Source organism: Paramormyrops kingsleyae, chromosome 15 (assembly GCF_048594095.1).
Source record: "Paramormyrops kingsleyae isolate MSU_618 chromosome 15, PKINGS_0.4, whole genome shotgun sequence".
NCBI lineage: Eukaryota > Metazoa > Chordata > Actinopteri > Osteoglossiformes > Mormyridae > Paramormyrops > Paramormyrops kingsleyae.
In genome coordinates this window covers 5,370,664-5,507,789 of record NC_132811.1, presented here as the reverse complement: position 1 = coordinate 5,507,789, position 137,126 = coordinate 5,370,664, and the positions used below count along the sequence as shown (strand labels likewise).

The 137,126-nt window shown below is 45.8% G+C and overlaps 4 protein-coding genes across 6 annotated transcripts; all 4 read right to left on the bottom strand.

Annotated features, from left to right (window-relative positions):
* Positions 1-4,451: 4,451 nt before the first annotated feature.
* Positions 4,452-11,585, bottom strand: LOC111860219 (inositol-3-phosphate synthase 1-B). Its single transcript, XM_023843677.2, has 11 exons — positions 11,203-11,585; positions 10,229-10,359; positions 9,834-9,995; positions 9,424-9,553; positions 9,134-9,327; positions 8,761-8,910; positions 8,010-8,225; positions 6,503-6,667; positions 6,175-6,288; positions 5,591-5,808; positions 4,452-5,239 (listed from the first exon to the last, which is right to left on the bottom strand). Exons 2-11 carry the CDS (start codon positions 10,340-10,342, stop codon positions 5,059-5,061), a joined length of 1,644 nt encoding a protein of 547 aa, XP_023699445.1. The 5' UTR covers positions 10,343-10,359; positions 11,203-11,585; the 3' UTR covers positions 4,452-5,058.
* Positions 11,586-16,377: 4,792 nt separating this feature from the next.
* On the bottom strand, positions 16,378-52,744 carry ell (elongation factor RNA polymerase II). Its single transcript, XM_023843676.2, has 12 exons — positions 52,431-52,744; positions 35,475-35,519; positions 29,984-30,105; positions 28,438-28,601; positions 25,716-25,963; positions 25,410-25,534; positions 21,530-21,620; positions 20,325-20,877; positions 19,943-20,006; positions 19,459-19,630; positions 19,316-19,360; positions 16,378-19,222 (listed from the first exon to the last, which is right to left on the bottom strand). The coding sequence occupies exons 1-12, from the start codon at positions 52,563-52,565 to the stop codon at positions 19,106-19,108; spliced, it is 1,881 nt and encodes a 626-aa protein (XP_023699444.1). The 5' UTR covers positions 52,566-52,744; the 3' UTR covers positions 16,378-19,105.
* Positions 52,745-54,086: 1,342 nt separating this feature from the next.
* Positions 54,087-62,922, bottom strand: fkbp8 (FKBP prolyl isomerase 8). Of its 2 annotated transcripts, none has more exons than XM_023844044.2 (10): positions 62,777-62,922; positions 62,069-62,392; positions 59,742-59,911; positions 59,475-59,563; positions 58,672-58,892; positions 57,451-57,623; positions 57,281-57,358; positions 55,716-55,850; positions 55,455-55,558; positions 54,087-54,449 (listed from the first exon to the last, which is right to left on the bottom strand). In XM_023844044.2, the coding sequence occupies exons 2-9, from the start codon at positions 62,370-62,372 to the stop codon at positions 55,472-55,474; spliced, it is 1,257 nt and encodes a 418-aa protein (XP_023699812.1). In that variant the 5' UTR covers positions 62,373-62,392; positions 62,777-62,922; the 3' UTR covers positions 54,087-54,449; positions 55,455-55,471. The 2 variants fall into 2 exon arrangements, with proteins under 2 accessions (XP_023699812.1, XP_023699813.1); XM_023844045.2 differs by having other exon boundaries at positions 62,069-62,343.
* Positions 62,923-68,086: 5,164 nt separating this feature from the next.
* ssbp4 (single stranded DNA binding protein 4) lies at positions 68,087-135,681 on the bottom strand. 2 transcript variants are annotated; one of them, XM_072699437.1, is made up of 18 exons: positions 135,461-135,681; positions 121,442-121,514; positions 119,270-119,331; positions 115,150-115,234; positions 86,157-86,246; positions 79,823-79,906; positions 78,178-78,237; positions 77,894-77,960; positions 77,736-77,803; positions 77,033-77,100; positions 76,618-76,663; positions 76,435-76,470; positions 76,239-76,293; positions 73,482-73,552; positions 73,171-73,249; positions 72,694-72,722; positions 72,365-72,466; positions 68,087-71,783 (listed from the first exon to the last, which is right to left on the bottom strand). In XM_072699437.1, the coding sequence occupies exons 1-18, from the start codon at positions 135,514-135,516 to the stop codon at positions 71,559-71,561; spliced, it is 1,356 nt and encodes a 451-aa protein (XP_072555538.1). In that variant the 5' UTR covers positions 135,517-135,681; the 3' UTR covers positions 68,087-71,558. The 2 variants fall into 2 exon arrangements, with proteins under 2 accessions (XP_072555538.1, XP_023699471.1); XM_023843703.2 differs by having other exon boundaries at positions 71,771-71,983; positions 135,461-135,673.
* Positions 135,682-137,126: the final 1,445 nt, after the last annotated feature.

Here is a 137,126-nt window from a genome sequence, read left to right as displayed (position 1 = left end):
CCATAACCGCGCGTCCAGTAGCCGGACACGATGAGCCGGTCTGTCTGAGGAAGTTCGGGGCACGAAGCAGGGGAACACCACGGCTGGGTGCCAGACCGTCGTATGACACACATACGCGCGTACAGACACGTACACACACGTACACAGACACATCCACTATGGGCATTTTGCACACAGTACTTCGGGACCATGGGAGAAGATCCACGTGAACCTGCAGAGAACATGCAGCTTCCATAAGCAAAGCGGGCCAGGAGTCCAACCTGGAGGTGTGACGCTACAATGCTGTTCTACTATGCCAGCATTTAAAAATATTGTTAGTGATTAAAATTATGAACCATTTATAATAATATTGGAAGCTATGTTTGAAACTAATCAGAAAACACGGTAATAGCATTATTACAATGATGCATTGCGGTCCTATGACACGCTTCTGACATGCATATGATTAATGACTAGTCCCAGCCCAAAATAATTCAGATTACTATCTGCTTATAGACAAGTTTATGGGACCAAAGCCATCGAATGGCTACCTTTGCCTATTAGCAAGATAATAGTTTGGAATTGTCTTGTGCATTATCTATCCATTTTCTATACCTGCTTGTCCTTTTCAGGATTAGTTTAATTAAAGCTAGTTAGGATTAGTACTGATTAGAACCTATACATGGCGTTACACTAATTGCATATTTAATTCACATCAACTAAACTTCTTTTGTATAATTAAGTAATCTGATGTTTTATATTGAAGCTGGTATTATAGACAAACCATTATTTGTTCTACTAATGGCATATTACATGTTATATACCATTTTACATTGCCTACTGTGAATTGGGCAGCCCAAGTCCATGCTGTATTAACGGAGGAAAAATAGACAGTTGACAACTCCTGTAATGTTTAGCTGGACCCTCCAAGGAGCACAAAAAAATGGATAAACGCCCTCTAAAATATCTTAAGTTCAACTTAGAGCTTTAAGCTGTCAAAAGCATGAAGTGCATTGCAAGAAGTCACCGAAAACCAAAAAGAATAAGAAAATCAGCTGTGTAAGGTTGCATAAGGGTTTGCTTCTGTTTCAGCAAAACATGACCGTGTTCAGAAACATCACTACAGTTTTGTATGGGAGATGAGTGTGTTGTCATAAATTACATGTACGGTTTCTGAACCAAAGACCTATCTAGCACATATTCGTCCATCAGAACAAAATGAATAGTATACACCGATCAGCCGTGACATTAAAACCAGCTGCCTAATATTGTGTAGGTCGCCCTTATGCTGCCAAAACAGCTCTGATCCATCAAGGCAGGAACTCCACAAGACCTCTGAAAGCACCAAGATGTTAGCCTCAGATCCTGTAAGTTGTGAGGTCGAGCCTCCATGGATCAGATTTGTTTGTTCAGCACATCCCACAGATACTTGATCAGATTGAGATCTGGGAAAATTGGAGGCCAAGTCAACTCTTTGAACTCTTTTTCATGTTCCTCAGACCATTCCTGAACCATTTTTGCAGTGTGGCAGGGAACATTATCCTGCCGAAAGAGGCCACTACCATTAGGGAGACACTGTAGCCATGAAGGGGTGTACTTGGTCTGCAACAACATTTAGGTAGGTGGTATTGTGGAAATACCATCCACATGGATGCCAGCACCCAGAGTTTCCCAGCAGAACATTGCCCAGAGCATCACACTGCCTTTGCTGGCTTGTCTTCTCATAGTGCATTCTGGTGCCATCTCTTCCCCAGGTAAATGACACACACACACCCAGTCGTCCACATGATGTAACAGAACATGTGACTCATCAGGCCAGGACACCTTCAGCCATTGCTCCATGGTGCAGTTCTGCTGCTCACGTGTCCATCGTAGGTGCTGTTGGCCGTGGACAGGGGTCAGCATGCACTCTGTGCATGTGCTGCGATGCACTGTGTTCTGATATCATTCCATTATAGCCAGCATTAACTTTTTCAGCAGTTTGTGCTGCAGTAGCTCTACTGTGGGATCAGATCAGAGAGACTGGTGTCTGTAGTTTTAATGTTATAGCTGATCGGTATAAGTATATTAAGAATAATGATACTGAACAGAATAACTGTATGGAATGTAAGATGATGGGTCTGCAACTTTTGAATACTGAAAGTGCCACCAGAAATATGCCGTGCCACATTCAATAGTCCATCGATAGGATTTTTGACATTGAAATAAGGGGAGTGAGTTTTATTTGTTCACTACAAACATGACTATGCAGTGTTACAATGTAGCATAACCCTATAATGTACTTTCAGTATTTACATTATTTTAGCATCCATTTGAAGAGTAAGACACCACACTGCACCAAGTTTATTATGGATAATGCCCAGAACTCCAGAGCTGAAATGCATATCTATCGCATGAGTTGGAGCTCCTCTCCTTGCACTTAGTGTCTTCGTGAGATGATGCAGCGTAAGTGTATGCAGATTTAAGAGGTAGAACCGCTGGCTGATTTATTGTGCAGTAGTGCCATTTCTGTCATTGCAGTGCTGCCTGCTGAGTCACGTAGCTTGTTAATGAAGCATAGATTAGGTCGCTACTCAAAACGAAACCATCTAGCGAAGAGTAAACCCGTTAGCTGAATAGATCACGTTAAAGCATTATGATCGTCTGCATGTTTAAAAAGAGCATATGACTGTTTATGAAACAGTCAAAACCAATTTTTGAATTAATTAGGCTAGATCTTCAAATTGATAACAATGACAAATGAATAGGATTGCAAGTTATTTAAATAACAGGAATCATAAGACACTGTGGGATATCCATAAAACACAACATTGTTTAAGGAGCTGATTACGTTTCATCTTGAGCTTGTTACCTCCCTGGATATTTTGGGCTTTTTTTCCTGACAGAATGATGCAAATGAAAGTGAGAGAGCCTCCCGCCTCAGTACCCCTTCACTGTCAGAGCGCTAGGGGCTTGCCACCCTGACTGTGGGCGGGCATAGAGTAGGAGTGCATCTCAAGGAGAAATCAAAAGATGCTGCGTTTGACGTCACGGCAGAATCCAACCATCAAAATGACCTCAAGATCCCCAGAGATGACGCAGGGAAGAATGTCCCAGAAGGAAATGGTGAAGAGCTGTACTTTAGTTATTAAAAAGTCACCAAATACCAGAACAATATAGAAATTGAGAATGACCTAGAACAGTGTTTCCCAATCCAGTTGTTGGGGACCTGCAGACAGTCCACCTTTTTACTCCCTCGCAGCTCCCTGCCCATGTGGACTGGCAGGAACCTGGGACGGAGCAAAAACATGGACCATCTGCTGGTTCCTAAAGAACCGATTCATCGCAGTAAAACAACCCAAAAAACAGCATGAGTTTAAACAGATTTATTTTATTTTTTTTTAATTCTTTTTTTGTAATCTTGAATCAAACTTGGGGGTCTCACAGTGGCACAGTGGTTAGTACTGTTGCCTCACACTCCTAGGACCAGGGTTCGAGTCTCCACTGTGGCTCCGTTTGTGTGTTCTCCCCTGTGTCGTCATGGGGTTTCCTCTGGGTACTCTGGTTTCCCCCCCACAGACCAAAAACATGCTGAGGCTAATTGGAGTTGCTAGGTTGCTTGTAGGTGTGCATGTGTGAGTGAATGGTGTGTGACTGTGCCCTGCAGTGGGTTGGTGGCCCATTCCCAACCTTGTGCACATTAGCCCCCCAGGCAGGAGTGCTGTAAGGGGGGAGGGAGTTAGGGCAATTCCAAGGGCCCCTGAGTGACAATTACTACAAACAGCTAATCTGGACTGGGGGGCCCAAAGTCTCTAGCAACACCCCTATCCCCAGGATAGACTGTGCCCCCCCCGATTAGGATAAGCAGTTACAGAAAATGGATGGATAAATCAAACCTCTTATTGCAACTATAGTGTTAAGATAGGTGTGAGGAATACACCAGAAATTATAATTATTAATGCCCAACATCATCTGTGTTCATATGTCCCAAGAATGCAACTATAATGTCCACACCATAGAAGTGTCATTCATTTTATCATGCTGATCTTGTGAAGCAGCGTTCGGTTTATCGCGTGCAGCAGCCATACGCCTGCGCTGCTCGCGGCAGCGTTCGGTTTATCGCGCGCAGCAGCTATATGTCTGCACTGCTTGCGGCAGATGCCCTGGGCTGCAGGGCAGGTCATCCGTGTGCACTGTGGCTTCTGCAGATGGGGCTTCAGGCACCTTGTCGAAACATAACGTCCATTCCACAGAGAGCCTCTACTGCTGCCCCACCTGCAGGCACGGCTTAAAATGGAACACACCCCCCCCCCCCGAATGGAGTACCAACAGATACATGGGGGGGGGGGGGAGGAGAACTATGGAAGAGAGAGCACAGGCCACCGCTTCATCCTCCTGCCTCGCACCCTAGCCAGCAGCTCACTGATCAAACAGTCTGAGATCATCAAATCGCCGCTGCGATTCTGCCAAAGTCATGACTGCGGACACAGTGGTTCAGATAAGGTTTATTTTTTTTCCCTCCCTCAGCCAACAGTGGAGTTAACACAGCTAAGTCAAAGTTCATTCCCAAGAAAAGAAAGTTGTCTCCAAAGCATAACAAAGCACTTTCAATTCTGAAACTACAAGAAAAGCATGTAGTAAAATAGCACAAGTCCGGCCCAAGGAACAAGAAGACCATTCACCTCTGGAGAGAACTCACAACACTCTGATGTAAGAAAGATCATTGATTAATTCCACTGTTGTGCTAACACTGCTAATTGAGTACAAAAAGGATTTAATAACTAAGCTTATTAAGTTTCCCCATTCCTACTTCATGCCATAGGATGATATTTACAGTAATGGAAAGAATTACCCAGCACTTGGGTGAGTGTTTTCACCAAAACCCCAACACTGTACTGAAATGCATTTTTTATTACGAGATCTGTGAAAGCGCCTTCTAAAAGGGACAATATTTTTATCTTGTGCTACTTAATACCTGAACAGAACCATGGTTAATTATCTAATGAGTATTAAAAACATCTTAAAAAAATGGTAGTTAAAAAAAGAGCACACTGGTGTTTCCATGCAGTTTTTCAGAGATGTTATTGAAGTTTCAGAGCTCTAACAGTGATCTCCATTAGTGTATTGTTCCCCATTGATGACTGTAGGGTGGTACCCATTGCTGATGCCAGCTGAATGCTTGGGCGTTGCTGCAGCGATGCGTTTAGTGCAGGGGAAAAGGCTCCTTTGCATCTTGTGCTCCAGCTGCATGTGGTTCTGAGGGGCAAGACCGAGGCAGGCCCTGGAAGAAATGCAGTGAATTATCTGCACAGTTCCCTCTGAGAGGCTGGTCACAACTTCGCTTTGTTTAACCGAACTTAACAGTACTTGGAAGACGAACGACCGACAGAAACACTCAGGTCAAACAATGGATTTTTGTTGCAAGTTCTGCAAGTTGGAATATATCTGTGAGATGTACAGGGCACTTTAAAACGTCTCCCAGAGGTTTCTTCCTAGTTTTTCTGCAGCTTGTGCTGGGAGGTGCACATACCTCATGTAATATAGCTGTTAAGTCTGGACATTTGGCGTAAACAAGTTAGTAATGCAGCTCAGTACTGATAAGTTCTGGAAACAGGGAGCAAGTGTGTCTGACCTCATGATGTTTTCGATGCAAGCCCTCTGGCGGAACAGGGCGTTGACGATGGGGGCGCCCGCAGGAACAAGCGGAGCCTTGCAAAGGTAGCTCAGCAGCGAGAGGACACTGTGGAAGGTCTGGAACTCGGAGTCTCCTTCTGGGCGGAATGTGATCCTCTGGCACAATTCTGTCAGGATGACCAGGTCCAGGATAATGGGGCTGGCCAGCAGAGAGTCCTGAACGCAAAAAGACTGGCTGTCAAGGAATAAACCCCACACTCCCGTCACACAGATAACAGCAAGCGTGTGTTTCTGCTTTGCCATGAGGCTCTTTGTGTCGAATTCTCCTTTAAGGATTCCGCAGCACGGCTGCCCCGAGGTCCTTTGAAGAGGGTGACTATGTCTGCTACCCTATGCACTAAACACTAAAATCGCACAAATTCAGGTCACTGCAGTGCTTACAGTAAAAACCAGGGACATTCTAAAATACATTGCACCAATTTAAGCAAGAAGCAGACCACCCGGTGTTAGAGTCTGATTAGTCTGTAACCCTGCACCTCACTGTGCAGGATCCCATGGAAAAATCAAGTATCACAGCGTTACCTCGCAGGTGTTGTGTATGGCGATGGTGTTGGTGCCTCCCATCATGATCTCGGAGGTGTACTCATCCATGGCTCGCTTGCTGTCGCCCACATACGGCACGTACTTGATGACCACCTAAGACACAGACGGTCGTCTTTGCTCAGAAACACAAAGGCGCACAGGCGCAGAGAAAGGCCGAGCGGGGACCATCGCATGCGTGCACAGAGGAGCGTGAAAAGCAGGTCAGGTTATATATATATATATATATAATACACGTGCAATAACTATGGTATCTATGGAGCAGGGAGGAGCATGCAGGTCTGGCTCAGGCAGGCCCCTGGATACTCACGCAGTGATCTGGCTTCTCCCCAGGGGCATAGAGGAGGGGGTTAGCCTGAACCATATCGTCCACCACGTTGCTCTTGGAGATCTCTTTGGAGCGGAACTGCTGCGGCGCGGACAGGTTCATGCCGTCGTTGTTTCCCAGGTGGTTGTAGCTGACGATGGCGGTCGGCTGTACTCAGAGAAGACAGCCGGAAGAACAGTGCGTGTCCTTTTCTGTTAGTAGCAGCTGACCAAGCCACCGTGCATCTTTCCCACACATCCACATTTTATCTGGATGTCAGATTTTACCCCCAGTCTGCAGCTAATGAACGGAGAAGCAGCGGATGAAACACGTTCCTTCCCAAATTAGGTCAATATCTGTGCCAGTCTAAAATATCTCCCTTTAGTCCGATACGGCAGCGTGAGAGATGTAATTGGACACCACCTCCTCCTGGCAAACTCGACAACACACATAGAGAAAGGCCTTAAATCAGACTTGTTGTAAACATGTCAGGGTCTCAGTCAGTCTGCGGCGATGCTATGTGATGAGAGGGTGGGAGTAAGAGGGGGGGGGGCAGGGATGGCTGGAAGCTGAGGGCTGGCAGACAGCCAGAGTGAACTCGCTGACACCCAGCGAGCTCCGCTGACGGGGGCCAGAGTCAGCGCAGCAGAGCCAAAAGGAACGTGCACATATTTCTGAGGCCTTCTGCACAGCATGTCAGCCTCTGCTCTCCCTTGCTACAGACGGGCCCCTCTGCCTCTCCCTGCCCCTGTCACTACCCTAACATTTACAAGCGCTGCTCGGCCTGTGTAATTACTGGCATTTTAATCATTAGCATGTGCCTCTCGGGTTAAACTGCGTAAATGCCTACACGCAGGGCCCGCCGGGTTTCAGCCGTGCGCCTGTGAGCGGAAGAGGCGCAGCCTTCTCAGCATGGGAGACGGTGGCCGCGCGGAGCGCGAGACGACAGTAACTCCATAACAGCCCTAACAGCTGAGAACTGGGAACCTATCATGCTTGACCAATGAGAAAAGGTGCATTCCAATAGGTGGTATCCAAGTTTTCATCGAGTCATACCATCTAAACATGATACCAGGGCATGCAATATTTTATGGCATTTTCCAAAGCAAAGCTACTGCGGTATTTTGAAATCCCCCACTTGGCAGATTTTCTCAAAGACTTTAATATACCGCAGAATACCCAAAATACTGTATGTACTGTAACACAGCCCAATTCCACATTCCATTTTTTTCCAGTGACTCAGACTTAATAGACAGCTTAGCTGAGCTAGTGGGCCAATGGGCTAAGCCTCTGTGCCCGTGACTGGAAGGCTGTCGACTGGAAGCCAGACCTCAGCAGAATAGTCTCCGCCGGGCAGCGCCATGGGTGTCCCTGCAGGTGGCTGCCCTTCGCTGCTAAACGCACTCTCATCTACATACGTATGTGTATCATGGAGAGCAAGATGGGGTAGGTGGAAAGAAAATTTCCGTATGCAGATTAATAAGATACTATTAATACTGTTCCTACTTACCTTTAAACCAGCGCTAACAAGGAAGTCCACCAGCACCGACTTGATCTTGGTCTGCCCAGACTTAAAGTCATCTCCTCCGATGAAGACCCCGTGCCGGATCGCCAGCTCCACAGCCCCGGGTACGAGGGTGTTCTGAGGGGAGCCATTGATGTAGGCACAGCCTTCCAGGATGCTGGCAACAGCGAAGAGGGTGGAGGGGGAGATCTCTCCTCCTCTCTGTGGGAGGGCACACGGCAAACAGGCTCATAAGGCAATAAACCGAAAGAGGTTTTCTAACTGATGTTAGTTTTATAGTTTAAAAAAGGAAGTAGCCAGTTATGCAAAAAAAAAACCCGCTCCAGCACCCGATATACAAGTTACCATTCAGCTAAGTTTAAAGCTATATTCACTAGAAATTAAACTTGAAAAATGGATGGGGAGGGGGGCTTTTGGGACGATGATGAAACGGTGATCTAACTTCTGTAATGATGTGAGATATTAAGTCTTTGCACGACAGATCAGTTCTGCATGGGGTTTCAGGTCAGGGCAAAAACAAAAAGTCCTGTCTAATTCCAAATCGTGTAACGGAATTTGCTTACAAGTCCTGTAACGGTTGCTGCCCTCTGGAGGATTTTAAAGAACAAAACAAATTGTTAATCCGGCTTAGGCAGAAAAACGGGCCAGATGCCCTGCCTGCCTGCCTGCCCTTATTTGTCTGTGTGATATGGGGCACTGTGACTGCTTATAGCAAGTGCGGCGACGGCTCATGCACCTGGATAGTAGCCAGCAGGTTGTCAGCAGTGTCATTTTCCCCAGGAACGAGGTCACAGAAACGCTCGGTGTTGGCAGTCCACAGCACAATGACTTTGTCCGCGCCGCTCTTCTCCCGGAAGTCCCGGATATCCCTGCGGATCTGCTCCACCTGCGTCAAAGCCACGTTTACGGGGTTGATGGACTCTGAAGACGCTGAAGTGGGGCTTTTACGACGCGGCACATTGTCGGGCTCAGAGCATTAAGAAATTATTAACACTGGGATAAAACAACACCTGCACAGACTACAGATTCTTTCTCATGAATTCTTTGCCTTTAATGTGCATCCTTCTCTCTTTTGCAAACAGAGCAGGACCCCGTGCAGTGAATCTAACCTGCTCACTCATCGTTCCTTCGATGACGTTGTCAGCTCTCTGTTTCTGGTTGGCAGCAATGAACTCTGGTATATAAATGGAGCGACGAGGCCTCATTTTTGACATGTATGGACGGAGTTTCTCCTGGAGGGCCCAGTCCAGCACCTGAGCCCTATCCATTGCCTGGCCTAAGTCCATGGACGATATGTCCCAACCTGCACAAGAAACATGATGCAATCACGACGACTCTAGTTAAAAAGCCAGTAACCAATGCATTCTTGGCATTTTAACAGTGAGCGTCTTTTCCTCACCGTCAAAAACAATGTCATTAGGGTGCACCATGGGAAGCAGGTCATGGAAAGGGATGTAAACATCTCCCTCAGGTCCTGATCCCAGGCAGACTGTGGATGCTTGGAACAAGGAGCCAAAATAATTGGCTTTCTGGGGGTGGATGGGGGGGTTGAGAGAAGATAAAAATTAAAACCAGAAACAGGTGAATAAACTGTCACACTTCCAAAAAGACAATGAGTCTTTTTGCAATGAGTGGTATATTGCTGAAATTTGTATCACTTCTCTGATTCATAGGTATAAAAATACATCCAGCCTAAAATATCATGAAAGAGCAACATAACCGTAAGGCAAGAAAGTCCTTGGAAGAAAATAAGAGTTACGTCTTCCCTATTGCAGAACATATGTTCACATTGGAATGCTTCCAGTTTACCTTGGTGCCGGTTTTTGTTTTCCACGTCAGGCCCAGTTTGTTGGCAATGACCGCAGCTGTGACAGTGGTGCCGTTGTTGCCCCCCCAGCCCACAAGCATGACCCCAAGGCGGGGAACAGCACGTGCAGTGCGGAATGTAAAACTAGTTGTACAAGGAGTCACCTAGAGGAGCAGAGGGGAAGGGCGAATTCAAAAAGCCAGAGGGCAACTACAGCAACAGGACGAACATGGGCAACCAGGTAAAAGTGAAAAATTCTCTATTCAGCGAAGACAATCAGTCAGAAATGCCACCAATTCAGCTGTACGGCAATATCTCTAATACTACTATGTACATAGTACATATACATATGTAGTGTATGCATACATAATAAGGCATCAGTGACAGAGTTAGTTACCGTATAAGTTCCATTGTCGCCAGACACCACTGAGGTATGATAGTCGTATTGGGACTCGATGTAATTTTCCATGTATTTCACATTGGGACTGATTACTTTGATAAGCTCAGCCATGGTGGAAATCTACAGTGCTTTTTAAACAAAAAAAAAGGAAACAAATGACCAGCTAATATTTGAAATATTTCTAAACATTTTATTAGTGTAATTTAGATTTGGCGAACTGAGCATACTTCATAGAAATTAAACTAGCAAATCAACAGTCAACAGTTTTCATTTTTTACCAAAACTTTCTTGGAAGAGCAGGACGCACTGCGCATGCACGCCGCGCTCGAGGAAGAACAACCACCCAATCAGAGCAGCTGCTAATTAAAGAGCGCAGCAGTCGACTGTACCCCGTTTGTTCTGCAAGATGTTTCTAGATTTGGCATTTTATCAACCCATTCCGCCGCAGCTTTTATTGCATGATTTGCCGGAAAGTGCATTGGGTTTCTATAAATACTTTTTTTATTACCATATTAATTACCTTATTAATTAAAATGCATATTGAAGGTATCCATGTTAGCGCTCACTACAGAAGATAAAGTTGACAAGCATCACTTTCGAAAGTTTAAATTTTAATACGACATCACGATTGTGCAGTCTTGACTGAAATACTTTATTTGAATATGATTTACAAGGTGACCCAGCCCACTTGCAGAACGGCACTTTCTCACTTTTTCAACTAAGTCCCGAAGATGCCAAATTTATCCAAAAGCACACATAAATTGGCAGTTTTCGTTGTCTTTTATGCTTCTTTCCTGCTAACACAACACTGATTGCTGTCTTTTAAAGTAAAAAACACAATGTGTACCTGCGAGACGGAGGGAAAAAATGCACTAAAAATTTATTTGCCGTGTTGCTGAGACAACGCTGCATTAAACTACTAAACTCTAATTACTACGCATGTTAATATATTTCGATTACATTTTGCTTACCTTTTACCAACCGATACTGCGAGTCGCTCCTTCGTGAAATGAATGAGCTGTGGAGTGGATTCGCTGCAAGAAATAATCGCAACGGAAGGGGAGTGTCTATGGACTCGGCAAATGGGAGAAAAATCGAGAAGCTGCAAGCCCGACAAACTGAATCGGACTCTGGATTGCGGAATAACCTGTACGTCTGTGCGTGGAAGAATAAACTGTACAATGTATAAAAACTGTCCACCACTCCCTTGGCTAAACTAATGTTCCTTTGAAAAATAAAGTCGATTCTCAACGTGCAGTGAAAGAAGGATGAGGGAGAGGGACAAAAATTAAGTGCAAGTACAAATTAAAATCTTTTATGAACAACCAAAAGATCCTTCCCATTACCTCCTTTCTCATTCGTTGGATGATTCTTATGAATTTGAAACACCAAAGGATGCCACAATACAATAGAGATACTCCCCCACCACCTCCCTAGAGCATAACTTTGGGCTGAGGTCTCCACCCATTTTAGGGGGTCCTGGGGGTTGTATTGGCTGGTTTTGATTATTGGGGGGGTTACAAGCCCCCCATAATTTACACTCATGCCACCTCCTTTGCTCCATTCACCACACCTGCTCAACATGGAATATAACCTCTCTCAAGTTAAACAGTCTCCTCTGACCACACCCATGGGGATTTGCAGGTAGCAAAGCCCAGGCCGTAAGCTCTCCACTTTCTGGCCTCCAGGCCATTCCACCCCCCTGAAAATGCCCGTCACAGTCCAGTACTCCGCCTAGCAAGAGAAGAGTTGCTGGCTTTATTCTTGGTCAATCACTACGACTCCGTTTTAACACCAGAATATGCAGACATATTTCCCGGTCCTCACAGATGACAACGCACTCATTCAACAATTTGCTAAGCACAAACACCAGTTTCTGCTACAAATAAACGGCTCAGAAATTAAACTAAAAGCGCTATGGAGATCATGGGATCATTTAAAAACTGCAACAGAGAGCCACACACTTGCCAAAAGTACTTGCCATTCTAGGCTACCAAAATGAATAATAAAATAATTTTTAATAATAAATGAATAACGAAAATGCAATTGTACAGCTATTTAAAAATGCACCTAAATAATTTAATGGCATGGTCTTTTATATATGAAATCATATTAAAATTAAAACTGAACTCTATGTTCATTAAGTTCTTTTGTGAGATATTGGATTAATCATTATATATGACCATTATTATATAACATACAATATTTCCTACCCCTGCAAAGCAAAATAATTGGCTATGTAACTTCTTAGCTATGCAAGTCATCTTAAACTAGAATTTCAGAGAATATCTTTCACACAGAGTTTCTGAGGGATTGTGAAGTTTTTCACAAAGTGAGACGACATTACTGAGATAACTACATTAAACATTCTTTTAAATCCCATTTTTTTTCCCCTCCTCAATAAGTATCATTAGGATTGCAGAACCCTGATTTTGGTCATTCATGTTTTCATTTAAGGTTATTTCTCAGCAACTAAAGAATCCAGCCCTTTAAAAGCTCCTTTTACACACGCATGCCATTGAGGTCATAAGTTTTAATGTATTCACTTTCTCCAGACCCCTGTGTAAGAAAGTTACCTATTTACAAAAACTAGTAGTCAGCCCTGGCAATGATAATGCTGTGCACATTTCTCATTTCTAGAGCAAACAAAAAGTTCACAAGCCTTTTTAAGAAGGGTTGCATTCTGTGTGGTAAAGAATGAAGATCGTCGCCCTGCTCAAGGAACCATAAGGACCATCGTCAACTGGTGCTTCAACATTACACTCTGACGAATGCAGAATCTTCACTTGCATGTGTCAAATAGTATACGCTAGAATGTTTTGCACAACGCTGCTTATAAAATGTTCTGTTAAGAACATCTGTTTTCAGTGAATGTTGTAGAAGCAAAACAAGGGTATTAAATAAAGAACTATAATAATATGTTAGGCAGATGTCTCTCCAGTGAGACCAAGTCATCATTTAGAAATGAAGTGTTTTGCTTGCAGTCGACAGATCCTAATATTTAGCTGCACTATACTATTTGCAAATTAATAACAGAAGGAAGAAAAAAAATAATGAGGGTAACAGGCTAGCAAGACTATTTTTCATTCAGGCAGTATTCATAAATGTAGCTGGTGTTTGTGCTTAAGCTTATTTATTGCCGTTATCAGAAAACACTGGCATACTATGCTGTGAAGATTGCAGTAAACTATACCTAGATTGGCACTGTGGTTGTGGCATTTTTAAAACTGTGATCATAGTAGTGAAAACCTAGTCTGGATTCCTACTTGTTCCTTGTCCTTTGCCCTAATTTGCTTGGCACAATAACAATAAACTGCATGTCACTGCTGCTAAAAGTCAGTGGCAGCCAAAAAAAACATCTGACTGAAACTGAACTACAATAAAAAAAATATACACGACTGAACCTGAACTACAATAAAAATTAGACACGACAAGACAAAAGACTAAACTGGATGAGAAACACTGCCAACTTGTGCATTACCTTATGCATGAGTGGAACACCAGAGTGGAGCAAAGGTCACATGTGATATTAATGAAGTTAAACACATCAGTACTCTATGATGCATCTTATAAATGACACCCAAGTAACTGGTATCATAAAGACTGAACATAATTTTAGTCTCTATGCTTCTTCAACTACAGAAACCCTTGAGGATCCCAACATGACCGCCATACTAGTTCTATATGCTTGCAGGACATTTCACCATCTAAGACGTTTTCTTTCCCATTCTTTGACATGAGGGGTGGACTGTAGTGAAAGTGACTGCAGCTCAGTGCTTTATATTTACGCAAATCCCATTTTTCAGCCTAATTTCTCATTGATTATAAGCATGTCAGGGGTATATAACCTTCGCAACACATGTTTGGAAATCAAAGTATAGGCCAAAGAAATTAGCACCACCAGGGATCTCATGTCAGCAGACACGACAGGCGCCCCAAAGAAAGGCTTTTTCAAACACAAATTATGTTCGAAGTAAGTAGAATACCCAACAGAATAGGCATCTTCAGGAAAATGACCCAAAAGAACACCAAGATTAATCTAAAAGTTCCTCAAAATAATGACTGTCAAAACTAAACCTTGTTTCACAGGAATTTAAATACAGTGATTCACCATAATTTAAAACATTTAGCATACATATATGTTGTATGCAATTATGTGAAATGAATTTAAAATGTTTTAGCAGTGTATGTTATGCTCAAACTTCAATACGTTACTTAAGAAATGGACAAATAAGAGAAACTCTCATAATTAAAATGAATAATTAGGAAAATACAGGCTACATTACTGTCAACACAAATGGACCAAATATAGCCTTATTGGTTAGTGATGACTGCCAGATTTGACTTAATAATCTGTAACCTGGAGAAAGTTCTACTGTTGTCAGGAAATAGTCTGCCCACTTTGACTGCCTATGTCTTACGGGCTTTAATATCCATCGCAGTCTGATGTAATGGCAATACATATATCCACTGTGTTCTTCTGTTTGGAATCAGTCATATTAAGGAGGTGGGGAAGATATCAATAAAATCCAATAAAAACCCATTTTACATTCATGTAACAAAGGGTTAGCTTGTCTCACATTGGTGAGTCAAAAGTACTTTTGAAAATTGGGATAGAACAACAGAACTGGAGACATTCAGAAGAAGCAGTCGTGCTGCCTAGAAATAAGTCTAAAAGGAAACCCAATGATTTCAAATTGTTTATTACAGTGAACTAATGTGGAAGGTGGTCTATACACTGGACAGTACCTACAAAAGTGTTTCAGGGTTAAATAACTAATTAGGGAGAGTCACAGATGTGCACATTTGAAACCTTTAGACTGGAAATAAATATCTACATGGCTATTAAAAGCTGCCTGTGAAGTACCAGTGTTTCTAATTTTAGTCCCATGAATTAGTATGAATAGTTTGAGGTCAGTCACCAGTCCTTTAGAACGTGCCTTTCAATGGCATAAAAATTACCGAGCACCATTAAATATTGATTTGGAATAAGAAACTGTCAGACGCTAAATAAATCAGTGGTTTATTAATAAATTAAGGTCAAATTCAGACTCAACCTGATTTACCCATGACAACTGGAATAGAGGGACAATAAAACTGCTACTATTAAAGATTACTACTAAAAATCCTTTATCACTTTTTTACAGTACTAACAGATTTTGTGGATTTGAATGTACGAAATATGACTCAGTATTGAACTGGAAATGAAGAGAACAGCATTATTTGGTTTAATTTACCACTAAAAGGACAAAATGCTTGCCTGGTTTACAGCAAAGCTCTCCCTTTCAGTGCTGAGGTTAACTTATTTCCTACCCATTAAACCAGATTGTTTCCCTACAATAAAGGGAGCGGCTCACAGATGAGGTCTTCTGTTGTAACTATCTCAAAAATCAGCTGTACCTTCAGTCACATACAGCTGCAACCCTCCTTCTGACAAAAGCCAAAACAGAGGGTCCAAATATTTCTCACAGCTAATCTGGAGGAAAAAAAAACAACAGAATCAGATTAAACCTACCAGAATTTGCCAGCAGATCACAAATCAGCAAATTCCATTCTGCACTTCATTTGTAGTGGTCTTACTGAGTACCAAGTACCACTGAACACAAATCACTATTGGACTTGAAAACCTGAAAACTTGGCTTAGGCAAGCGACCGTGCTGCCCGCTGTTCCCAGATCAGCTAAGCACCCTGCCACGTATTCTGCAGTCTTGGCCATGGAGGAGGAGTCCATTACAGGTTTTTAAGACAGCCTTACCAACTAGATGGGCCGAAGCCAGGACAGCAGCTGTATACCATGTGACCAGCCTTCCCACCAATGAATAATCACCCTGGATACGCTCTCAAGGGAACCCGCAGCCGACCCCAGGCAGCATAGGGCACAAAGCAGGGGTACACCCTGGATGGCACGCCAGTCCATTAGAGCACATAAAGCATGAGCAATTTAGAAACACCAATTAGCCTAACTGCATGTCTTTGAGCTTGAGGTGGGTGGGGTGTGATGTGACCCCTCCCAAACCTGGGGCTGTACTGTAACGGTGCTATCCACTGAGCCGGCACGCTGCTCGGATTCCAGATCGTCTAGAAACAATGGCTTATCTATACGTCAAGACATAACCACCATAAAAACGTAGCAACAACACAGACTATTGAAGGTGATGTTTTGATATACATATAATTTTATTTAAATATCAAGATCATTGTAATTCCCAGTCCCTTCTTGTTTCAAATCCCATTTTAGGTTTTAGCATTAAAAATACGACGATTTTCAAGCCCCCCCCCAGAAGCATTGGCACACAACCTATACAACAGGTCATCTGGCACATTCAGCTCATTCAGTGTTGTGTGTGTCACCATTGTTGTGTTGTGTGTGTGACCATTTGTGAAGGAAAAGCCACAGAAGAGGCTCATCCACACGGGCTACTTCCTGGATGCCTTACCCAGCATCCTTTCATGGGTCCTAGACAATCGAGATCGAGACGAGCGATCTCACGAAATGACAGTCGGGAGCTCGCCAGAGGCCATTGGTTAATCGAATATTCACCATCGTGATAGAAGCCGCAGGGCAGGATCAATAAGAAGATGCAGCCATAAATTTAGAAAGATGTGGGTCTAGCATTAGTCAGTCAGTGACGACATCAAGCCTTACGTCACTGGGGTTTGAAGAAAAAGCTGTGATAGGCCATCATTTTAAGCCCTGTAACTTAAGGGCAGAGTGACTGGCAGAGATGCCAAGCTAATGTCTATAGAACTTCCTCACAATAGAGGCAACTGGAGTACATTTTCCTCAATAAAAGTAGAAGATGGAGTCAAAGATCCTTTGCTGTGACACTTTAGTTACTTTGATCAAATTCAAACGTATTACCAAAACGACGTCGGTCAGAGAGATTTAAAAGAATAACCTTGCAAAAGCAATCACATGTATGATCAACTGGCCGCTTCAATTTATGCCATTAAGGTAAGAAGTAAACACTGGCGGCTATGAACAAACACATGTGATGTATAAGAACACTGTGGAGATGAATAGGACGGCGCCTTATACCAGAAGAATGCAACTACAAAGAAGACTGAGCAAAGTGCTACATTTTTCAAATGCACATTTTGACAATATAACAAAATGATACTGAACTGTCGAGCAGGACCATCGGTCTAATCCTGTGCAAAGATACTGCAAGTGAGCGCAGACACTGGCCCTTTCACAATGATTGATACCGGTCAAGAACATAATGAACTTGGTGCACATATTCAGCTAAGGCCATTGAGAGTCTACTGATGTGTCAAGGTCTTTTCTTAGCTTAAATAGGGCGAACGCCAGGGGGCAGGGAGACCCTACTCTGGTATACATGCCATCAGAGGGCCTCACTTTAGCTAAGTATATTGTTCCCAATCAATAGAATATAAATGGACACAAACCTACATGCATTTTAAAATGGAGGATGAGCTGCACATTATTCAGCAAAAATTCTGAGATCAGCACGTGAAGAATTAAGCTCAACCTTGCACATGGGGCACCGTGGTACAAATTAAGTGGGAACAATGAATGAAGACGAATACCATCTAAAGCTAAAGTCTTGGTCCGAAGCATTAACAGATGAAATCGCACTTCAGTGTATGGAGTCTGAGGCAGCATGGGGGTGGGGGGGTGGTCATTCACATGTTGATGTTATAGTGCAATACAGAGATTGTCAGAGCTGGCCAGAGCAATACAGAGACAATGTCCATGCTTTGCAGGATCACTGAACAGTTTTACCGTATCACGCATTACCTTTGCATATTCATACAATCTTAAGAATGTATCACAGTATAAAGCCATTAAATGACAATTATTTCGCTGAACAGTCAAACAGTGATATGTACCTGTGACCTGTGACCCCCCTCCGCCACCGACCAAAGGGTCGCATCTGCTTGTAGAACCCTGAACGGTGGTGCACACGTCTCTCAGGGATGCTATGTGCTTTATGGATGTACATATTAAATGGACCTTGAGAGAATTCACACCTTCTATGGACCACATAGAGAAAGGTGACTTCAGAGAGCTATTCAGAGAATCTTCTGTAAAGCGAAAGGATTGAGCAGGACAGAATGACTGCCAAAGAAGCTGGGCGTCTGCCTGCGAGTGACTTTACAGTGCTGTCTTTATTTAAGGATGGGGGGAAATTATATCTCTTTTTAAAAAAAAAAAAATGAATGCAACAGTTGGGCAACTCTGATGGCCAAGGCAGCTTTTGCACAAAAGACTGGCTCACATTCCAAGAAAAGAAAAAAAAAAAAAAAAACACTTTGTAGTACTGATATTGAGGAGCGTAAATTTACAACACAACTTATCCCTATGTATGTCCAAAATAGAATAAATAAGGAAAAAAATCTAAAATACATATTCACAAGTGTTCAGCAAGAAACCCTTTCATTTTAATAAATGAGGAAAAATAAATTTCATCATTTCATATTTAGCCCATTACATTTTTCCTGTTCTTAAACTATTAGCATTTTGGCATACATTCCGTCACATCCTTTTCAGTGGTATCGTCTCCCCTGGTTCCTGGTATGGAAAGGCAGTAGGAGATCTTCAAAGGATGTGGATTATCCTTTCATACGATTGGAGACCTTCTGTGCACAACAGGGGGCCAGGAAACAAGACACACTGCACAAGGTTTATCCAGCGGCAGAGGCTGATACCCAGACGGTCTAGGGCCTGAACTGCCAAGTCACATCTTCAAAATAAAGTCTGCTTTTGTTCTCAATAGTGCTTTTGGCCCCAATGGGGGGGGGGGGGAATGAATTCTCCCTTCGTGGCATCTTTGATAAGAACTTTCGGAGCAAGTGGAATCCAGACAATGTTTCACCGTCTGGTTTCCATAGAAAGAAAGAGACCCCACACTAATGGCAGTTCTGGAGCTGCTGTTGATCATACTCTGCTATAAGTTTCTTTATATGCGCCAGTTTGTTGTGTAGGTATTCACAGCGGTTCTTCTCTTGACCATAGTTTGGATTAGTCTGAAACAGGAGAGAAACCGTGAGCACTGGCCACAAACCTGCCTAAGCACACACTGCCGCGGTTACGGGAACGTCGCCCGTTTCACTGCTCACCTTTTTAATCTTGTGATACTCCTGAAGTATTTGATTGCGGATTGTCTGGGGAAAGGAAGGAACACATGATGACGTGATTAATTCCCATAACAACCCCCCCCACAGAAATCCAGGAGGGGCCAGGGCTGACCGCGTAGGGCTACCTTGTACTTGTCTGTCCCTTGCTGCAGCTGCTTCAGCTCTGAGTCCAGCACAGTGAACTGCCGTGTGATGCTCTCTATTCTAGCGTGGAGATCCCGGTACTCGTGGTACTCAGCATTGAAATCGTTCTTGTAGCTCTGCCGCTGCTCCTGAGAGGCGATCGCCGTGTACTTCCTGCAGGGACACGGGACAGCAGGGCATGCGGCACACAAAGCCTGTTTAAATCACAGCTGGAGGGCAGGAGTCCATCAGCGCATGCGTCTGGACACCTTGAGGGCTACACAAAATATCCTCATTTTAAACTTTTAAAATCATACCACGTTAAATTACAGAACTCCATCTAGCCTTTGAATTTGGATGAAGACATTAGGGAAAACATACCACAAACATGCATACATACATAGAGTCTTGAGTAAACAGTGACTTTAGAAGAACCTACTATAAAACAGAATAAAATATATATGCATGAAGAAAAAAAAATCTTACGATAAGTAGTCTGCTGTGTCTGTTGACGATGCAGAAATACTACTGTTGCACATCCCATTCACATCTACAAGGAAACCCAAAGTGACTCGTGAGAATTAAATTCAGTATTTACTTTTTAGTGACATTTCAATAAAGCTGATATAAAATACATCAATGGGGTCAAACGAAAGTCATTCTTTAACCAGGCAAACATTGTGGGTTTGTGTACAGAAAATAGTCTGGCACTGGGTATTTTAACAGGCTTCACCACTAGAGGTCACTGTACAACTTACAGAATGACAAACCATTCAACAGCTTGAAATTTCTGATTGTTACTGCCCAGGGAATCCAGGGAATGACGTTATGGGGAATTTGGTTGGTCTTTTTTTATGAGTTTAGCTACCTGCAGACGTCCCGTGTGGAGCACAGTCCTGCGGGCTGCAGGTGCTGCCTGTCATCTCCACCCCACGCTCATCAGCGGCCTTCTCTCTCTCCCTAGACTTCTCCTTGTCCTTGTGCTTTTTGGACTTTTTCTTGGATTTGCCGTGGTGCGAGGCGGCGGCTGCCTCTTCCGGGGGCCCGCCGAGGCCGAGTGGGCTGGGCCGGAATGGGGAGGATCCATGTGCCGGCAGGGGGGCGGCGGCGGAGGCTGTGGGGGCCGGAGGCTGGCCTAGACGTTCCGCCACGGCCACCTCCTGGCCCTCACAGTCCCTCCCGTTGTGGCTGGAGTCGTTGCTGACATCAGACAGCGGGTCGAACGGACGCGGGATTTCTAGGAGCGGCAGCTGGGAGCTGGTGGTCACGCTTTCGCCGCCTATCAAAGAGATCCCGCCCACCTCCTTCCCATTGGAGGAGCTCAGCTTGCCGTTGACGGGTCCTGCCGCCTTACTGGCCAGGTGCGATATCCTGGGCTTCTTATTTGCCAGGGGATCGATGAACTCCGCAGCAGGTCGCTTCTGAGGACGCAAAGCACAACGCAGGAATGCATCACCAGGTTTTACCAGCAATGAACAAATTAAAAAGAAATTAATACATCACACACATGCTACAAAAAATGTGACTGTTCTTAATATCAAGCTAATATCTTTACAAAACAGGCTTCGGTGACTAAAAAAAAGGGCGTTCAGCAATGTGGAACTACCATACCATTCAGAGTTCCTCAAAATGAGAAAAGGCCACTTAGATATTTGGACTTAATCTGTAACCCTACAGTGCCCGACAAAGCAGTGAAGCTTTGTAGTTTATACGTTTATACATAAAAACTCCACAATGACTTTGTACTCCTGAGCTGCCTGCTGTCTGACACTGTGTGTGTGTGTGTGTGTGTGTGTGTGTGTGTGTGTGCGCGTATGTGGAAAACACCCTGAAAACTGTCATCACCCCTTCCCCCCCCCTCCCCATTTATAGCCTCTTAAAAGGGCATCTGAATGAGACCCACGCAAACAGCAGGGGCTCAAGGGGCAGATGGGAAAGGAAGCTGACTAATGCTATCACAGTCGTGACCCTTTCAGCACACTGGCTCTCATCTCCAGCACGAATATCTGGCACAAACATCAGGACATGCTTGACGACGGCGGCGGATCGGAGCGGAGGGGCGCAGAAGCTCACCTGCGACGGCGAGCAGTGAGCAAGCTCTTTTCCAGGACTCACTGGACTTTCCCCAGGAACACTTGGGTTTGTTTGTGACTGACACAATTTCCTGCAGGAAAAACAGCAGCAAGAGCTGTGGGAAAATGCGCTGCTTGAAACAAAATTGCCCCCCTCTCCAAACAAATAATTTAGAAAATACAGTTTTGACGTTCAAAATACCAAAAACACGGTAAAAAAAAAAAAAAAGGTCACAGTTGTTAAAATTGTACATTTCACCAGTTTTTATTGCCTGATGTTGATGTAATTCACGTTAAGCACCATGCTTGAGAGAAAAAAAAACAGCCGCTTGTGGGACTCAGACTGGACACCATGTAGAGGACTTTAAGTGCTCCATTTTCCTGCTGTTTTTAACAACATAAGCAAGCCGGCTTTCTAAGGCCAGAGGAGACCGGTGTGTAACAGGACAAACTGGCCTGCAGATTTTCTTTTGCACATAGGAGAGAGGAAAAGGCCATCGGGAACCGGCCTGTGAAGAGAAGTTTTATGATCATGACCTGGATTTTAGCCAAATGGCACTGAAGGGCCCAAACAACCTCAGGTTCTGCAGTTGTCAGTATTTACACAACATTAAGCAAAGCAGACAGTACGAAATGTTCCAAAGGCCTGAAGCCCCAAAACAAAAGCCCACAGGGGAGACCTGGCTGTACCAGTGACCCTGTACCAGTGGAAAAACGGGACCAGCACCACTACCTATCCAACAGCACATCAGCTTAATTTATTAAGGTATATGATGAATTGTGACGTTTACCAATCTGAGGGACTCCGCTCTCCTCGATGTACTTTCATTGCGAAAGGTCTTACGCAGTTCATTATATGGAAGAGATGGGCCCAGCAGACAGGGCTTTGAAATTACCTTCAGACCTATGAAAAGCATAATTTCTGTGGGTGAATTTCTTGAAACGAAGACTGCAGAAGAGGAAGGAGGCAACAACACTTCACACTGGAAGGCAAATGACTTGGACTTACAGCTAAAATACACTTGGGGGGGGGGGGGGGGGGGTGTTTAAGAAGACACTGGGTAAACCCCTGGGGAAACAGCAGGGGGTGCTGTGGCCCAGGACTAACCAGCCATGTCACACTGGGGGTCCGCAGTAATGGATAGCTGAAGCTTAGCCTTCTTGGTCCTCTAGCGGATTCTGCCGGGACACATGGCCTGCACACACACGGTTACATCACGGCCGCTCCACCGGATCAGTTTCTGCGTGTCAACTGGCCCAAGTGCAACTAAGCAATGTGTGCTGATAAATCTGTCACAATGCTCAAAGTACAACGAGGCCTGCGGGGGGCGCCGGCATGCAGGGACCTGGGAACATCACTATTACTGCCCAAACAAATGCGTTTAACCGGCTGAGCTTATTTCCATGCTGTCCTAATAATAGCTGCCTCTCCGCCATTCCGGTGCATGAGAAAACAGATTTTTCCGCAGGTCCACGTGGAATGACGCCAGAGCGAGCGGGCGGCACGGGTCAGAGAGGAATGCCAGAGGAACCGCACAAGATGGAGAAGCCGGGAGGGGCGGCACAAAGCTGCCCAACAGGGAGCTCCTCGGACGGGATGATCAGGCACCGGAATGGGGGCCAGATAATAATGCAAATCGAAAGGACAAAAAAAAATCTGTTTGCATGCCACACCATTGTGGAGAACACAGAAAGTGACAACTGACTTTCTCATGTTCCATTGGTCACGTGTGCTGCGTTGTCATTGTCATACAGTACTCTGTGGCACTGGGCGCGCTCAGTGAGACACTAGCATGCATTTGTGCTACTGACTCAGTTATGAAGCATTTACATACTACCACCTGACACGTTAAAAACAGCTCAATGCGATGCACTATTACATAATGTTTAAATGGACCCAATTCAGCTGGCGCAGCAAACTGTGAAGTTCCACAGACAAAACAGTGTGATGGGCTTTGGGTTGTTCCGGGGTGACGGATGAGACAGACATGCTAACTAAATACGGAAGAATGTCATCAGCATTAGAATAGATACATTTAATATTACACACAGGCAACCCCCGCACGTCCATAATGTATTTCGAAAGCTGCAATCAAAAACGCTTTCACTTCAAGCTCACATTGTCGCCATTTTTACCATGAACGTTTCGCCAGTTTACTTGCAGAAGGCCGTCCGCTCCCCACGAACACGAAGCCTGCATAAACAGTGTGTGACAGACTGACGGAATTGCACGATACGCGTTTCGTTCACGTCTCCTTCACATGCTGACATTCTGCTTGCTAATGATTCACGCTGCCTCTTGGAAGCACATGGCTTCGCTTCCCCTCCCTCGCTCACCTCAACCCACCCACCCACCCACCCGGATGGCAAGCACCCCCCATACCGACGTCACCTTCGATGACATCAGACTGGCTCTGACCAGCACGGCAATCAGCACCCACATCGCCACTGTACCGATGCTGCAAGACCAGTCACAAGCAGGAGTGGCACAGGACACCGTGGTTAAGATGTCAGAGATAGAAATCTTCCACATTAATGTTCATTTCCTGCCAAAATGTTCCGGGCAGGAGATGCCACTGAACGGGGGTTCCTGGCTGAACACAGCGTTAGCACCGAGGTTCAGTCATTCCCAGTGTATGAGCTGTAGATGAACCCTGCTAGACGGCCTGGTCGTGCATACAGAGTAGATGTGCTACAGCCGTTTAAACACGCAGGGCACAGCGCACCTCGGATTGCATGCCGGCCAGGTGCTGCATTTCACGCCCTTATTGCAAGGCTTCTCAAAAGACAACTATTACTGTTACTTAGCCGGAACCAACAGGGTAATTGATGGAGTCAAGATCCCTAAATTCCTTTTAAAATAAATAAATAATAAAGAGTTACAAGAGAGATCGATACTCATATCTTTGTGGGGACCGTCCATTTATCTCCATGAGAAAGTCCAAAAATAACAACCTTAACCCTTACCCAGCTCTAACCATAAGTAGCCAAACAAACAAAATAGCCTCTTGGCATGTTTATAGTTTTTTTGATTGCAGTCACCAGTTTTTATAAAATGGTCCCTAAAAGGTAAAAATAAGAGGTTATCACATTGTGGGGACCAAATGTCCCCAAAACATAAGGTATACCTGGACCCCCCCCCCCCCCCTCGCCACACACACACACACACACGCGTACATACAGACATATTTGCATATAAAAAAACAAAAATCCCATCAATGCAAACTGAGTGTAGCTCTCCTATCATTCCAATACAAATTGGACAGACACACACACACACACACACACACACACACACACACACACACACACACACACACACAGTTTAATAGGTTCACCTACTTGCTAATGCAAGCAGCCTGCTTCCACAAAAAGCAAACGTGGCTGCAACTGAATACATACAGCACACAGAAAGGGTCACGGGGTTCAGTTCCTGTGCGGTTAAGAAGCCTGATCCAAGCATTTTTGAACGTGCCGGTTCCAGCATCTCAGAAACAGCCAATTTACAGGGATTTCCATGCACTACAGTGTCTAGAGTTTACAGAAAATGGTGGGTCGAACAACACACCCAGTCTGTGGCATTTCTGTGGCCAAAAACACTTAAGAAAGAGGTCAGAGGGGAACAGCCGCAAGGGCAAAACTGACAGCTCAGTGTCATGCAGAAAGGCATTTCAGAAGGTATGGCTTGTCTGTCCTTGAAGCTGTTCTAGAGGCAGAAGTGGGTTGTACCAGGTAGCAGCTGCATCTATCGGTTAATCACCACCAAGAGTAAATATGTTATATTAAAAGCCCCCAAAAGTTATGAGGAATACTTAAAAAAGCAAGGAAAGCCTTCCGGGCTGCAGTGATGGCCGACGGCACAGCACTCGTCAGCAATTTACCGCACAAGGATCCTCTTGAGAAGCTGGTGATCTCCCTCTGTGTAGCCGGCCCAGTCCTTCTGCACCTCCTTAAACAGGCTGTCTTTGAGAGTAAACGTGTTGTCTTTCCCATTCAAATTCGCCACCTTGGGACAGGAGAAAGACAAAATAAATACCTCACAAGCACCAAAGCTAAGCCTGTAGCTTCACTGATCATCTGTGAGGCAGCCTTGAGGAGGGCACCGAGGTTAGGCTGCACATCTGTTTACATGTGCCAGCGACTCGTCTGGTTTTGTGCCCTCTTATCTTACGGGGAGAGGAGCAGACCTGTTGCAGGAAGCCGTCCAGGGTGTCCTTCTCCTGCGGGGACACGCCATCTTTCTGCAGCCGCAGGATCAGTTCCGGCTTCCTGTAGGGCTTGAGCGCCAGCAGGTGAATCAGACGTTCCCGCAGGGGCCTCTGTTGGGCGCTCGTCTTCTTCATGGTGCTGGAGATGATGACGGGCCGTGAGGAGCGGCGCGAGGGCGCGATGTCAGACAGGCCTGGGGCCGGCTTCCGGATCTGGACCTTCTTACCTGCAAGCAGACGGGCGCACAGGTAAGCACTGACACTCATCTACCTACATACACACACACACAAGGTGAACAGGACACATAGCAAGCGGTGCCAAAGGCAACACCATCGAACCATGGATCCGGAAAATACTCTTTACAAAACCCAGTCGCCTACCTGAAGGAGACCAGACCTTTAATCTTTTTCTTTATTTTTATTATTTTAACATAAGCATTAACTTGTCGTTTTTAATTGAAAGCCTGAAATCAATTCTCACAACAAACAAAAAGGAAACCCTAAACCAGAGCTTTGGTTCTTTGTGGGCTTGTCTGCATTTTCTTGGCATGTCTGGTTTAGTGGATTTCAGGTTCTCTGAAAAGCAGACTCCAACAGTTCACCTTAGCATGTGTCAAGCCACCCCCATACTATGCACAACAGTGCTTCCCAAACCAGTCCCCAGATGGACCACATCTTTGCTCTCTCCCAACTCCCAGGGAAATGGAAGAGAGCAAAAACAGGGACAGTCTGGGGGTGACTGAGGACCGGTTTGGGAAGCGCGAATGTGGCAGACACTACCTGTAGAAGCTGATTTTATGGCAGGCCTGTTATAACCTTTGTATTCGGAGAGTTCAGCCTGGGTTTTCAGGTCCCGTAAACTCCATGGGAGAGTCTGCGCAGTGTGTTTGCGATGTCAATCCGGGAAAAGACGTCCCAGACAGCTCCTCTGGGTAGGAGCCCCCAAGAACTGCAGTGCAAAGAGGGCACTCACTGGGCCTTCACTAACTTCACAACCAAACATTTAACTGGGTTAAGAATGTCCGACTTACGGACAACTCGTACTTTTGAACGGACTGCCATAAAGCCCATTATATTAACGATATCAGTCAAATAGCTGGTGCGTAATAATGAATGCACACGTTGCGACATTCGTATTGTATGTGATCGTCCTGTATTATAAATTAAAGTGCTGTGCCTCATTTTCAAGGGAATGATCAATGCCCCACTTTGGAAAATGTCTTCGATGTGGACCCGGGGGAGGGGGGACTTGTCCCTTATTTCTCCAAAGTGAAAGTGGTCCTACTTCTCAGTGGCGAATGAGCCAACATCATCAGGAATTGGCTGACCAGCCCATGTAATCACCTTTATTATTTTGGTAGTTATGTCTTTAGCTCTGGTGCTGCTAACATTTAATAACAATGGTTAGATACCGGCTGACAGCATTGGCCAGGATTGAAATCAAAACCTACGTCTTGATTTTTAAGAAATATTGCTGACACCGATATGTTAAACGATGTCATGCACCTCTAGAAAAAAAGTGTTTACTTTTTGGTATTTGTTAAATGATTACTGCAGTAAGAGTATCAGGAATCAACAGTTTAGTTATTAGATTACAAAATTTTTTTTTTTTAAATCAAATCTATAGAAGAATAAATAGCTGTGCAGCCCTAATGATGAGTTGCTGTAATTTCGAAGGCAACTGTACCAGCACATTTTAATATAAAGTTATCAGTTAGGGGAATATTAATCATGTTTCTCACTGGGGGGAGGGGAGGGTTGAACATCTGTTGGGACAATTTTACCAAGTTCTTCAACAGGGACAGTAATTCGCCACGTGGTAACAGAAGTACAAAAACAAGCAGCTAGGCAGTGACATTTCTTGCATTACATGTAAGAAACTCTGTGGGAAGGCAAAGGAAGGTCCCCGGTGCAACAAGACAGCGAGGAAGCTTTTCCAGACATTTCCGTGACCTTTGCTTCTCTCCGGCCAACAAGAGATGCTGCTAAATCAGCCTTCAACAGCACAATGACACAACCCCAAACCTCCCCCATTCTACCAGTCACATGACTCCACATGGGGAGCCACAAGACTGCAATTAGCCCCGTCTGTCGATTGAGCAAATTACAGCAACACAAGGGTCACAGAGAGAGACCAGCGGGAGAAAATCAGCCAAGACACCATTAGAGCATTACAATACTCATTTCACCATTCCCAATTGGCCCTTTAAACAAGGCAGATGATATTAGCCTACAAATAATGTTAAAATTGAACAATGAAAGGTTTCAAAGCAAGACATCCTTCCCTCCTATAGCAAGAATAAGCCCAGATTGAGTGTCAGCTTCTCCTGACAGTTAGTTTTCCCCACATCCGGCTGAGCCTGATACAGGCTGGACATTCTCCCTGAAGGGCGGCGTTGCCCCTTGGGGAGCTCTGAGCAGAGGGCTGAACAAGGTGGTGTCCAGCACTGTGGCGGACGGGGCACAGACACACGCACATGCCACCACGCTGGCAGGAGTCCTCAGCCGCTGGGGCGCAGGTGAGCTCACGTCGGTGGGTAAGAGAAACTGCGACCAGAAACGGCTGAGAAGCTGAGAAGCTCACCTGCGTTAGACTTATACAATGTTACAAGCGGACATGGAGTGTAAGATGCGACGAAGGTCAGTATGTTTGGGGCACTTTAGGTTGGACTGCAGCGGGGGGTGGGGAGGCTACACTTACCCACATATCTCCCGCCTGGCTTGATGACGATGGCTCCGCGGCTCCGGGTCTCCTCCTCCACCTGAGCCATGCTCTGCCGCGCCTTTTGGTACGAGTCATCGGTGGCACACACAGTGATCTTGTCCTGGATGCAGCCTAAGCAGTCCAGCTGGATCCTGCCATCGCTGGGAGCACAGGGGGACAGGGAGGGGGGGGGGGGGCGTCGATAATTAGAGACGCCCGGAGGGGGTCATAGGTACTGCAGGGGAAAACACCCGAAGCCGTAGGTGCTATACAAGCCAAATTCTTCAAAATAATCTGTACGAAGTGCTGCCTAAAGTTATAACTTTGAATAGTGTAGAGAAATAGACACGGGATTCAGTTACTTCCAAGTCAACACATGGACGTTTGACCGGATTCAGTTAACTAGATTGGGCCTGCCTTGCATTTGATGGCTGGGGAGGGAAGGTCCCCTCACAGAGTTCACAGAAAGACTCGTTGTCAGACAGCGTTGAAAATTTTCTCCGCTCCTGAGAGAAAGACTCGTGGTAGTGTGGATGGGAGGCTACATCGGAAGAACATTTTTGTGCAATGTATTAGTGCGGACTTAGGCTAAGGCTGTGAAAATTAGTTTTATTTTTTTTCACGCCTGCATCAGTGAGCTCCAATTGTCCTTAGCCAGTGACCCTTTCCTGATTAGTTCTCTTCAATGTCTCTTTTCTCGATTGGTTAAAGAATGTTTTCCCCTTTGTTTTCGCGGAAGCAAGCGTGTGAACATGGAATACAACACAGGACTTTCACTACCGGGCAAATGTCCTTTTGCTTATTTGTATGCAGCTAAATCACATTTTGTGTACATTGTACGCTGATTACAAGCAAAGAAAAGAAAGAAAATACCGATCACTGCTTACTGCGGATAAATTAGAGTAAGACAAGAGTACTGATACTGAGGGGAGAGACGTGTAGTAACTAAGTTTCTGGATTCATGTTGTGTTTTACTGATAACTGTTGTTGCTGTGATTTTGATAACCTACATGGTTCCTTTTCATGTACAACTTTGTGTTTGTGCCACTTCTTGAATTATAAAGAGATTTTGGGGGGAAAAAAACATGCAGAAGACACATTGTGCTTGAGCTGCAACAAATAAAATATAAAGCTGAAGACTGCATCCCCAGTGTAGCCTAATAGGGTTATAAGCTACATCACATTCATCTGCCACACGCCGCAGCGTGGACGCAAAAGTTTTTCAAGGGTAGTGATAACGGTGGTGTGGATGCAGATCTTTTCCTTCGGAAACCCCTGTACACAATTTTTAAACGCATTAGTGTGGATGTGGCCTAAATGTAAGCTTTCTTGGGTAGGGATTAAGGTCGTCACAGTTGGGACTTGGGTTATGCCCATAGAAATGATGCATCCCCACAAAGATACCTTGTGTGTGTGTGTGTGTGTGTGTGTGTGTGTGTGTGTGTGTGTGTGTGTGTGTGTGTGTGTGTGTGTGTGTGTGTGTGTGTGTGTGTGTGTGTGTGTGTGTGTGTGTGTGTGTGTGTGTGTGTGTGTGTCCACTCACCTGGTGATGTACTGCTGGATGCAGTCAAAGCTACCCTGTGGGTTGTCCCTGCCCACATGGGACAGGTAGAAGGTAAACGTCTGCAGCTCATCGAGGCTCTCTGGTCGCGGTATAGAGATTTTCTGTTGTGGTACAGGATGGAGGGGGAGGTGATATTCGCCACATGAAAGGGGAACATTCCTCAAAAGTTCAGTGCTATTGATCACTTGAAAATTGTCCTATGCTGATCCTTAAAGCTTCAAATCAGACCCCCTTTTAGGGGATCCTACCACTCAAGTAAGCAAAACCTATAGATCAAAATGTAATGCAATATTTGGTGCAGAATGGCATAGCTATCGTGTCCTTAGGAAAATGTCCCATCTCATAAGTCCGCAGTACGGTCTGTTATATCCGACCACAAAGTGGTGCCACGTGCAGAACAGAGGCCTGAGCATCAGAAAGCCCCACTGGTATTCCAATAAAGGGATGACCTTCAGTTCCAATTATACAGTAAAGCCTTACAGAGGACTTTAACGTGTTAGGGACAGGTGACATACCAGGCTGTACCGTCAAGCTGCAGCTCAGACACCTGCCCACCTCCCAATGCCAGTCAAAGCCAATGTGGCACCCTAGGCTAGCTTTTCCCCACCGATCCCCCCCCCCCCCCCGCCAGCTCATTTCAGTTTTATCTGGATGCTGCTCTACGTTCTCTATCAGTGTTCCCCACTACAGTCCTCGGGGACCCACAGTTCATGTTTTTGCTCCCTCCCAGCTCCCGGCAGCAAAAATGTGGACTGTCAGGCAGGGTGATCGGAGAGAGTTAAAACATGGACTGACTGTAGGTCCCCAAGAACCGGATTGGAAAGTATTGTTCTATGTGATCCTTGTACTCAGGGAGGGGGGTCAGAGTTGGCAGAAAATAGGCCACCTATGTTGTATAATGGGTTGGCCGGCAGTCACCCCCATTGCCTTCTTACATAATAAACTAAGTCAATGCATAGTTGTCCATTGGCTGATTTATTAACTAGAGAACTTAATCATGTGGTACTTTGATTACGGCAGCGGCATTACTAGTTTTATACCCATCCTCTTAGCGGGAAGAAATCAGTGACCTTCTTTGAAATTGCAGGTTGGTTGCTTAGAAACTGATGTAAGAGGTGAGTCTGATTCATGAATTATTCATGAGCTGCCCATGGCCATCTTACGCAAGGGAGAATATACACCGTCTACAGCACACAGACAGCGTGTCAACTATTAAAACTCGTGGCCTTCAAGCATGTTAGCGGCCCAAATGGCCAACGCACAATCATTTGTAGTGAGGCGAATTTGATTTAAGATTTGACAGCACATGCATCTGAAAATTTTCCGGTAGCCATGTCAGCTAAGAACCCGACCACTCGTTCATGCTTCATCCCAGCGGCAGCCCTAGGAAGCTGTCGCTTTACTTCCTGAGTGTTTCATATTTCACGTCAGCACAAACACGTGCACACCAGGCAAACTCAAAATGGATACAGGACGCAGCTCGACGCTGATGCATAAAAATGTTTGAGGGGGGATGGGGATGGTTTGAAACAGCAGGACGAGATGCCGATTTCTCCTCTAGTTTGATTCCCTTTCAAGATCAGTTCACATTCAGAAGATAGTGACAGCCCTAGTTTGTCTATCATTTATATCAATAATTGAGTAATCTATAGATAACTGGACAATTCATAAAGTAATCATTTATACACACACACACACACACACACACAATATCCACATACATACACATAAAATATTATAAATTATATTATATACAAGTGATTTGTCGGCACTGCTTTGTGTCAGTCGGCACGACTCGCATCAACACCACCAGCTTATTTGGCTCTGACGCTAACTGCAATGTGAGCTTATTTCCTTAAATTGACCAGCCCCACTCAAAAACATAATATGCTCACAAAAAATAATTCATGTTATATGGTTATTTTGTAACATATTATGCAAGGTGATGCAGCTAAGCGATGGTGCTAACCTTTGTTTTAGCAGAGATTATTTTGACATACAGGAAATAAAATTAAGCAAAATTTACGTGATGAGAAATATAGACGAGGATATTCAGAGTCTAAATGGCACATATCTGTGGCTAACCATTGCTGGGTGAGTCAGCCAAAACTTGAATGACTTCTTTTAAGGTGTATTTGCATTGCAGAAATCGTATAGCAGTCATGCTGTGCTGATATTTAAGTTCTGCTTTGCAATGCTGACAGACGACTGCATTTTCATCCACTTTTAATGAGAAGTGTTTCCGCACAATTGAGGCTTTTGCTCTTTATTCCGCAACGCAGTCTTCCTTCCGCCTTTGTTCCGACTAATCGAGATTTTTCTTTTCTTCTTTTTTTTTTTTTTTTAATGAGAAATAAAGTTTAAAATTGAGTATTCGTGACAGCTCTAACACAAATTAATCCACACTCGTTGACAGTTAATGCAACTCCTGGCCCGAGCATAATTTTACTGCTACGAATCATCATTAAGTAACCAATTCAAAAATGTAGAAGCTGAAGTCTTGTCTAATACAAAGTGAGTGTGACAAAGGCAGGCGTGAGCACCAACAGAGAGCAGAGGAGAGGGTGCTGCACGTTTCATACCTAAAGGCAGAGCCCGGACAGAAGCCCCTTGGTCTTCAGCTGCTATCCCCACATCTCCCCTAGCCCCTTGGACCCTAGCCCCTTCTGTGCAGCTAGTGGAAGACAAAGCCCCTTTTCACAGCAGGCACTTGCCATCCCCCCCCCCCCCATCCCCAAGGCTGTCTCCTCTGGCCTTTTCCACGGTAATTAATTTAACTGCCGACAAAAGCGGGGCTGGGCTCTCCCAGCCTGGCCTGTCGGGGCACCAGTCCCAGCAGGGTGGCAAGATCCCCCCCCCCCCCTCTCCCCAAAGAGCGGCTCGTAGGGGGCGTGGTAAATGACTCATTGCCACTGCTCACCCGTACACCTGTGGGATGGGAACCAGGTTGGGTGGGGGGGGGGGGGGGGGGGGGAGGGTGACCTACTCCTCTCACACAACTTAGAGAAATTCTGTTCTACCATACAGGTTGACACTTCCATGGCTGGAGACTCAGCATGAAAAACATTCTCCAGTGAGGCCACCGTGGTTACAGCAGTTAAATCCTGCATCCCAGCATGAACACAATCTGCATAAATTTATGGTTTTGGAACGTGGCAACTTCTGTGGTCAAAAGTTTGATTTTTTTTTTTTGGTTTCAATTCATTGACACAGCTGCTACAAAAAAAAAGGCTTGCCAGTGACCATGCACTGGAGCAGGGAGTAATTAAACTGCAAAATCCTTTGCTGGTGGACACCAGAGAGGTGACGTGGCGCTTTGAAAATGTGGAGGAATGCCTGTCGTGCTTCACTCCAAGCCGCTGTGGGAGCGAGGTCACCGACTGCAGGAAACACATGACTTGAATAAATCGGCCATAACGACTGACAGCAGTTTCAACACGTGGACACATATGAAAGCCAATAACAGCTTTTAAAATTGTGCACCATAAACATATCCCACATAGAAATTCTGGGACAAGACAGCACTATGGGAAACTAAACCCTTCACTTAAAACTAGCTGGTCTACACAGACTAATGGTAACTACAAAAATATACTACACAAATGTATCATGTTAGGTTTATACAGCCTTTCCTTCCACGATGCACGTGTGGGATGTTCAACCACTAATTTAACAGGAATGCTGGCAGCATCCACTTTACATTTAACCCACTTTAACCCCACTACATTGTTTATGGGTCAATCTGCATGCAGGAAATGACATGCTCCCTGAATGAGCAGTTTGCGCTGCTCCCTTGCCGCTCATGCATCTGCAGTAAGCCGTCGCATTTCACCAGATCACAAGCCGGCACTCCGACTGCTCACGATAGCAGCGATGCAAACGAGGGGAGGGTACACAGACCCATTTTGACCAGCAGATATACGGTAACTAGGTCCTGGCAGAAACCGGGTGCAGTTTCAGATTCATAAAGGTTACGCTACTTTCACAATACTATCAAGGCTTTTTAAAGCCCCTGCCAGCTTATTGAAAATTCTCTCTGCTTCCATTTATAGCCGTGTGCTCCTGTATCAGAACTGACATTGAAATAGCCTCATAGGGTTATGTGCACTTGGGTCACCTCATCCCACCCCCACGGCCAAATTTACTTGGGACTAAAATATAAGAGCACCCTGCCCTCTGCTGAACTGAGGGTGTGGTGACCATTGCCACACACACACACACACACACACACACACACACACGAAATTCCATGGAAAAAGGGAGGGGGAAAAAAACTTAGCATTGTGTCAATTACAGTAGCAACCAACAATCACCATAGGATTTCCAGATGTTAAGTCATCCAGTAACACCTATTATTCTGTCATTATTCTGGCATTTGGGTCACGCATTTCCTGCCTTTCGGAATTCTATGCAGCTTTGTTTGTGTTCAGCATCGGCAGTACAACTTATGCCAGTTGAAAAAATAAACTTTGAAGGTTGCAACATACATTCAGCAATGGATTTTATGAATAGTTTTCACTAAGCAGTAAATCACACGCTACACAGTTTCCTTACTGCCTGGAATAGAAGCATCTACTGCATCAAACTGCAACAGATAAAGGAAATACCTCAAAAATATCAATTGTCCAGCATTAATCTGTAAGCTAGCAATCTAAAAAAAAAGTCATTATCAATATAACAATATAATATTTAATATAGTTTAGTTCAAATTCTTGAACTTGCATTTGTGTCAATTTATGCACATTTTCCCCACAAAAAGGCATACAACTAAGGGTATTTCTATTTTTGACCACAACAATCTCAAAAAAACTCCAAAGAATCTCATTGGGACTGATTTAGAGAGTTGGCGAATTTAGGAATTCATTAATTTCAAGTAAATTCCAAAGAAATGTATTCAGTTCAGTTTTACTAAGGTGTTTTAAATTGGGGTAACTCCATTTTACACAGATGACAGATACTGTGGTTGAGATATGGATAAAAAAAAATCTTTCTTGTAGAGCATTAAATATGATGCTTTACATTTAAATGATACATAGCTTCCACTGTTCAAAGGAAATTGCCCACTAAAGAAAAAGCAAACAGCAATTCAAAGAACTTCTATCAACAAAGTACACATCAAATTGTTTACATGTCCAGTTATAAGGGTTTCTGTATTTCACAACCACAATAAGCAGCCATCTGTATACTACATTCAAATAGTTGTATCTGTCCTAAAAATGAGTCACCTGAAGTCAACCGCTGCAGAACCAAGAAAGTAAATGTGGTGGATTATTCGTTCAATATATTCCATTTTAACCCATTTCCAGGCTAGATTTTACCAGTATATATTCTTATAGCCCATTTATACAAATACATCAATAAAAACTACATTGAAAGCTAAAATAAAGATAATGCTAAGATATCTTTAAGATCTTTGTAGGAACAGATTAATCTTAGTGCAGGACAACAAGCATCCAGCAAAAGTTCTTACCCCTTGGTTTCCAGAAAATCTGATTGAGGGATGGGCAGACAGGCTCTGGAAATAGAAGAGACAGTAGAATTAAATGAATGAGAAAAACTCAATATCAAATGCAACACAAGTACACAGAAATCTGGGAAGCAGGAGTCGCAGGAAAGCTGCAGGCTGAGCTGCTAGGGCTACCGGAAGGACCAGGCTAGACAGAGATAGCGCCACCTACAGGGCTCTGACACGTGCTACACCCATAAAATGCAATGACAGTTGTAACACAGCAAGCACTTAAAACCGTAACTAGCTAAGCTCAATTCTGATAGCAGGTTGGACTGCAAGTTAGCCAGAGGGGAAAGCCTGTGCAGATCATGTGGAGTCCAGCTTGTGCCACGACACCAGGCACTTCACAAAATTCTATACTGGCAAGTATAATGGTAACTGAGCTCTTTGAATTTCATATCGGGAAGGTCTCCGCTCCGCTAAGGTTTTCGCTGCACTGATAGCTTCTTGCCAACCAGACTGAGGCGGTGGGTGGGAAGGAAAGGGGTAAACAGGATCTGGTCTTCAGGAGTGGTCTAGAGTGGTTACATGCAATGGTCCATAGCGGAGGAAGTAGAGCGGGACCCATGGCAGAAAAGCCCACAGAGCATACGGGACTTGCCCGAGACAGATGATTTACAGCAACCAAGAACAACAAAAGCCTTTGATGCAGCCTCTCTTAAGAGCCGTTCTTACTGTGCAGTTCCAGCAAAGGGAGAAACATTTCACTGACGTTACTATTGATTCTGATAAAACAATATTATTTTTTTTAAGCCACTGACCAGCTTCTCTACAATTTCCAAGTGTCACTCTAGCTCACTGTCTGAAGCTGTACCATATTAACAATACACTGGATGCATCTATTTCAGGAGCCTGCTTAACTGCTTCATTTCTCCATTCGGTCTATTGTCGGTGGCCAAGTGTGTGGCTGTCACTCCATGATTAATTTTGAACATGTCATGTCACTATTTATACTACACATAAGAGGAACAGCAATCGTGTGGCAGTAACCAGCAAGGAGGTCTGCCATCATCTAGTCCACACAAGCAAACACGAAAAGGGTTACCAGAAAGGAGATGAGTTTTCATAAACGGTCATCCACAGGGGACCTGGCGTAACTGCTGGCTGTTCTCATACATACTCATACCGTATTTGTCATCAAGCATGGAGTTTATATTGGCCCTGCTGAACCGCTAACGCAACGGCCTAGCTATGCTGCCACAGCTGCTTTTGTAATATATGACAGAGACCCTTAGATGCCAAACAAAATACGTAATCTTTTCAGAAAGTGAGATGATTGGAACTCAGAGCAGAGATCGGTGGCCTGTATGGCTGCACAAAGTATGCAATATTTTGGAAAAACTGAATATTGGGGGGGGTGAGGGCGGCATGCCCTCAAATTATCTACAATGGCCCATCAGACACTTCCTCAAATGCAGGAACTGCAGAACTTTTCATTTTCAGTTTGTATTCTTAACTTAGAGGCAATAGTAATACTCAGAGGCCAGTCAATCAACCCCCCCCCCCCCAATAAGAAGAGAGTTACATACAGTGCACAACATGCAAAAATAAAGCTGGTATGCTACAGCAGCTCAACAAGCATGAAAGAGCATCTGGAATGGAAACAATTTTGCTCTTAAGTTACGGTCACACTCACGCAAAGAAATATTCGCCTCCCATTCAGTTCTATTATATCTGTTTGACCCGATGCCAGCGAAGCGGATATGCAAGGCATTTTCGCTATGACTTCATTTAAATAAACTTTGATCCGTGAATTTGCGTTGCTGAACCAATGCAGTGTGGCATGGGCGAGGTGGAAACCGCAGTGTCACAGCACTACAAAATGGAGGACACTTGTTTTATGTGCATTTACACTGATATGACAAAGCTTTTCAATAATAAACTGTCGTAGGGGAATGCTTCGTTACGACAAGAAAAAATACCGGCACACCGGTTATGCCTACCAGTTACGTCAGTGCATGTATATAACCACTCGCTAGCTATCATACTTCTTCAGAAATCCTACCATACACTATTAACAAAATCAACACTATGCATTAGCTGAACAAAAATACCTCGGTATAGTTAAACTAAAGCGGAATACTACATTATCTGGCCAAGATCATTCTTGCACTAATTGAATTAAATTAGCATTGGAAAGGAGAGCTTTTTAATATCTTTTGTCCTTGTAGCTGCTTAATACACACATGATTAAAGCCACAAAGTTGTCTGCCTGCTACATTAGAATCTTCACTGAATAAGTGTTTGCGTTTAGGCTAAAATCTGGGCTTATTCTATGTTGATTGATGGTGACTTGTTGGGGCCAATGTCATTATCGTACACTGAAACTGAAATGAAAACGAACACTAAAGAAAATACGTAAAAAAAAAAAAAAATAATAAAATAAAAATCCTGTCAGACTTTAAATCTGCAAAAAGTATCGCCACACAGGCAACATCTTTACCTTGTTTAAACATAGTATCTCTTTTAAAAGATGTTGCGGCTGCTGATCTGTCCCTTCCTTCATCATGACTTCCATTCTTATCGCTTTGTGTCGCATATGGCGTGATCTGCTAACCAAATTTATTAAGCATGAGGATACACCCAATTTACACAGAGTACCCTCCATCTTCCTTTCTACAACATGCATCTCATTACCTTTTTTAGGCATACTACTAATCTGCATACTGAATTGACGTAAATGTGTGTATAGTGCCAAAAGGCCGGCGTACATTATCTAAAGCCCTACAATGGCATATAATTTATTGTTGTCAAAATAAAATTAAATGGTCACGTTGATTTTCTGAAGGAAAATTTCATTTAGATTAATTGACCAATTCATAAAATAGGCAATAGATTAATCTATAAAAACAGTCATTAGTGGCAGCCCTAGAATATTCTCACCGAGACTTCATAATACAGAAAAGATACCGTGTACTATCCAAGCCTAGAGAGATTAGTGAAGCACCCAGAGCAGATTTGAATAACGACTTTACAGACGCAGTACGTGATAGCACTAAAACGGAATCGATGGGGAATAAAGTTGGCAACAAGGACTTACTCAGTTCAGAAAACAGTTCCAACCGTTCAGGTTCTGGGTAAATGAGCAGACAACCTCCTAAACATGATTACAATATGGGACCGGGGTGGGAGACGCAGCTTAAAAATTACATCGCATTCTCAGCGTGAATAAGATCTTCAGAGGCAGCACTAGGATACAGACTTTTGTAGCCTCAAAGATGCATATTATACAAAAATCATACAGGACTGCAACATCGACATGGCACCGTGCAGGAGAGAAATGCTGGCTTTTAAAAAGGTCACAAGTGGGCTTTCTTGGAGCACAGCAGGGAAGTCCGACATCAAGACTGAGCTAAAAGCAGCCGCAAGAACAGCATTGTCAGAATAATGTACCCTTCCCCCAGCCCAGGACCTCCAAAACTACCATTCAGCACATACATCCTAATGTGTAGATTTTTCAGCAGCAGAGATACGTAAAATAATCTGATAATCTGCTGCATTCTTGACTCACAGAAAAGCAACATTGCCCCAAGGAACCTTACAAGTCCCGAGTGTCCATTTCAGACAGCACAGGGTTCTGGTTGTTCCAGAAGTGACAGTGACATATTTATCCCTGACAGGGTGTCCTTTGGAAGGCAGAGCTAGCACAGTGCACCAAGAATGGCCAGATGCCCCCGCTTGCATCTAATGGCTGAAGTGTCAGGACAACAATGCTTCTAGCAATAGGGTACACCCCATCACAGAGGGTTCAAACAAAGTGAATCAGTGGGCTTCCCAATCACCAGACTTCCATGTCATGTGACTGCTACACGTGGGTAACAGAGTGCTGGGGTTTTTGTTACATTAATAACAATAAATCACTGATAATGCTACTGCTGTGGCTGTCCCAGTGCACAGCACATGTTGGTCACGCTTAGAGAAATAACGTACAATGGTCTGTACTTGCATAACGGACCATCTGCATTGTTTTTGCTAAACAAGCCACATGCTCCACCATTGCAGTGCAGTACGAGAATCCAATCCAACATTTATCATGTTTAAAAGGAAACATTTCTGCGCATTAAAAATGCAGAAAAGGCCACCAAAACGTTAAGCATCACAGCTGGACCCAAAAGGAAAATCCATGGCTCTTCATTCACACGGAAAACGCAAGCCGCAGTAACAAGCCTGTTCACCATGTGCTGACCAACTGAGATGTTCCCAGGGAGATTCGTTTTGGTCTGGGGCTGTACGGCATATAAATAGCAGCTCTTAGCAGACATCAGGAAGCTGGGCATCTTCTTCTCCATGCAACAGGTTGCGCAGGTATATGAACGAAAACCGAAAGTGTCTGCGGGCCAGATGGCCAGTCCTTTGCCAGTAAAATAAAATTTAAAAAAAAAAGAAAAGAAAAACTGACTTTCCTTATAATTGCTGCTGAGGCAATATTATTGGAAACCATCACAGGCATGCAGTCAGTGCGCATGGTTGTCATACCTGGTTGACTTCGGGCCAAAGGAATCACATAGCAGCAAAGCTCATAAGCTACGGCACTTGAGAGGTCAAGCTTCATAGGGTAGCACAGTTGTGCTGGATGTGATCCCACAACAAAAGCAGTTTATGCACATTAAATTGGCCATACAAAAAGCATGAATGCCTGCACAAACATGCACTCTGACAAGACGCGTTAAGTTCCTGCATGCTGTACTACACTTCTAAAACATCACACACTCTCCAAACCTGTCTGGAGGTTCTTGGGATTTGGCCTTCAGGCTACTTTTGAGGCTCCCAAAAAATTAATTTCACAGCAATTTCATGAAGAGGTTTTGACTTAAAATTCTCCAGAAACTCTCCACATTAGTCCCCTATAGACCAGATGAGACTGCACAGCTCATAGATAACTGGCTACATGAGAATTCTATGCATTGTTCACCCCAGGGCTAACTCAGGGGGGCCCAACTCCAGTCCTGGGGGGCCACAGCCCTGTGTAGCTTAGTTCTTTCCCAGCTCCACCATAAATGATTCAGCTCAAGAGCTGTGTGGTCATTAGCACAAGGAATTGAATCAATTGTGTTAAATGAGGGGAAACCCAAAAATGTGCAGGGCTCTGGCCCCCCAGGACTGGAGTTGGGCACCCCTGCCATAACAGGATATGAAAGACAACATTTTTCTCCCAACACAGTAGCTTCAGTAAGCACCGAAGGAATTCTAAAAAGACATTACATTTTAGGGCAATTTTGATGTCCCTCTGTTTCGATGTTTCTAGTTAACAGGAATTTTTAAGAATAAATTTAAAAAAAAAAAAGAAGACTACAAAAAATGTGGCACACATTACAAAGCATATGTACGCTAATTTTTATTTAAAAAAGCTTAAGTAGTAAATAAAACTACACATGATCCTTTCTTGAATGCAATTCTAAGGTCAGAAGGAACCAGTGCACACCGATTTCAGGAGTAGATAATGACACAGCGAAACAGAGAATAGCTCTGGCCACATTGACTGGAGCCTGACCAGTGAAAACAGGCTGCAGACTGAGCCATCAGTGCTCATGGGGCCAGAGAGTTCATCTTCCACTCTCACTCAACCCCCCACTCACAGAGCACGACCCTAAGCCCTATCATTCGAATAGGCTGCTGACATGAGAAAACCTGAGGGAGTCAACCCATAGCTCCCTGACAGAGGACAGCACACTGAACGCCCTCGTTTGCCAGGGGATCTCACGTTGTCGACAACTGCATATGTACTACGTCCAAGCAAACAATCAGACGGAAACCATTACCAGCTCAAAGATAACTGGCTACATGAGAATTCTATGCATTATCTATGAGCTGTGCACCACAACTCACCAAGAAACAATTAATACTAATATACTGCACTACGTGTGCAGCATCAACTCTAGAAGTGAAACTAAAACAGAAGCTGAGTAGCATAATACCTCCCTATCAGTGTGATTAGTTCTAACTCACACTTCTCCCAGAATTAATTCTTCTGGGTCCCTCAATTACCACATACAAATCAAATGTCACCAGAGTTCAGAGGCTCAAAGTTGAATCCCTCAAACAGCAGCAACTCCAAAACAAAAACTCCCTCCAACTCAAATGTTTTTCCTTGTGCTCCTGGGTAAGGCCATTACATTCCGCCTGGATTAAAGTCCTGCAATAGAATAGACAGGAATAGCCAGGCTTAATATTCAATCCTCACTCCCATGAACAAGTCTATACACCAGTTGTGCGCCTCCATCAAAGAGCAGCAGAGATGTTTATGACCAAGCAAGGGGTTTCAGGAATCCTATTCAGCAAATGGCTGAGATCAAAGCTGATTATTTTATTCATATAGGTGTAAGGAATAAACAAATATGTTTATTAATAACAATATTCTTATTACCACCACCGCATTAGGGTGGTAATAAGCCTCCTTTATAATCAGCTACACACAAACACATGGTTCTCCTGTAAAAAGACTAACTTAAAGTAACTGCTTTAATGTACAATCAAGATAAATAAGTCTCTCTCTCAAACACACACACACACACACACACACAATAATGACTCATTTGTGAATGACAATACCACACCCAGGCCATTCCAGTCTGATGCGTTTTAAAAATCACAATGAAAATCAACTAGCTTGCCTGAAACTGGAACAGTTTTAGCATTTAGTTACAATACTTTCTTCAAAAAGCACAAAACACTGTTCCGAGTCAGCTGGGGCAACACCTGTATTTTCAGCAGGTATGACAGACACATGATTGGCTAATTGCACCTTTTTGGGAGATACAAATAAAGGTCAAAATGTTCTACTTTAAATATGAACACTTTGTACAGATTTATGTGTTGACACATTCAGCAATATTTTCAATTAAGTTACTTTTTTATCTAAGGAGTCACAAGGAACAGATTATACAAGTGTAAGGAAGTTAAAAACAAACTGCTTCATGAAGTGATGGGAAAGCCGTCAGTGGTAACTTACACCACTGAATGGTAACCAGCACATGTAATACTCAATGGAAAAAGGACTGATGACTGTTTTTAGTGTGGGGGGGGGTGGGGGGGGGGGGGGGGTGGAAGAGATGCTGTAGCTCAAGTCACCAATTAAAAATTGAACAATTTCCACAGCAGGTCTCAAAGTCAGCGGTTACAAGTTTTCCTAGTAATTTTCTGCCAAGTGATGTTGTCAACTTGTCTTACACTGTTTAATATGTTGATAAATGCAGTTTCATCTGAGGTTTTAAAAAGGGAATTTGTATTAAACTCACCTGGACAGCAGTGAAACATAGAACTAGAAAAGTTCATATAAAAGTTTTGTTTGAGAATTGGTAGAGAATCTGGACCAAAACACACACCAGAAACTAAATGCGCTCTGGTCTCAGGTCAAATCATAGCAACTTTAATGTATGGCTCTATAATAGATGTCCAGGTCCAGGCAATAGTTTTTTATTTGAGCTTGAGTGCTACAGTTACCCCTGGAACAGGCAAAGATGTTCTAAACACACCGAAAGGGTCACAATATAGTGAACGACAGAGAAAGTCCCATTTCCCTGACTGTACCATTTCCAGAAAAACACCAAAATTACCCTGCACATGCAATATGGCTTTTATCAAGTTCAGAACATCAGGTTCGGCAAGATTGGTAAGCATTAAATATGACCCACAAGAATCTAATTTTTTTCCCGAAGATTCAGAAACCGCAATGAATAACAGGATATAATGAGGACGGAGCAGCTGTTGCCTGTAGCGCTCCGGAATCATCACAAAGAATCATTTGAGTTGAGGTCAGAGGTTATAAGAACAGACAGGCTCTTTTCAGCCATGCTGAAAACATTCATTTCACTGCACCCTTTTCAGGGGCAACGTAGTGGTGTACAGGGCCTGGAGCTATCTCTGGAAGAGGTTGAGTGTGTCAGCAGCACACGTGCACACAAGGGGGGGGTGGGGGTTGTATTACGTTGTAATATGTTTCACCTTGTGGCAACTGGGCATAGATGGACATTGAAGAAGTCCCTTGGACAGAATAGGTTTGTTCGTAGGCTTCACCTGGTGTGACAGCGCAATCTTTGACAGCATCTCAGAACGTAAGGGCACCCGGGCATGTTCCATGTGAGATTAAGATTGGAAGTTGGAAGAGTTGTCTAAACCAGAGAGATTCTGGGGCCCATTGCCAATTGAACGCACTTTAATTACAGCTATTCAAAAGCAGACACAAGCAAAGGCAAATGTGCCGACTCAGTGGAAGACGCCATAGTGTGAAATCACAAAATAAGACCCAAGTGAAATGCCAAGAGGAGCTTAAACAAACCTCTCAAGTTCTGTCTCAAAACTAATACTCAAGAATATGGAGAGATTTGCATATTTGAACATTTACTACTTGTCTGTAAAGGAGATGTTTTGTGGGCATGAGCATATCTATCTTTTGGTGGGGTGAAAAGACTTTTCAAACTTTTTTACATTATGTTTCGTCAAATTTACACCAAACCTACTCCCCCCAAAACCTTAAGAATGGTTTTGTATAAAGAACAAAATGCAACACATCCCATACACTGTCAAATAAAGTATGATTTACTGGTTAAAATGTAATAAAAACCTGATGTCTTGCACGGAAGCCAAGAATAACTAGGGCATCGCTTTACTTACTGATAGTGGAAGACTCCGTTCCAAAACATACTTGTCAATCAACACTAAGGAACAGTCCTCCTCTCTGCCAAATTTGGTTTTGAGTTCTCAAAATTACAGCATCCCAGATAACTGACACAAAAATTCTTAACTGGCCCCATCTAAAATATTTCTTAAACCGAGTCCTGAACTTTGCTTGACTGTTTCGGTACAGGTGTGCCATTAAATTTTTGATTATGCAATTCTTTGACCTAACTAGACAATGTCTGCTAATGAATAACTATGTGACAGAATGCCTAGGCGCTAGATGCAGAACCTCCATTTTTATTTAGAAAAAGAAAATGCATTAGGAAAAGCAAAATACCCCAGGTATATTTTTTTATTATTTAACAAACGTTATTAATGCTTATAAAGGGACAAAACAGTGACAAACCTATTTTTTTTTTACCAATATTAGTATAATGTCGGCCAAAGCATGAAATATAAAACAAACCATCAATACGGGCTTTACATTTTCGTAGTAAATTGACAATGAAATGACCATTTATAAAACAGAAGAACTGTAACAGAGGCTATCAAGGTAAACAAGCACAATGGTTTATTTTTTATTTATACATTGATTACTAAATAGGAAAAAGGAAAGGGGCCATACACAAGAGGCAGTGAATGCGCCAGGGGCTTCCTAAAGCACTTTACAAGCACAGCTCACTGCCAAGCCTATGATTAGCACGGTCATGCAAAGCTTTTCAGTTACAAAGCAAGGCTCATTTTACAATTAACCCTTTAAACCTCTGGATTTCTCTTGTACAGTTTCCACTGGTTTTATAAAGCACTTTAATGTACAAGACCACAAAGGATGCACATACAAAAGTCAATAGGAAAGGATTCCTTCTGGTCAAATCAACTGTGCTATAACACACACACACATACACACACACACACACACAAAAGAAGATGTCAGAATGTGTCATGCAACATCTGAAATTCAGTGATCTTGGTCTCCCTTGTAACAAAGCACATTATGAGAGGAATATTTTCAAGATTTAAAGTTGCTTTTTAGTACAGTTCAATTATGAAGTGCATTGTTAAAGTAAACTTGTACCATAATCTGACACACACGCCAAATCATATAGACAGAAAAGCAGAGGAGTATATGAAAGTAGCTGGATATGAATTTCACAAAAATGTAGCATGAAGAGCTTTTACCTGGGCTCTCTCTGGTCAATCCATTTCTATTTAAAAGCAAGAAACCAGTAGGACGGTTTCATGTATAATTAAAAAAAATGGCTGCTAGTTACCTATGAAACTCTTGGATATCAATGGTGATACCAGATGTTAAACCTCAATTACTGAGGGGAAGACAAATGCATTCCATAATTGTTAAAGAACCTAAGTCTCGGGGTCATAGCATCCTAGAAAAATGAAGTGCAAGTGAGCATTTACACAAAACAGACATTTCAGCTGGAACTGAGAATTTGTATGAAATAATGCTGAAAAAATTGTTTTAAATTCACAAATGTTAAAAAAACAAACAAACTACCAAATACATAATTTTGCCACAGTTTAGCAGTTAAAACTAGATTACACCATGGGGAATCATCCTTTTTTGTGTGACCACAGGAGGTGGAACAGGATTGAAAGCCACACACAGATCAATTCCAGATTCAAAGATCACTGAAGAGGCAGTTTGCAGGGTTCACAGGGTCCAAAAGAATGGCTGCAGGAGCCAGAATAAGGTGACATCGCAAACTGAGAAGGACTAGCTAAATGATGCATTTGAAAAAGGCTGACAGGACAAGACAGTTTTTGCCATGTTACACTTTTGAGCAGCCACCGGGACAGAAGTGAAGTTTTTGCCGAAAACGCCCATGGCGATTGACATTCATGGCACAAACAACGTGCAATACAATCAATGACATTGTAAATGGTAATGGCGTGATGTGAGCATTTCTGAGATAGAAGGGTACAATGATAATGGGCTGCTAACAAATGCTGAACAGTGATTTGAGCCACACTCATCAAGCAGAACTGTTGGCACCCAATAAAAAATGGCATTGCAGAAAAATAAAAGAAAGAAGCCCTGAACCAGCATCGTGATAGCGGATTAAAGAAGCCCCACTGAGGTTTTAAAACTTACGCGTCATGTTTTAGAAATTCACGCAACATTGTCAGAATACAAGGGCAGCTACATTATTAAATACATCCGCAGAACACTTGAATAAGATAACAAGGAACCTTAAAGAACAAAAAAAAAGGTTCATTCTAAAGAGGGATATGATAATTCAACATAAACTGAAACAGTGGTTTAATTCTGTAATAAGGGATACACTGATCCAATATGGAAGGTCATATTCTGACTCAAATCATGTATCGGGGATAATGGGGCTGATCTATGGGACCAATTTGTTAAATTAAGTTCTACGTTATTCTATGTTTACGTACACATGCATGCAACACCTTGTGTCAGTAGTGCACTGGTAGGCCTGTACATTTTGCAAGAAGGAGTGTCAACATATCAAAGTGGGAGCTAAAAAAAATAAAAAACATTTGTAATTTTGAGGTACTTCACGCTTGAAGTTACTACGCTAACAAGTTCTATGGCTACTTCAAATGTCTGCAAAGCCAGTGTTTCTAGGGGCGGCAGAACCACTCCAAATTAGTACACAACTAACTTAACTCAAGCACCCCTACAAGGACCAAGGAAAATGATTAATTCAACCTAAGAAGCAGTTAACTTGATGAACTGCAAAGACGCGAGAAACTTCCCAGTAATAGTGTGAAAGCAACAAAAATAACAGAAAAGGTTCTCAAATCCATTATTCTGGAAGAGCCACTCCTGACAGTTGTTGAAAACAATAGCTTCCACCACCTGATAGGAACACTTGGAACCAAGGTTTAGCTATAATTCTCAGTTTCAGCTGCTATATTATTTTAGATTGAAATTTAAATTCTTATTTGCACTAAATGTTTACAAAGAATGTTTGATTCCTAAACGGCGCCATGTTTGTAGTCCCCAAGCGGCTTCACTGAGGGATCAGCACGAGCCAGTCGCTGAATAGGACTCCTCTGACAAAAAAACTTCTCTCTCGCAAACGGAATATCATTTAAAGAGGATTCATTCCGGAGACTCTACAAAATTCATGAATCCCCAGTTAGGCAAGTCCTAAATATTTCTAGGTAATCACTCCAGCCCTGTGGAACTAAATTACCAAAAAAAGTTAGAATTTTAGCTCTCTAGGTAAGTTTAAGGATTTCAGAGCCCAAAACCAAACTGAAGCTAAATTCATATTTTTAAAAAAAAGGTAGCAGTTAGCAGTTGTTAGCTTCTGCTAAATTCTTTAGAGGTTTATTGGATCAGCGTTATAAAATTAAACTTTGGAGTTAGCGAATTAGTGGTTATGAAGTTAGGAAAACAAATGTTTAAATCAAGCCTGATGTTGCCTTAAACATAAAAGAATCATCCCATCTTTTTCAAACTGTGAGGCATACAGTATCTTTATTGGAACTACAAAAGAGGGATTGGTGCATCCCTAACTGTACTACATTTGCATCAACTTAAGTACAACAAAATCGTTACCAATTGTTAGTACATAACTTCTGAATACACTGCCAATAATAAAGCAATCTGAACAGTTAACTGGAAGGCCTTGCACAGCAAGGTGCTGGCAACAGTTAGCAGCTAGCCAACATACATGCCAGTTGGAGGCAATTTCACTTGTGTCATGCAAATGTCACTTGAACATCTTTGTCGGCCTCACTACCAAATAGGCAAAGAATCACATACTTTGTCCCTGCTACATGGTGCTACTCCCTGTCGCACAGTAAATACCAGACAGATAAAACAAATTGTCAAACCTCAACTGAGGAACTGTACCATTCACAAAATCTATTTCTCATAATCTAAGCAGAAAAATGAGTACAAAAGGTAGGAGACAGGGTAGAATTTGCTTAAAATTACGCAGCATCAAGTGTGTGCACTGTAAAGGACTGCATCCAATTCAGGATCTTCCCCTGCCTTGAGCCCTGCACTACCCTGATGAGGCTCCCTGCAACACTCTATTAGATAGGTAGTTGAAAAATAGATGACTAAAAACATGCCACCACATTACATTACTGACAGCACTATACCACCTAGCAATCACGTCAGCCATAAAATTCTTTGCCTGTGGCAAAGAAAGTGATTATTTTTTTTATATCGTGATGTTACGATATCAATACAACGGAGTGCATCAGATTGAATCAACCTCGTCGTATTCTGTAGGATCCAAAGTTCTTGTTCGGTTCTGGTCAAACAAGACAACGCTGCATCAATAATGAGACGCTGCCGACAACCACAACCATGAAATGCAACAGTACAAATTTAATAGTGCATCAGACAATCACGGAGGCTGCATGAAAGGAAGCTATCATTCAGGCTGTAAGAACCCACTTGTTAATTTATCCACCTGCCGCCACAGGTCCACCCAGAGCACAAACATTTCAAAATTCATTACAGCTCTATAAATAAAAGCACATGGAGTGGTGCAAAGTTGTGACATATTTCTCTCAACTTTGAGCAAGGGGGGGTGGAACAAGTATACAAGAGCAGCACAGTGTGCTAAATTTTTAAATACCTCAAATGCATTACACAATATTCCCCGCCTCTCTCTCCTTCCATGTGTGGAGCACAGCACAGGACCAAGACAGCATTAAATGAGCTATATTTAGGAGGGTGCATGCTTGTACATTCAACATAGGGACCCTTTCATTCTGTATGCATGGTCCTTAGAGTAATCCTGCAACTTGTTCTCTTGGAGAAGTTTGATCACACAAAAGCCAAACCACCAGCATGTTGCTCTCTGTGATCAAATTCAACGGTACTGAAAGACTTAAGTTATGGATGAGCAGGAAAAATTAACCTGTACGCCCGAAATACTGTGAGGGTTCAGCAGGAAAGAATGCAGCCTTCGTTTTGAGAAGACAAAGGCAGATTGCCGTAACACATCACATTCAGCATTTATGAATATCATTTATTCCCATTTCCTTTCACTAACATTTTAAATTAATACTGGGTGACTACTGGTGATCACATTGCCAATTATGCACCCCCAGAAGTACAACTACAGGCAAACTTTCACGTGCAACAAACCTAGAACAGAGGTGAGTGAAGACTTCTTGAGTAGTTTAGCCAAGGTACATAGACCGCCCCCCCACCCCACCCCCACTCAGCCAGCACCAGCAGGCTGGAACACAACCCTCATCCTTAGCCTGGCTTTTAATCGTCTCAGCAGCTCACATTACTGCTTGGCAGAGGACAGCTAGTATCAGACAAGTCATTTTAAAATTGTCTTCTTATCTACTTTGCAGCATCAGAACATTGAACTTGAATCTGCGGCGTGTCCAGTGTCTAACATTACATTCCGCAATATGGCAGCTCAATGCACAATTCACCTGTCACTTCAATACACTACACATGCTCTACATTGACTTTCTACTGCAGGCTGCCCAATGTGCATGACTGGCTTGTGATTCTGGGCTGCCAGAAAGACGACCAAAATACTGTAATTAGGGATACACTGATCCAATATGGAAGGTCATATTCTGACAAATCATTTATCGGGGATAATGGGGCTGATCTATGGGACCAATTTATTCAATTAAGTTCTACGTTATTCTATGTTTACGTACACATGCATGCAACACCTTGTGTCAGTAGTGCACTGGTAGGCCTGTACATTTTGCTAGAAGGAGCGTCAATATATCATAGTGGGAGCTTAAAAAAAAAAAATTGTAATTTTGAGGTACTTCACGCTTGAAGTTACTTACGCTAACAAGTTCTACGGCCAATTGACTTCCTCAATACCATGTTATCTTCTAAACGATTACACCAGGCAATCAGTTATTATTGCCGTGTGTATATAGACACAATGTTGTGAAAGCTAGAAGAATACACCCTGGGTTTGTAGCCTTGCATACATAAGCTGGGATAAATCAGTTACATTTAAAAACCACAAGTGTCTGAATCCTCTCAGAACATGCTAACTGGTGGGGCAGACCTTCGCTGCAAAATTCATATATGGTGCAAGTCACTTTTCCGGACTGGTAGCAAATTCCTTGCTCATGAGCCTTTAAGCAGTATGTAGCTCTTATTACATTTTAAGCAAAGTAAGCAGAGTGAAGCACTGTGGGCTGGAGCCAGCGGTCTGCTAAAGCTTGACATAACTTAAAAAACATCAAAACTAATTATTCCTAAACACAACGATGGGTTCTTAATGTATGGAATATAATCCATTAAAAATGCCAACAACAAGATCATTTCATATGTATTGTCTTTAATGTACATCTCCAGGAGACAAGCAAGACAATGTAACAAGCACAAAAAATGAGAAATAATGTGTTCCATGTGTTTGAATCAAAGGCTGCAAAAATGTGTTGATGTGTTTCAAAAACATCCAGCAAAATTTGAAATACGTTTCTGGCTCAAGACTTCAATAGACTAACCAATTTTCTACTGCTTTGTGCTTCCCATTGGGGACTTTTTAAGAACAGGCAATGCATGCAAAACCCTTTTACCAAGTCAGCACTCAAAAAATATTCCACACTCCTAAAAAATCTGCTGTAAGACAGCTACTGTAACATAATACCAAAGTTAGTTTTATGATTAAACCTTAAAATCTGACATGGATTGGCATTGATGTATGCGGTCATACAAGATAAAAAATACAAATCACCAAAGTACACGTATTCAGTGAACTACGTATATCTAGATAAAAAATAGGCCGGCTGAAAATGATGACATAATACCATTTCATAAAAAGTCGTGTTGTACGACCGGTGTTCTGACAAAACATCCTACCTATCGAGACGTGCTATCGAGCCTTTCTGCGCATGTACAATTCCAACGTCTTGGGATTATGGTTAAGTTTTAGGGGTTAAGGTTAAGGAAAGGGTTTCAGGAGTTTTTGAGGGGTTAGGGTAAGAGTTAGGGTTAGGGCTATCGATTAGCACTACGGTAGGATGTTTTGATAATGTAGGACGTTTTGTCAGAACACCGGCAAATGTAGAATACAGTTTCAGAGACCAAACATACAAAAACGAATCATCTTCAAAGAGAAGAGGACTTTACCCACTGAAAAGAAATCTATATGTGGGATTAGCCAGGCGTAATAATTTAAACCGTAACTTTTCGCACAAAGAATTAAAGTGCTACAGAAAGCCTTCATACAGGTCAACTAGAAATCACAATCGGTCCAGCTCAGTAAAAGTGACTCATAATAGCTGGCGACTCATGCCATGCGCGCATTACGACACGACCGACGCAATCGCTGGGATAAGAAGGGAGGGGGAGGGAAAAAAAAGATTAAATATCTTGGTTGCCAACTTGTTGCTTTTTTCTGTCAACCGCATTGACGCCGAATTATTCGACTACTCCTGCCTGTAATAAGCGATAGAAAGTACACGGGAAGCGTTACGCGCTTTATAAATGTGCTCCAGTAAAGAAGCGTTTCTCGGTATCTTTTCGGGACTTGAATGGGGCAAAAAAAAAAAAAAAAAAAACAGGCTCGCGGCCGAAGTAGCGCGTGCGCTCGCCAGACGGCCACGAGCAGGCAGCTCGCTAACGTTTCTGGTCTGAATGGGAAGAGTTAACGAAAAGTACGTCTGCTTCTGCTACAACCACACACACTGTTCGACTGCCAATGTAAACGTGAAAAAACCACACAGGGAACCAGCGGAAAGGCATATTATATTCTTAAACTTACTTAGAAGTATTTAACTATCCTATATGGCCAGGAAGCTAAGCAACTAAGTAAAACTAGTTAGTCGCTGTTTGGGGAAATGAAGGTAGCTGTTCATTGCTAGCAACATATTAACACGAAAGAATTCTTGCAATATTACATTTTTACACTGGGATAACAGGGGGTGGGGGAGAGAAATGCGCTTGGAAATGTTATCTATACAAACAGCTGACAACCCGTTTCATTTTGTTTGAGTCATCCCCCCCCCCCCCCCTCTCTAAAGATTTGTCTAGCTAAACAGTTAGCCAGCTAGCTAGCCCTCATCCTGGAGCTCACATTATAGCGATTTAACAAGCAATAACAGACTAGATAAGGATTAACAACAAGGAAATTCCTGGAGGTTTTAAAACCCACGGTGATCACGTAATGTACCGCAACGTGCCACTGAACGCACAGTCATATAAAGCGAGACAGCTGGCGCGCTACCAAAGTGCAAACAGTGTGCCATGACAAGCCAGCCTTGGCAGAACAGCATCCACTGATAACCTGCCGTAGTCAGCTACAAGTGTAACGGCAAAGTTTAGGACGGCGACACCCCTGAATCCCCCCTTACCTTACTGCTCTGATAGCCTTCGAACGCTTTTAAAGCGCTGTCAGTAAGCTTAACGTGAAAGACAGATACGTTGCTGCCATTGCTCACTCTTCCACAGGACAGTCCGTAACACTGCTCCTCCTTCAGGGCCGCCATCTTGCTACCATTTCCACATCGCTCGCGCGTCCCCGCAGCAAACGCGAAACCCCCCTTTAGAATTCAGTGAATATTCATAAGTCTCGAGCTGGACACATGACGAGGTGGGTGTGGCTTAGCGGCATGAAATTGGCCAGAAATTCTATTAATCAGCAGAGGCATTACATCCCCGCGCCCCTTTAATGAATATGCATGATTGCGTGATGCGCGCGCAGGTTGCCGTGGGTCGGATGTCAGTAACTGCATTCCTCGCGATTGCTAGGAAGAGCGTCATTTATCCTTTCTTTCGCAGTCGCTTTCGGCCGGGATGGTGATGGTGTCACTAATTATTAATAACCTAGGGTGAAATATGAGAAGGCTCCTCCTGAGTTGTTTCACCTCCGGTCTCTGGGAAAATGCGGAGGATGAGAGGGAAAACATGAGGCCAGTGACTTGCGTCAGAAAAGCGTCAATGTATGACAGCTCCATACGGCTGTCCGGTTAAGAAGCATATCGCGACGATCTTTTCAGAAGCCATCCGTTTTGTCATTTTGATTAAAGAATAGAAAAGTCATGTACATTGCTTTATATTAATCCACATAATACTGCACCGATTTAATATAATGCTAACTGACAAAAATAAAACAAGGTATTTGTAATAAAAAAAAAAAACTTAAGATATTCTATCGTTCCATAATTCAAAAATATTGGTCAGGAAAGCATATACAGAAAATATATATTTTTTTAATTGTCCTCTTTAAGTATACTGTCAAACAGATCCTAGATTCCTTAGAAGGAACATTGCTGTCATGTGAAAAACATTCAAGAATCCTGTCACTGTGCCACCCACGATAGCAAGCCTACATTATGCTCACTTATTCTCTGCCTTTGCATTTCTATCTAATTGCTCTCTTTCTATATTCATGTCATCTTTGAAGGCTTAAAACATCCATTGTTATAACACAACTTTAAATATTACCAATTATCAAAAGTAAAAATTGCTTGCAGGAATTGACTAGAAACGTTGTCCCTGACCCAAGACTTGCCATTTGTGCATGTGAACTACTAGAATTCATACTCTAACAGTTCTGACCATTCAAACAGACAAAAATTCAATAGAAAGAAATGTACATGTATACATACCATATTGTCTGATAAGGGATAGAGTTAGTAAGGATGATTTAAGTATATTGTGCCTGCTAATATTTCACATTTGCTGTGTTCAGCCCCATGAATGACACACCTGTACATCTCATTCTCCACGAACCACAGAGGTGTGAAAATTGCATAGTTGAGCAAAGGACAGTAGCAACTCATATTTCATCATGTCTGGGAAACATATGAAATGTTTTAAGGAATACTAGAGAATGTACAGCCTTATGCGTCATTCGGCAAGAAGGGGATTAATCGAGAAAATGTATATTAAACTGAAAGACTAAAATTAATTACAACAAAGTGTTAATATGGAATTCCAAGGCTCCACTTGATCACTGCTGAGAGAAAACATACTAAAATAATAATAAAAAAAAAAAGACCAAAATGTTGAACAAACAATATATTTATTTATAGTGGTCATATACATTAAAAACAAGACAAGATGCAAAGGAAGGAACATGGCTTTAACAAACATGGCTGACTCAGTCAATTCATGTCATGTAAAAGAAGAAAGTGTCATGAATAGTGTCTCTCTCAATAGACAATAGGTCAAAATCAGTGTATTTTTTAAAATCACTCCATCTCACGTTTGTCATTGATAGCATAACAGTGTTTTCCCAAGCATGGCTGGTGAGAGAAAAGAATGCATTTTACCTCCAACTGTATCAATTTAATTCAGAAGATGCCTGAAAATAACATGCCGGTATTCCATCTTCTGCTCTGTGCAGCAGTAGGTGTTAAGCATGTTCACTGAAAGAGAAACCCACTGGTTACTCGAACGTCTAATGGCGCCATAGAAGTTTTAGGAATATCCCCTCTTTGCTGATTGACACAATGACTAATAAGTTTTTCCCCCCCTCACAGATGATTCAATTTCTATGGAAGTTCACTTGCCGAGGGCTAAAAATCAGAATAAATGGACCGTTTGCATTCCAAGGTGTGTCCATCTACCACCATTTGAGAGTAGAGAAACATGCTCTTATGAGTTTCATCCTGCCTGCAACTTACAAGGGTCGCCAGTCGTTTTTGCCTCAAAGCTTACAGAGTGTAATTCAGGTAACAAAATGAACATCTTTTAAGAACTTTAAATAACCAAGGACATGCACCTTCCAGAAAGACAGTGGTCCAATGTACTCCAGTAACAGCACTAGACCGATATTTTCAAATGCTGTACAAGACTGGATGTCTTTAAATTGATCAGAGGTAATTTTCTAGTGAGATAATATTAAATAATGTTTGGCCTAATATCGGTGGAATTCATGTAATATTACTAGGCAGCAACAGCAAGACAAAATGTTTGTACGCTCAGAATGTCATTAACAATCACACCTTGACTCTAGCAAGGTCTTGAAGAACAAAATAAAATAAAACAATCATACAAAATAATCAATTACATTTTAGATTAACAATACAGAACTGGTCCTTTCCTTAAAATAAAAATGTCTTGGGAAAACAATTATAAAAATCTTAGAACATCCGGAATGCTCTCTCTAATATCGCTATAATACAAAAAAAAAAAAAAAAAACAAAAACCCACACACACAACATTTTTTTCCACAATGTAAAATGAGGAGTTTTGAAAATTGAAGAATAATGTCAGAACTTCCAAGTGTGGCATCTTTAGGATACAGATAGAGTACGTGAGTACCATCAGAGACCGTTTTCTGTCTAACTGGGTACTGAAAGCTGAGCCACTGGTGAAACTACTGCGCACCATGGCATCGGGGGGGGGGGGGGGGGGGGTGCAAAACCCACCGTGACATTGGTCCCACTTAGTTTCTAGCAGCAATAACTACTGACAAAGCCACGCCTCCGATGGCAACAGCGGTGGCACCAAACAGCCACTTCCAGCTGAAACTCTGCAGCAAGAGAGAGAAGATTATGCAGTGGATACTACACCATCACACACTACTCTAAACAGCCTTATTAAAGACACACACTGTACAAAATGCTGACTTAGCTTGTTAATGCTTTTAAGTTGACTATAAAACCGATATCAGCGTGCGGCCTTCTCACCCATGAAGACTTGGCCTTGTGTTTCTGCAGGGTACTTGAAGAGGGGTTGCCAAGCATTTTCTTGTACATGGCCTGTTCCATGTCCCTCTGCTCCGAGTGCTTCTTCACCAGCTTGGAGAGCTCTGCGTGTATGGTCTGCGTGCAAGACGGCCACGTGTGAGAACTTCCCAGTCCATCTAACAGGCCCGTGCACTTATTTTATGACGCAAATCCAGCAACTTCTCCATTTCAAATACGCAGGATCAGTCGACAGGCTCCACCATGATGGTCTCGGCAGTCAACGCAGAAACAGATTCTCAGTTCTAAAAAAGAACATGGACCGGTCGTTCCGAAACGACGTACTAGGTGCCGTCGGGTACAAAATTGTGTTCTGTGCATCACATACTGAGGTCATGCCATCTCATCTTGCATAGCAGAATGTTTGCGGTGGGAATAATGCCAATGTGGGTGTAAACTGGGAGTTGACTTTATGAAATAACAGCAATTATATAACTGCCACCTGCTATTTTAGAGTGAGGCGTTCACTCCCGTGCGTGGCCAGCCCAGGACGCGACTGCACGGCAGCAGAGCACACGGCTAGTAATAGTGCACTGAGAAATAAAAAGCAATGCTCCAATTACGTAACCAACTCCAGTCACACATGGGCCCTGGAGCTCTCGTCCCTAAATTGGATTTTGCTATTATTGTGCACAAGGACGACGCAGACACACCGGTAACACAAGCAGATTCATTCTCTGCACTGAAAGCTATGAAGTGCTGCACTCCGCATCCACAGACATGAAAAGGATTATCTGCTTCCCCTATACCATTCTGGATGAAAGCAACCACTGCAGACCAGCCAGATGTAATGTTACAGTTTGCTGAGAAATTCACGAGGTGGTCCGGACTGGGAACCTCATCCCATTGCTTGCATAAGCAATACGGTTTTCAGGGTTTCAGATATGGTCAGTGTGCTGAGGGAACGTCCTATTTTCAGTAACAACAAGAAATTAGATCTACCGAAATGATGAGTGTGCGCTTCACGTGGCCTCTCGAAGCTTTCCAAATGAAGCACCCGACACCACCTGGTGGACATCATGCAAAACTGCAAGCCACCACGCACCTATCCACTTTACATAGCCGTTTCATATTGCTACTACAACTGCAAGCAAGACATAAAAAGTTGAGTCTGCCAAATCGATGGGCAATATTCAGGCACTGGGTAATAAAGCGGGTCCAATGTCCACCCCACCCTGACACTGCCAATGTCATTCCCACAGCTTCTGATCATGCACTAAGGCAGGGGTGGCCAATCTTATCCGCAAAGGGCCGGTGTGTATGCAGGTTTTTGGGATAACCTGTAGGTCAGCTGTTCAAACCCAGGTGTGAGGACTATTCAGCCAATCAGTTCTCTAATTAGTAATCTAATTAGGGAGTTGCAGCGAAAACCCGCATACACACCGGCCCTTTGTGGCTAAGATTGGCCACCCCTGCCTTAGTGCATGATCAGAAGCTGTGGGAATGAACGTCTAAGGCATTGAGAACATGCTCTCCTTACCCCCATAAGATCAGGTGCTGAATCTTACCTTATTGCTCGGTTCCAATTTCAGAGCCCTCTTCAGTATTTTGATAGCTTCAGCATACTCACCTTGCAGAGCCAAAACCTAAAACCCAAAGTTTATTCAGTCAAAAGAAGAAGCTCTTTCTATGCGATCACAAAGACCAGCTGTCCCGGCCAGGGATACGGCACGCCTACCTTTCCCTTACGGAAGAGGGCTTTGATGTTGTCTGGTTGGTGGACTAGGACAGAGACACAGGAGCGCAGGGCTGCGTCATAGTGGTCTAGCTTCAGCTGAGCAGCAGCTATGTTGTTCAGACACTTCACCTTCATGTCGAGAAGCTCCTCCTCTTCTTGTGGACTGACATCAACTGATCACAGAGACCAGACACACATAGATAGCACAGTCATACACATGGCACACTGATACACTCTAAGCCGGCCACCACAAAGAATTTACACAGCAGTTACGCTTCACGGATTAGACCACCCACAGAACGACCTCCATACATTTAACCCGGAACAAACCAGCTACAATTCTTACAATGCAGAGTTACTACATACTGCCAGCACCAAACACAGAGGCTATACTGAATTAAAAAGGTGTAGTCATGTCAGTGTGTATATCACAATGTACACGGGGGGCCATGTTTAAGCAGATGTAGATGAATGTGCACTGCTTATCTAGTGTTTCTCCATTTTTTTTACCGTTATCGAGGCAGGGACAAAAAGCTCAGCATCATTTTTTTTTTAAATCCTAGATCCCTTTGTTGATAGATGATGTGGTACTCGAAACACTTAATTTCCACCAGGATGCTACGTGAATAATGCGTTTTAAAAGACTACTATATTTAAATTCTAAGAACACTTTCACAGATGCATTTTGCCAAAACAAACAGAAAGACTGGTATATAGTTTTTCTCCATCTTCATATGAGATTCAAGGACAGGTTTTAAGCAAATGTCATATGACTATTAATAAGCACTAATTTAAACTGCAATAACCCTAATACTGCTAATCCGCAAATACTACATAACCCATCACTGCTGCAGTCATATTGCAATGTTGCACATACAGTAAAATTGTACTTAGGGCCTACTGTGTCCTAACTGATGTATTTTTTTGTTATTTATTGTTATCTAATGTTCTTCATGCATCTATTTTGGACCTGTGTGTCAACATGCAACTAACAATTTTGTTGTACTTTGTACAACTTGACAATAACACTCTGAATCCATTGAATCTTTGAATACACTCTCTAATTGAGAGAGGATCCAAAAACAGTTAAGGGAGTCATTGTTTGAATCAGCTGCTTAGAAGCATTGGGGTACAATTAAAAGCTCCACAAAAACTGGCCCGTCATTGCGAAGACTGAGAGTTCCTGCCCCAGGCAATTTGCCCCCTCCCATGTCCCCTTACCTTTGGAGCTGGACTCCGTGATCTGTAGTGCAATTCCATAAGAGTTCACAGCAAAGGTATAGTCTCCGCGCTGGTAGTACGTGTTCCCGCGTTCGCGTTTCTGCCCAGCCAAGCGTATCTTGTCCTGCGGGGATAAGAGTTCGAGGTCGGGGGCATCGGTGGCCTCGAGGAGCTGCAACTCCAGGATCAGTGGAGATGTGGGAGGAACAGCTGGAGCAGTGCTGGTGAAGATAAATGCACACGACGCAAGAAATGTTCAAATTATTAGCGCCTCCATTTATTCATCTGGTTGGTACCGGCATACAAACTTCCACAGACAGCAGTAGAGTTAAACAAGAATAACACCCTGACTGATTATGGTTTGCAAATCCTAGTCTAACAAAAAGGTCATGCTTCTCTTTACTTAGAGAATGCAACAGCACAGAGAAACAAAACAAGCTTTCCTTGATGCTTCCTCCTTGACGAGAAATGTTTGACATGTGTGCGAATTGCTAGTTTCAAAAAGAATAGTCTAGATCATCTTAACCAAAGGCAGACTGTTGTGAAAGATGAACTGATTCAGCAGATTGAGGATACAATTTACAGATTCACAAAATCAAACATGCTGAACGCAACAAGAATATTATTAGTTATTGTATTATATATTAATTCTGTGCACCTGTAAACAAATATTGATATATATCTCAATATCCTGCAGTGAAAAGTTTCCACTATACAGTTCTGAATCCAGCACACTGCCTGTGCCAGTTACGCAAAATCAACTGCAAAAACTTCTCATAAAAACTGGTGAAGCTGTTCCCTACCTCCCCAGACCTCCATAAGCATACTTGGCATCAGTATGGACTATGGCTTTTTCGTTCATCTCCATCAGCAGTACTGTGAGATCCAGGGCCTGAGAAAGTATAGAACATGCATCCACTGGGTTTTTATTTGTATGCTACATAATTCAGCATTTGCATAATTGTCAGCACTGAAACTCATACAGAACATCAATTTACAAGCATAATATGCAAATACCACAACGTTCCAGATTCAATAATTCCATCGACATTAGAGGAAATAGAACGTACCTGGATGACATCACCATCTCCAAGAGTGAAAGACAAGCAAGGTTCTTCCTCCACAACGGTACCATCACTTAACGACATTTTTAAGAAAATTTTGACATTTTGTCCTTTCTGTGGCTTGCTATCTGGTCCATTGCCTGCTTCCAGAACTTTTTTCTTCAAGTGTCCATTTCCTATACAGAGGTGGTACACAGGTAGGAGACAAAATAGAGTACATTTTTCAGACATTGATTAAGTAAATAACATCTCAAACGTCATGAATAAGATTTCTAGACCATGCTAGTTGTCTATAAATATGGCTACAACAGAAGACCTCATCAGCTTGTAGGCAACTGTTGAGACATTTTTTGGTACCTTAAGTGGTCAAAAATCATCAACATATCAAAATGTGGTCAAAGGTAATATGGTCAAACAACTGAATTCTGTGGCATCAACCTAAGGAACCATACAGTTCAGTGTACCTGAATAAAAGGCAGAAGTTTTCACCATTAACCATTTGCTGCATTTCTTTATGTTGTGACAAGTTCAGGATGAGAGTATTGTCATCCACAGCACAACAGATGACAATGACATATATATATTTTTTTAAACTAGGTTATGTTAACTGAATTCCCTGCTAAAAAAAAATGATGCTGACAGACTAGGCCACACAGTATAAAAACCAGCCCAATGTGGTGCCTCAGACCACTGCTTCCATTTCTTTGTTCAAACACCCAAGTATGACCATCATGAGACTGCGATGATCCGGTCACCCTCTGTGTTTTATGTGCAGTAAAACATTTGCCAGAGACTACACTGAAATTTAGGCTATACTTTGTATCCCGGCACAATTAAATAAATTCAAGTTACCTGTCCATATGTACACAGCATTTTAATGAGTTAACAGGCTTAATTAGAGATAAATAAAATTATAAAACAACATTCATCAAATGTAGTAAACATAACTCAACACCAAAGGACTACCACTAAAAAGTGAGCGTTTTTACTTTAAGATTTGAGCATCGTTCATATCACTCAGAACACATACCTCCCTCAGTACCGTTTAGTGCAGCCTGAGAGGTAGGAATGGGAGTCGATTCCAAGAAGAATCGACTCCTCAATTCCAGGCGGCTAAGAATCAAGAGCTGACTCTACAGATTTGGAGCCAACTCCAGTTCACAGAAATTTTCAGTTTTGAGTTTTCTGTGCACCTGTCAAAAAATGAAACGCTGTGGACTCGAACGGAGCCTGCTGTGAATGCTGTATGTCGAGGCCCGCTTTGATTGGTCGCTATGGTGTTGTCACATTGATAGTTGAGACCCTTATCGGATTAGATTATTACTATACATATAAGTTGTAATATGTGTCAACATAATATTTTTTTTAGTTATGTCCCTCAAATTTATCAGTAGTACTGGCATTTTGGTAGACTACTATGTTATAATAAAATGCACTGTTTTGGGGTCCTCTTGGAATTGGGAGATAGAATATCATTAAGAAAATATCGCTATTGATAAAACAGCCGTCCTATAATTGTTGTACGAAGTGTGGAAACTAGACATAAATGATGGAATACTGTTACATATATATCATTTTAAAAGGTATACTTGCCAGCAAAAGATTAAGTTAATAAAATTAATTGGAAAGTATCAACATGCCTCGTCATTCATACTACGGTCTTGTTCTTTTCACAAGAGCTTTTTCCTGTCATAGTTTTAAATCTTTGGAATCAAGAATCGGGAAAACTGCTGCCTGGAATCGACTCTACCGATTCCCAAGTCTTGGACTCAAAATCGACTCCAAAATTTTTGCAATCGAACAGCCGTACAGAGAGGTCCCGATAAAACGGCCAATTCCAAGTAGCAGAAAAAGAAAGAAAAAAGAAAAACTGACGCATGCGCAAAAGAATAGATAAGGGATTTCTTGTGAAAAAGATGCATAGATACATTTGTGACCTACAAAATAATACGTTTATACTCTGTTACACAAGGACACCTCGCTCACCAAACCTGTGATTATGTGGTATCGATACCATGTTTTAAAAAGAAAATACTTCCAAAGACTGCAAAGGCAATATCAACGTTTCCTGTCACATGCGAATCTTATAAAAATTCTGCTTGAAAAAAATAGCCCTAACAAGACGAACATTAAAGCGTGAATTCTAACTTATGCACATGTAAAAAATACAGTTCGGAGACCTTTTGAAAATCTAAATGAGATTGGAACATATTTGTAGAAGGCTAGAGCCCATAATCTCAAAGCAATTCAAACTTTCTTTAACTGGGATTAAAGAGATCCCTGCATTATTAAACTAAACAGGGAATTTCTTCGTAACGTGTTTTATTTATTACCTAGCACATCCAGCCACTCCTCAGCCCGAGCAGGTGAATCGTCGGTCACATCACTCGACTTCCCGTCTGCTTCCCTCGCCCCTTCCTCTCGTTTCATCTCCTTCTCCCCACCGCCAGCGTCCTCCAGGGGTGGAGGGTCTTCGTCTTCATCGTCCACGCTGTCCAGCATATCGAAATCCTCGCCGCTGTCCATGGGCGAGCCCTTCATCTCCGACTTCAAGGCGACAGCGCCGTCGGCCGTACTGTCACTCGTACTCTGGCCGTCAGCTTCACCTCTGACAAGCACATTGCCTTTGTCAGCCATCGCGGTTACAGCAACACAACCTGAGGATTGAAGTCCCAGTTAAACCACAGGGCCGAGGTACCTTCTGCAGCCTGTTACACCGCGCCTGGCTGTCAGCTACCTGATGGCACATACGCAGAGACATGTCCTACTCGGCTGTTCATCTCACTGGGCATCATCATAGCCGGCTATAAATCTAGACCGGCCTGCATTCACGCATGCACTGCAGTAATACAGTGCAGGGATTACATTGCACAAGAGCTCGCCGATCTCCAGAGTCTTCCAGCTGTCATTAAGGGAAAGCGTTTCGAGAACTTTCCGGGAAGTTTAATCGCTCCCGGTGACACGATGTTAGCGGGAGAACCTGCTGGGGTTAAATGTGAGTAATTATGACAAGTCATAGACTGCATCGTGTTTTTTCTTACCTTGAAATGTGAACCGATAACGATGAGTCGGCTGCCCGGTTTAGAGGGGGGGGAGAAAAAAAAACACTGCGACCTCTTAACCAGCAGCCGACGACAACCAGTTAGCAACCGACAGCTACTGCTTCCTGGTCACCTTGGGACCTCTATGACAGATATTGAGCCGGTCTCTTCCCACACAGCTCGTGATTTTATTGGCTAACAGTCACCTGATTGACAAGCAGCTAGCCAATCGCTGCTTGGCTATGTGAGTGCAGTTCAATGAACTGCCTCAAAGCGCGCTCTGGTAGACGTAGGGGGTCCATTGGATGGCGAAATCCAGTATGACCTCACACTGATTGAGAAGGATAACTTGCCGGCTGGTTGCAGTAGACGTTACGCTTTCTGCTGTCTCACATAAAGTCGTAAAAACAGAATTGCACAATACTGTCCCCATGTCACGCAGCGAAACTGGGAAAACGATTAGTGGTTTGGCATTTAGGGTGATGGCAATATACACGCATCCAGCAGTTTTGTAAATATATTATTTTTTGTACATAAGATGTGGGGGAAACTACGTGTGTTATATATTTTTTTCCAGCAACCAGCTAAGTGTGACCTTCGATCTAATCACTGCTGGGTTTATGGTCTCTTAACAATACTTGGAAACGTTTGATGAAATATATATATACATTGGTGTGTTGAAAAAGAGCCAGTATGTTTTTTTTCCCTCTTGGTTCATCAAGAAGCAAAAAAGAGTGAATGTCTATAATCAGGCCATATTTATTACTATGTAGTTTTTCCATACAGTTCAATTGCATTTATACATTTTTTATTTAGCAAACATTTAATTTGTTGAAAACAATGTACAGTGAGACAAGCATACAGTTGTTAAGGAGCCAACTTAGGTATAAGTTCAAATATGCTGAGCTTTCAATGAGAGACTAGTACTGAGTGCAAGTTAGCACCGAAGCAAAATATATTTAATACATTGCAATACTAAGAAGCTAACAAAAAAACTATTCAAAGCAAAACATCATGGCTACTAGGTTCCTACTACAAGGGAATCCAATGTTGCCTAGATACCATCACCAAGGGATGGCCAATGAGAATGAGTCAGTGGTTGGAAGAGGTAGCTGAGGGTTGCTTATTCTACAACCGTGGAATAAGATGAGAAAACATGAAATGAATCTGTAAGCATTACACAAAATAATGTAAATGCCACGTGAAAATGATTTTAACTTTGAAGTAATCAAATCACAATTATAGATGCAGCTGCAACGGTGCAGCATATGATAAAGAATGCCAATTATCAGCATGCGTCTGGTATAAAAGAGGTCTGACAGTCATTTTGATATTACAGGTTCACCAATCACAGAAACTGCATGATTATTTAATACATCAAGAAGAACATTTAAAAATAATGACAGGCCTTTATTTATCTAGAGAGGTTTAAATTGAGAAATCACCCCATAATATTTGTTGATATGGCTTACCATCTTGTCGGAATAATCACATCCAGTGGTTCTTCTGCATGGGCATATAATGCATGGTCATTTTACAGGGCATGCTTATTCCTGTGATGCAAACACTGTTTTCCAACAATGCTCTCATCTGCAAAGATTATGCCTCCATACACAGTGCTAAACAAAGTTTCACAAACACCAGGATGAAGTCTAGTGGCTTCCATTAACTCCACAATCGCTGTATCTAAACATAATTGAACGTTTTTGGGGAAGTTTGGAGTGAAGAATGAGAGGCAGGTTCCTCGGAGTGGAACCTTAGTCTTCATGAATAATGATCCAATATCCCACAACACACAGTTCCGAGTACTTTTATGACACAAAGGATTGAAGCCTCCTATAGGGCGCCACTCTTAATTGGTTCTTTAATATAATGTATTTGCTCCATTTACCAACTGGCTTTTGCACTATATTTACCGTAGTGATACACTGTTTTGGGCAATTTGTTTTATTTATTCTTTAAATTAACATCTTTATGCTTATTGTCCTTATTTATGTTCATGTCTGATCCTCCGTTTACGTATTTAATGATCTTTTAGTTATATCATCCTTTGATGTATTTGTTGCTGTGTTGCTGGATGATGAACTTTTCATCTTATCCTGTATTTTTGGGTGTTTCTCTTTTCATCCATAGCTGTAGGCTTTGTTTTTGCCCTTTCTGTGTGACATAAAAAGAAAACCCGACTGACTGTATAAGTCCATGTGAAACCATACAGAGGCAGTTGATATATACTATTCAGTTTTGGAATACATTAAACCAGCAAAAAACACAAGGGGTTCACATACTTTTGATCAAAAAAGAAATGCAATAATTTATTTAATCATTTACCCTTAATAAGTGCATGTAGCTCAGCTAACACCACGGACATCAGCAATTTAAATACATGAAAAAATGAAGATATTTATGCTGTTTGCTGCATTACCACTCTGTAACAACCTGCCTGAGGCCTGTAGATTATGTCTTTAACTGGCAGCAATAAAAGATTCAATGGTCCTTCAGTCAACATGTCATTTCCTTCTAGACGATCTGTAATTTCTATAGAAACCAATAGAATTTAGTGATCAGTGTTGACACACCACAGCACAGTGCACAACAAAGAAATGTGTCTTCTGCATTTAACCCATATGTGACAATGTGACATAGCAGGGAGCAGCTAATTCAGCGCCCAGGGAGCAGGACCTTGCTCAGGGTACCTCAGGGGTGCCTTGCTGGTTGGGGATCCGAAACAGCAACCTTTCAATTACAAGTGCGCTTCCCTAAACATCAAGCCACCACCACCCACATAATAACCTTGGCAGGAAGCGCACTCAGGAGTCCATGCCCTGTTTTTGGGCCTTCAGTTGGGCACAGAACATTATTCTCTGGTACTATGCGCTGGGAGCCAATACTAGGCTGCAGCATCCCCACTTTAGATGCAGATCAACAGTTTGGTTTCCACAAGCACGTTCTATCTTCTCACATCCATGCGTGCTTGGTGGCGTGCCAGGTCCCTCTTCCGGAACACTGCTTCCATCTCAGCTCCTCAAGAACTTAGAAAGGAAAAAAAAAGTGCATTTCTTTCAGTTCCACTTAAGGTGCTCTGCATCTCACCATCTGACATACGCACTGTGTCATAAACACTCACCGAACCTATTTTTAAGGCTCATTATCCATATTACAAGGATGAGGATACTTAGGGACTTGTTAAATGTGTTAATGACTTCTCCACGCATAGCTTTCATACAGATATAGCTTTTCATCACAGATAGTAATCTTTCCCAGATATAAACCAGTAATTTCACAGCTCCTTTTCATCTTGTGTAGAGAGGGAGATGAGTCTAGTTTTCTATCCGCTACTCGTTTTAAAAATATTCACAACTTGCACCAACACGGCTGCCATCGATAAGTGATCGCCTTTAAAAGCTGGAGAGAATCTTGTTTAATAAGGAATCCTGAGAAAATGGCATCGTGCATTGGTTTGTTGCAACTGGCAAACTGCTGATCCCATAACAAAACAGTCTTCGTGTAAATATTTAATAAGTCAATCCTAAAAGACTGCAATATTTCACCAGGCCCAAGTTGCTGAGCTTCCAGAACATTCTCTAGGACCAGTTGATTTGCAGGCTCTGAATAGCATATCGCCTGGTATCATCCTTGACAAGCAGCTGCTCCTCCCTCTCACCACCATCCCTTGCCAGCATGTGGCCTTGAAGATCAGATCCAAGCGACAAAACAGCCATCACTCCTGTCCTGTAAGTATCATTAAACCTTGCCCAACATCCTCCAACATGCCTCCACAACAAGGTAGCAGAGACAGTCCTATTATCAGGGTGAAAAGTTAGAAAAATGTTTAGTTCTTAGTCTCTTATAACATAGTTTGATAACTTTACTATTGCACTACTAAGCATTTACTAAAAATACTGAAGTAGTGTAATTGTCAGAAGCAGTGTCACCAACTTTGGTCAGCTGGCTGGTGTGAGATTTTCAATTCGAGACAAGTCTGCATACTCATTTACATGTATGTAAGTTTCATTACCTTGTCAATAGTCTGCAAACCACTCCGATGCTTTTGCTGTAGCTAATTTTTGGTTAATAATGGAATCATATTGATTTGCCGTAAGATTTCTTGCATGAGCGTGAGAATCATAAAGTGAGTGTCACGCCAGATGCGTGAGAGTTGGCAACCCTGCAGAATTGGCAGCTTATAAAGGGTGCAAATGGAACCTTTTTGAAATGCCTTTTATGCAGAGGCACAGCTAAGCTATAACCACTTACTCCTTAAGGGGTGCTGCCTCACACCAAACAAAGGGACGCATCTATTCTCCTTGGTCACTCGGCTTGTCTGCAGTGACACAGGGTCATGTGACCGCAGCATCTCTCAGGCAGGCAGAAGGCACCTTCACCAGCTTGATTAATGCTTCTGCTATGTAGAGAGAGGAGAAACCTCCAGAGGAGAAACTTCACAAATGCTTTTTAAGGCAGTACATGTGAACAGGGCCATATCAGAAGAGGTTATTCACAGGCAAAAAATGACCTGCTGAGTTTAACCAGCAAAGTAACACGCCACAAATAAAACCACCTAAAAAGACATGCCACATTCCTTACAGGTCTGGATGCTGTTCAACTAAATAGTTACTTCAATATTAGTTCAAATGCAGGAACTCGTGGCCATAGGTGGAAATTACCAGGACGACATTTTAAACTGAATTTGAGAAAGCACTACTTTACACAGTGTATAGTTAGTGTATGTATAGCTAGAGAAGATTTTAACAGCTCTGAGCTGGGAGCTGAATTCTCCCCAAACGAGCCTGACAGGGCTAAACGGCCTCCTGTCGTTTGTAAATTTCTGTCTTTCTTAGATGTTTTAACTCATTGTTTTATGGAATACGAAACTATAATGGATCTACAGGCCATATAGAGAAAGCTTTGGGGTGGTAATCAAGCTAATAAACAGAACTTATATCCACTAACGAAACTTTAGAGGTGTGTGGGCATGTGCCTTAAGCAAATAAATCGAGGCTAACAGGAAACCGCCCTGTAAACAGACAGTAACAGATTTTTGGCAAAGGTGTATAGTCTGTGTTGAGCGGAGGACCAAGGTGTGTAGTCTGTGTTGAGCGGAGGACCAAGGTGTGTAGTCTGTGTTGAGCGGAGGACCAAGATGTGTAGTCTGTGTTGAGCGGAGGACCAAGGTGTGTAGTCAGTGTTGAGCGGAGGACCAAGGTGTGTAGTCAGTGTTGAGCGGAGGACCAAGGTGTGTAGTCTGTGTTGAGCGGAGGACCTTGCTTCCTGCTGACTGACAGGAAAAAGAAAAAAGCACTGACTCAAGGGAAAAATCAAGGTACATTTATTATTGATGCAGATTTTTCATCTTTCTCGATAAGCAACTTTTTTTTCAGTCTAAAGAAACTTTACAATATAAAGAAACATACAAGGAACAACTTTATTAACTACACAAGACACCTAATTCCCTAAGACAAAGATCTCAACTAACCTACCATGAAATACAAAGCAAACCCAAGAGACAGACTGCTTCATATCGAATACTGCCGTGTCATCTGAAAGGACAATGAACAGTACAGGACGATCCGTTAAACCCCCTCCCTTTGACCCCTTCCCCCACGCCTCAAAAATTCTTGCTAATGTTACAGTATTATACATCACAATAGAAATACAGAAATGGCCAACATTGTATCGTTATACATAAGGGGCTGGAGAGGTGGGTGAGCATCATTCTGTACAGCACTATTTCAGGGGTGAGTGAGCTTCCTCCACGTTTAGACCTTTTTTTTTTTTAATTTTATTTTTATTTAAATGAGGTCCTTTTCTTGCTTTTTAAAGTTTCACTTTAAATAGATAAAAATCCTTCATATTAAAGACAGCAATATGTGGTCCCTTGCGATTTTAAAGAGACGATGTCCTTTATTCATTTGATTTCATTTCCTGATGCTTCATTCTTCAAATGCCATGATCGCCATTCAGGGTCATAAAAGTGCATTAAGAAGATGCAGATAGAAGCCACGGTCAGGCAGCGGCCATATTCTCTATTTCTCCACTCTACAGCTCATTAGGATTACAAAGCACATTATAAGAAGCCTTCCTCACTGCCCTAAACGCATCAACCACTCACACACCAGCTCTTCTGTCGCAACCCTGACCCGATACGCGAACCCAGTGCAGAAATCCAAGTTTTAATTCCAGATTACACCACAGTTACTTAAGTTCTCCACTGAGTCGTTTACAATCAAGATCACTGCGCAGTTCAATTAAAGCACATCGCCTCTTTAAATGAAAACACGGTGTATTTTTTTTTTTAATACTCATTTAGGTTTTCTAAATTGTCATTGGTAGTGACTGACATATCAAAACATGTCAATGATATCAAAATGCATTATACAGTATTTACACAAAAAAAAAAAGGAACAAGAGAAAAGATTTTTAAAAAGGATGGGGTGGGGGGTGGGGCTGAGGGGGTTTGAGAGGCCTTGCAGAGGGACGCTGCAGTGAGCTGGGCGTGCACAGCACATCGTCCAGATGACGGCCCACTTAACTGCCGATTCGAAGCCGTTCTTCGCCTCTTAGTATCACGACACAGAGGCTGCCGAAACGACAACAGGCTCATTCATTTTCATATCACAGTACCCTGTGTCTGCGGGTACCATACATCCGAAACTAAACAGGATGACTGCGGAAGAAGTGAGGTCATGATGGCACAAGACATAACACATGGGCGACGACGATAATGCAGACTTTGCATCAGTTTGGAATCTAAAAATTACAGACTGGTTATGAACACTTGAGTATGGGAACAAAGCACTTGACTTGTAGTGTGTATTACCAACTGGGAGCTGAAAGACCAATGTCTGTATGCCGCCATGTCTCAGAATGGGAGGGAACGACCAAGGAAGCTTTTGAGGGACAGTCGCAAGTCACCGCATTAATGTGAGGACACTCCATTTGACATCAATAAAGCAAAATAACAATAAATAAATAAATAGAAAAGAACCTAAGATGAACATTAACTCCAGATTTCTAGAACTGAATGGCGGGGACCTTGATACAGAAAAGCACACTTTCACGGCTGTGATTTCGTGGGCTTGTGATGTCGTGTGATGGAGGACTGCGAGCAGAAGTGCGTCGGGCCTGTTGGCGATGGCTGCTGCCACGATAACGGAACATGGAGGCTGTTTTCTCACACGATTGCCCGCGTCACGGAGCACTGACCCTTAAAGAGCGGCGTGCGTGCATGCCGTCCTAATCTCCAACGAGAATGCAGACGGCACAAACCACACATTTGCAGAGAGTGAATATACAATATTTAAAGGACAAAGATGAAAATTACAGATAGAGAATCAGACCTGTAAGAACATAAGATTTTTGCAGACAGTATTTCCTGGAGCAGGAAAAGCAAATGAGAAATAATAATCCACCTCAGACCAAATATTCTCACCAGCTAAAACAATCCAGACTGGAGCTGTAAGCGCTAAAGCAGCATTTCACAACCAAGTCCTTGGGGATCCCCAGCCGGTCCACATTTTTGCTCCCTCCCAGCTCCTGGTAGGAGCAAATATGTGGGCTGTCCAGGGCTCCCCGGGGACCGGGTTAGGAGACACTGCACTACAGAGTCCAGTGAAGCAAAGACAGTGATACTTGATGGAGCTGCTCCTTCCCTTCCATGCAACAGGCACTGGGTTCAAACGGACTGTTCTGCATCTCACTGGTGAGCGGCAGACTGCTTTGAGGAACCAGCCAATTCCCAGACTCCAGGATGTGGGGGCATCAGTCCTATCTAACGGGCAGTCTGACGAAAGAACACATACAGCAGAGAGGAAACACGGACCTCTGAACAGAAAAGACACAGCGCCCCCTAGAACACACTGTGGCTGAAGACGGAGCTCTTTGTGTGTCTGGGTGTACGTGCATACAGCAGGAGTTACAGGCCAAACTCGCCTTCCTCTGCAATCATATGGGTGCAGACCAGCAGCTACTCAATGCCAATCAGCTTGGCAGTGGTCAACTGAACACAAAAGACATTTATACACACAAACGCAGGCGGGTGGAGAGGAAGCTGAACTTCTACGCAAATAATTGGCATATAATTATTACTATAAAAAATAAAAAAGCTTGGTTTTCAGTGCTTTTTGGTGAATCGTACAGGTTTGTTTGGTTTTCTTCTGGTCTTTAATGAGCATTGGACAGTTTCTGATCAGTGTCTTGCAGGATGAAAGTGAAGTTCTCAGACATGGGGGTGGCCCTGCATCAAAAGGGGCCAATTCTACTTGATTTAACTAGAGAAATCAACACTCTTGGTGGGATGGAGTATGGACACTAGGTATATGATGTTGCAATAATTTCGCCTGTAACTATTCTCTGATGTTCACTGCAGTGTTTTCCAGATGGGAGGGGGTACACAAAGTACGAAATGGAGACGTTTAACAGAGCGGACGACACAGGACATATATCATACTCATGTAAACAGAAGTGTCGTTGTGCATACTGAATGTGCTTATTGTGTTGCCGATGATGCCGAAAAATGTGCCCTTGACAGAAAGATCCAAGAGATTGAACTAAACCATTGTAACACCATTAATGATAAACATTATAACAATAACAATAATAATATTAGCAATAAAATACACACATTGAATATTGACAGCCGGTCTTGTCTAAAGTAACACAAGTTCTATTTTCATTTTAAATGTACATAGTAGCTGGATGGCAAAGCATAACTTAGCCACTCAGCTACTGTGCAAAACCATTTAAAAAGTATAATAAAACGAAAATAAAGAGAGACACACCAGCTTCATGCTGATCTGTGTCTCACTGCAAGAACTCCCTCCGCCCCCCCCCTGTCCTGGACCAGTGCGGAAACCAGGCAAGCAAAGGAGGGGGGCAAAAGGAGACTCTTCCTGTGGCTCTGTGACGGCGTCCTGTCGCCATGGCGTCCTGTCGCCATGGCGCCAGCCACTTCGCACATGCTGGGATGGGCAGCCTTGACAGTCCTGCATTCCAGAGGCATCCCAGGGGGCTGTGTGGCACAGCATGGCGTCCAAGGTCAGGGAAAGGGGTGTGACGGATAACGAGAGGTGGAGCAATACTGGGGGAGGTGGGTGTCGTGAGGTTGGGGGGGGGGTGGTAAATAAAATAATAAACAGGAAAAAAGAAAGAAAATAAAAGATAAAATAGAAAAAAAAAAAATCACACACTCATCGTCATGTTGGGTGAATACTGCAAAGAAACGGGGGGGGGGGGGGGGGGTGGGGGAGAGATGAGTGGATATTGGTTATTAAACTGCAAACATACCGGCCGGCTCCAGACACCAGACACCAGACACTGCTACCTCAGACATGCATGGGGCTGCCATGGCGATTTCGGGCAGCTGCTCAGTACGATCCTCTATGATCAGGACGTCACCGTGAATAATACACAGATAAACAGACGCCGGCCGCCGATGGGGGCGCGTATCGGGGTGTAAGAGATGCACACGCTGGTGGGAGGGAAGTGTCCCTCAGCTGCAGGCTCTGGGGGGGGCAGAGGGGGTCCGCACTGTCCCCAGTGCCTGGGCTATGCGGCCACAGGGTGCAGGCGTGGATCCAGTGGGACACTCACACTTTCACTTTGGAATGGGTTTAAGAAGTTGCCTGCCATCTCTCCGTCGTCTCTCGGGGTCCCGGGGGGGTTATTCATGCCTGCCATGTTGTTAGGAGAGTTCTGCAAATTGAGGGGGATCCGAATTACACTCCAGAAACCGTGTGACATCACCGCTTGTTTCCCATCTTAGACAGATTGTGTAGATAAATAAAAACGTCACCGAACGTCTCAGTCACAAAACGAGCGGCATTTCAATAAAGACCTGCAGTAACAAGATGTTATTCTCAATTATCAGGCGCTTTAATCAATGACTGAACAGCAGATGGGGAAGGAATGATCCTCCTTACCTTTGGCAACCCATCCATGTCACCAGAACCTAAGAGATAAGAGATTATTACAGGGAAATGAATTATAGAAATTACAATCTGAAATTAATTATAGAAACTACAAATGACTTGTATGAATAAGTCATTTAATAATTTAATCAAGGCGTTCCGCACCAATGAAGCTAAAAAAAAAGCCAATGCTAATTAATTGAATTGAGTAACCAGCTTAAGAAATTGACTAATTAGCTGATTAAGTAATTGAAAACACTGTCAGTGCGTAGGAAAATTTCCTGGAAGACGCACAACAATCTGACCAATCAGCACAAAAAAACCATGACTGCAGAATTCTCATCGGCTGGCAGAGGGCGATATTATACCAGCTGATCCATGGTGAAATACCAGTTAAGCACAGCTTAGTGCAGTGAAGGCAGGCAAGGTGTCGGGGCGGGGGGGGCGGGGGATGGTGGATGATGGTTTGATATTAATGCCATAGCTCACCTAGTGATCCATTCATGTGATGAGGCTCCATGGCTCCCATACCTCCCATCGGACCATCAGGACCGGGACCCATGGGGAACTGCAACACAGACACAGCAGCTGCACATTAGCATGACCAATGTTATTGCCCAGGTCCCTAGAGGGAACAATCCCGGCCCGTCAATCTGATTATATATCCGAGTATCATCCTAGTACGACAAAACAAAGTAAGCCCATAATTAAGCAGAGGGCCTGTCAATCTTTAAGGGGTTTAATGCATTTGAACGAGCAACAAAACTGTCATACTGACACATAGATGAGCAGGAACTTACACTGGGCCTGTTGCCCCCGGGTCCAATGGGGTTCATCATTGTGTAGATATTTTCACTGGAATTCGTCGAGTCTGTAGGGAAAGAAAAAATGAAATTGGGTCACATGTGAGCCATTAATGCCAAAATACTTTACAGACTCGCCAACCTGACATCTGCAGCCAGCATTACCCACTGCGTTACCTTAGGGTAAATGGTTACCCTCCGCCAGCAGTTTTTATGACAAAATTCCAAATGATGCAGATATAAAACCATTATGCCTGTGCTTTGTGGATGTAGATTGTCATATGGAAATCATAACTAAGTATACTAAGTGGTACACTGACTGATGTCGGGGCCGAGTCAGAGGGGTACACCGACTTACGTCGAGGCCGAGTCGGGAAGGGGGGGTAGGGGGGTACACCGACGGACATCGGGGCCGAGGTTGGGGGGTTACAAGTCGGGATGTATATGGATGCGCAAAAGGCTGCCTTCTGTTTCCACCTCCTGCGGGTACAGCTGACCTCACACTGACATTGCGGTGCAGGGGGGGGAGGGAGGGAGGGAGGAATAGGAGAACAGCTTCTGTATGTCACGGCTTCTGTATGTCACAGTGCCTGGCATCAAGTGCTGAGTGGCTGCAGTGGGAGAAATGCCCATTTTATATGGATACAGTACCGTGTACCGATTACCATAGCAACACAACAGCAGGTGAACTAGTGGGGAAACAATGTACACATATGTAAAAATAACTGGGATTTATGCTCTGCACTGGCATGGAGCCAATGAGCCCTGTTACCATCATTCTTCTTTAGTGCGTGGCTAATTACCGGCATTTCCTGGTGCAGTGAAATGTGTAGCAGCGAGCTGCTCTTTTTGGCAGTTCGTTTCCTCGCTTAAAGGTTAGAGATCAGAAAACACTGTGCTTGCGACGATTCTGCCATTAAGCCGACAGGCGATAACAAAGAGGCAGGCGTTCGGGGACGAGGACTCGCCGTGATGACAATGAGTGGGCAAAAGCAGACATAGAAATAGAAGCAGAAATAGCATCCACTTCAGCGTACTTCACAGAGGTGCATAAATGCTATAGCTAAAAATTCTGGTTGCACACAGACCAAAGGATCGCCAATAACCATGAAAAGCGTTTTTACAGAATACTATCTATAAAATCTCTAGCCAAAGCATGAATGTTTATCTAAATGCATCATATTTGGTGTTGATTACATTAACAGCACCACATACAGGCTATTACAGCTCAAATAATCACCACGGTTTTCAAGCTCATTTGTTTTTGTTTATTGACTATTCTAATGCTTCTAATGTAAGCAGATATTAGAATGAAATCCACTGTTTAAATGGAGGTGACAGTCGATATAAAAGGAAGCCTCAGAGGGGAGAGAAGATTACAGAAACAATTACAAAGAAACATTTAGCATTTTCTGATTTTACGCTCTTAATTACCCTGGGTTGAAGAGAGAGATCAATTTTGCCTTTATTATAAACCAACTAATGCAATTATTGTAGAGACTGATACTGGAGGGTGTTTTTGTTTTGAGTTTGTAAGGTCTGGTGGTTAAATTCACATATGTAATCAATCATGGGTTTGCCGACATTAGCAGCTAAACCAGCCAGTTAAGGGAGTTTGAGCCAGCAAACACTGCTGATAAACCTCGTCACTGTCCACCAGCATTCACAGTCCTTAGGGCACCGTAGCACAGACACAGCAGACATCTACATCGACAGTTTACTACTGCTGTTCACTTTTACCACCAAAGACTGCCTCTGTGTTTCAGCACCGAGACTGAGCACCTCAGCACTGACTGCCTCTGTGTTTCAGCACCGAGACTGAGCACATCAACACTGATTGACTTTGTACTTCAGAACCGAGACTGAGCACATCAGCACTGACTGCCTCTGTGTTTCAGCACCGAGACTGAGCACCTCAGCACTGATTGACTTTGTACTTCAGAACCGAGACTGAGCACATCAGCACTGACTGCCTCTGTGTTTCAGCACAGAGACTGAGCACATCAGCACTGACTGCCTCTGTGTTTCAGCACCGAGACTGAGCACCTCAGCACTGACTGCCTGTGTGTTTCAGCACCGAGACTGAGCACCTCAGCACTGACTGCCTGTGTGTTTCAGCACCGAGACTGAGAACCTCAGCACTGACTGCCTCTGTGTTTCAGCACCGAGACTGAGAACCTCAGCACTGACTGCCTCTGTGTTTCAGCACCGAGACTGAGCACATCAGCACTGATTGACTTTGTACTTCAGAACCGAGACTGAGCACATCAGCACTGACTGCCTGTGTGTTTCAGCACCGAGACTGAGCACCTCAGCACTGACTGCCTCTGTGTTTCAGCACCGAGACTGAGCACATCAGCACTGACTGCCTGTGTGTTTCAGCACAGAGACTGAGCACATCAGCACTGACTGCCTCTGTGTTTCAGCACCGAGACTGAGCACATCAGCACTGACTGCCTCTGTGTTTCAGCACCGAGACTGAGCACCTCAGCACTGACTGCCTTTGTGTTTCAGCACCGAGACTGAGCACCTCAGCACTGACTGCCTCTGTGTTTCAGCACCGAGACTGAGCACATCAGCACTGACTGCCTCTGTGTTTCAGCACCGAGACTGAGCACATCAGCACTGACTGCCTCTGTGTTTCAGCACCGAGACTGAGCACATCAGCACTGATTGCCTTTGTACTTCCCTCATGTTGAACATCTAGGTCAAGGACCCTGAAAAACAAGTAGGGAGTAGGGAGCGGTAACTTACCTCCTGGGCTGGGCATGATGGGAGTTCCTGGAGGGCCGCCGCCACCAGGAGGACCCTGCAGGACAGACAGCTCATGTTCAGACAGTCTGTGACACTGAGAAGAAGCACAGTGCCACACATGGTGGCCCCCACAACACAGGGGTCCAATACAAAACATGACAGTATGTGAGTGACTTTACTGAGGCCTGATACTCACCACGTAGTTGCCCGGAGATGAAGAGGAGTACGCTATCTGGGAGGGGGGGGCACAAGGTCAGGGTCTTCATGAAAAAGGCCATAGCATCGACACCATGACAATCAGCTCATATCAAACTCATATGTCATCGCCCCTTTTGCTAACATACAGCACAGAGCGGAGATAACGGAGGCCGGAACGTACCGAATTAGCATTGGGATTAGGCCAGGGACCGCGCCCTCCTGGACCCCTGTCAGAGAGAAGGAAACGGAGACTGGAAACGCGAGACACACACAGACAAGGGTGATGCACGGGCCTCAAGAGAAAGGCTAAAGCAAAGGCTTTGAAAGGCTGCTTTGGGGGAGGGACATGCGGGGACAGACACCTACAGCCCCCTTTCCATGCCGTCAGGACACCTTGTCCTTTTCTCCAAGTCTTCCTATTATTATTTCATTAATGAAGTTATTTCATCTTATTAGCAATCATATACTCCATGAACATAACTGATTGATATTTTCTACAGATGTCTGATCTTATTTATTAAAGACAAACACACAACAGGAACATCTAACTAGTGACACGAGAGTCATAAGTCAGTCGGAGGAGAGCCGAGACTCACATGTTCATCCCGGGCATGCCGGGCCCCCCGAGAGAGTTAGGTGGGGGCCTCATCCCACCTCCATAGTTCTAGGGGGGAGAGAGACACACAGGGAGCTGCGGTCAGTGCCGTGGCCCCATCGCTGCCGGCCTACAGCCCAGATTCACACGCAGGGCACGGCGACAGCCGCGACAGGCAGCTGGGTCCGCGCCGCCGGGGCCCTCAGCGGGACGCGCGAGCAGGCTGCCCGGTGGCACGGTGGCACAGGCGGAGGGGGGGCCGGCCGCGGAGCAGCTCCGCCACACAGGAAGAGTTTTGTTCAGCAGATGATTACACTTGTCGAGCAGATGCTGCACCAGCTGCCGGCTTGTTAGCTGCCAAATAGAGAGGGGAGGGCAGCGGGAGGCTGGGGAGGCGCAGGGCTGACGGCGCCGTGTCAGGGAGGCTCGGCGCATGGACTCATTTAGTAGCTACTGCGCTCTTGCTGGGGGGGGAGGCTCTTAATTGACAAAAAGCATCACGGAGAACGCAGAGCCTGATGAAAAAGGACTGGGGAGCCTTATCATAATAATCCATAAATTAAACATGGCAGGCAAAACGAGGAAGTTTGTTAATACTGAAGCTGGCTGTCGGGCCGTCTGGGAGTGCAGCGATTGGGTTAAGGTGCTTGACTGGGGGTGGGCATGCGGCAGGGGGTGCGGGGGCGAGGCAGAGGCTTGCCTACCTGTGGGCCCATGCTGCCCATGCCTCTGGGGGGGTTCATTCGCATCGGGCCGCCCATGTTCGGATGTCCTGGGGTGGGGGGGGATGAAGACAGTATAGTCAGAACACAAGCGAGTCACACACACAACTGGTCTGAGAAAAGGGGAGGCAGGTGCTTACCCTGTGGTCTGGTGGGGTCCAGGCTGTTCGGGAGGAGCGGCTGAGAGCCGGGAACTCCTACTGGGGGCTGAAGGAGGAGGGCGTGTGATACAGAGCGACGGGCTTTTAGGCAAGTGATGACATCGGCAGCATCAACCTTCATGCTAAAAACACGCTTAGAGACTCAGGTAGCAGCAGCTAAGCTAGCAGGTAGGAATCGTACCACACAGTGAGCATGCACCGCAACGACACGCATTACGCATCCCATAATACGGTGGAAGCTGTACTCGGCGTGGCGGCACTACCTGATTCGGCATGCGGAGCGAGGGGCGGGGTCCTCCTGGGTACCGGGGGGACATGAAAGGCTGCGGGAAACAAAAGGAAGACGTGAGGCGACGGCCGAAAGGCCACTACAGCGAGAGTCAGGAACGGACAAGCCGAAGAGGATTAATGCAACCGACTCATACGGCCACCAAGGGAGTCTGACCACGTGTTGCCTTTGTTGCTGGGGAGATGAAGATATGCTTTTATCCCAAATATCCAGCAGAGGGAGACAAAGTTCCAAGAAAATGTGTTTCAGTCACAAAACTCATTCTTTAAATTTGACAGGAGACCTGTAGAGAAGGGTAATCTTTACAGGCCATCTTCAAGGTCCCTGTACTTATAGCAAATACGCTGAAAATTAGCCGAGACTGCTGCATTACTATAAGGCTTTAAGCTGCATACTATGACAATGTACTCTGTGTGCGTGTGTGTGTGTGTGTGTGTGCGTGTGCGAGACGTGCACAGAGGCGAGCGAGTGGTTGCATCTGGGCTGCCAGTTTGCATGCAGCTCATTCTCTGCCCCTTCAAGATGCACACGCTCAGGGATCTTCACTGATTATCTGACGCTCAGAGAGGCTATGATGGATCATCTGAGGGGCCTTCAGAAGCGTGGAGGACTCTCTGCATCTCAGCGGCGAACGACAGCCTTGCCCGCAATCCACAGGCACCAGCAGGCTACACCCGCCCCTCCGGCGAAATACCAGGGCAAGCAGTCGATTAACCCAAATCGCGCACCGCATAAAGACTGCTCCTTAATACACTCTACGCCTTGGTTTGCTCACACATCGCCGGCAGGACGCTGCAGTACACTGGGGTTTAAAATGCTTCCGCCACAACTACGCAAGAACGACAAGTGCGTGTCTGCATGTAAGGAAGCCAGGCGGCAAACAGACAGAGGCTGACATGACGGCGGAGGCACGGGGGGGGGGAAACGTTAAACTGCAGGGACGGGGTCCCGGCCTCTCAGCACTAATTAGAGAGGTGCAGTTACCAGGACCAGCCATGAGGGGCAGTGTGGAGGGGGAAAGCGTTGAGTAATAACAGTGCTCTCTCCAAGGCAGATGGCTGCTCCCCCTGTCACGGGTCTCATATAAGCTGGGCTGAGGTCTTTTTCTTGGGTGGGCGTATGGGAATCATGAGCGTTTCTGTGCAAATATTAGTGAGACGCCGAGATCCGTCTTTAGTGCTGCATCCTGCGTCGGTCACACCCAGTGTTTATGCGAGTGCGGATTCGGATATTTCACGCAACAGAGTTGGGAAGGTTGGACCCAACTCAGGCGGGGCCCCCGCTGGTCTCACTTTGGGGCCCCATGTTCCGCACTAGTGAGCTGGAGGGGAGTCTCAGTGGGGTGGGGGTTTCCGAATGCCTCGTGCCGGGGTCCTCATCTGAGGACGCAGCTTCGAGAAGGGATTTGGGCAAATGAGACTGGGGGGAGGGCAGAGCATTAACGCCTGTTCCTATTAGGCAACAAAGTCTTGGTCAGAAGGGTGGGGGGGCGGGGCAGGGGGGCAACAACTTTTTAACTGCACTGTCTGCCTGCCTGCACCTCTCATATGTAGATGGGCCGGCTTCGCTTTACACGTGACAGATGCGTCCGATGCTCCGCGCAGGCGGGGGGGTCTTACCTGGCCGTGGGGCCCCATCATTGGGTTACTGGGGTTGTGCGGTGGGGGCTGCGAGTGAGGTGATGGCTGGGAGCCGGGAGGGCCCTAGGAGAGAGGAGAGGGGGGGTGAGCGGGAGACAGAGAGGAGCAGAGAGGAGAGTGAGCCGTGGGGCACGTCCCCCCCCGGCGCGTGTGTACGGACCACCGCCATCGGTCCTAACATCACCGCGTCTCACAGCCCGCCCCCCCCCCTCGGTGACTTTCCGTCCCACATAGCTGCTCCTGGATCCATCAGCGGCACGGTGCTTAACGCCAGTGCACCGGCAAGCATATGGCGTTCGGGGGCCGGGCCGCTTCACCGCAGCGTCCCCACGGAGACGGAGAACGGGCCGGCCAATCCCTGACGAGAGGAGACGCGGCTGGGCGGAGGGTGTTCGTAAATGAAGCAATTAATAAAATCATTTTCTACCTAGCTAAGGAGATAACGGCCTGGCACAGCGGCACAGACACAACAAGCACGAGCTGAGCACTCGCTGCTCCTCATTTCCCGTTTCCAATGGGGCAGCGAGAACGCATGCCGAGTGACAGGCACGGTGCAGCACGGAGGCTCAACCACTAGAGGGCAGTGTGTCACTACTGGTTTACTGCCCAGGCACAACAAAATTACTATTACACACATAGTCAGTCCTAAACACAAACTGCAGCATTTAGAACACTTGTATGAGCAGTGTGAGACAGGAAAGGCGTGTTAAAAATGTCCAGATGCAGACTGTCCCTGTAAAGAAATAATGTCTGACTGGCAGGATCTTTGAGGACATGTAACAGCAAGTATGTATAACAGAGGCCATTGTTTTATGAAGCACAGTGAACATGTGGCATGGAGTCCAAACTCCACTTCAATGCTAAAAAACTCAGATGGCAGCCCAGCAGAGCAGAACGAGGGAGCGACCGTGACGGATGGATCGGGCCGGATACAGACCAGACGCCTTCTCTCCTTCACCCCCTTATCTACTTTTCCGGCAGCTACGGGCCCGTCTCTGTAAACTCTTGACTTTGAACTCTGACCCCCACAACAGGGCGGCCCCCCCGACCCCCCCAGTCGTGGCGACCTGCTGACAGCCCTGTTGGCTGGGTTGAGAGCAGACGGAGGCCCTGAACTGAACCGCCTGGGTCCGACAGTGACGTGCGTCTGTCTGAGGGGCCACTGGATTGTTCCAGCATGTTCTGGCGTTTGGGGCTCTTTTGAAACGTGTTTGAAAGCAGGGACTGACTCCCCAACAAGCACACATTTGGAGTTCTGTAAAAGTATGAACTGAAAACATACGTTAAAAAAACCGCATGCCAGACGAACGGGCCGGGTGACGGAAGCAGCGGCCGCTCACAAACTCATGTTACATGCTTCCCGTGTGCCGATGCCGCCTGTCCCCTCCCCTCCCCTCCCCCACAGATCCAGCGGGGCCCGGGCTCAGGGAGCAGGCCGGGAAAGCAGCCAGTGCTGAGGGTCCACAGCTCCTCGTCCTCCGGCATGCGCTCCCCCCCACACTGCGGGAGGCATCGCAGGGAGGTGCTCATGCATAAGGACTGGAGTCATGGCTGTGAATTACAGCTGCGTTGGTGCTTACAGAGCATCGCTGCTTTGGGACGAGACAAGGAGGCATCAGTGCATCCTATGCAGACATTCCGGGCACATCGAGTACATGGAGCTCACACATCCGACCTCCCAGATGAGCCCCACGTTCAGAACGACCTCCCAGACCAGCCCCACGTTCAGAGCGACCTCCCAGACCAGCCCCACGTTCAGAGCGACCTCCCAGACCAGCCCCACGTTCAGAGCGACCTCCCAGACCAGCCCCACGTTCAGAGCGACCTCCCAGACCAGCCCCACGTTCAGAGCGACCTCCCAGACCAGCCCCACGTTCAAAGTGACCCCCCAGACCAGCCCCACGTTCAGAGCGACCTCCCAGACCAGCCCCACGTTCAGAGCGACCTCCCAGACCAGCCCGACGTTCAGAGCGACCTCCCAGACGAGCCCCACGTTCAGAGCGACCTCCCAGACCAGCCCCACGTTCAGCGTGAGCTTCCAGACGACCACCAGAGGCTGATCTACACTCCACGCTCCTCGCTGGAGCACCTGCGCGTGGCAGAGAGGATGGCGGCGGGGGAGGCAGACACAAGCATACTGATTGTGGGACGTGAACATGCGTGTTCGCGTGTGGGGAGTGGAGGGGGGGAATTCCCGAGACATGTAAAAGGACACGGCCACGGGAGGATAAGTTGCCGTAGATACACAGGGTATACGCTTTCGGCAAATGGATCATAAAAATAAATATAGCTGCAAGCAGAACTTACGGGATCAGCAAGACGCCGTAAAGCCGACGGCTGAATTTAAATGAGGAAGCAAACTCTGAAGCTGAAGCAGCCGTGCAGTGCTGTGTGGGGAGAGCCGGTCTCCCCGTAAGCCAGCCTCACAGCAACCATCAGATATAAACACACAGGTACACGCGCACACACACGTGAAATCTCCCACTAATTATTCACAATCCTTCAGAGAAGCTCAGTTACAACTTATAGTACAAAGCAAAATGAAACATTAAATGATACAGTAGAGCAACTGAATCAGGTGAGAAACATTTATGAATTTTAATAAGTAATGCATCTTTTAACCAATAAGCCATTCTGGCAAAATTAATTCATTTTTATATAAAATTCCTAAATCCAAACTCGGTCAACAAAGCTGTTTATGACAGACAAAGAAAGGTAAAGGTCTGATGCACTTCACTGCTAGTTGTTAGTTTAACTGCATTTCAACTGTATTGGGGCAAAAAGATCACGACAGTTAACCTGAGCTGGAGAAAACATTGCCTTTGTTCCACCCGGGAGATAAGCTCACATCCTTCAATCACACTCTGGGCCTTGCACATGCTTACAAATGAGACAGAGTCTTGGAATCGGGTACAAAAATACTGTAATTGTAAATTTCCTTGGTTCTAATATGCAGTTAAATGACCCAACGAGCCAAGTAGCACTGCACAGTTTCACTCCACAGCGAGGTGTCTTGCTTATTAACACATTAGCGGCCCTGCAACCAGGGAACAAAGACCTAAACTACAAAAAAATAACTAAGCACTCTCAGCTCCTGTACGTGAGATAGACAGGATCTGCAGCTGAGCGCCTAACATGGGAGTGAGGGAACAGTCACATGCTGGTGTGTTCAGGCGGACGAGAGCGTCGCAGGGAGGAACTGTGGATGACCAAGAAGGGGGGAGGGTAAACACAGGGGAGAAAGTACCAGGGCAGGTGGTAGAGAGAAGGAGTAGGACTAGTCACAAAGCAGGATGGGGGTGGTCACTGACAGAGGCTGTCCATGCCGTTGCCGCGGTGATAGCGTTTCTGGGAATGACCTGATCAGGGGCTGCAGCTCTTGTTAAGGCTGGTGAGGAGCTGAATTGCTGGTAGGAGCCACTCCAGCAGTGTGGCTGAGGGCTCCAGAACATCCGGAAACCTTGGGGAGCACTGAGCAAGGAAGAGGAGGAGGAACAGGAGGAGGAGGGAGGGGCAGGCAGCTGACGGAGACCTTTCTGATTTCATATCGGCTGTGTGAAGGCACCTCGGGGCTGTGGGCATACAGGCGTTCCTGCACACGTATCCTGCACATGACCCCGAAATCAACAGCTCCACACCTAACCAGGCTGCTGAAGATCTCAGACCTACGTGCAAACCGCGTTTATTCTACACCGCCGGAGAAAATAACAGAACACGTTACAAAACACTTGACAAATATTTAGTTACAGCCGATTAGCTTGCCCAGGCGTGGGAAACGTGGTTTGTAGAGGTGTGAACACAGAGCTTTAAAATACCGAACGCCTGCACACACCCCTCCGGATGGAGGCAGCTACAGACACTATGTACTATACGCTTAGCTAGCGGTGTACGGGCGCAGCGGTTACCTGAGGCTGTGGCCATAATTCTAAGCCCCATTATTTTCGGTGAAGTAACATGGCGGGCAGGGAAACAGCCTCCGCAGCCAAGGAGCCAAGCTGCACGCTGAAGACACACCAGCAGCAATGAGGCGCCCGGCTACGGGAGGGAGCCGAACGATCCCGCTTTCCGCAAAATCGGTCCTCCTTCCCATCCCAGCACTGCGAGCCACGCTGCCGGGTTACAGTCAGGAACATGAAGGGAGTCGGCGAGGGCTGTGCTTAAGAGCATCAGAGAAAATAAACAGAAATTAATTCTGTAAATAGGAAGCCAACTGACTGGTTACAGGACAGCTGATCAAAATAAGGGTGTGACTGAGATCACAGGAGGGCGATGTGGGGTTCAGATGCACCCGTTCGTGACCGGACTCACCTCGCCTGAATGGAAATACCACATGCGACAGTCCAGGGCCGCCCGTGACCTGTTTGTTTGCTGATATCACACGGCATCAGAAAAGGCTCCATCTGAAACTCTGGTCCTGACTAGATCTTTCCCGGAATTACATCCACAGCAGCGGCAGGAGGCATCGGGCACCAAAAGCAGGCGAGACACCATCCCCAGGAGGGGGCATACGGGGTCGCCCACCCTGCTTCCCCCTCCTCCCCCCCGGATCTCTCAGAGGCGCTATTTATGGGACGCTCGCACGCTCGCTTGCAAGTCGCCATCAGAGTTCACAGCAATGTACACAGCACTGTACATTCCCCGGGACGATGGTACCCTGCCACCCGTCCACAGCACGCTGTACATTCCCCGGGACGATAGTACCCTGATCCCGTCCACAGCACGCTGTACAGTCCCCGGGACGATGGTACCCTGCCACCCGTCCACAGCACGCTGTACGTTCCCCGGGACGATGGTACCCTGATCCCGTCCACAGCACGCTGTACATTCCCCGGGACGATGGTACCCTGCCACCCGTCCACAGCACGCTGTACATTCCCCGGGACGATGGTACCCTGATCCCGTCCACAGCACGCTGTACATTCCCCGGGACGATGGTACCCTGCCACCCGTCCACAGCACGCTGTACATTCCCCGGGACGATGGTACCCTGCCACCCGTCCACAGCACGCTGTACATTCCCCGGGACAATGGTGCCCTGCCACCCGTCCACAGCACGCTGTACATTCCCCGGGACGATGGTACCCTGCCACCCGTCCACAGCACGCTGTACATTCCCCGGGACGCTGGTACCCTGATCCCGTCCACAGCACGCTGTACATTCCCCGGGACGCTGGTACCCTGATCCCGTCCACAGCACGCTGTACATTCCCCGGGACGATGGTACCCTGATCCCGTCCACAGCACGCTGTACATTCCCCGGGGCGATGGTACCCTGCCCCCCGTCCACAGCACGCTGTACATTCCCCGGGACGATGGTACCCTGATCCCGTCCACAGCACGCTGTACATTCCCCGGGACGATGGTACCCTGATCCCGTCCACAGCACGCTGTACATTTCCCGGGGCGATGGTACCCTGCCACCCGTCCACAGCAAGCTGTACATTCCCCGGGACGATGGTACCCTGCCACCCGTCCACAGCACGCTGTACATTCCCCGGGACGATGGTACCCTGCCACCCGTCCACAGCAAGCTGTACATTCCCCGGGACGATGGTACCCTGCCACCCGTCCACAGCAAGCTGTACATTCCCCGGGACGATGGTACCCTGCCACCCGTCCACAGCACGCTGTACATTCCCCGGGACGATGGTACCCTGCCACCCGTCCATAGCACGCTGTACATTCCCCGGGACGATGGTACCCTGCCACCCGTCCACAGCACGTTGTACATTCCCTGGGACGATGGTACCCTGCCATCCGTCCATAACACTGACGCATCTCTATACGCCATACAGTCCGGCGTTTCTCAGCCCAGTCCTCAGGGACCCCCAGTCTGTCCACTTTCTTGCTCCCAACACACCTGTACCAGGTAATTCAATGTGCTTGATTGCTTGCTTGCTTGGTTCAGGTGTGCTGTGAGCCAGGAGGGAGCAAAAATGTGGACTGTTTTTGGAGTCTCTGAGGACCGGATTGAGAAACACCGCAATAGTCCACAATCATTAGCACCATTAGAGCACAGCAGTCCCAGGCACAGGGCATTAGCTAATTTAGCACTGAACAACAAAATAAAACACAAAGCTCTCGTGAACCCTATGGTGACACCACCACACGGGAATACCAGGCTGAGTCAGCCCCAAAATAGGGGGGCGGGGCACGTAGTGACCATGTGACTCGGACTTTGTTGGAGATCCCAGGGGATGGTGATGGCAATGCAGACAGAAGGAAAGGAGATCTTTCAGGATTATATAACAACCCAAGTGGCGCTAAAGACAGAGGAAAGGACGGGTGGAGATGGAGAAGCAGGCAGGCTTACCTGGAAGAAGCCAGGGGGCATGGGTCCGCCGGGCATGCCGTCGTTAGGGGGCATGTTGCCCATCACCGGACTGGGGGCGGCGGCGGCACTCTGAAACATAGGAAGATACAGGTGAGTATGGTGCTCGAGGGCGACGGGACGACGGGCGCCCGCGAGAGTCCCCTGAGGGTGACGAGAAGCCGCTCGGTGTTCTCAGCTGGCCTGCAATCCGCTGCTCGGTCACACAACCGAGAGGCCGCGAAGTTCACAAAAAGTTACATCATATTCGGCGTTCTGTGAGGGGCACTAAAAGTAGGTCAGAAACAGAAGGAATTAATCTGTGTATTTATGGCCGTTTGTGTAACGGGGGAACGAAGGCGGGAGGGCGTCAGAAATCTTCCGAGCGGAGAGACGGACACGTTCGCGGCTACTGCTTGCATCCCTGGTCCGTTTCTGCGCCGGGCGCCGAACGATCAGCTCCTCTGCTACCACAGACCTAAAGAGGGCCCGAGCCCTGACAGCGCGGGGCCCAGACGCTCGGCCCCAAGCGGGCAGATCACGGTAACACCCAGGGTCTGCTCCGAGGGACCAGTGAAGGACTGAGCGCCAGGGCTCAGCTGCTCCCAGGAGATCAGCACGCTTAGCGGTAAAGCCCCAGGGGCAGAAGACACAGGACTATAACCCTCTGTATCACTCGACTGGACACAGCAGCTAGCGACTCTAAAATTAACACCAGCAATTAACACTCGGGTGTACCCTACAACTGACGCGCTTCCGATTTACATACTCGGCATCTTCAGCCAGACAGAGCCACGCTTGAGTCATTTCTCAATATCTACTCCCTGACCTCAAACCCACACAGCTACTGCACAAATACCACCGCCCATCCACACGGATATTTTCAGCTCTGGGCTGATGGAGCGGATCCTTGTCGCGGATATGAGATGTCTCGGGAGCGTATTAAAGGCGAGTCCGGAGTGTTTGTTTGGCGTTCCCTGTGCCGGTGATGCAGGGCAGGACTCGGCCGCGTCTGACCTTCTTGGTCTGCGCATTAACGAGCCGCGACACTCAGGGAAACCCAAGCCGTGACCGATGACATCATGCCATGACAAAATTTCCACAAGTTATACCCATATAATTTCAATTTTAATCAAAAGGTACTGTGGCATCCCAGAAGTTCGAAGAGAGATTTTAATTAACGTGACACTTCTAGGGGACTATTGATATATAATTAGTAGCCCACTAATAAGAAATAACATCTTAAATCTCACACAATCTGCAAACCATCTCCCGCACATGAATCTTTCTCGGCCTATTTCCCGAAACAAAGACGGGGAATGTGCTGCGAATATAACTTCTCCACGATTCCGGTGCATGTTTGGCTCTTTATTTTGGATCCACAGAGGCACAGCTGCACACCGTCTTCCTGGAAGCCTCCCGGAGCTGTGGGAGGAGCCGCGAGCGCGGTATGCTTGTTTGGTCGGGGGAGAGGGCTGCTAAATGAGGTTTGTCAGCACTTATTTACTCAACGGCTGCTGTTAGCTCAGTCCAACGGGGTGCCTGTCATCTTCCTGCAGTGTTATTTAGGTTACCAGGCATTAGGAAAGTGCTGGGCCTGGGTGGGGGAGGGCCGTAGGGTGGGTGGGGGAGAGGCCGTAGGGTGGGTGGGGGGGAGCAGTCACAATAGGGTCAGAGACTTGGGGGTGCCGGTGAGGTGGTCTAGCCCATCCGAGCAGTAACCGTGTCCACGTGCTTAACAGATAGACTTCAAGTGTACCGACTAGGAAGTCCATCAGAAAGGCATCGCCAACCAGCAATTGAGGCGACACGAGCAGACAGACAGACAAATATTTGGGCCTGTGGGCTTTTAATCTAGGGCAGTTCATTAGAAGGCTGATCTTTATACCCATAGCGGGCGATCGGCACCCCCAGCAGGAAGGACGGCAGAGCGACTGAGCTGGGGAGCCCCTCGCCAAGCACACGGCTGGCCGAGCAGCCAGCCAGCGAGACTCCGCTCGACTCAGGTAAAGCAGTGCGGGGCCCTTTTCTTCTTGTTGCCATGACAACCCCGACCTGAGTTCTCCCTCTCCAGTGCCCGTTAAAACCCTCAGGCCGTCAATCATCTGCCGGCCACAGAGAGAGGGAGGAAAAAAAAGAGGGAAAGAAGGAGGGAGTTTAAAGGAGCCCGTGGATTTTAGTTGCTTCCCCCCCTTACAGCTTGCTCTCCTTCCGCCGATGCATGGGTGCGCTCCACGTCCCTGGGGGGGTTAACCGCTTAAACTTCCTCAGAATAATGGCAATCACTCCAAAGAAATGTCTCTTTTTTTCATAATCTCCAGTTAGATGGACAGGTGTCTTCCCATTAAGTATTCACTGTTTATCCATCCAACTGTGATATGAGCAGATCACAATCGATAAAACAATGCTGGGATTGGGGAGGGATTCCCAGTGCGCGCTTCTCAGCCTTCCTGACCACACCGCTCAAGACGCAGTGGAAATGGTGCTCCGGTCCAAGGGGCTGTCAAACTGTTTCCTGTGTGCTTGTTTCAGCCCAAAGCAGCCATCCAAACTAATCTGGTAAGAAGATCTGCAGACATTAATAATCATCCATTATGCAAAAGACGATGCAGCAGGAAACGTGTCGAGTACAGGCCCAGAGCAGCCCTGAGATATCCATTTGGGAACGTGAACTCATACTGCCATTTAGGAGACGGTCAATCACACAGAGAACAACCAAGCAATGTTCAATCAACCCCCAGGAAACTGTTTAAAAACACTTGGGGGGGGGGGTTAATTCCCCTATTACCAAAGCTTCCAAATAGAAGCCAAGAAACCTCTTTATGGTCAGGACATTTTTCCTAGACCCTAAAGACACAACCCAAGAAGTGAGTGTAAGTGACTCACCTTCCCCCAGAGCCTGTGTCAGAGTCACGATGGCAGGGTCGATGAAGGAGGACCGTGTGGGCCCGTTCTGCCACGGCACGCATAGGTCCCCGGTTAAATTAAGCTCATTTCTCCGATCTCTGTACCCGGCAGCCGCATTCCACGCCACGCGACCGCTGTGCCCCCCGGTGCCCCCTCAGCCCCCGGAGGGGCCCCCGCTCCAACTGAGGCAATAATTCTGTCACTGCGGTCCACTCCGCGAAGATTATCTGGGGAGGCTGGAATGCGTAATCGGGCTGCTGCCTGACAGATGTGCCTTTTGATCAATGGGAGAGCAGCCCGGCATGAAACCCAACTCCGAGCGGCACGGCACGGGGAATCCCTCCGTGACAGCATGGGGGGGCACGGGGGGGACTTTTCATTCCCATTCCCCACTCGGCTCTGTCTTTCCGAGCAGCTGTCGTATCAATCAGGTGAATTAATTACCAGTAAACAAACTGGCCCTCAATTCCCACTCCCTCGGGGTCCCAGGAATGTAGACCCCGCACCCGTGCTGTCTTCTGGGGCCATTCGCCTCCTCAGGGGCGAGACTCCAAATGCACATGGAATCCACCTTGGTGGGGGGGGAGGGGGGGTTAAAGCTGTCCGTTGTTAACACTGCGTCCTCGTTATGTGCCCGCTGTAGTGGCCTGTGTTGTTTACTAAGGACACAAAACATTCTGAAATGAGCAGACTTCAAATAGTAAAGTACATCAACAGACCTAGAACTCCATAACATTGCGCAATCTAATGGTGCTTTTCTACTGCCGCCAGGAACCGACCCGTATCGCGAATTGGCGGTTTTCCATCGCAATGTAGGCAAGCCGTACTCGAGCTGCCCTGGCACTGCTTACCAAAAAGAAGGGCATATGTTATTCATTGTTAGTAGTATCGTACATCTCGATGTACTAGTGCATTCCTGATAACTTGGAACCTGAAAATTTCCAACTTCCTAGAATCGACAGGAGTCGTCCACATTCGCCGAAAACTGCTGTTGACCAAGGAAATTTCATAAACAGCACTGTGCAAAACATGGCTCTATACACCTCTAACATGAACCCTGCTCCATGGAATACGATGTTACAAGGTGCGCTACGTCTGGAAGATTTCCGGTATCTAGAGGCACTAAAATGTTTACGTGTTTTTATGCTTTATCATGCAAAATATACTCAGTGGAGGCAGACATTTGAGGTATATCTCAATAAGGACACTAGGGGACTCTCTTACGGAGTGGGTCGGGCTTCCAGGACGCCGGGCACTACGTGAGGAATTATGCCAGTGACACTGCTGGCCCATCGACTTGACGCCAAATCTCTGTGGCAGGTTATCACTCCGAAACACACAGACGCAGCGGGCATCTGCGCCCATCAAACACCGTTTGAGGCGGCTGCCTCCCCGGGGCTCCTCGGGTACGGAGTCTCCGGTCAGCGCGGCACGTGGGAGCTGCCTCACAAAATCCGAGTCTTATCTTAGGGCCGGAGATAATCCCTTCCTAAACCCGGGGCTGCCACCGATTAGGCTTCTGAGAGGACGACACAAACAAGCCCGAGCAAGGTGTTTTGAACATCTGGAAGGGGACTAAGCCGTGGCGCTCCACACACGTACTCAGCAGCTCCCCCTGGCTGCGGCGAAGGACACTACACCAGGGTCAGGGTGCCCGGTGTGTGACAGGTGTGTGCACATGCACAAGCGGCCCGGGTGAACTCTGCTCTCCGGGCCTGCGTTGGCTAATTAGGACAGTGAAAGGAACCTAGGAGAAGATGGGAGCCTGAGCCTCCCACCCCCGCAGTACACAGGTAGGAAGGGGACAGGATCTACTGCCAACTAACGGAGGATCTCATTAATCATGCTAAGCAGGAACACGAGCTGGGCAAAGCTGCCAGAGGTGCCGCATGAGGGAGCAGAGACCTAGAGCGGCCAGCCGGCATGCCAGCGCAACGAGACACTCGTGTCAGGAAAAACCCGAAGAGCGCAGCGTGCCTAGATGGACGGCATTCTGCGGTCACGGGGGCAGCGGTCCCCTCAAGACCCACCCACTCCCCCCAGTCTCCTGTCCCCAGTGACAGGCCCATCACGGTCTCCATGCCCACAGAGACGTCATGCCGCTCCCAGCTTCGTCACGTCACAACACCGCGAGCCGCTACGGCCCGGCCTGTCTCCACGGCAGCGAGGATGGGGGTGGGGGTGGGGGGGGGGGTTAGCGCTACGTTCAGGTGACAAGAAAGGCATGCAAATGTGTCACGAGCTGGAAGACGCGGCCACGTTCCCCTCGCTTTCGAGGACAGGAGAACGGACAACATTCCGAAGCCGGCGTGTGTTTGGCTGAGGGGAAACGCCAAACGGCAGCCGCAGACGAGACAGCCTGACAGGTGCTCCACACACATTCTTCCACAGCTGCCTAATTTACGGAACCGCTTTTAAGGCAAATAATAAAAGTCCAATGGAACACTCCAAGAAATAAGTTAAGGTTATTTTCCTATCTTTAAATTCAAGAGAGAAACAGATGGGTGGTCTGAGTAGAAAATGATACTTCATTTCTATTTGATGCTAAGAGCCTTGTACTGTACTTAGGAACAAAACAGCCATCAAAATAGCTTTAGTGGATAATTAAATCTCAAATCCAACAGAAGACACGCAGGTAGCCAGGACGGATGAGCAGGCCGAACACTCCAGTAAGTGTAACAGCAGCAATTCTGCCGTCTCTTATTTACCTACAAACCTAGAGGCTAAACGATTAAATGTTGTTTGAAGGTTCTCCTAACTTTGCCCACAATACAAACAGGGGTCTGCCTATCCCCAGCATGGCTGGGAGGTTTATATAATATAATGCACTTTATGGATTGGGCCTCCAGTGGGACTTATTAAAAATGAAGAGACTCTGGCAGGATTGTTACCAATATCCTTTTCCTCTCCATCGCTAGCTCTCTCCCTCTCTTCCTCCCATCCCCCTCCTTTCTCTACATTTTCTACAACTGCATTTTGGTTTCATGGACTGGGTGGGGGTGGTTGGGCAGATTCCATCAGGCGCAAAAAGGAAGATTCCTGCACGAGCAGCAAAGGTTACCCGACGACATGGACGTCAGTGATGCCGGCCGCTCTCGAGTGCCCCCTCCTGAGATCGCAGTCTTCCCCCTGTCCTATTCCCTTTCCTACGTGGTTTCCGAGCAGTTGGGCAGGAAGTCGTTTTCAGGACACGGACGGGCTCGGAGACCGGGAGGAGAGAGGTGTACCACGTCATGATTAAATCGCTCCGGGTGCTCCGCGGATGCCTGGGGCTGGGGGGAGGGGAGAGGCAGGGAGCCCAGCGGCGGAGCTCCAGGCCTCAGCACACTGCATCTGAGAGCACCGCCTCCAGGGAAGGCAGCCGCCCCGTCGGCACCCCCGAGAGGCACTTCGCAGACGAACGCGGCTACAGTCCCCGTTCGAAGCCCCCGACCCGACTTGCTAAGCCATCCGGAGGACGACGACACAGCGGAATGAGGCGTGAGAAGCCACTGGCAGGCTAAGCACCGCACCTGGAAGCCAAAATGACGCTTAATGGCGCTTTTACAGCCTTTGACGCCTCAGCGGCGCGGACAATGCCCACGGGCACAGGGGGCAATGGGAAGAGGGTTCTGTGGCTGCACAGCCCGTCTGCCCTCCTGCACAATTAACGGAGAGGGGGGGCTGTGACATGGTGGGGGGGGGCAAACTGCTAGCCCCAGAGTCCGGCCCCCTCCCGCCAGCCCTAATCTAGCAGGGGGGGCCGCAGTAGCAGGGTTCTCCCTGGCCAGTTTAGGCATGTGACCGACGCAGCTCGCCGTCGCCTCCTCCCCCCCCCAGACAAAGCGCGGGGCACCGCACTGAAAACAGGGGGGAATCAGGATGCTAATCTGACAGGTCCCGCTTAAGGAAAAGCATCATTATTTAGCGCAGCGGCTAACGCGCTGGCTGAGACACCTGGTCTGTCATCAAACGAGCTGAAGCTCAAGGATTCTGCGGGCGAAGAGAAACATTCCTGGCCGCTTTAGTACGAAATCCAGCTACATCAAAACGTCAGGACCTGGCATTAACCTGGAGAGCCCCTCCGCTTCTGCCAAATTACAGCTTCCACTCCCTTTCTCTCAGCGGGACGGAGGCCCAGAACCAGGTGGGCCAGCAGGACCCTGCGGCGGGGGGGGGGGGGGGGGGGGGGCATGAAGCAGAGGCCGCATTCCTCACACAATAGAGGGTTTGTGCCCCGCCAGCACCGCGAGGGCCTGGGGCAAGGCGAGCAGGCGGGGGAGGGCGCTGGGTATTTCAGATAAATCAACGCATTTCCCGACCTTTGACCCTCACCATCTCAGCACACAAGGGTCGGGATGAGCACTCCGGGTCTGATGCACCTCCGAGCGGAGAGCCAGCTGTCAATCACCGCCTGGGACGGCCTGTGCCGAGGCTCCCCTTGGAAGGCGTGCCAAGGTGGGAGCAAAAAGACGCAGAGTTACGCCGGAGTCCTAAAAAGCCGGCAAATTAATTACAAGCTTGTTAGTTAATTACGGGTTTTCCTTGCGCCAAGAGGCGCCGCTGGCAGCCAGTCCTGACAAAGCATTAAGTCTGAATCTCGGCATCTGCATACAGGAAGCAGCGGCCCCGTGCACTGGGTTTGAGCCTCGGCTCCTGGGTCCGCCTACAAACCAAACTGCAGCACACACAAGTGCCAAACTCCCACTGGACTCGCCAAACGCCGGTCACGACGGACGGCAGACCTGAAATATTTTAACAACGATCAAGAACGAGCTCCTGTTTCACCAAGAATTTGCCCCTTTAGCACTTAATGAGGAAGGGGGTGAAAATCATTGTAACAAGTACCTTATCCTGTTACCACTAACTAGCAAGAGCAGCGACCATTTTTTAATCAAATACTAGCTAGCTGGTAAGTGGTAGCAATTAAATATCCATTGAATTAGGAAAGGTGTTTTCATAGATTAGATATCAAGTAAATAATAAACCCCAGTCCAATGTATTTTATAGTGTTTTAGGAAAAAGTCAAAGGAAATACTAAGTCTGCAGGCCCTCCAACTTTATTGGTCAAATGCTATGACAATACAGGTTGACCAATGAACCACTGTGGCGTTTTCAAGGCATGGACCATCGCGAGAGGTGACTACAGCAAGGCAACAAATAAGCAGACCAAAGACGACTGCTCACTGGGGACCAGGGGTGCTTTCGGCCTTGACAGGTATCGGTTCAGTCACAACAGATCTAAGGGGCTCCCAAAAGAACACGGATGCAGCAATTTAACACACATAAGGCAACAAGAAACTTGCAAATTCCTCAGTGAAATAAAAAATCAGATCGAGGCGACTGACCAGCTAAAATGGTTCTGTGACGTCACCAGCTGAGCTGAGGCCTTGGGTCCCAGCCAGCCTGTCCTGCAGTGGATGCTCCCAGTCGTTCCAGTCTGAATGGGGTGCTGCCAGCATTCCGCCCATCGCCCTCGCAGGCCGGCACGACCCTGCCACGGAGATCAGACCCCCGGCGTTGCTTCACTCCCTCACGCGGGCGGAAGGTGAACGGAGAGGCAAGCGTTCACGCCTTCCAGGTTTGCATGCGGGCATCTTAGGAGCCGACCAGAAACACGAAAGCCTCACGCAGAACACTGCTACTGTACCCAGCTAGCGTTCCCACATTGGCCCTGGATGTGCCCCCCCCCCCTGTACGTTTCCCTATTTATTTAGATGAGCCCCTCGGCATTCAACAAGCCCCCACCGTCACGCTGCGTTCCGGACCCCCAGCGGCGCCTCCTCCCTCAGCACTGTGCCTTGCTTCTATCTTCAGGTTCTGTTTTGGCTTCAGCATGGGTCTCTCTGCACCTCCTCCCCCCCCCCCCCATCTCTCTCCTTCCTGCGCGACTCCTCACACATAGGCAACAACATTAATACAACCTTGCAGGAGCCATCAAAGTAAGGCACGCGCAGATTGCTAAAATCCCCCTTGAACCACCAACCATTACATCTAGAACCCGACTGTCTCAACAAAGAAAAATCCTTCTCCCTCACAGGGAAAAAGAGAATCTCCAGCCTCTTTCTACACCAGTGGCGGAATATTCCGGGCAGACACAACGTGACCCATCAATTCCTTGGACCAACAATTCCACCAGCCCAGCAAGTTGCCGCAAAAACGAAATTGCCAGCCGGGAGGTGCTGTGTTCAGACCCTAACTGTAAACACACACAGACAGGAGTGGTGGTGTTCAGAGCCCTAAATATATGATGGTGCCTGGTGAGAAATCCCATCCTGCCCCCCCCCGCACCAAGCATCCAAAAACGCAGGGAGATCTGATCCCTGATGCCTCCCCACCCCAAATAAGTGGCAGCAAAGGGACCTGACTAGCATAGAAGGGCGTCTCCTTGCGAACACACGACAGTCTGAGAAACCCCACGCAGCCGCCGCGGTCGCCCAGCCCCCAGGCGGAGGAGGTGCGGCCTGGGCTCCAGAGGCCCTAACAAAGGAATTCAGAGCGTTGCCGGGATCTGCGGGGCCCGACCGGAGGGGACGATAAAAACTAATCACAATTAAAAATGAGAAAATATTAGACACCAGACAATAATGACAGTGCAGACCTGCAGGCTGTGGGCTGACCTAGAAGAGGGTAGAGATAGCGGGGGCCCAGGGGAGCCACTCACTCGTACGTACACACACACACACACACACACACACACCATCTTTATGCTAATTCCGAATGCGAGCAGGCCGCGGAGTCCCTAGAGGAGAAATGGGGTCGTCTGCTTCTACTCCTGTCCCCCCCCCACCAACCTCCAACACCCTTCAGCCAATGGAGGCTGGGCGGCAGGCAGCTTGCTGAAGCCGTTGTCATGGTGACAGGTCCTGTCTGCACTCGGTCCCTCAGGCATCCCGGATCGAGAAGACATCATGTTTACAAAAGAGAGAGAGCAGGCGCATGCGAGAGAGAGAGAGAGAGAGAGAGAGAGAGAGAGAGAGAGAGAGAGAGCTGCCCTACTTCGGCCAGCCATTGTTCAAAGGGGAGTGAGGCTGGGTGGAACTTGGCCTCTCACACACCCCAGACACACCGGCATCTCACACTCCTATTTCTGGCTCCTCCGCCTCGTCTCTGACCTTTTCAGCCAGTCGCAGACACGCGAGACCCGGTGGAGGACATTACCCGCCTTGCAGAACCCCAGTACCGCCCACAGATGCGTGTGTCCAGGATCGAGTAACAGGCCTGGAAACATTGGGTACTGATTGCTGGCTAAAAGAAGAGGGTCCCAACATGGGACAGTGGAGGGGGCCGACACACACACACACACCAAAAAACCAGGCTGACGCGACCAAGGTCTGTCACCATTGCCCGACTCTCACCACTCCTTCCGTACATCCCCTGAGTTCTCACGGCCACCGGCTCGCTTCGGTAACCCAAACCATGTATGCCGGTATTGTCACCAATTACCAGGATGAAACACTTTGCTGATGGGACATTCACCAGCTTTCCATACCAGTGGGAAACCAGGACAGACAAGGGCAGGGGCCTCAACACACACACACACACACACACACACACACACACACAAACGTGTAGCGACAAGCCATACTTCTCCACATGCATACTAGCAAACGTGTCCGCTCTAACGTTTTATGACGCGTTTGACGTCACTGTGCGCCTCCGCGGGCGAAGGCCTGCTGCACTCCAAATTAGAGTCCATGCAGCTCTGGACACACTGTGCATGAGCGATTCACTAGAGTCCACTTTAAATACCAACATGGATGCTTTTGATGTGTTGGGGTAGTTTGCAAACCCTACAAACTACTTACAAGGTAATAAAACTGTTACATACATGTAAATGCGAGTGTGTGTGTGTGCAGACTTGTCTTGAATTGAAATCTCCCAGCAGACTAATGTTGGCAATGGTGTCAGCTGGCTCTCTGAATTTGTAAAACATGGAGAAATGGACAGAAACCTCACTGCTGTGGTACGTGTGCAGCGAATATCAGAATAAGAATTTATATTATTATCAGAAATATAAATACAACACGTTGTGTGCATGTGCAAAGTACCCTGCTTGACTGGAGAACTACGAACGTTTCCGTGCATGCATAAGCAGAGTAGATATGCGAATGTTGCACTCGTGTGTAAAAGTATGAACCAGCCTTTAGATCCACCCACAAGGTGGTGGCCAGCTGAGCAGGAGAGCTTCCTCCCCATCACCAGGGATCCTCCACAACCAATGGCAGAGGCAGAGGAACCTCCACTCACCGCACCCCAACAGCATGCTAACCTCACCGCACCCCAACAGCATGCTAACCTCACCGCACCCCAACAGCATGCTAACCTCACCGCACCCCAACAGCATGCTAACCTCACCGCACCCCAACAGCATGCTAACCTCACCGCACCCCAACAGCATGCTAAGCCTCACCGCACCCCAACAGCATGCTAACCCTCACCGCACCCCAACAGCATGCTAACCTCACCGCACCCCAACAGAATGCTAACCCTCACCGCACCCCAACAGCATGCTAACCCTCACCGCACCCCAACAGCATGCTAACCCTCACCGCACCCCAACAGCATGCTAACACTCACCGCACCCCAACAGAATGCTAACCCTCACCGCACCCCAACAGCATGCTAACCTTCACCGCACCCCAACAGCATGCTAAGCCTCACCGCACCCCAACAGCATGCTAACCCTCACCGCACCCCAACAGCATGCTAACCCTCACCGCTGTTTCGGCTCTTGGCTTAATTGCAAAGAAAGAGTGGCATGAAGCTCACACAGGGTGACTTATAAAACACTTATATTATTATTACTACTACTACACGTATATTGACTGCTGCTTTAGTCCTGGTGCTGGTCTCCCATTGACTTATGCCAGCTCTAACTAGCTGGTAAAACCAGTAGGTGGCACGATGTACCTGTAGGTTTAGGATACAAACAGGCTCATTCATTATTAATTACTTAATGAAAGATTATAGACCTAAACACATTTGGATGAGCAACCTCAGGGTTAAATTCCCACCTCAAGTCAGCAAAAGGAACAAGCTGGAGTATCCTACAGAAAGGAACGTTATCTTAATTACTTCTGCAAAAGACTCAAGTGTATAAACGGATCATTAATTCATTTTGGTCACGGACTAAGCAACAATTTTAAAAAGCAAACAAAATAATATAAAATCTAAAAAGTGCACAGTGAATTAACCTTGACTTCTGCTATTACATTTTTCATTCTGACTGAACTTCGGATCTTAAAGAAGGGATCGTACCCAATAAAAGGCGCCTTCTGCACATACTTTAATCAGTTACAGTAATCTGGGAGCCAGAATGCACTTATACAACAGCTCAAAAACTAGCAACTAAAATGCTGCTTACTTGGAAACAGAAAACAAAGACAAATTACATGTTAAAACTGGGAGAGAGAATAATGCACTAAGGAACAAAACAAGAGTACTGTGTCTTAAAAACATTTGGTCACATGAGGGCAGCAGTTACGTAACTAGACCGTTAACCTATAGAGAGCTACGAATCACCACAGCGGTCAACTAAATAACCAGCACATAATTAAAGGGAATTCTGCATGGCTTCTATAATTTCACAGCATATTTTTCATTTACTGTGATCTACAATCTGTATAGTTTTTACATTTTTTTAAATAAATAAAAAAACACAAACATTTTCATCTCTCAGGGTGAGGTGTTCAAATCCCACATATTCTCCACTGATCTGGACTGTCACGCTTTCAGGGAAACCCCACCTGGTTCCCGGAGCTGATTGGGACAGGATTCAGACTCACCATGACCCTATACCGAGTAAATGGGTGTGGAAGACAGGGGGAACTTGTGCCACTCCTTACTTTTCCAGAAAAGTGAAAGTAAAAACGGAGAGAAAGGGAGATGCACCCCTTACAGATGGTGTCGCAGTTCAGGACTGACATCTCGAGAAAGATCTCACATGCTGATCAGTGGAAGTCAGGCAACTGACCCCAAGATGACACGACATACTTAAGGGCTTACGGGGAGTAAAATGTATGTCTCCAAACAGGAATCCCTCCCAGGGGCTTCCACGGGACAAATGTAGGACTAAACAGAGCAACAACTCTCTGCACAGGAAGACCATTTTTCCTTCTGGTAAGTAGGACGTCCGATGAAAAATAAAAACAATATGGTTCCAGGCAGAATTCCTGCTTATGATCACACCAAGTCAGTTCTTAAAAAATTTAAATTCAAGTAAGTATGGATACTGTTTGAATCGCTTTAGGCTCCCAACACACACCTACTACTTAAGGGAGTATTTTGGAGCCAGCTGACAAGCACATTCGCAACAAAACATGCTAATACAAATCGCAAGCAGGGAGTCACAGGCCAATGACTTGTTTTGTTATAGATCTATGACCTTTTGCTCCCGGTTTCCTGTTTTTATCTCTTCATTTTTGCGATTCCAAAGAAACAGACTGCTGCTTTGCACGTGGAACGTTGCCGTTACGAAACAGGTTCCCGGCACCTTCTAAGCAAAGGCACACGATGGGCTCTGTGAGAATGAGAAAGCGTCGTTAAGCTTACCGTTTTAACGACAAACCACGAACAGCCGAAATGCGGAAAAAACTACGGCATTGCCGTACTTCCAGGATAACTTGCATGCATTTCATAGACACACATTCAATACTAGCCAGCTGTGCATCACTGTAATGAGGTCATTCTGGGGACTAACCTCAGTTTCTCTTACAGCAATTATAGTTCTATGCTAGCAGTCACTGCAGAGTCTCACACAACCTTGATTGACACGGCTCTTCTAACGTCCATCTCTGTCTGATTTAGCCAGCAAGGACGGAAGAGCTGGAAGGACTTTGCCTCTAGAGGGTTCTGCTAAAGAAATAATGAAAAGTATCTGTTTCTTTGAAACCATTATGAAAGGTGAGCGGGAAAAACTTTCATTCTGAGCACTCCGAGCTTTCCCGGCTTTTATTTTCCAGGGGAACGGGCACTGAAGCACCTGCAGCTTGAAGCGGGTTCTTCCAACAGCTCATCCTGATTTCATCCCTAACATGCGCTTTCTGAACCAGATCTTATTATTTTTAAATGTTAAACAACAGGCACAAAATTTTGAAAAAGGTATCGCATTGCTGGGAGGCAGGCAGATGATCTGCAGCAACATGATGCACGTATTTATGGATTCTCACCAAAGCCTTCAAAGTTAATGTGCTTTCATTAACTTAATTTAGTTATCCTAATTAAGCTTGATTACCTAATATGCATGCACTGTCGTGTAATTGTTACACATTTTCTATTTTGCTTCCATTGAAAATGCAGTTACGTTGGATTGACAGTTTCCTTTACACATGAATGTTTATTTAATGTGTGTGTATAATTTCACTTACAATGACTGCTATTGGTAGTTTATCAGCGAGCACCACACAGATTATTTTCGTTTTGCTTATAACGACCACTGCTATTGGTGGTTTATCAGCGAGCGCCGCCCAGATTATTTTCATTTTGCTTATAACGACCACTGCTATTGGTAGTTTATCAGCGAGCGCCGCCCAGATTATTTTCATTTTGCTTATAACGACCACTGCTATTGGTGGTTTATCGCTGTATTGCCATGGTGTCAGCCTTGACAGCAGCTTATTTTCACCGACTGCAAGTAAAACACAGCCTTGCTGTGTCAAAAGAGAAGAGGTCTGGAGTCACAGCCGTATCAATAAGCTTAAGGTTGAACAGGTCCTGCAAACCGAACAGGGTAAGAGATCCCCTGCCTGTCCAGACTAAAAGGTTCTTTGCTGCCCATGAAAGGCATCCGATAAGACGACCAGGGAGGACCTAGTATCTTAATGGTCTGGAACAAGAAACCTTGTTTGAAGAGATTCTTCATCACTGAAATTTATGTGACAGACAAGCAATAATTTCATTTTCCAGATTAGGTCACCCGATCAAGAGAAGAATTATATGCTTGTGTTTGTCTAGAGAGGACCCCACCATATTAAGGTGCAATATACATGAAACACACAAATTGAGCAACAACATTAGAGTGGAACGTTGCTTTTAGGAAATTAGTATTTTAATACCTGCCCAGCATCTGGATGACACCCTGTTATCTCAGATATCTAACCCCGCATCTCTTTTTTCTAATAATGAAGCATATTATTAGACTTAAACTTGAAATACATACTTTCGGTACTTTTGCTTTTCCACTGATTTCTGGTCGAGTACCAGTACCAAAAGTTATAGTACTGGAAGTGCCAAACCAGCTAGGGTACTTCTTTGGTACTTCGGGGTGGAACTTGAAACGCTTTCTTTATCAAATGGTTATGCATATAGCCTGCCTCTGACACACAATACAGTCTTGAGAAAGGTTACAAACTCAGAAAACAACGATAAAGTAAAAAAATAAAAAATAGAAAAAAATTATTGCGATCTGGTCGGAAGAATAGATTTTTTTTTAAAAAATCAGGATGGCATGACAAAAATCACTTAGAAAGTGTTTTGTTTAATATACTAGGACAGCACACATACAGCATATATTTCTCACAAACCTGTCTAGGAGCGATTTAAACAACGAGGATGAAAATAATTATGATCGTCTCTGAGAACGCATGCAGCACTCATGCAAAAGCAGCGGAAGTAAACTTTACACTGATTTTTAAATATGTTGTTATTTATATAAATTCTCTATGTCCGACATGGGGACTGCACCTAATTTCGTTGTACTTGTTACAATGACAATAAAGTTATTCTGATTCTGATTCTAAATGTATTAGATAATCTATAAAGGGAATAATAATTAAAATTGCAAAGGTAGCTGGATTATTTTTTTTCTTGTGAGACCATAAAAATGTTCAACTCCCTGCACTATAATGTCCGTACAGAACAGAAAGTAAGAAAAATCCTTATTTTAAATATAGCTGACTAGCGATGTAAGAATTGCATATGCATAGCAGGCAATGTTGGTATTAATAATGCTGGTATTAATAATCGCACATTGTCCAGCCCTATACCACAGCCATTTTTTGCATTCAGTACAAAATACCCTGTCTCACGTTGAGATGTTATTCAGCACCGGAACCAGTTTTTACGGCAGTGGAAAACCAACTCCTTGAAATACAGTACTTTTGGTTCTCTCTCGAAAGCACCCTGAGTACCATTACCACAACTCCTGACGGCAGTAACATAAAAACGCAAATGCACCCCCTCCCCATGCACACACCCCAGTGTGAAACAGTTTTGTCAGCACTGCAGTGCATTCTAACACCCCCTCCTCCCCCCACCCTGCACACGCACGCAGACACACATGCACACACACACCATGCCCGGGCTGCCTCACAGAAAATGAACAGAAAAATCCCTTGGTGGGTTGGCCAGATTAAACTGCCTCAGTAATCCGCTTGGCTTTCACCTCCCTGTCCTCATCAGGGGTGGGGGGGGGGGGGGGGGTGGAGCCAAAGGAGGCGAGTGCACAGGAGCAGAAGGTGCAGGGGGGGAGAGAAATGGAGGAGACTCTTGGGACGCCACCTTTAAGCAAAAAAAAAAAAAAAAGTTCCCAAGTAATTCTCTCAACAGAGGACTTAAGGAGAGCAGCAAGAGGAGGAATGCAATGCGGGGGGGCGGGGGACACTGAAGAAAACAAAAGGACAGCAGGAGAAAGAGTGAAAAGGGAATGGAATTTAGGGAGTGAGACAGGATGCTGGTGAGGGATTAAAAACAGGAGAGAACGAGGGACGGGGGACCAGCTGAGCGCCACGGCGTGACATCCGCATCCTCCGAGCCGCGGGCTCCTTTGGGTGGGGGTGGGGGGCGTGGCCTCGACTGTCCTGCGAGCTTCGCTGACCCGTGCGGGTCAGGACAGCAACGCACCTACATGACAAAGGGCCTATTTATACAACAAAGGCAGGCATTTCAGTGAGGCAGGCCGCATTCCTGAGCCCATGTGGCTAAAGGCACCTCAGGACCAGGTCGCACTCGTGGTGTTTGAGCGCCGGCTGCGGGGGCACATGCGTGACCCACAGGGTCTCCCTGACCAAGCCCTCTTTCGACACGCCACATTCCTACAGGCTCCACGGGTTCCATCTTACACCAGTGGGAAGACGGGTTTAGGGGGTCGTAAGAGGCCCCACCCACAGAACCTGCAGCAGCAGGGGGGCCAGACAACCGACCAGTAGATACAGGGTTAACAGGTAGGGCCCCCCCCCCGCTCCTTGACCACCCCCACGGCCTCAGCCTCTTTGGAGCAGCAGACAGGAAGTGGGAGGATATCCTGTGAGAAAAGGGGCCTGATATATGAGCAGGCAACTTCAAAAAGGCAGGGGGAGGGGAACACACCATACACCAATAAAAATCATGGTGGGGGAGGGCAATGCACCCTACACCAATAAAACCAGCAGTGGGGGGAGGGCGGTACCCCGACACCAATAAAACCAGTGGGAGGAGGGGTGTCCTGTAGACCAATAAAACCCAGAGGTGGCAGAGGTGAAGGGGGGCAGGGAAGGAAGGGTAAGGGGGAGGGGGGGGGGGGTTTGGTTTGTAAAGATGCAGGATGTTTGGCCAGAGAGGGGTGTGCCGCACACCAGCCGCACACATTTCAGCTTCAGGCTCGTAATGCAATTCGACTGCCCTGCTCGAGATCTTACGTTTTTGCGCCGAATTCAAAGATAACCCATTACTGTTTGCCGTCCTTTACCATTAAAGCCATTAAATACAGCCAATTAGATTAATCAGTCACAGATTCAATTAACCAACTTAACAGTTCCTACTAAACTGTTCAGACAAGCAACAGTAATCGGTTAATATTTAGGCGAATATTAAGTGAAAAGATGCACAATTGTATCGGATCCAAGTCAAGTGGATCGTCTCATTTAATGACAAATATTAACATAGACATGACATGTGACTCAGGATGACATCACTCCTTCAGCACTGACATCTGCCAAGGTGAACCAGTGCGATTCCGATGCCAGAACCGCGACAGCAGGCACAGAGACACGGAAAGCGGTAACAGAGTGTACCACTGGAGCAGGCCGAGGGGGCTCTGCCCACAGCCCCCACCCCCAATGTCAGGCAGGCCAGCGACTGATGGCTAAAGGAAGCGTCACTTGGGCTCAGGATGCACCCGGTCTGGGTCCGCTGCACCCGAGGGGGCACAGTGAGGCGTGAGGCAGAATGGACCCCTACCCATACTCACAGCTGAGGGGAGGCGTGCAGGTCTCTCATCACCATGCGCACACAGAGAGTGGAGGGCACACGCTTATGATGCCGCACATGAGCAGAAAGATAATGGACGCTGATGCGTGTGGACACACAAGTAGGCGCTCACACGGCGGCGCACACGCGTGCACGCACAAACATGTACACGCAGGAGGTCGGCATCCAGCCGGCCAGTCGTCAGCGGGCCTGCAGGGTAACGAGAGGGGCGGGTGTGGGGGGGGGGCCGTGTAGGCGCAAACGCAGACACAGACACGCGTGCTGCTTCAGGCCCACGGCCAGGCGTACCAAGGCTGACGGAGGCCATTACAATGAATAATTGAATGCCAAATGAAGACAAATGATATGATCGCACGGCACATGCTGCAGTCGATGCCCCGTCTTGGTGGTTCCCATTCAATAGCATTGACCAGCTTTACAACCTAAGTAGCCAGTCAGGAAACTAAATGGGGGCGATCGATGCTACTTAACGGATTATTGACTGTTGACTGGATCTTCTAAGAATGAAGTAGACTGATGCAAAAAAATATATAAATCCTGCAAAACAAACAAATACATACATAAAGGGGGGGGGGGGGTGTAAACGGCGATGTCAGAATCGGTTTGTTTAATTCACGGTACAGTAAATGGAACGGAGGGAGAAACCGGGGGGGGGGGGGGGAGATCTGGGAATTGCCGTTATACGGTAATATCTGAAATTTGTCAGGGAGCATGAGCTCTGAATCATTGCAGATGGCCTCGAGCATTGAATCAGGTGCACAGGCAGGCCGCGCCGTACATTAACCAGATAGAGACCATGTGACACACATACAAAAAACATAAACTCCAGATCGATACTTGGTGGACATATGGCTCCTCCTGTCATCGTGTGTCCGACGTGCGGTTGGCTACTGCTCCGGCTACTCGAGTCTTATAGGGCTCGCGCCTCAGAAGGCCCGCCTTCACGCGGTGATGTCAGCCCGCCTCCGCGCTGGTGCCCCCATCTGGTCGGCCTCGGGAAAGGTAACGAGTCTAACGTGGAGGCTAGGGATTACCCACAGTGGCAAAGAAGCGTAATGTTTTGATATGAATGGCTGTTCTGATGTTGTCCCTTACACTGTTTTGTAGCTTATTGTAAAGCTCTCGCGCCAGTGCTAGCTAGCTAATGTGGTCACTCACTGGAAGCCCAGCCTAGCTGCACTGGTGCCCAAGTAGGCTCCATGACGGCAGTGTGCTTGTGATGCGTTATCTGCCGCACTTGCATGCCTGCTAAATACATGTAAATGCAAATGAACAAGAAATGCTGCGGTGGGGGCTGCGGGGGGTTGGGGGACACCCTCTGACAGCCCCAAACCTCTGTCGTGTTTTACATACAGTGTTACCATGGTGACCAGGCCAAATGACCCGGGAGGCAGACAATGCCTGTATGTGTGGAGTATTAACATTCGTATGTATGATCTGTGTGTGCGTCTCTCTGTCTCTGTCTCTCTGTCTGTATAGGATCTCCTACACGGTTCTTTGCAAATGCATAGTAGCGCGTGGTGAACGTGTGAATTCACACACGAACACGGGTACGAGCCCACGCATTCCTCCATAGGAATCTATGGCCAATCTCTTGGTTGTATTAGCATCACTGCAAATGTGTTTATATTTCAAGAAGTCGCTGTCTGTCAGTTTCCTCAAGCGTGTGTGTGTGTGTGTGTGTGCGTGTGTGTTTGTCTGAGGCGGCCTGCTTCTCAGTTCAGCAGAACCTCATTAATTCAGAAGTGGAAATCATTTATGCATGGACTAGAGCACGCAACAGAAAAGGCGGGGGGGGGGGGGGGGCGGCTGAGGGAAGAGCAAAGATTTTTCCATTTTCTTATTCCGTTTAGTGAAACGGGGCCCCAGCAATTGTTTCAGGTTTGCTCTGGATTAATAAAAAAAAAAGAAAACAATACAAACTATTCTCCATAACTGTGAGCCAAACCAGCTCAAATGCTGGTTTACGTGGTTATTTTAATTCCCAGTTATTCTCAAAGCAGGACAAGCGGTGAGATTGACAATTTGACTGGGGAGATGATTAATATGCAGCTGTGTTTGTGAACGCTGTCAACCATTGTTAAGGTTTTTGTTCAGTGTTTTCCAACTTACGAACATTATGAATAATTTAACCAAAAACAGAACCAAACACATCTAAATGATTAGGGATGTACTGAAAGGGGTTTCTCCTGGACAATATGGATCATCCCTATCTTATCAGCAACATGACCGGAGATTTGGCACCATCTGTCATTACCTACAGCTAATAAATACCTTAAGAGCCTCACATTTCTGAAGAGTAATGCCCTCTGTCATAAAATCACAGATGAAATTACATGAATACATAGTTTCCAGGATGCAGTTCTTTCAAATTCAAATGAAACTTAATTCATGGAAACTTACGAAAAATAGACGATTTTTTTTAGATAAACCATGATTAATTGACCAATTAATAGCAAATAGGAAAAAATGGGAAACGCTTCCCCTTTAATAAAAAAAATGGAGGTTAAGTGAGACAAAAAAAAAAAAAACAATGAATGTCTTATATTGTGATTTGAGCTTTATTTGCACACAATTTAGCTAAAATAGGGAAAATTCGTTCCTAAACACTGTGTTTAATGTAAACGCTGATGCTGTGATGAATCCAAAAAAAAAATAAAAAAAATTTAAAAAAACACAACAGCAATTACTTCAGCAGCATCCCTGCTGTTAATTGTATTAACTTCCCTCATTAAAACAAGATTTAACGAGACGAGGCTCTTCTTGGTTGCAGCCATCAGGCTGTGGCAGTCGGCTGGCTCTCCATACTGTACTTACTGCAGTATCAGAGGGATTCTGTCATCTGTGACGGGGCTTCCAATCATCTCAGGACAGGGGCAAGAGGCCCTAAGCTGTCGTGGTCTTACATATGCTTTGGAGTTGCAGTCCACAGTCATCACGATCAAGACCACAAAGACCGTTAAGACAGCTGTAACCCATATATTACAAAAACAGCTCTCCAGGAACCAGAGTTACCAAACACAGGTTTGACATGAAAAAGTACTTAACTTTACAGACCCCTCCTACAACGGATATACCACACGGAGATCAAAGCGCTGCTTGTCCCCAACGCCAATGTCCGTAATGGGATGGTCATCAAAAATTGACGGACCATGTGCTTCTAAGGCGCTAAGACATTAACAACATGAGAGGAAACCCAGCGAGCAGCGTTGAGGAGCGATTTCATCTGCATGCGTCCAAGTAATCAGAAAGTAACCAATCAGCACACAGCCGCATAACTGGTCATGCAACTCTGCAGGCCAGAAAACCAGAAATCACAACCTGGCTAAACTGCCTGTGACTGAAGAATGACGCCAAAGCAGCAGCCTTGCGATCCCTGTTGGTAAATTTCCACTCTTTCCAGCAGATTGATTACAAAAGGCTGAAGGCTCCTCCACACTTTCTCATAACTGCCACAGGTGAGGCAGCCCTTTCTGTCTCAGTTTGCAAACTTTTTTTTTGCCTCATTCAAAGTTTTAATTCAAACCGGTTCATCATCCTGCCCGTAAGCGAGCTAGCAGACAAATTCCCAGAGTGTCTCCAAACCTGTATTAACTGGAGCACAGACCCTTGAGGACCGCTGAGCGCCCATGACCCAGAGGTGCTTGAATAACGTGCACTGGATGTGCTCTCATCACACACAGACAGAAATTAAGAGGTGCAGACAAAAACAGTGATCACAAGACACAAACCACGTTCTCCAACTCTGATGTGCAGGTACAACAGCCTCTTGGCTTAAAATCATGACGCGAAAGGAATAATTTGGTACTACAGGCTTTGCAAAGTCTTCTTGGAAGCTGGTCGCTTCCATGCTGCTATGGTATTGATGACTGTCGGCCAGGCGTGCAGTGTGCAGTGTGCAGTGTACGCCTATGAATTATTTTCAGACTGTCTGCCAGTTGTTCTCAGTACTGCGGACTGAGATCAGCATCAGAGACCTGTACGTGTTTTTAAGCTGCCATCTGCTTCATTGCAACCCAAACATTCACCAGTCTGGTCAGTCCTCTTGACTTGAAAGCATTTACTACTGAGCCAGAATAAACCTGTTCCATTGTGGTCGATCTTTCACCGTTACAATAACGTCAAACGCAAAAATTAACTTATGTGGCCTGAAAGACGCAGTCCAGGCGGCAGATGAACGAGCTGTGCAGCCCCTGTGAACACCACCCCCCCCCCCCGCAACAATACAGAGCAGACTGTAATCCGGGAATTAGGGTCTCCACAAGCGGAGAATCCACCCAGCCAGGTCTGCCAGGAAGGAGGAGCGGGGGGCTACCCACCCCGCCCCATTCAGGCTGGCGGTCACCCCCGCTACCCTGCTGAGGTGAATGACGGCGATCACCCAAACGGTCTGGAGGCTTTTCACTGGCAAGGGGGGGGGTGGGCTTTTGTAGGTGGGCGAGTGCGTTAAAACACACACACACAAACACACGCACACACGCACAAACACACACACACAAACACACACACACACACACACACACACACAAACAATAAAACTACTGGGGATTAAAGCCAGAGTTGGGAAACGTGCCCAGGGCTCCATCAGGTCCACCTCTCAGCCACCATGTAGACAGGCTCCACTGCATCACACCCCATTCCAAAAACGTCCCTGTGACTTCACCCCTAGTGGCGAAACAGGTGCATAACGTCGGGTGGAAACTTAACCCCATTCACTCGGCGCTGATCACACCCTGAAGCATGGGGTTGCCACAATTTAAGTCACAGTGGCAAAAACACATCCTAATATTTACCTCACCCTCATGCTAAATGATAACTGGTTACCAGCGTTAATGTTTCCTTTTCTGCGGCACGTTTTTCCCTTCGATTCCTGGAAGCAGGAATGTCCTGTAGGATCCTGAACAGACACACAGAGCCCTGCCATACGGCTCATTTCTCAGATGAACCCTCCTTCGCTTCTCCCTCATTATATAGAAAAATATCACATTTTCTTGCAGTCATATATATACATTCTTAATCTGGTTTAATTTTATTCGTATTGAAAATCTGGCTTCTTGCATCCCTTACAATTCGGATTAGTATTAAATATTGGGAAACCATTGAAATTATATACACATACTGTGCTAGTATTACAAAAAGTCCAAATATCTGCAAACTGATTCCCTGATTTAATTTCATACTGGGAAAAGGCTGAGAATGATACAGTCTTTCCTTTCCATCATTTCAGACAGACACGTCCATTTCAATTCCTAGACATGAACAGAACAAAGAAAAAAAAAAAAATTACATAAGGCCTGCTTTTGTGTTAGATCATTTTCCTGTGTGCCAACTCGCGTGGTTCCCGATCGATAAGGAAGCAGTTTCCTCCCAAGCTTCCGGGGTGACGAAAATGCAGGAGCTTGAAAGTAGCGAAGCCAGAGCGACTCGTGCACGCGAACGACGAGACCCCTTCGGCATGCGACTCAAGTGTCCCAAACTGCTAACTCCAAATTAATCACCACCGGTGTCCAATAAACCATCAACAAGGAATTAAATCTCTTTCCCTTGCAAACAGCCCGTCTTGTCAGCCTCGAACCCTTAAAAACAATGATGGCTTCAGGAGCTGCCAGGTTATGAGCGGCGCCCTGTAATCGTTTGGTCTTTAATCCCGGCGACGAGCATTTTGGCGTAATATGAAGCCCCAGCCATTCATTAGCGCACTCTCCGTGTTTGTTTCTACTCTTCATTCGATGGGGTTTTAATAAGCAGGAGGTCCAAAACACAGGGATGCACGGCTGCTCATGCATGCATGCGCAGGCGCGCACACACACACACACACACACACACACACACACACACACACACACACACACACAGATACTAAAAGAGCCTGGTTTATTTTCATTGCGGGTTTGGGTGCTCAGCTGGTGCTTGAAACTGGTATACTGGCAGCGCTGAGCCAAGGCGGCGCTACGGCACCAGACATGCGGTGAGCTAGGACAGCGTGCCAACGACATGGGCACGGGGAGGGGCTGGGCGATCAAGGGAGCGAGAGAAGAAAGTGAGAGTGAGCTGGGGAGGAGGGAGAGAGACTGGAAGGAGACTTGGGCCGTTAGGTAGCATCCTCGCTCCTTACTCGCCCGGCCATATCACTTACCGACGCGAAGGAGAGAGCTGGCCGTGCGTTCAGGTTCAGGACGCTAAAGGACGTACAGCAGCTCTCCTCAAGCCAGCGCCCTCTGGCCTGACAGCACGGTGCTGCTCTGCTGCTGAACACGCTACCACACGCGTCCGCCGCACAAACCAATACGCTTCCCAACGCACAAGCGTGCCGCGACAACCAACAAACAAAAACACGCACAAGCTTCATCAACTGGAAAAATAAAGCGATTGGTTCAAAAATGATCAGCCATGTACATGTCTTAAGATGGTGAAAAAAAATCCAGCATTCCTCCACTCTGACACACATACAGGAACCATGTCATTCATCTGTTACATAAATGATGCAGCACAAATACAACCAATCTGCTCTACAAGCGAAAAAGTCAATGAGAACATTCTGGAATGAAACAAAAGACACCTTTTCTAAATAAAGGTACATGAAATACAACAGAAACCCAGGCCAACACATTTCTGATCTCCCCACAACCAACTGTTGTTATTAGCATAAAAAAAACACATCAGAAAACGAGGAATATATCAACAGAACATTCAGCAGCTTATTACTTGTGTAATTAGCTTTAATTAGCGGTGCGGATGTTCACCACAAGCACTTGTGATTTGTATGGATCGCATGTCCATATCAAAGCAACACTAAAATATACAGACCGTTTAATTTAAAGCGCGCCCAGGCTTTAAACACTCCTGCCCGTTTAACGCGGCCTTGAACTCTGTGTGACCACCGCCACTCTGGCCGGCGGCGAAGTCACTAGCAGAATCTTGCCCTCCGCTAACGTTCCTAGCTGACGCCACCCGGTAAGCGGGAAAACTAAACGGAGGCAATCGGCGAGAGCGGCACGCCATTCGCTGAAAGCTCGCTCGGTGGCGTCACACCGCTAATTTATGTCCCTTACGGTAGCTGGAGGAAGTTCTTTCCCTGTCCCACAATGATTTTTGTATGTGGCTGGAGTCTCTCCAGCCCTGGAACTTCAAAGCAGGGAACAAATATAGATCAAACAGGGGGGAGGTTGGGGGGTGGCGACGGTTAGTAATTATGGGCCCCAGGCAGGAGGCCACTGGTATACTAACCCCCCGACAGACTACATGGACAGGGACACCCCCTCTGTCTAACAAACATGCCCTTTATATATTAAAAAATGGAAGGAGAAAACACAAAATCAGACCAGTCACAGACTGTAAAATTATTATTTAACTGCTTTGCACAGACAAAGTGACAGGCATTAATAATAAGACTGCACCACACTGCGAAATTATGCCAATTTGTACAGCTGGATATTTCATGACTTCTTGCTAAGTTCCGAGTCCTGGGATGTCAGTCTGCGAGCTTTTTGCTCCAAGCCCAGTCCCTCTACCTGCTGATCTGTGCTGCATAATACATCTAACCGGGACTTCCACTGTCACCCGCTATACACCGCATTAAGATTTTAATACGCCCGCTTAAGAATGGTCTCTGAATGGGGGCCGTGTTACAAGGTAATACCTGCTAATATTTTATGCACCGGAATAAAAACATAAGTGTCGATTTATCCAGTTTGCGGAACGGCGGGTAAACGATACTCCCACCATGCAAAACTTAGTTTGTATTATGAAACATACAACAACAGACAGAGACAGCACAGACAGACAGGACAGACTGACACAGGTTGAGGGGAAAAACCAGCACAAACGGCGTACACAAGGGCGGCGGACTCCAAAACAAAACAGCACAGCCAGTTCTGCCAGGAGAACCACCCCACCCACAACATCATGGTCCAGAGGAACAAAGATGCTGCTGAAAAATACACCACAGAGCTCCAAGGCCTCTTAAACAGAACCGGGATCAAATATTAACCGCACATCCAGGTCTGAGCATGCCCAGAAGGAGCCTTCAGAAATGGGAGGCGGCTTTAACTCTCTCGGTGCCGGACTGGCCCTGATCACGTGACCCGGCAGGCGGGGCTTCAGCATTGTTTGTTTTAGTGATAGAAAACATTTATGTCAACATAAAGGACTGCCTGGAATGGTACAAATGTACCACAAAGAGCCCCCTTCCCAAAGTGCTGTAAGCCTGCAGCTGAAAATAATTAACGGCCTTTATACCAAGTGAAAACAGTAAAGAAGGGGAAAGAGAGGGAGAGAGTCAGACGGTAAGGAAGGAAAATACAGAGGGTGACAGAGAGCGCACGTTCACATGCGCACACGCACGAACACACACACACACACACACACACACACACACACACACACACAAACATGCTTGGCTGGCCGGGGGGGGTTGCTGGCACAGCCTTTGCGAGCACATCTGCACCCCCCCCCACCGGCAACTATTTTATTTATTTGTTTGTTTGTTCCCATGTCTCTCCATTCTGCCCTGATTCTCTCCTTCCCCCAAGCAAGCGGGCACCGCTGGCAGAGTGCCAGATTACCCAATCAATCTCCTTTGAGAGGGAGGGCGAGAGAGAGAGCTAGAGAAAGAGAGAGAGAGAGAGAGACGAGAGGGGGAGGGGTGCAAGGAAGGGGGGCGACAGCGGAAGAAAGGGAAAGATGGGGGAGGGCTGGCCAGAGCAGGGTTTATTTAAAAAAATGTAAGGGGGGGGGGGCTTGGTGACATACGAGCAAAGTGGCTGCAAAACATGAGGATATTTACAAACAGGACAGTGACAGTATGCAAAGCAGTCGGACATGTTTGGGGGTGGGGGGTGGCACTCACAGAGCTCACCCTGCATCCATCTCACTGCACACGTGGGTGTGCTGTGTGCCCCCCCACCCCAGCACAGAGCCAGCGAGCTCACTGCTTATTCATGGCGACTGGCTGTTCTAAGAAAAGCAGCTCGACCCTTTACGGTCTCCTATAGCACCTTAAAAGTCCACCTTTGAGAAACTGCCCGCACAAAACATCTCCCTCGAAAGTCTGTCCCTTTCAGCTTGAACGCAATGAAGCCACGTAAGTTTGAGGCGGACACGATGTACAAACCCAACGTACACAGAGGCCACAAAAAGCCAACTTCCATCCAGAGGTGTGCAACCCTTCGTTTCTAGGAGCCAAAGCAGGGTTGCAATCCCCCAAAATCCCGGGATTAGCCCCAGAGCATTCCTCAGATTTGAGGATTAACACACTATGTCATTATCTTCCCCAAACTGAAGGTCTGCCAGTGTTTTCCCTCTATAACAGGGTGAAGGTGCAAAGGTTTGTCAAGCGCTCTTACGCTCCACTCTGCCGGACCACCATGCTCTGCCGTGGGGCCCTCTACGATCGAGTTACACAGAAACGGGGGGCGACGCCCAGCGAAGGGCCAAGAGAGTCACAGTGTTACTCAAATACCTGCTAAGAGGATCTATCAGTTCACGGGACTCAGCTTGTTTTCCTTCTCGTGAGCCTCAGACACCAGGGAATAGGCCTGTTATCAGCCGCGGCACAATGGCCACCTGATCAAAACTGCGGGTCCTCTGGGAGCTCAGTGACGAAGATAATCAGAGAGATGCAGGCCCAGACTGGCCCACAGGAGCCACGTCACAAGCGTCCCTCAGCCACAAAACAAAGCCCTCTGGAGAAAAGCTCCTTCACACAACATTTGTCCTTGTTGAAAGAGTCAAAACAAGCTAATCATACTCACTTTTGTCACTGTTCTCCAAAACAAAAGAAGAAAGAAAAAAAAGACACCGTCTATTAAGTGAGGAATTGGCAGATTCTGGGTCACACATACAGTTTCTTTAACACACCAGCAGTGCTTGGTCCAGTGCGATACTATCACTGCGACTTCATTTAAGAAGTCAAACTATCTATTTTGTGTAGCATTACATGAAATAGCCACACCGTATAGCATATCAAAGTACACTTGGCATCTGGACAAGATCCAGACAAGCACAGCACACGTGAACGCAAAAAACCAAATCGATCCATGTGCTCCGACTTGGGGTTAACCGGATACACTCTGACCCTCTAAACTTCAGCAAGGTCACAGGCCAAGGGAAACGGGTGATTAATCCTCAGACTAGAACTTAGTAATAGGATATCTGAGCCGAGTGCCCTCTGCTGAAACCCTGGAGAAAGGGCAAAGCTTTCAGGACACGGTAGGTGGGAGACGGACCTTGGGGGTCATAACACTGCAATGGGGCCACGGCTAAAGAATACAGCAGATATCTCTTCTGTACATAATGGGTGAATAGGAATGAGAAGCAGTAAAGACAATCTAGAAGAATAATTTCACGTTCTGTATATACTTCAAGTTCTAGTTAGCCTGAGAATTTTTTATTTTTTTTCCCCCCTAAAGTGAACAGCTGACCATACAGTCTCCTCTGCTAGCTCTGCACCATTATTCACGCCCCACCATGACTCCAGATGCTTTGAGTCAAGCCTGCGCAGAAACCGCGGATGCTAATCAAAGACCCGCACCCTGACAGCCGACTTCCTGAAGGCTCTTTAGGTTGTCCGAGGGGGTCAAAGGTCACAGTGAGGAAGCAAGTCCAGGGAACCCCACAACCGGCATCCAGCATTGGTGGGACTCTGAGGAGGCGGGTCTTCAAGAGCAAGGTTTCTCAACCCAGTCCTCGGGGACCACCAGACGGTCCACGTTTTTGCTCTCTCCCAATTGGCAGGGAATTGGGAGAGAGCAAAAACATGGACCGTCTGGTGGTCCCCGAGGACCGGGTTGAGAAACCCTGTTCAAGAGCGTGCAGTGGTATTTGGGGCATGGTTCACCCCCCCCCCCCAAAATCACAATAATGGGACTACCACCTAGACACCCATCAGTGATTCAGGCAAATGCTTAACAAGGCTGCCACTTACGTAGTCATGGAAGGCCTTCGCCTCACTGGAATGCTCACAGGTCTCCCGTCGATCTGGAGCCGCGCAGTACAGATCCCAGAATACGCTGCGGAGGGGGGGGGGAAAAAAAGAGGCATGAACCAACACGCTCCAGCAACCAAACAACCCTAAAATCAAGCATTCAACCACATGCATGCTTCAACAGCCATGCTCAACAAAGCACAGTGATATACAGGCAGATCAAGAAAGAAAACTGCACACAGTCCACTACTGTCCAGCCCATCTCACAGGCTCCCCTGCAGAACTGGAATTCAGTAAACAAATGTCATCCTAATTCCCTTTTCATTTGACAAGAGCTGCCGTTTACCGATCAATTAAGGAAGGGATTTGTTCAACTAGGAGAAATCCAATCCTTAAAAGCTGAACAGGGGAACACGGTTTTATAACAAAAAGTCTCTTATTTACTTCATTGACTCGAAATACCTGTTTGGCTGATACAAATTAGGCTGCTTAAGATCTTCAAATATTGATTTAATGGATATCCCACGGACGATACCACTCAAAGCTACCATTAAATGCCGAATCTTCAAGAGATGAAAGGGGAAACATTTATCCCCAAGGACAACACACTTAGCGATAATCCGAGCAATTAAAGAACAGAACGCAAGTACGACGTAAAAAATATGACGGCACTGAAACAATGTTTGTTTTACCGAGTGGATTGGACTGAGAGTTACGGCCAAAGTTTTTTGGCAGGTAACTCACAAGAGTCTGGTGAATGACATGCGCGAGAAAGAATGCCTTTGGGTACAGAGGCAGGTAGGGAACGAGGGGACGAGTAGAACAGAAGAGGATGGCAGCAAAAAAATGAGTAAAGGCAGAGCAGCAGCTGTGGAACAAGAGAGGAAACAGGGGCAGCGCTAACTTCAAGACCGCTCTGAGGCCCTCCAAGTCACTTAACAATAAGGCAAAGCCCATTATTATATCTATTAGCTAGCGCTAAAGAGAGCACGGCTTTGTCAGGCCCGAGCTGGAGGGAGAGACAGGGACCGTCTCAAATCCAATCAGCTCATGGCCAAATAAAATGAGCGCGGTCGCAGTCTGTCACCGAAGAGAAGCGCCACGCCGGGGCTGAACGTTTGGATGAGGACGCTAATAACCCAATGTCCTCTTTGTTTCCAGGTGGGAAGTGAGACATCCGTGGTTGGCTAATTCAGACTGTCAGCTGCATTCACTGGCTTTCAACAAAATGGCACTGGATTACCCCCCCCCACCCCCGCCCCTGCCTGCTGCTTCCACGTAAAACATGACTAAAACCAACACAAAAAACACGGCATTCTTATTCACTTAATCTCCAGTACATTGGCCCAGCATGCAACTGTAATATCTTATAAGAAGCCATCGACACTAACTGAAATACAGCCCAGGTTTTCCACAGTGAAACTCTGCCATTGTTTCAAAAGCCAGAAAGAGGATTTGCAGATTTCATGTTGTTTATCTACAGAATATTAAAAAAAAAAATTGCTTAACCTGCAGAATGTTTTAAGCATTTTTATGGCAAAGTGCTTCAGGCCAAAGCAGCTTGAAGTACAAAAGCAGTATGAGTTTTAAAATGTCAAAAACGAGAACCACTGATATTCTGGTCACATTCTCGGTTGCTTATCCACTACATCTTACAAACACATCTGCAACAGAATGCCTTTCCATCCCACCCCACACAGTAAAAAAAGCAAAAAATGAGGTGAAAAGATTGCGATGGCGAACTTCAGCGGCATCTGGGAACATGTGGGTCACGTAATTGTCAAGCTTAATTGTTGCCGCATTTTCAGTAATTAAAAACTATTTGAACTAAAAACGGACACTCACAAGGTGACAGGGGCATCTTGAGTGAAACACCCTTTCTGAGACAGATAAGGGGGGGGGGGGGGGGGGGGGTATTTAAAAAACAAAAAACAGTCCCAAAACCAGATTAACAGACTGCAATGGGGGAGAAAAGGATATACATTTATTTATTTACTAATGACATGGAAGGAGTGGTGAAATGTAATTCACGATGACAAACTTATCTTGTCGTGGAGTCTGTCTTGTGTACCTCTCCAAAATTCTACCGTCAAGTAGCAACGGAGACTCATGCCAGGGTGTGGGGCATGTCTGAGGATCGACGGACTCCATATGTGAAAGCAAAAATTCACACAGGGACTTCCACGCAGTACAGGAAGTTTCAGGAAGTGACAGAACACGCGAGGAGGAGGACCCACGTTAGCCATCTTTGGGAGTTTGTGAAGGTCAGGACTCAGACCTTAAGTGCTACAGACCAAGGAGCATCACGCCAAAATGGACCCACCAGCCTCACGAAGAATTTGAGACCTTTTTTAGCAAGGCTACGCAGAACACAGAAAAACAAAACGGCCAATCAAACATTTTATAATTTCACAGAAACAGTCCCTTTAGGCTGAACCAATAAGCCCAACATCTGACAAGGAGCAATGGGGAGAATGAAGGAAACTGAAGGTCCGGCACATTCTGCCTACGAACGTGGAAAAGGGCTGTGATTTATCCATGTGTGTTAGCAGTCAGAACACCCCTCCCCTCTCCCATGACATCACAAACGGCCCAGAGGAGCAGCGCCGGGCCAACCGGCTTCGCCTCGCCACACAATTACCCTGCGACAAAGGCACATTCCTCCTTCGGTTCCGTACGGGGAATTTCAGCTGTAAGTAACTTTACAGATGTTCCACCTTGGCGACGTGACAGTCCGTCCTGGGATGGACAGTCGCACATAAGCAAAAATAAAAAATAAAAAAAATGTAAAAACTTTATAAACAGATAAAAAAAAAAAAAAATCTCTCCCACCTTCTGTGACCCCCCCCCCCTTCAAACTTGCGCATCAGTTCTCCTCGTCGCCCCCCACGCACACACAGACACCCCCGTGGCTGTAATCCCCTGGCCTGCTTGGCTCGTCTTTTCAGCCAGAGCCCGACAGGAAGCGGGTAGGGGCTGGAGGGGGGAGAGACTCCGAGGCTGGGGTGGGGGTGGTGGGGGGGGGGGTAGGGGGGGTGGATTAGCCTGTTTAACACAAAGGAGCCTGAAATGCAAGGAGTTAATCCGTCCGGGGGCCTCTCCAACAAACAAAGACCGGCCCTCGCAGACAAAGGTTGAGGGTGGGGGCGGGGCGGGGGAGGGGCAGGTTCTCCCCTTGCCATCTGGACCCTTTGTCTGGGGGAGGGGTGTCAGAGCGGGCGAGAGGGGTCCTGGCCCCGGCGTGGCTCCCCAGCCACGTGCTGCTGTTCCAGTCAGACTGACGCCCCATGCCCCCCCCCCCCCCCGCCGCAGCGGGGGCTCTGCCGACGCCGGGCAGAAAGGCGACTTCTCACGGACTGTAAGCACAGACGCTCTGTACGCCTAATGATAAGCTTGCGTGCATTTTCTTACGCAGGTAGATTTAATTTTAGATGCCCTGTGCTATATTAAAGATTTAATTTAACACAGACACACAGCAATAGACGTTAGCATGGAAGGCTAATCCATCACAGCAGGTTGGGCTGGACTTCGGACAACCTGTAGTGCAGGAGAGACTTGTGACCCCCCCCCCACCACCACCACCACCACCACGAGCTCCAGCAAGACCCGGGCAGAGGTGCTCACCTCACACCCCTCGCGAGAGCACGCGACACCAAACCGCTCCGCACCGCACGCTGCACTATTACCCCCCCCCCACCCCCGGAAACAAACACTGCATGAAGAGTGACAGCTTCACAATGCTTAAAAGGCATAGCCAGCCTCTATCCATTGTCGATGATGAGGATGATGACGATGATGTCAATAACGACGGCGAAAGGCAATGCCAATTACAGAAAGAAGTAACCCTGCAATTGGTTGCCTGTTAAGTGAGTCAAGTCACTACTGGAGCCTTTAATCGACACTCCTCTGGTTACATTCAGGAAAGAAGCATCCAAAATAAAATCATCTGTCTCTTTTGAATGAAGGGGTGTGAAAAGGTGGGGCCAACCCCATTACTGCCAAGGGTGGGGGGGGGGGGCAGGGTCCCTGAGCTCTGCCACAGGAGAGACTCCCCCGTCCGCCGCCCAAACCGAGGGCCTTTATCGGGCCGAAAGCCGGTTTTGTCGCACGGCATACGTACCACCACCATGAGTGCAGGAATCCGGGGGGCTCTCCCAGCGTGATGTTCTTCTCCCATCGGATCTGCGGGCGGCAGAGTGCAGGGATCAGACAGGAAGCGTCTCCCCCTGATCCCGGACAAGCTTACGGGGGGGGCGAACCGAGAGAGGCCGGCGTTCTCCCGTCTAGGATTTCCCCACAGTCAGCCCCGGTGAAAACAATCACAGATTAACGAGGCTGCTCCAGGAGTTGCCTCACAGAACCAGGCCCGACTAAATTCACATCACTGGGGCTGCGAGCCAAATTGCATTTCAATTAATGACACGTTTCCACTTGATGCAGGATCTACAAAATCTACCGAATCTTCAGAGAATACATCAATCACGTTACACTTTAACGAGATTGCAAGCTTCACTACTGAAGCACACAGTCATTTTAATCAACTAATATTACATTCAAGCCCCTGTGTTTACATCATTTATAATTTCAACATTCACAATACAAGCGCATACAAGTGTACCAATGCCTGTAACATTTGTAAATTTCATACCTACTAAACATTTCTTTTTTGGTTAAATCCCAAACAGAGTGGGACAAACAGTACACTAAGGGCTGGTTCTGTGTGTTCCTTTAATTCTGCTTCGGCCAATCCCAACAAGCTGGAGGTAAGCACCTCACCGGGGCGGTGGGCCGTGGCGGACGGCCAGCAGCGAGGCATGCGGCACCATCCCAGCAAGCGTGCGGCCTGCACACAGAAGCAGCCTGGCGACACTTGTGTACAAGACAGCGACAGACGTTCTAGGCCACCTAGTACCGGAAACCAACAACGCAACGGGGGTAATGCCAAGTATTTATGTTCCATAATGCCAGTTTACCACTGCCTGGCCACAGTATGGGTTCTAAGATTCCATATGTCCGTTGTTTAAAGAATTTGTTATACGTGACTGATTTATTCAATGAAATCAATCATCGAGGTGGTTGTGGGGGCTGGGGGGGGGGTTAGGTCACAGTGTGCCATGTTTGTGATACAGACATCTCGCATGTGGGAGAGAGATCACGCTTCATGAGAAGCAGAGGCGTTGAGAAGGTGCCGGAAGGATTAACTGAGGCCCCAGGACAAGGGACAGCCAATGTGACTCAGGTACTACTCCCTGCGGAAAACCAAAGGGGAACAAAATCGCCTGCTTCCTGGTGGGGTGAGAGAACATGGAGCAGACACTATACTGGCCGTTACTAGAGCGGGCGCAATACCCACAATGCACTGCCAATACGGAAGGTCCGAAATAGGCATTAAGTCATAACCTGTCACGCGTCACATTACGGACATGTGACATACCTCACGTTCTGCAGGTCAAAAACAATAAGTGGAAACTGGTCGTGTTTGTGAGCAGCATGAGGGGGTTAGAGCCAGCTGAGGGGAGCAACATGTGCAACATTTCTCACGGGGGGGCATATTGTGAGATGTACACTAAGAGGAGCACGTTCAGTCACGTGCAACAAAGACATCTGGGAGAAAGGCAGGAGGGAAAATGGACGCGCAAGAATCTGACCAGAGTCCATTAAGTCATTAAAACAATTGTATACTTACAGTCAGGCCAGAACTATATCTGAAACAAAGAATGGGCAAAATCCCCAAGAGATCCTCAGCTCACTGCTGAATGGGCTTTTTTGGGCACTCGGGTTAAGAACACGTTATTAACCAATTTCACCCGTCCAACCTTTCAGCGGCTGAGATCACACCCTCCCTCCTGCATGTGGCAGCACTTACGAGAGCCCAGGGGCCGGGGGGGGGGGGGGCGGGAACTGCTGAGGGCGGTGTAATACACCGCAGGGCTGCAGGGCGACCCCTTACCCGAAGAATTTGGGGATGCTGGTGCGTGTTAATCTGGGCCGATCGCTCGCATCCTTTCACACAGGCTTGCCGAACCCTGCTCTAAAGGCTGCACTACACAATTACAAAATTGTTAAAAACATTTTTTTTTTCCTTAAAGATATCAAAGCAGCGATATCAAAATTATTTCTGTTTTAGACAATGTCTAAAAGGAAAAATAAATCTAATTTCTTTACCAGATTATAAAACTGAATTTAACTATTATTTAACCTAGACGACTTTAATCCAACCCTAATGGAAATGAGACCAGCGTTACCCGATTCAGCATCTTTTTCAGGATTTACATTTCCGGAAGTTACTCACCTCCGACAGGAAGGTCTGTGCTGATTTCTGTGCTCCAACGTGCAGTAAGTACTCGTACACATATAAAGCTAACCTGAAAGACAAGGGGGGTGGGGGGGGGACTTCTGTTAGAACCTCCACTCTCTCCCCGGAGTTGCCCCTAATTCCCAGGAGAGAAAACACCTTTCCTGCAGAAAAGTTATGACAAGCAGAGCAAATTGCTTTAGCAAACGTGGCACGGAGCGTCGCCACAACATGACACAGAGTCTGAAGTCGGCTTTTTGAAGAAGCCACATCGGCATGCAGACAATAACTATCAGCCACTTATGGTTTTTTTTTTTACCAGCCAGTACAAAAAAAAGGGACCTTATTGTCTTAGCAACACATTTACACACGTATCCCACAACTCTACGACACCGAATGTCTTCTGCACTATTTACTCTCTGTACCGGTCACTTCAATTCAGTAGCTTTACATCATTTTCCCCCCCACGCAAGTTGCACCTTCCCTAATGTTCTCGAGCGGCTGAAGTTAAGCCCGCTGTTCTGGCCACACTGCCACCAGCCACAGCTTCTGTGGACCCGCCAAGGAGGTGCGATGCACCGCAGTCATGCGGCAATCCTCACCTTTACCTACAGTACAAATATAACCCTTAGATCCCAATCCTAACAATACGACACTTAGACTGCTTGGGAGCTGACTGGCAACGTTGCCCTAGGCGTTTCTCCAGTGCGTGAAGATTAAACCACCATCACTCTAAAACAGCACAGACGTTCACAGAGAACACCATCTTTCATCCCAGTCACATGTCATCCAATCACTTACCCCCCCCCAACCCACATCCTTGTGGGCTACAGCTCACTTTACGGCTTCTATATTGTAACTGATTTTATACTGATTTTACACACACACACACACACACACACACACACACACACACACACACAAACATATACACACAAACATATACACACACACACACACACACATCATTTGCATAATAATCTTTTTTATGATTAAGTTTATTTATAAGTGGTTCGACACCATGTTGATTCATATTCCGAGCACAGTGATATTCCAGGTCTTTTTCCCCAAAGTCTGTCTCCCACGCCTACATGAGCCGGTTCACATTGTCATTCACAATACTGCCGTCCCCACAGAAATGTCCCTAAACGCTACTAGACAAGGCATTTTTCATTAAGGTCCCCCCTTGACTGAGTCTCCGATTTACAATTAAAACAATAAAACAAAATGTACTTTCAACAAGTGCCTTTATTTATTTACTTAATTGAACGTTTCAGTTATCTTTTCCAGGCACTTACATTTACATTTTACTTATTTAGCAGATGCTTTCATCCAAAGTGAGATTGGAAATGCTGGGTGAGCCAATCCCTAGAACATTTGGGTTAAGGGCCTTACGAAGGAGAACTACAGTGAAATCATTATGCTGACGACATGATTTGAACCAGAGACCTTCCGATCTTGGGCACAAGGTCTGAACCTGCGAAACGACACACTATCCCAAACAGCGAAAGTGTGAGGCGACCGGGCTAAACAGTAAAGCCACTTCAGGTAGTTTCTACATGCCAGATAATACATTTTGTGTAAGCATAGTGTTAATTACTACTTATTAAATTACCCTAATAGGCTAAATACGCTCTAAATAAATAAATCTGGTGCTTAGTCGGGTGTTGATTTCTGACCTGTTAAATGAGCAGTTCACATAGTTGGTACGAGGGCACAACCTATTCACCTTAAATGGTCTTCATCCTTCATACGGTGTATAATGGGGTCTGCCAAGATTTCAGCAGAACTGTCATGCACAAATTCAAGGGAAGGGAGACTGTCAAGCATGACAAGAGTCATGAAGACAATGACCAGATGATGCTCCTTTAAGTTTATCGAATGGATGTCACCTAGACTGACAAACACCCAACGAATAAGACACGTGTAAGAGTCCGTCTTCTGCTGCGCTCCAATATCTGTCTTTGGAGGAAATAAGACATTTTACAATTTAGATTTTTTCAAATTTATTTTTATTTTTAATTTCACAGCATGTCCTCTTTAGTGTACAACAGGAATAAATATGGTTTCCTAACATCAGTGAAAATATAGATGCAAAAACAAAATGTCCACTGCAATGGACATAAATGAATGGGTGGGATCTCAGGAGGGTATAGAAATACAACAGGATGTACTTCACATTCATCTGGTGTAACCTGCTGAAGGTTTGATTCCATGTGTTGCGCACATTCATGCCATCGTCGTTAGAGCTAAACAAACTGAATGTGCTCAGAGGGATCTGGGCACTAAGGGGGCACAGAAGGCACACAGACGCATGTTCTGGGCTAAAACAGACCCTTTTCTTAATCATTTGACAAAAGATAAACCTGAAATTCCACGCTGACTGACGCCAAGGGCCCACTTGTGAAAATCAGTCAAACAACACGTCTACCACAGCCTAGGCCGTTCAATGATGATCTTAAATGCTTTGGAAATAACCACCTCACGGTCAGTTATAAAAAGTGGGAAAAAGGAGAAAACGATCCCATAACAGGGGCGTTAGAAATGCTGCAGGCTTCAATGCACGCCGGCTGCAAAACCAACGCGCTCTCTGTTCCAGCACACAAGCACCAAAGCAAGTGATCCTACCGAGGACCCCCCCCCCCCCAAACCAGCAGCATGAAAATGGATACCAAATGCAAAAAACATGAACCCAAGAATACACAACTTCAAGACTTCTTATTGTAATTGTACAGTTGCCTGGACAACAAAATTAGCTGGCAAGACCACAAAGATGCAAGAAAGTGACATTGTCAGTACAAGATATAAGAACAATATAAAAACACAATATACACAATGTATACGTACAAGAGACATTGGGGGGGGGGTATATGCAAGGGTATCATAAATATAATAAATGAGGGAGGGAAGGGCTACAGTCAATAGAATCAGCCTGCTCCTATCCGTTTGACAGCGGTAATAAGACTGTGAACCGACAGTTACACTTCCATAGGTATGGCACTGCACGAGAATGTCAACTGCACCCAAGCATCCCCTTACATGAGAGATGGGACCACAGCAGGGCTGCACGATATCACCAGGCTTTCAGGTGATGGGCGCACACATTTGTTTGGATGCCGGTTTTTTTTGGAAAAATACAGTCATTTACTTACGCCAAAAATTTGGTAAGCAGATTAGTACTGTGCCTAAAATATTAACGAGGCCCAAAAGTTAGTCGTCTGTATAAATATCCTGTACTAATAAACGTTTTAAACTTTAAATTGCAAAAAGTACCGTCACACCACCAACTGTTTGCCAAAAAAAGTAGCATGTGGCGTGCGGCGTGCCCCGCAAACCAAATTGAATAAACATAGGATATACTGTATTCATACAGACTGCTTTTGGGCGTCACAAAACGCATCTCATTCATATTTTAGGCACAGTACCAAGATGCTCACCAAATTGTTGACTTGAGTGAATGTCCATATAGCATTGAAAAGCCGGCAGCCGGACACACACGTTATCTAAAGTCCAGGTGATTACTGCGCATGCGCCATATGAGATCGATTACGTCGCAGTGAGATGTCACGCAGCCCGAGTCCTAGGGGAAACGGAAAGACCAGAGGAGAAAATAATAAAATCAAAAGAGGAGAAAAAAAAAAACAAAAAACACTGGCATATGCAGTGAAGAGGCGCGCGGTAACGTGCATGAATTAGCATGTGAAGGAAGGGGATCGGTGGCAAACAGACCCCACACATGCTGCCTGTGGCACTGGCACCGAAATCATAGTCCTCCCTTCTACACATCTCACTTTCAACATTAGTCACAGGAAGGGTCCCCCCACCCCACCCCGTCCCACCCCGTCCCACCCCACCCGACCAGCGCTGCTAAGAGCTAAGAGCCGTCTGTGATGGAGATCGTCAACAAGAGGGGCAGCAGGACGGAGGGCAGCACGCGGCGGCTGCAGGCAGGCAGACAGTCCCGGGGGAGGGGCCCCCGCGATCTGGCTTTATACTCCGGCCCTAAGCTCAGGGCCACCAGCCCCCACAAAAAGCCTGCCTGCTTCCAAACCGTTGGGGAGGTGGGCACACTGGAAAGTCACGCGACATTCACGCCACGGAGCCAGCCAAAATCTCACCCGACGACACAAATTTAAGCACGAGTTTACAAATCAGTCAGCAAGGAGGCTTAGCAAGCTGGGGAGACCCAAACAACATCCGCAAGTCAACGTTCGGCGTATTTATGCAACGCGTTTATTTAGGCGGTATTAAGAAGCAGAATAGACCTGGCAGCGGCGATGAAAATAAACCAGCCGTCTAAGTAATAATTTCTTTAAAATAAATAAATAGATAAATAAATAAATAAATAGATAAATAAAGCGGCAGAAGCCACAGGACAGAGAAACGAAGAAATTCAAATTCAAAACTGTTCAAGTTCACACGTTTTAAAATAAGTCAAACATACTGTTATTCATCTACATTTAATCCGACAATAACCCTATAATAATAAATTAGCTAGCTTATAATCTTCTTGACAGCCTCAGAGAAAGCAGCCCGGCCCACAGGAAATAAAAGCCTATGTTACAGAATGCATTAGGTACTCAGGCGGCTTGTAGCACACAGTATAATAATTCTTCCACTCTTGCGCAAAGATATTAGAAGCTTCCATCAGTGCTAGTCTTTCCTTAGCTTGATTTGAACATTTCAACAAGCATGGAAGCTAATTTCACCATGTGCGCATATAGAGGCGATTAGCTCAGTGAGGAATAAGGTTGTGATGCTGGCCAGACACCAGGCACATTTTGCATGCCATACAGGTGGCGAACAGACCGAACTGGCGTTTTACTAGTAGCTCAGTTTTCAGCTTTTGCATAATGAATGTTACAGCGATGCTCGTTTAGCTTTTAGCATTTTGCTAACAAGGTTTGTGTAGGCTTCAGCTGCACGTGGGGTTTGCATTACCCAAGCGCAACCCCAGCCCCATGAGCTTCAGGGGAGCTTATACCACCTTGTGCAAAAGATCAGGGGGTTTTTGCTGGAGAAGAGACAGGCGAGAAACGGCAGCAAGATACGCGAAGTGCGCAGCCTGACCAAGCATGACAGCTGAAGGCCAATGGGGGACACCGGAGACAGACTCTCTGAAGGCTGAAGCAGGAGCCTAAAATAGGTTACAAATACCCATCATTCCAAACTGCAAATAAATTATATACTTAGTCGTCATATCATTAGACAGGTAATTGCTTAAAATTATGCTACCACCTCATTATGCAAACCTTATTCAAATGTATTTTAGCAAACGTTTTTACATCCTCACAAGCAAGTTTCAACATATCCAGGACAAAGTCAAAATATTTAAATAAGTGGCGAAACAAAATACTTCTGAACTATAGTCTGCAGAGCTTCTGCGTAAGACAATTAAAATCTAAAACACAACGATGACACATCGGCAAGCATCCCTGCTCAAACCATGACAAGCTTGTGGGAGAGATGAGGACCACAGAGGAAGACGAAGAGGAGGAAAGCGAACAAAACATAGCAAGTTAAGGATTATCTACATACATGTTAGGCTGCATTCAAACTAAACAGCTGCGGTCAGTCTGTGTGCCGAGCATTTAGGATTGGGCTGCTTTTCCTGATGGCCCCACAGTGAACGGCATGTACACACTAGGCTCCTTTCTTTGCTCTTCAGTTGCCATTGGATACCTTTTAGGCTTTGGATCTTTTTTTCTGTATAACTAAAGGACTGACCATTAATCGCTGTGTACTTATACAGCTGCACCAGATTTGCATTAGCTGGCTAGAAACCACATAAATCTTACTCTTAGAAGCTCCAGTCCTCGAGAGCTGTCGCGTTAACGCGGACATCGCGTTAATAAAATGTTTATCATTTGTTTTTACTTCCGATTAGATTCCAAAGTATGATGATGTTTACTGGGTGTGAGAATAAGAGACCCAATGTTTTTGCAGGTATGGGGGGAAAATTCCGACAAAGGGGGAGGACAGACTGGTCCACCACGGGCGGAAAGAGTCTTACCAAAGTCTTTAATCTTTTCACATTATGTGCAAACACAGCAGTTATCCGAACAGCCAAACTCACAACACGAAAACTCTGGAGGCTGGTTTATTTTTATGCTTTGTTTTTAAAACTCTTTTTATTTACTTTATCAGGAAAGTAATGGCTTAAAAGAATTGGATACAGTTTTTATATATGAGAACATATTAGTAGCAAATTATTTACAATCAGAATGATACAAGTTCAAAAATGTCAGAACATGTATCATAATATATAGTTTTGCGCCAGTTGTCCTCTTTAATAAATGACTATTCAGCGGCATTATTTTTAAATACATGTTGTTAGATTATTATAATCAGTATGTAGCCTACATCCTACATTCAGGTCTTTACCGATTTTAAACAAATGCCACCTCAATAGCGGCAGAATGTTTCTGAATCTCAGGCAACTTAGAGCTGTCATTACCTTTTGGGAGATGGCCGAGTGTGTGAGTATCAAGCAGCATCCCAGGAGTTTGGTGAAACTTTCACTGGTTGTTGAACTCCACCAAGCCACGGATTGCTAGGATGTGCACGACGGAGTTCTTCTGATCATTAGGTGCCTGAGCTCATCCTCCAATGATACATCACTTTCAGAATCAAGCCAATCAAATCACAAAGAATCAGTACATCTGGGCAACGAAGTCCTGCACTGTTATTGGCTAAAAGCTTTACTACCAAACGGGCTCGATGGCGGGACAGAATTGCACAGTGTACTATATGTACGGCCAACATAAACTGTAGTCCATTAACAATATGAATGAGGTAGTACAGGAATCAGCTCATGTTTAAAAAAAAACAGCACCTCGTAGTCTCTTTCCCCTCAGTTCTCATTAGTATTAAATTTTAAAAAAGCAATAATAATAATAATAATATGCAATTTACACCTCCCTTCAGTGCAGGTCCTTTGGCCAGACTGTTAGTCTATCCATCATTCACTGCAGTCAAGATTTCCAGAACAAGGTGTGCGGGACTCTGCTGTGAAAGGTTTGGATAATGTGTGACAACTTCACAGTGTACGGGTGCTGGGGAAATAAGCTTACTTGGAAAGGAGTGATGCAAAGCCACTCCAAATCTGGCACAAATACCACTCGGTTACTGCAGAGTTTTACACAAAGGTGCACATTAAAGACACTGCAAAATAATTTGCATTTCAGTACAGACATAAAAATTACACATCACTCACACGGGGCTGGACATGAACCTTTCAGGCCAAATCAAGTGTCAGAACGCAAGAGTTTAGCAATTTTTAAAGTCACACTGCGCAGTGAAATTCCATTGCACACTAATGTGTCACCTTCATACCTAATCAATAAACGTGTGTCTGATCAGATAGCTCACGTTAATTATCCATGGTCACTTGAATCCATTCAATACCTGTCTTGATACTGGTGATACAATATCATACAAGGGGAATTATGAAACCATATTTGTTTAAACTCAGTTGCTCCATTCCTGGCTCCAAAGAAACCCTAAGAAAAGCCTGGTAGCAATAAGTCTTTGAAACCTGCTGCAGGACACAGAGGACAAAAAAAACGAAAATCCTCAGCCAGCAAGGCCTATGTGACCATATGAATGTAAGAAATCGCAGTTAAGTTCTCACACTCGTAGTTAACGCCCCTCAGACTTGCTTTATCAAGACATCCAGTTTGTGTGACACTTCCCGGCTAAATCTGCCATATAACTTAAAAACTTCTAACAATTCGCTGCTGCAAAAATTAACTCCCTCGCTCAGCTTTGCTGCATGCAGCCTTGCCTTACTGTAAGAAGCTGCTTCAAGCTAAAGCTGATGAAGAAGGCTTCTAGGTCCTTCTGAAGAACAGCCTGAACGCTCCCGCCACTTTTCATCTTCGACATCCTACTCTGCAGCGTTGGTTTTACATATGTAACGCAACTGTCGATAATAAAAAATGATCTCCCGCAACTTCTGTTGTTTCATGTAGCCAAGCCATTGCAATTTACATCTGGACAACGAGAATGCGCAATGGGAAAGCAAACCACCGGTCACCAATGACTGCGAGGGAGGCTCCCTCCCATTCGGATTGGCTCTTAATGCACTGAATGTTTATCTGTAGAGACACCAAACGGACAGACATCACCGGCAACACCTCGACTCGGCCTTGCAAGAATACACACGCGCGCGCACGCACGCACACAGATTAATAACAGACGTACAGCACCATGCAAGAGCTGTGTATTGCACTGTGGGGTGGGGCACACTCCTCTGCTGTAACTCAAAGCACGAGAGAACTTCTATATTTAGGGCAATTATTCCTCATTTATTTATAAACATTTATTGAGGGATTTAACGTTTCTGCCTGATATACAACATGAGAGAAGCCGAAAAAAAATCTGTATGAAAGAAGGCAATTAGAATTTTGCCACTTTTGATTTTAGGATGGAAGGGAGATCGGCGGCGGAGGAAAGCCGGGGAACCCCCCTCCCCCCCTCCAGACTGTCAGCCCCAGCCTTGCGTGCCTGTTGTGTCTGTGCCTCGGAGATCCTACACCTCAGCCTGGTCAGGGGATTGCCAAACAGGACCCTGCAAAATTCTGTCACCTATGATGGTGTCTCTGTTGCCCATTTAAAAAAAGAAAAAACTATTAAGGAAATCTGAGGGGGAAGGATTACTGGGGGAGCAGGAACCAGGCCATTCCATTCCCTATCGCTCCGATCCGTACCGTTCTATTCCCTATCAGACCGAGCCGTACCGTCCTATGCCAAAAGGGAGTTGTCATTCACAGGTGCTGGATGAAGTGCAGATGCGAGTTCACCTGCTTAAGTCCTAAGCCTTGTGTGACCTAACAGTGCACAGATGAGGAATGAAGTACACCTTCAGCCCTACGCAGCACACAGCCGAGTACCATCGAGCATGGTGATGCTTCGAGGAGAAGCTCTTTCAATGCAACAAAACTTAATATCTTGCCCATGGCTACAAGTTTAGCCACCAAACACACCGAGTTAGCAAATGAACTTGTTTGATTCTGGTTTTATTATTCGACACCGTGGTCAGTAAGCAAAAAAAATGCAGCATGGGGGTGTGAGAAAGAGAGGAGAGAGAGCTGGGGAGTCGGGTCAGAGCAGCATTACACTTGCCTCAACACAGCCGTTTCTTAACCTCTGTGTTCCCTGTACATGGTCAGCAGTTTCTCTCTTGGGTGCAAACACGGACTGATCAAAATTAACCACAGATATCTGCACTGACTTGATACTAGTTCTCATCATAAGAAACTATAATCAGCGGTCAAGCTTGAGTCTGGGATTACAGTTTATTTTAGCCGCCAACGTTAAAATAATGTGGGGGAAAAAAGTGTTTTTCCAGGGTTTCGAGACCAATCAAATGGTAGCAAACTGGGCGCATCGATAAAGATTCCAATAAAATCATGAAATGCTGGGATTGTGCTTCCACTTTAACCACTACTTCGATTAATCAACCGTTACAACTTTTTAAAAGACAGCCACCAATCACCACCAAATAAATACTCGCCTTACAAATATAAACTGGCCTCGTGTTCCTAGCGCTGCAACTTACATTTCATGCAGGGAAATTATCTTTCACTGAACGGGCCTGCTGAAGAAACCGCCGACAAACGCAGCCGACACAGAAGCAGCGGCTAAAGGCTACGATCTTGAAAGAGGGAAAGAACAGAAAGGTCACATCTGAGCATGTGCGGTCTTCAGCGGGCCCTACGGCAGCACCGGTGTGAACAGGTGTGTCAGCAGTGGCCTCCTTTGTCCCGCTCTGTGAGGAGACCCCCCCCCCCCCCTCGCTGCAGCGTGAACACCGGGCAATCCTTCAAAAACACGCGCGGCATACCGAGTTCAAGAACGCTCCCGATTTATTTAAAAACAGACTCCAGACAAAATCCAACATGGCACACTAAAAATTAAGTGACAGAGTATGGCATGCGGAAACATTTTTTTTTTTTGTTTTTTGTGCCACCGCGAAGTCCACTGAGGGAGACCCGAGGAATTATCAGCACATCGAGAGAGATGTTGGGAAGATTACTACTAATATGCTTAGATGCTCAAGAGAAAAAAAAAAGAGACAAGAAGAAAGTGGGGGGGGGGAGTGGGGCGAAATAAAGAATAAAAAGCTGGCAGCAAACTGTGATTCAAATCACAAGTGATTAACTTTCACGTATTGAAGACGCCATGTATGAATTCCACTGATTTCAATAGGACTCTCGATCATTATGATACATGCTGACCTCAGAGCATTCAGACTGTCGGAGGCTCGGCCTGTGAAAGACACTGTATTCCTCATACAAAAATGTTTTCAATGGAGCCGTCATTATGCATGTATGCATCCGTTTCAAAGCTACTCTGTATACTGTAGGAATCCTATTCAATTCAGTTAATCTACATTTGGGGGGGGGGGGTTGTTGCGCTTATAATAATGGCCTTGAAATTCCCAAGCAAAATTTTGCAAGCACTTTCTTCTTCCACTCGTGCTTCTTTACAAATCATCCCAGGAAATCTGAGGCACAGATCCAGAATGCACAATAATCAGCGATGTTCCTCACTCCGGTCCCAAGGTAAGGCAATACAGGAAGTGCACGCCGCGTCATCGAACCCCTTACTTTACAGTCACACTCCCAAAAAGGAGATTCCTCACAATATCACACCCTTGTACTGGGTTGTATTTATCTCTAGTTATGCACAGGTTCTGGTATCACTGTCCCCCTCTTTCTCCACAAGCAGAGAACACCTGCAAGAGGGCTGCCGTTCCACAGTCAAATCTTTTGTTTATTAATCCAGCCAATTTCAGTCTTTTGTTCCATCTGATAAGTAGAGCTGTTCTCAGGGACACATTTTTTACATTAATCTAAATGCGGAGTATTCCGACAGGAAAACCCCGCACTGGACAGCCAGATACACGTCCCCTTGAAGGCCTTAACTGCTACCTCAAACACCTACCAAGTCACAAACCCATAATGCTGCTCAAAACACATTTCAAAGATAAACAAAAAAAAAAAACAAGAGCCTGAGATGCTCACACGGGTTAAAAGCAGGAGTTCAGACCTTCTGAGGGATGAGTTTATTGTTTGGGGTGAAATCAAACAGGGCTTTAGGGTCTTTGACACTCTCTAAGAAAGAGGATAAATCAAACAGTGTCATCTTGGTCTGATTTACAGTCCTCAGTGTGAAAGCAGAAATATGAAGCAGCAGGTCTTATCTACACCAATCTGGTTTAGCGCCACGTCCCTGAGTGGCCAAGGAACCAGAAGCTCAGTCTGACTAGTAAAACGAAGCACCAAGCTGCTGCAACTTCGCTAGCAACGAAACAAATCAGACACGTGGAGAATTCTGACTGACTCGAGCAGCAAAACTGACATGCAGGCATGATGCTGGGCGTCCAGCGTGGTAAAGATGCCAATGAACAAACGATGGGCAGGATGGAGACGCGTGCCACTGACTGGCAGCCCAGCAGTCCTCTGCGGAGCCGATCAACACCAGGCAAGTTTGATACAAAAGACACCCAAGAAAGGTGATCAATCAGTTTTATCTCCAGCTTTCAATATCATCCCTTTACCCACAAATGTAAACTGCAATCGAGCACTAAACGCTCCACTCTGTGATGCACAATATTTCACTATAATTACGGTGCAACTTTTGTTAACAAATCTGCGGTCAAGGCTGGCACGTTTGTTTCACGCACACACCATTACGGTGTTTGCCAAACTATGCCACTTCTCTCTCGTATTTACAACAAGCAACCAGCTTTATTTGTAATCCTTGCCACTTCACAGGTTTTTCCTGTAAAAGGTGCATACATGCAATTTTGATGAAATATCAGATTGAGACAAGAAATATCTAATTTCTCGCTTAATTAAAGTCAGCCTGATGTTACAGCAGATCCAACAAGACATTAAAACAACCTTAACATTTAACATATGCTTTGCTTTCCCGCCTTAGTCGAGTTTAACTAAACACAGGTTCTCCCATGTATCGGAATACAGTAATTCTACTGCAATGACTAAATGAAGCGTAATTGTTAAAACAGTTCGGTGTACTTTAATACCTTAAGTATCCTTAAGACCTTTAAGATCATTGTAAATTTGCACTACACAGTAGCAGGGGGGTTGATCTCAGCTTTCAATCATATCCAATCATACCACAGCTCGGTGGCACCAGAGCCTGTTAAAACTAATACACAGTCTACTGATATCACTGTTCTCACCAACCAGCAACAGATCATGGAAAAAAAAAAACTTTCACGTGGGCACGAGCACACCAACTAAGCCTACACTCCGCAGCACTGTTGTGAATTAAACTGTACAACAAACATTGCTGCGTGCAGTATACGACTATTATATCAACCGTGACAGTGGTGGTGTCTTTATACCGGGAAACGTCTGAAAATAACGCTGCAGCAACGGCCGTTTCATCTTCCACAAATAAAATATTTACAATATGAGGGGAAACGGATGACATGCAAGAGATACACAAGTTTTTAGCACTTCCATAAAGTTCTTAATTTTCATTTTTGGAGCCCAAGAGGCGACTGATTTTAATAGGTTTACTTAATATAGCGGCCAGCTTTTAATACTACAGAATCGATCAGAAAAACTAACGTTGGCCATACAGCACGGTGGATGCAGGCTGTCACTAAAATGCTTAGCATTACCTTTATAACAATGAACCCTTCCAAACGTTTCGGTATAATCTAGTGCTTTCTGTGTTCCATCGATTGATCAAAGTAAGTGAAAGAATCTGCCTTCCGTCGATACACAGTGCAAGGCGGATACGATCGCTTACTTGTTTCGTGATGGGGGGTGGCAGGAGTATTTAAAACTACTTATCAATAAGCCGACAAATATCTGAAATATCGGTGCGGCTGCCCGATTCTGTCTCTCACTCTTAACACAAGTACAGCCAAGAGAAAACCAATTAACTAGCTGCCGAGTTATATTCCAACAAAACGCATCGCTTTGGTAAAATATTTTGCGATATACATTCAGAATCATCCACATCCATCTTCACTATCCATTTAAACAGTTTTAAATTAAACACCATCCAATTAAACGGGTCTCTGATGGTTCTGTTCAATTGTTGACCAAGTTTGTTGATATTAAAACATCAACACATATATGTTATACATTAAGGGTATTCGTGCGTTTATCTTGAATATTTCTGGTGACCTATTCGACTAACTAATTGAAGCCATTGAAAATCATGGAGAAAACCGGAAAAGTGTTTCATTCACAAAAAAAAACACACGATCGCTGACACTAAGACGGTTCACTGAAAAGGCATCTTTGTAAAATAGCTTTTGCAAAAGAACACACAATAGCAAAACCTTGAAATTAACGTCTCTGATACACTTCCTTCTACGGCCGAACAACCTAACATTATTTAATAACCACTGAAACTACGTTTAACTCCAAACAACGAGGGGAAAAAAGCCACATTCTGACAATGCATGTTACCAAAGCTTTAGGAAGGTGCGCTCATAGACTGCAGCGCAAAACTAAAGCCGCCGTCCATAGCATCCCTCGGAAAACTTTACAGTCACACAACGTGCCTTACAGGGTCCGCGGCCACCTATCCGACTCCTCGCAAGCCGACAACAAAGCCAACATCTCCCCCGCTAAACGTTCGCCGCGACACCGAAGCCCACGTCCCCGCTTACAACTCCCCAAACTTGGGGTCTAACCGCGTTATTTCAGCCAAGAAAAAGCCGAGCAGTCCGCCGCGAACACGCAACACGAATGAATATTTTGTGTACTCTTTGGGGAAGAAACGGCTACATCAAAAACGACCGAATATCCTCGTGTTCGGGGTGGGGGGTACATGAAAGAAGGATGAAAGAGCGGCAACTAAAAGTTAGCAAAGCGACGGTCCAGGAAACACGCGCAAGTAACGTAACCGCACGCCGTCCAGCCCTTTAAATAATAGCAACTACTTATACTTGAGTAAAGTATTGCTGGGAGCGCGTGATATACAAAGTAGCCGCGCGCGTGAGTGCGTAATTTCACTTACTTTTCTCTCGCTTGGCTATCGGAAGGGACGACAGCTCCTTTTCCTTTGGCGTACATGCTGGATTCTGTTTTAAGACTTTTACCCCACTCAACACCTGTCAAAGAAAGCAGCCAGGAAAACGTCCTATCTCCATAGCTACCCCCTTAGTGTTTTTTTTCCTCCGTTTTTTTTTTTACATCTCCAACATTGGCCACAAATCAGGCACAGTTTCTATTGGGGGACTTGAAACAGACCGCTGGTGATTTTTTTTCCCAGCTGCTGTTCCAGGAATCCGGTCGTTCCCCCTCCGCTGTGGAGTCAGTGAGGGGGGGCTTCTTAAAGGAAACGCGCACATTTAATGTCTCCCGGCCACCGAAACGAGAGACATGACTGCCGAAGAGTGATACGGCGGCAATGAACGCTGGGGATGATATAGATTGCATCAGTCGAATATTGTCCGGTATGTATGAGCCAGTCGCTGATGTTTGGAGTTTTATTTGTCACGTGATTGGCTAAAAATGTGAAGAATTTAGGAACATACCAGAGGTTCATTGTTTATAAACACATAAAAATGTATTCGCCCCTGAGATAGCAGGACCATTTCATTTTATTGTAACAAAAGGCATAGAACATAGGGTACACACATACACATACTAAAATGTAATCAACAACAGAAATATTATTTTTGTCAAGATGTGTGATATGTGAGTTCCTAAAACCGACATTTTGCTTTGTATATTGTCTAGGAGGGTGTTTCATGGAAGAAGTGTCCCACGTGGTTTGGCAAACAAGGATCTAAAGTATATTAATGAAAGAACTCCCCAATTACATGACAATTATTCCCTGTATATTCAACAAAAAATTGACTCCAATATTACCTGGGAACAGCCCAGGGTTCTGTTACCGCAAGAGGTGACATTCTGGTATTTCTTTTACCATATTACGGGTAGCATCTCCAAAAATCAAATCGCGGCTAAGGCCCCCATGCTAAATTTTGCCCAGCCAGTGGAAAAATTCTTCAACTTCTTCTGCGCTGACAGTTCTGATAATCATCAGCACAATATCAGGACTGGGGTGGATCCAAACACAAAGCCTCTTTTTACAGTTATACTGAGATCATTTACAGCAGCTGTACACAAAGTGATTCTTCATTAAGAATTTGAAGTTGAATGAAAAATTGCACAACATTCCTCAGCAATGGATTGGCTTCTCATTGAAAGTGCCCCTGCCCCCCCCCCCCCCCCCCCCACCTTATCCCCTACTCTGCTTAGGATAAGCGGTGGAAGATGGATAGATGGATAGATGGACTACATTCTTCAAAACAAACAAACCGGTAGTAAAATGTTTTTTTCTTTATAAGTGATGTTATTCATTCCTCCAGCAGCACGGGCACGAGGCTGGGGCAAACCCCAGAAAGCATGCCAGTCCACCACTAGACACGTACACCATCATAAACCACAGGCAACAGTGCCACCCACGGAGCCACCATGTCACCCCCATGTATTAAAGATATACTTTAAAAACAGAAGAATATTTCCAACATATCTGCAAAGTTCTACAGACAAAAAAAAAAGACAAAAACCAAAATGAGGATGCGTGTAAAACCACAGTCGATTTGTCAAAGCTTTTTGACTCCAAGCAAATATCTAAACATTTTTATATAGATCATATACGATGCAGAATCACT

Bases quoted from the DNA above. Each gene is read 5' to 3' on its own strand.
- LOC111860219 (XM_023843677.2), bottom strand. From the start codon at position 10,342: ATGGCTGAGCTTATCAAAGTAATCAGTCCCAATGTGAAATACATGGAA. The intron at 6,289-6,502 runs GTGAGTATCCAG...TCTGTGTCTTAG, and splicing joins GGGAGAAGCCAGATCACTGC to GTGGTCATCAAGTACGTGCC. The intron at 5,809-6,174 runs GTAACGCTGTGA...TTTTGCGTTCAG, and splicing joins CCATACACAACACCTGCGAG to GACTCTCTGCTGGCCAGCCC.
- ssbp4 (XM_072699437.1), bottom strand. From the start codon at position 135,516: ATGTACGCCAAAGGAAAAGGAGCTGTCGTCCCTTCCGATAGCCAAGCG. The intron at 78,238-79,822 runs GTAAGACCCCCC...TGTTTCCCGCAG, and splicing joins TGATGGGGCCCCACGGCCAG to CCTTTCATGTCCCCCCGGTA. The intron at 77,961-78,177 runs GTAGTGCCGCCA...CTCCTCCTTCAG, and splicing joins CGCTCCGCATGCCGAATCAG to CCCCCAGTAGGAGTTCCCGG.
- fkbp8 (XM_023844044.2), bottom strand. From the start codon at position 62,372: ATGGCTGACAAAGGCAATGTGCTTGTCAGAGGTGAAGCTGACGGCCAG. The intron at 59,912-62,068 runs GTAATAAATAAA...ACCTCTGTATAG, and splicing joins GGAGTGGCTGGATGTGCTAG to GAAATGGACACTTGAAGAAA. The intron at 55,851-57,280 runs GTAAGATTCAGC...TCTTGCACGCAG, and splicing joins AATTGGAACCGAGCAATAAG to ACCATACACGCAGAGCTCTC.
- ell (XM_023843676.2), bottom strand. From the start codon at position 52,565: ATGGCGGCCCTGAAGGAGGAGCAGTGTTACGGACTGTCCTGTGGAAGA. The intron at 28,602-29,983 runs GTGAGTGGACAC...CTGTGCTCCCAG, and splicing joins ATCCAGCAGTACATCACCAG to CGATGGCAGGATCCAGCTGG. The intron at 20,878-21,529 runs GTGAGCTTCTGC...TTGCGTCCTCAG, and splicing joins CTCACTGCTCGCCGTCGCAG to AAGCGACCTGCTGCGGAGTT.